At 29.6% G+C, this 144,179-nt stretch overlaps 4 protein-coding genes across 4 annotated transcripts in view; all 4 read left to right on the forward strand.

Annotated features, from left to right (window-relative positions):
• LOC129975893 (zinc finger protein 182-like) overlaps window positions 1–8,855 on the forward strand; it is a 17,725-nt gene extending 8,870 nt beyond the window's left edge. The window contains exon 2 of the mRNA XM_056089170.1: window positions 6,756–8,855. Coding sequence (XP_055945145.1) covers window positions 7,116–8,288 — 1,173 coding nt within the window. The 5' untranslated portion in view covers window positions 6,756–7,115 and the 3' untranslated portion in view covers window positions 8,289–8,855. The remainder of the gene's footprint in view (window positions 1–6,755) is intronic.
• Window positions 8,856–30,920: 22,065 nt separating this feature from the next.
• On the forward strand, window positions 30,921–57,606 carry LOC129975331 (zinc finger protein ZFP2-like). The gene is made up of 5 exons (XM_056088394.1): window positions 30,921–31,009; window positions 39,210–40,295; window positions 41,368–41,462; window positions 45,174–45,335; window positions 55,775–57,606. Exons 2-5 carry the CDS (start codon window positions 39,703–39,705, stop codon window positions 57,043–57,045), a joined length of 2,121 nt encoding a protein of 706 aa, XP_055944369.1. The 5' UTR covers window positions 30,921–31,009; window positions 39,210–39,702; the 3' UTR covers window positions 57,046–57,606.
• Window positions 57,607–60,009: 2,403 nt separating this feature from the next.
• On the forward strand, window positions 60,010–61,608 carry LOC129975332 (zinc finger protein 26-like). The gene has a single exon (XM_056088395.1). The coding sequence runs from the start codon at window positions 60,010–60,012 to the stop codon at window positions 61,606–61,608; it is 1,599 nt and encodes a 532-aa protein (XP_055944370.1).
• Window positions 61,609–74,435: 12,827 nt separating this feature from the next.
• LOC129975334 (zinc finger protein 559-like) lies at window positions 74,436–77,006 on the forward strand. Its single transcript, XM_056088396.1, has 2 exons — window positions 74,436–74,842; window positions 76,886–77,006. The coding sequence occupies exons 1-2, from the start codon at window positions 74,436–74,438 to the stop codon at window positions 77,004–77,006; spliced, it is 528 nt and encodes a 175-aa protein (XP_055944371.1).
• Window positions 77,007–144,179: the final 67,173 nt, after the last annotated feature.

Raw genomic sequence — 144,179 nt, forward strand, 5'->3', positions numbered from 1 at the left:
ATTAAGTTTAATTTTTAATTCATTAAATTTTTTCTAAAAAAATGCTGCTAGGTACACATTGTCAAATTTGATAGTTGTAGTCCAAATGGTGTAACCTGTAGATCGCCAACACGCATATCTTCATTTTTATTATTTGTAGATATAACGATATTTTTTTTTGAGGACCATTTCAAATTTTGATATAGTTCTCTTCGCATTTCTTTAATTGCATTTTCTAGAAATACTTCACAGAGTCGGACTTTATCAGAATCGTTCCCGAGAATGCGGGATCAGATAATTGCATTACAATATTGGGACTAACAATTCTCATTATTAAACAAAATTTTGTCATTCTCCCTCCATAACTTCCAAAAATATAAACAGCTCAAAAATGATTTTTACGTTATCTTAGTAATTGTAATTAGTTTCATTGTTGTTCAAATTTTTTAATACATTTTTAATCAATGAAAAAATATTTTAAGCTTATTTTCAATATATTTCGCACTCTTGTAAAGAAATTCATATATATTTTTTTATTATTGCTACAAATATTTTTTTTCTGGATTTTTCACCCATTCGTTTGAGGAAAACATTTAATGAATTTTTGGATGGAGGATTTTTTTTCCATCCAAAAACATGGAATATTTTTCCTCTATTCTTGGCTTATTTTCCTTAACGCAGGGGTGTTTGTGCTCCGGGGAAACCCCGGAATTCCGGGGATTTTGAACTTCGATACCAGGAAATTCCGGGGATCGTCGTTCAAAAGGAAGTAGGAATAATAATGAATTATTTATTTTGATCTGGGTAATTTTGTTTGCTTTGAAAGCAGAAAACGCAAGGTCAGTGTGTGTAGTGAAAACTTTTCCTTTCTATGACCAAAGGCAGTGATAATGCGTGAAAAGGGGGAAAAAAACTTCTTTTTTGTTCTTTCCTTATTGCGAGTTATGACTCATTCCCCCGGTTCTCGGACATTCTCTTCTGGATTCTTTTCGGCAAGTAGGCGTGGCAGAAAAAAAAGGGAGAGACTTCGTTCGACCAGATGTGCGATCACGTGACTCTGAGTTCAAAGGTCTTATCTCTCCTGGCGTGGCGCCAATAAGTAGATAAGGGGGAATTTTCGCCGTATTAGCTATTTGTCATTGATCGCTTCGCAACTTTTTTTTCTCCGCTGTGTAAAATTTTCGTTTCATTTATTGATGCACGTGTAAATTTTTCGTTTCGTTTATTGAAATATTTTTTTATTTATGTACGCAAGAGAATTTCGCTATGAAATTTCTCGATATAAATAGTGATATTATACAATTAGTAGAAGATGTCCGGAATGCATTTAGGTGGAATTGGATTGAACGGAGAGATGGTAATGGGGATACCATCGGCACATGGTGCAAGAAAATAAATGTTGCTGGACAAGCATATTGTGTTTTTTGTAACTCACTGCTGAAGTATGGTGGGGAAGGATTCAAGGCTTTCACAAATCATTCTAAAACTGTGACCACATAAAATATTCAAAGTGCATTATACATTCAATGACTTCAAGTAATTATGCTAATTCAAAAAATACTGATGACTTACTGGAGACTGATGCTCGGCCATTGGATATAGTGACAAGAAAAGCACTCCAAGAGGTATTAATAACTTCGTTTATCGCCGAGAATTCTCTTTCTTTCAATGTAGCTCCCAATTTAATTGAACTCTGCAAACAGTTGAGCCGTGATCAGACGGCACTAAACTCGTTGGAAATATCCAGGACTACTGCATGTTATAAGATGAAATATGTGCTCGCAAAAACTATTAAGGAAAATATCATTAAAACTTTAAAGGAGACTCTATTTTCTCTAAATTTGGATGAAAGTACTAGCAATGCTCAAGAAAGTATACTGGCAATATTGGTGCAGTTTTATGACAACAATCAAAATGAAGTTGTAGTTCATCATTTTGCATCTCTAAAGATGGAATCTTGCAATTCAGAAGCTGTTTTTAAAGCAGTTGTTAATACTGTTGAAGATAATAATATTCCATGGGCAAACTTAATTAGTGTATTAATGGACTCATGTAACACCATGCATGGAAAAAAAAAGGGTGTTGAAACCAGACTACGATCAAACAAAGCACCCCACTTATTAGATATTGATGGTGACACATGTCACACAGCTAATAACTGTACAAAAAAATTTGCTTCATGTTTTGATAGATAGATTTGTTTGATGACATCTATTTTGATATGAAAAGCTGCAGTAAAAGAGAAAAATTTTTCAAAATCTGTGAATCCCTTGCCATTAAAAAACTTAAGCCCTTGAAGAGACCAGACCATAGGTGGGTGTACATTTTATGTGTTTTAGAAAGAATCAAAGATCTGTGGGATGCTCTTATTGCATTTTATTTTCACTACTTGGATTATTTTTCTTATGTTGAAACTGTATATAATAAAAGAAATATTTCTGCAGCTCAGAAAAAAATTGTTGAAGGGGTGTATTCTTGCTTGCATTCCCAACAACTCACAAAGGATGCTTTAGCTCGGAAAAAAAGAATACTAAATGGGTTATTTGTTATGCAAAACAAAACTTTATTGCATATGGCATTATATTCAGCAGTATTACCAGAGTTCAACACATATATTAAATTATTTGAAACAAAAAAAACCAATGCTTCATTTAATACATTCCAGTATTTATAAATTGATGGCAAAATTTTTCTCTTTTTTTATGAAGCCAGAAAATATAGAGTGCACATCTTATAATGATTTATTAAAGGTTGATGTCACAAATCCAGAATTCCATCTACCTAGCAAAGTAATATTTACTGGTGCAGAAGCTTCCACTCTTCTGAAGAAATTATCAAAAAATCATCCAATAGCAAAAGAATTCCAAATTTCTCTGATGAAAGCTTATACTAATACAGCACAGCATATGAAACAGAAATTACCCCTTAAAAATTCATATCTAATTAGTTTTACAGCATTAGATCCAGAGCTAAGAGGTAAAACCAGTATAATATTAGCTTTTGAAAAATTATCTTTTATATCCCATATTTTTAGTGATAATGAAAAGTCAAAAGTAGAAGCTGAAATAAGGTTATACCAGAGTGATATTGATATCACCAAAGAAATGCTCTACACATCTGATGAAAGTGGAAATCAAGTGTACAATTGATAAATATTGGTCTAAAGTTTTTAATTTAAAAGATGATTTCACAAATGATTATAAGTATCCTACATTGGCTAAATTGGTCAAAGCCTGCCTTAGCTGCTTCCATGGCCCATTAGTGGAAAGTGCATTCAACTTAATGGATACACTTGTCACTGACTATAGAACCTCTCTTAAGATTGATTCCCTAGATGCAGTGCAGGCTATTAAATATGATTTAATGGCTTCTAAAGAAACCTCATGTGAAAAATATGACTCAAAAAATCCAATGACTGATCCAATTCACAAAGATCTCTTACTGAATATGAACAGAAGTTGGAAAACATATCAAGAGGACTTAAAAACATGTATTTCAGATGAGTCACCTATAAAAGTCTCTGAAAAACCTTCTACATTAGCAGAAAAGCAAACTGCTTCTACCTCTGCATGTGCAATTCTCGAGGAAATTTCTTCAACTGTAAATGAGAAAAATAAAAGTCAACCTTCCTGCAATTATGAAGCTCACCACAAAAGAAAGACAAGCCCACAAACATCAGAAAATAAAAAAAAGCAGCAGAAATTAGATAATTTTTTTTTAAAGAATTAATTCAGGTAATTTAAAATATTTACATAAAATGTAGTAGTTTATATGTTTGAAAATTTATGGTTATTAATTTTGCAAAAAAAAGTAATTCATTGAACTTATATAATTAGGTCATTCAATACTTCATAATTGTAATTTTTCATTTCTTCCCCCCCCCCCTCTCGAAACTCCAAAATGTCGGTAGTAAGTCCGTAAAAGTTTCAGGGGATTTTTTGGGGTCCCACAAACACCCCTGTTAACGAGTAATTATTTGTTTAAAATTTGCTTTTAATAAACTTCTGGAATTTACAGATATGTGGTAAATTAAAACAGTATTTATTATTCAACAGTTGAATTTACAGCGAAGCTTTATCGCCATAAGTAGCAATGGTGAAACGTTTATGAAATGTGTTCATTTTTGTTGCTCATTTTTGTAAAATAATTAGATGCGAAAAAAAATCGTTCTTCATATAGCTTTCTTATTGTAGTAAACTAAATTTTATATTCAACTTGATTAAATTTGTTCAATAATCCTCTGAGATATTATAAAAAATATTGTTTAGAACACGTAACACTTCAATACTGAACAATTCTGTTTGCTATATTCATATTTTTAAAAACTTGTTTGGTTTCAGGACATTTTTTTCTGTTAATTGAAGTGTAATCATTTCCGTTTCATCTTTAATTTCACATTTAATGGGGGATGATAGAAAAAGGGAAATGAATAGTAGAATTTACAGAGCGGTGTAAGCCTTCTAAAATGGTGTCGGTTATTTGACTGTCAAAATTTGAAGCTCAAAACTATTTATGTTGGCTTTTAAGACCAAGTTGTCTAAAATATTTAATTTCAGATTTTAGTGACCCTTAATCCCGCCGCACCTGTTGGTTGCCAAAAGTGGTTAGAACTTAATAAAATGGTTTTTATAAAATGCTGTTCTATATTTGTATTCACATTCACGTTATATTATACACATGTGCTTATTATAAATAATTTTTTGATTTTTTTTACTTATTTTTATTAGTAATCAAAAATATGAGGTGCACTAACATCGTAAATAAATTTCAGTTCTACGATTAAACAAAATATAATAATTATGTAAATTCAAATGATGTATAGTAGTTTTTATTTCGTTACCAAATGGTAATGAGTAAATTTTATATAGTACGATATTACAAACTATTGGATTTTCTTTAAAGCTGATATTTTTTTTAATTTATGCTTCATATTAAATGAATAAAAATGATAGAAATAATTGCTTCTACATACATAGCATGAAAAAAAATTTGCCATTTACCATGGTGTGAGTATTTAATTAATATTTTACCATTTTTATTGTACTGATCTGGCACATATATGCATGAAAGAGATTTAATTTGTTGGCTAGTAGTAGAGTATAAGGAAGCGACAGATTATGTATGAACTTTTATTTCATTGTACGCAAAGTATTGAGAGCAAACATCAATCAATTTAAGATGTCTCAATTCTTTGCATATCATTGATGAATATTATAAGTATTTTCTTTCAGATGATAATTATAATTTCATAAAGACACTTATCCGAATACAAACACTTGCTCAGAAATTATATCAAACTAATCACCTTTCGCGACTATCTGGCTCGTACAGAATATTGACTGTGTTTCGTCCCAATTCAATATTTTATGCATTACTTAATGTTTATAATATTTTCAACACAATATTTTTAAGTATCGAATTATTGTAGACATTACTTTAGTTTAATTATATCAATGTCCCGTTTTTAAAGCAACACTAGGGCTATTTTGGGACGGACCTCGTAATTGTGAATCGCGGTTAGATGACGACGACGACAGCTGAGCTGCCACTCCCACTCCAAACCTGCGGGAGGACGTTTGTCCTCGCTGGATTTACCGTGCATCAAACCCGCTTACATGATAGTTCTTCGGTCGATTCTGGTCTCGAACCTGCAGCCCTCCGCTTCCAAAGCCGAGATCTTACCACCGCAGCCCATTGCAGACATTTCAGCCGTGTTATTTCGGAAATATTGTCCTGTTCTGTTCTTTGTGTATAAAGTTCCAAGTAGTCATATTGTTGTTAAAATTGCCTCCATTTGTTTTCTAACATTTGTGATACTGTAACTTCACTAAGTTATTTCTTAAGCATTTTACTCAAGTATTAAAATCTTTCTTTCTGATATTTCAACTGTGAAATTACACGATTATATAGCTGATGAAACAGTGAAAACGATTTGAGATTTTTGCAATGAAATGTATTAATAAATATTAGACTTAAAAAAAGGAAACTATTTTGACTAAACCACCAAAAAAAATGTCAATATTCAGGGGAAAGCGATTGCACAGTAAACAAACTGGTATCGTGGAAGAAAATTTTTTATATTATTATTAAAAAAATATTGTATAAATCAATTTAACAAAATAATATTGTCGAGAGTTTTCAGGAAAAATATCAAAATTTTCTTTTCTTTTTTATTAATTAAAATTTTAAAAAAACATTACTTGGGTGCGCATTCTAACCTGCCAAACAATATTTGTGCCAAATTTGGTTTCCATTGACCAAACAATTTATCTTGTGGTACACCACACACACATGCGCGTTCTCTTTTATTGTAATTAGATATAAGTACTGCAGTTTATTTATTTCTAATGAAACTGAATGTTAGTAACTTAAAGGGTGCATTATTTCTTCTACAGCTTTCAGGTGTTTCTTTTTTTTATTTATTTATCTCTCTCTCTGCGCGCGGGCGTGCGTGTGTGTGTGTGTATTTAACTACATAAAAATCTGCTATTTTCCAGGAATTTCTTAACAAAATGTAATTCTTCAACAACAAACATTTATAATTAAGATGTGAAAGTATTGTATGTTATTTGTATAGCACACATTATAAAAAAATTAATTTCATAATACGTTGAGTGTTAAAAAGTAGATTGCATAGTATGTTATACACATAATACATATTTTAATAAATTTCAATACATTATTAAAATATTTTTATTTAATGTTTGTAGTATTAAAATGTTATTTTTGAAGATTTAAATTCGGATGTAAATATTAATAAAATTTTCTTTTTTCAGGTTATGGAAGCAACGGAAACAGCAAAAATATTGCTTCTAAATCATAAGCAATAAAAGCAAGTAATCCTCTGAAAAATTAAAAATATATATTCTGTCGATTCTTGTAAAATATATATCATGCAAAAGCAGCATATCTAATAGATACCTTTGGAAATAATAGATTTTTTATATTTTAATAAGATAAAAATCACGCAGATCTAATTTTTGTTGCAAAATATTTTCTAAGAAGCACACTTTAATAAGGCATTTTCTAGCGGCCGTGAAAAAAAAGCCATTCTATGGATCATACAACATAAGATATTTTCTAATCTATGCTCTCAAATTTGGATTATATGCAAGCTTACGAAAAATTCCTGCGAAATGTGTAGCAAAGTCTTTTCTTCGCAGGAATATATGATGCCACAAATCTTGGCGGATATTAAAGAGAAAACATTTGTTTTTGATGTGTGCAACAAAGGTTTCTTTCTTTCAGGAAATTTAAAGACACATTTAAGGACGCATACGAAAGAAAAACGGTCTGTTTGTGAGATTTGCAGTGAAGCTTTTTCTCAAAACGGAAGTTTAAAGGTTCATTTACGCACGCATAGAAAAGAGAAACCGTATGTTTGTGTGATTTGCAGTAAAGTTTTTTCTCAAAAAGGAAATTTAAATATACATTTACGGACGCATACAAAAGAGAAACCGTATGTTTGTGAGATTTGCACTGAAGCTTTTTCTCAAAAAGGAAATTTAAATTACCATTTACGAACGCATACGAATGAGAAACCATATATTTGTGAGACATGCAATAAAGCATTTTCTCGTAGAGTATGTTTAAAGAGACATTTAAGGACGCATACGAAAGAAAAACCGTATGTTTGTGAGATTTGCAGTGAAGCTTTTTCTCAAAAAGGAAATTTAAAGACCCATTTATGGACGCATATGAAAGAGAAACCGTATATTTGTGAGATTTGCAGTGAAGCTTTTTCTCAAAAAGGAAATTTAAATTACCATTTACGAACGCATACGAATGAGAAACCATATATTTGTGAGATATGCAATAAAGCATTTTCTATTAGAGTATGTTTAAAGAGACATTTAAGGACGCATACGAAAGAAAAACCGTATGTTTGTGAGATTTGCAGTGCAGCTTTTTCTCTAAAAGAGATTTTAAAGAGCCATTTTCGGACGCATACAAAAGAGAAGCCGTATGTTTGTGAGATTTGCAGTGAAGCCTTTTCTCAAAAAGGAAATTTAAAGTGCCATTTACGGACGCATACGAATGAGAAACCATATATTTGTGAGATATGCAATAAAGCGTTTTCTCAAAGAGGAAGTTTAAAGAGACATTTAAGGACGCATACGAATGAGAAACCATATATTTGTGAGGTATGCAACAAAGCATTTACTCTAAGAGGAAGTTTAAAGATACATTTAAGGACGCATACGAATGAGAAACCGTATGTTTGTGAGATATGTAGTAAAACATTTTCTGAGCGAGGAAATTTAAAGAAACATTTAAGTACGCATATAAAAGAGAAATTGCACATTTGAAATGTATGCAATAAAACATTTTCTAGTGGATGCTTTTAAAGGAAATATTTTCTTACGCATACGAAACAGAAACCTCTGTGTACAATAAAGCATTTAATGCAAAATGAAATTTGCACCCCCATTTACCGATCTATTCTAAATAGTAACTACATGTTCGTTGTGTTTGTAATAAAGCATTTCTGTTCGAAACATTGAAAGGAGATATTTATTGAGGCGTGCAAAATTAAATCCACATATTTGTAAGATGTGCAAAAAAGTATTTCCTTGCGAGGAAATATGAAATTGCGTTTATGGGTTCATATAAAATGAAAATATGAGTAATAAAGCATTTTCTGAACATTTGAATTTAAAGACACATTTATTGACGGATAGTGGAAAAAAAAGAAAAAAACTTGTTTCTGATGCATGCAAGAAAACTTTTTCTCGACGAAGTATTTCGAAAATATTGAGTAACAGTCGCGAGTTAAAGAAATCAAAATGTACACCCTCTTTCCTATAGGGGAATATAAAGGCGCATTTACTGATACATACAAAAGAGAAATCTTATATGTACGATTATTTGCAACATAGCTCGTGAGTAAAAAAATTTTTTAAAAAAATTGAATCATACATATTGAAACAAAATTATATATATACCATTTTTTTAAAAATTCTTCTATAATCATAATTAAGAATTTAATGAAGTATACCAATAAACCGGAATTGTGTGTCTGTGAAGCGTTTTGTATAGCTTATTTTAATGATGCAGATTTTTGCCGGGTTTACAATCGGCCAGTTATAAGACTTGCAATAGGCAACGCATGCGCAGAGAGGGACTGATTTATGTTTGGGATTATTTCATAATATATATTCATGCATTCCATTATTGGCTATAAATTGCCGTTTTGGCGTCCCACAATTTTTCTTTTCCATTGCGTTTCGTATTAAAATGGGGAATATTTACAAAATATAACATGGTAAAATAAAATAAAAGGTGAAATTACAAAAAACTATAGAAAAAAAAAAAACTCAAATAAAATGAGAAAAAACTCGCATCGGAAAGGACATAGAGCAAAAAATTTCGGAATTAATCTCTGTTAAGTGATCACTTTTTTCAGGCAAAAACAAAAAACGCCAGACTTTAAACGCATGCACAGAATGAAAAAAATACAATACAGCGGCATGTTGTTATCCCGTCGGGACAATTACTTTCCGTTGACCGAACAGCATTTTTCAGCTTTTCTACGCATGCGCTGCCTACTTTCAGTCTTATAATTGGCCGAGTGTAAATCCCCCTTAGGATGTTATTTATTGACTTTCTCAGTCGAAACATGACCTGACAGTTTAAAAGATTAAAAACCTTTACACATCCGAAGATGTTTTTTCTAATGCTGGCCTACAACTTTGATATCCTGTGAAGCTTTACCACAGAAACCCATTTCGTTTTTCTTTTAACATTTAACAATAAATGTTAACTAAACGAATTAGAATTTTATGTTGAATTATTTTCTACGAAAGAAAATTCATGGAAATATTTACTGACAAATTGAAAGGAGAATCATTGTGAATTTATCTTCTTTTAAAGAATTTAATGTAAAAAAATTGATTGCACGTTCACTAACACTTATGAAAAAAAAAAAAAAAAAAAAAAAAAAAACCATTATATATATATATATATATATATATATATATATATATATATAACAATTGATGATGTTTTACATCTTTATATCATAACATCTTTATATCATGAGGGGTGATCTATTTTACGCAAAAATTTATTACCAATTATGTATGATACGGAAATATCGAACTACTATTTTCGCGATGGATAATTGAATTAATTTGAAATGAAACCTAACTGCAAAATTCTGTAGAATTACACAAAACTATCAAATATTTATATGAATCAATATTTACTTTTGAAAATAAAGAAAAAAAATCATGTTATAATTAGTAATATATTAAAAAGGAAGTTCTTTCCTCTTGAGAGCAAGAATGTTCAATAGATCACCTTAGATAAAATTGAAATAATGCTAATTTAATTTCTTTCTTTCAAAGGGCCATCTTAATAATTTTCTCGTGATGAGTAAAAATAATGAATTTCACTTAAAAATATAGAAAACCAGTAATGTTTCATTCTCTCTCATTCTGAACAACGCTTACTTAACTTACTTTTTCCATCTTGAAATCATCATAAATGCATCCAGGAAATAGTTGATTAGGATTTGATCACTCAAATTCTGCTTATCGAAAATTGGTGCAAAACAAAGGAAATTTGATAATTTCTGTGGCAGTCAGAATATTAATTTGACCACTAAATAATAAATTATTATAACAATTAGCAAATGTGGATATTAATGTGTTGTTCACATTACACTCAGATTTTTAATGCTATCAGATGCATTTTTATGGAGTTTTGTTGTCTTATATTTCAAATATAGAACTAAATCTACAAATATTTCGATTGTTTTATTTACATTCTTAATATAGAAATTAGATTCACAATCTAGATAAAATATAAATAGTAACAGTAAAAGTAAGTTTTAACTTCTCTTGGAAATTGCCGAATTCGGTTTTTAACATTATAACTTTAATAATAAAAAAATAAATTTAGGACAGCACCAAACAAAAGAATTATTCACAATATATCTGTCACTAAATGGTGACAATATTTAATGCTATAAATAAATTTGATACACTCCTTGTATCGTCCTATTTATTACTTGATTACTTTTATTGAAATGTTATTATTATTATAATATTAATATATTATGTTGTTAGTTATCTTTAAAGATTTATTTTAGACGTATTTCAAAAATAAAAAACATGCATTATTTTCAGTATTAAAGTTTCACTAAGGATGTTAAGAGTTCAGTTAACCACGTGGTCTTCCTGGGCGGGGCTAGCTGCCAATCATGTAAATATCACGTGGTCTCCCTGTTGATGTTACTGTATTTTTTCTTTTCGACCAGAAGGAAATTTGACTCCTGTACTTGAGGAAGTGTGATCTTGGCTCTCTGTCTCCCAAGAAATTTTATGTGTAGTTCTCTAGGCCTACTACACTATAGCGTAATCATGTGCCATTTGTTGTTGATGTTACCAATAAACCACATAAAAGACAACATGCGTCTTCAAATCATTTCACCCGGACCACCGTCTTCACTATCAAATAAATTATTGTGTAATCATGAAATGCGATGATTTTTTAAAGGATGTCTGATTAAATGTCACCGAATCATGTCCACGTTATTCTGTTGCAAATTTTACTGGCTTTCTGTTGATTATGAAATTTGTTTTCGAATGTTTTTAGATTCTGAATGTAGAGTAACAGTTTCGACCATTTTTCATAATTCTTAAAAATAATTAATTTAGATACAAAATTAAAATAGAAAGATAAATTTTATAATCAAAGTAATTATTTTTAGAATTAACATTTATTTTTAAATGCCTATGGATAAAAAATATTTATGAATTTTTTTTTCCTTAAGAAAAATCTTAACATTTGTGATTACATAACACATTTTTTACATAAAATATTTTTACAAATCTCTTGTTGTGAGAAAATTAAATAAATAAATTGTAAATGCTACAAAAGGATTTGCTTAAAGTGTAGGAATCTTTATTTAGTTAATCCTACTTTTGAAGAAAAATATATTATTTTATTGTATTGCTATTTAAATTTTAAAAGTTAATTAATATATATATATCTAGTATTTCTATTTAATTTCCTCATTGTATATATTCTTTTTTCTTGGAACTTAAATTTTTAATTTAACATTTTTATGAATACATAAAAATAATGATTTGTCAATTATATATGTTTGAATTAAATGAAATGTAAAGTTAAATAACATAATCATTTAAAATACATAAAATTATTACATAAAATTTTAAATAAATTAATATCAATGATGAAATGTGAAATACCAAGTATACATTTTAAGAAAAAAAAAAAGGTGGGTGGGTGCTTGAATACTATTCGAGAAATATTTTTGTTACTCATTCGTAACATTTTGCAGGAATCCATATCTTTTATTTACGATAACATTCTCAGTATGCCGAAAAAATAAAATCTGTTAGAATAATAATATTGAATAAGGCCGGGATAGCCTGGTTGGTCTCACATCCCTTTTTTTGTGAGTTCGAACCCCCAAAGACTCACCGTGTGTGGTATTGGCTGGCGCACGTATAAATCTGTCGTGGTCACAAAGTCCTCCATGTCGAGAGAAATACCATAGGGGTACTGGATCGGAGGTGATCGTTCTCTGGTTCAGGTCTAAATTCGATCTCTGGTTGAATGAATGAAGTCTGCCTTGTAAAAAGGGTTTTGACGCGTGAGTAGCTAAGTCGTACTCTTGGCCCTAGATGGCGCTACTGAAAAACAAGAAACGCAAAATATTTCGGCTTAAATTCACTAACTTGGTCAGCGTGCTTGTCTATAATTAGTGCCATCAGAAACAACAACAATATTGAATTAACAAGTTTTTATATAAAATATAGAATGAGTAACATTGACTTGATTAAAGGATAGCTTATTGAATTTCAGATGATAAAACTTTATATTCCAGATTACAATTTAAACAGTAATATGAGCTAATGACAATCTTTAAAGCTCAGCACATATTTGCAAAGAAAGTTTTATGATATTTTATGAATATATGTGACACCTACTTATTAATTTTTTATACTACTATTTACAGTTTAAATAGTAACGAGGACAATGTTTACACCGAAAAGATTAAGAGAATGTCTATAAGGATTAAAAATATCTGAAATACATAGCAACTGTTTGTAATTAAAATTTATTTGTTCAAATGCATTTAATGTATAAATTAATTACTTATTATTGAAGTTAACAATTTATATTATTGAAATTACTTATAATATATGTAATTTACTACATATGTAAATTTTATGCATTTTTGTGCTCATTATATAAAGAAAGAAATTCTACATTACCTAATCTTAGAATTAAAGCTTCATTTATAGACAATCAAAAGGAGGAGAAATAAGATTATATCTATATAGTATAACTCAATTTTACTAATTTGAGTTTTTATAATTTGTTGTATATAATATTTTTTTGCAAATACATTCGTCAAGTCATCTTTAGATTAGCATTACTCTGTAATGATTGATTGATTTTGTGTGAAGATTGATTTTATGGTATAATAATTACAAAAAGTCTTTGACAATAAAAAATATAAATTAGTTTTTTGTAAAATTTTTAAATATCAGAAATCAAAATTATTAATAATATTTAAAATATAATTTTACCCTCTTTTACTTGTCAATAATATTCTTGACATTTTTATAGATTACAATTTTTGCCTTTGTAGGCAGTGGGCAATCTGTAAATAATAAAAAACATTTACTAACCTACAGTTAGAACACATAAATAAAATATAATTTTTTGCTATTTTCATATTCAAATGTGAAACGTTTAAAATTTATATTTACATTCTAAATCAGGGTGTTTATTTTTTTATTTGGTACTTTACTTCTTTCGTCATCATCATAAATTGAAATTATAAATAATATTTAAAATATAACCTTATTCTCTTTTACATGCCAATAATTTCCATGACATTTTTGTAAAATAAATTTTTGTCTTTATTAGTGGTTGGCAATCTGTAAAAAGAATGAAAAAAAAAAAGATATTATTAATTTATAGTTAGATCAGATAAATATAATAAATAAAATATATACTTTTTGTTATTTTCAAATGCAAATGTTAAATATTTAAAATTTTATTCTTGCATTCCAAATCATTTTTTTTTTTTTTTTTTTTTTGGATTCTGCTTATTATATTTTTTTCTTCAGACCTTACACAATTTTTTTTCTGAAATATAAAAATTAATTAAACATTACCTTCGATGGTGTGAATTCTTAATCCCAAATCTGGTAATAATTTTTTTATGGATTTAATTTAAAGGACTTGCTACCCACTAAATTAACTATGTTAAATTGTACAAATTCATACACCCGTTTTTAAAAATGCTTTAAGTTACAAGTACATACACTCCAACAGCTACGGAATTTTTGTAGTTGCTATGAAAATTTGGTGAAAACTACGGAAATTATTAAAAACTAGAAAAAGAGATTATATATATATTACAGAAAATTGCAAAATAGTCTGAAAAATGCCCCTTTCCAGATTTCTGGCTCGCAGCAATGCAAATAGTGGAAGTATTTTAGCAAGGTTAGAGGAAGAAAAATAAATCTTGTTCCAGCATAAATACAAAAACTCTGCAGTCGCTCCTCATAACAAAAAAAAAAAAAAAAAAAAAAAAAAAAAAATATGGAAGTTTGTATGACTTTTGCGTACGAATCATAAAACTGTCAATCAGTTGTCTCGTTTACAATGCTGTTGTGTTACTGATAAGGGTCAGTTCTAGAAGAGGTTACAACATCTTAAACGTTATCTAAAAGTATCAGATTTGTCGAGAGTTAGCCTGATGTTTGACACAATTTCGAATACTCAACGATACGTTCATTAATATAATTTCATGCGTTTTAATACTATAGGAGTAATTTCCACTTTGCTTTTTATGAAAGATGGATTGCTTTTCAATGTATTTATTTAAAAATGTAAGATAAAAACATTGAGGAATGATATTTCTGCTCATATAAATAGTGTACCCACTTCGAAATAATAATCATTTTTTCTAGATTTCAGATATAAATGCATTACTTTACATAAATATAACGTTTTGCATTAAACGAAAGAGTTTGCGTTTCATTAATTTTTGATTTATTTCTTCTTCATTCGTTTATTTAATTCAATAATTTCGAACATTAAAATATGTTATTTAAATATAGGCACTTAAAAAAGTTGTTTCTTAAATTTAAAGTACAATTAAATGAGGTTAGTGGTATTGGAATGATTTGTAAGGAGGGAAAACTTGCAAAAGCAATTCTTGAAATTCCGTAAGTAATAAGAAAAGCTTCCAATTACGAATGTTAAGTTTCCATGCTATATCAATTTTTAAAAAATCAGTTTCCAGAGTAGAAAGCCATTACAAATTTAAAATTTTCTGTTTGTCATCGTAGATATAATTTAAATATTGTTACATTTTTTTTTTAAATCTGTACTCTGATAAAGATAAATTATTTGTTCATTGTATGATTTTGCATTTTGTATATGAAATATTATAAGTATACGGTGCATGAAATATGCAACTTACTAAATCAGAAGTATATTAATATTTTGCTAACTGATCATTTGTATCTGCGAAAATTTGTAGGAGATATTAGCTGAATTCAAATTTAATTTTCTTCTAGTTGCACTATTTATTAAACCATAATCCAAATCTACTGTTAAAAAATAAAATAGAATTAAGAAAAATGATTTTTACATTAATATATGTAGTATATGTTCTTCAGTAACTTTAATTTTATTGAAGATCGATCTTATATTTACAATAAATCATTAAAAATAGTTTTGAATGAAGTTCTGGTAATACACTCTTCAACAATATACATCTATACCTTAATTGAAATGTTTACTGATTAGCTATGCGTTTTTTCCATATTTTAATCAATGTAATTATTTCTTATTTCAGAAGAATTCATGGCCGTTTTAAACCTTCCAGGTAATAATGCAAATCTCAAAGCCCTTTTTTCTCTCCAAATTTTTTAATTGATTTTAATTTAATTTTTATTCAGCAATTTTAAGTAGTAAATTTTGAAAACTGAAGTCGTAATATTATGTCCCTTTCTCAAAAGTCCATTTCAATATTGTACAAATAAAAAAAGTGCACAGTCAAAATGTAAAATTAATTTTAAGCAAAATATCGAAAACAAAAGACAACTTTCTATAACACTCTAAACAATATTGTAAAAGGAGGAAATATATTTTTTTAAACTGTAAAGCTCCAAATTTTTTAGAATTATAAAACAGCATAACGAATAACTTGTAAATGGTAATTAGGAATATTACTAGAATAAAATTCCTAAATTAATTTAATAAATACTTGATTATGACTTGAATAAATTGACTGCAGGGCCGTCTGTCATAAATGAAAGTATAAAACTAAATACCTTTTTACAACTACTAAAAATTATCAAGAGCTGAGTGTAGTTTTCTTCGTTGCTTTTTTTAACTAATCACTCTTTGTTAGGATTTGTCATTTAACCAGACTGGTCATATTTAAATACTTCTTCATCCAATTAGAATATTATGTTAACATATCTGCATATGCATTTTGCGATTAATATTTATCATAAATATTCTTTATAAGCTTCTTATGCATTCTACTTTCAAAATTTACATCATCAATGGAAAAATAAGAGAATACAGCGTTTCAAAATTATCTAAATTTGTAACAATGTCACAAAAGATAAAAGAAATCACACTAAGAATATTTTAAAATAATATTCAATACATTGCGATATTATAAAAATCAAATAAATAGTAAATTCGGGAAAAGTTTAAAAAATGCTTTCTTGCGTGTTATTATTCCATTTTCAGTTGTAATTTTCCATTAAAATATCCCAAATTTTATTTTTAATTCATAAAATAAAATAAGGACTGATTTAGTAACTTAAATAACAAAATACCTGATAACATACGCGCGCGCACCCACACACGCAAAGGAGGGGAAGGGAATGGAAAAAATTGACTTTAAACACGGAAGCCTATAATTTCACCTTTAAATTTCACAGGTATTTCCAAATTTTTCGTTTAAAATTATTCGAACATTAAAGTGTGGAATATTCAGACTTTAATCTAGAAGTTTTAATTACCAAAATAAGATTTTCTTCCAAGAATAAAAGGGAATGTATATATATGCGTCTATCAATCTATTTAAAATATCGACCATTGGATGTAGAGATACTAAATTTAACACACGTAAATTTGGGTGAAAGAAATATGCAATTCAGTGCATTTAAAAATATTAATACAAAAAATAATGTTATCTCTAATGTAAATTATCTTAAAATTTTTAAAACAACATTCATTTTATTGGTTTATCAGTCCTTGCGTATTTTTATTCTGTAAAAAGAATACAGATCTTAGATAACATGTATGTTTTATAGTCAAGGTCTTCCGTTTATATTTACGTATGAAAAGATAAAGTTTTCATATAAACGAGAATACTAGATTTTTAAATATAAGATAAAATGTATTTTTATAACTATATCAGGCTTCTTAAGTTATTTATTTCATGTGTATATGAATTATTTATTTGATTACCAGATTTATCAAAAGCTTTGAACACATTTAATTTCAAATAGTAGCAAATTTATCAACTGTTAAATTCTCTTATTGACTTGTGTGCTATTAATTAGCTAAAATGCACATTTAAATAATCCACTTATCTTAAAACAATTGGAATCGCTTATGATGGTAATAGTTAAGTTCAGGTGTTTCTGTTTTAGATTTTCTTTTAAACTTTATTGATTTTCATTTGAGAACTATATTTAGCATACTTTGACTGTGAATGAATAATGCAGAGAATTGATATGATTTGCAAGTAAAAACTATTTTTTACTGTAAATTTTTAGAAAGTTATCACGGAAAAAAGTCAATATTTCTCTTAATTTTTGATTAATTAAAATTCTAATTAAAAATTCGAAAAATCACTTTCCTACCATCCAAAGTATATATTTGCCAAATTTGATAGACAGACGACCTAGTGTGTACAGAGCTATTATATACACATAGAGACAAAAGTTTTTTCCTTGTGTTTAAGTATCAAAATTTAGTTAAAATATCAATACATTTTCTCGCCAAATACTCTTGCCAACAGAAAACATATATTTTAGCAAACCTAGACTAATCACTCTCTACCCCCTTTCTTTCAAAGAGCTACGCATGATTTCTTGGCCTTTTATGATCCGTACGCAAATGGTTGTACGCATTTGTCCCACTACCGTTTGTATGATGTTAAACTGATTAATGATGACTTAAGAAAGCAAAAGTACTTGCTCTTTAATGACACAAAATTATAAATGGCTAACAAATAATGTATATTTATTTTATAAATAAAATTGTGTTGTGTGATTTTGTTAAAAAAATTATCTTACTTATATATTTAATAAATAATAAAGGTTCGTTAAATAATTTATTACTAATGTTCGAAAATATTTGTTTTAACTATTTAGAATTCTTTGGAAATATCTATTCTTCAGTAATTTGTTGATATTACGTTATATGTAATACATCTGTTATAATTGCTAGTGATGACTCGATAAGCAGTGCTGGAGGGTATGAAATTTATTCTACAGTTTAAATAGACATTTATCTCTATAGAAGTGAGATTTTACAAAAATATAACTTAGCATTTGTTCACATTTGCTCAAACATTTCAACCGATAGGGTCACAGATTTCTTGAAAAAATAAATGTCCTTATATTAATTTTTTTAGAGCAAAGTTAAATTATTTAATAAATTGATTAAAATCTTGGTACAAAAAAAAGGGCAAATAAATGTACTCTTATTATTTTTTTTATTACAGCAAAGTTAATCTTACTAGCAGGTCAAATATTATGCACGGACGTCTTTTTGCACTCACTCAAATAACTCACATTTCTACAAATGAATGAGACACACTAAAATCGTAAAAAAATAATACGTGAGAAATCTTCTAGCTACCATAAGCACTACCAGAATTTATTTTCTTTTGTTTTCCATTAGATTATAAAAACATTTGCATTCCTAGGAAAAAAATTTTTACAGTTGAGTTGAGTTTTAAACTCTGCTCATTTTAGAGTTAAATTATTTAATAAATTGATTGAAATTCAAGTGCAAAAAAATAAAAAAAATCATGTTGCTACACAACAAGATATTGTAAATAACAATAGGATTTAAAGAAAATGGAAAAAAACCCATAAATAAGCCTCGCAAATATTCAAATATATTTACAGTTAAAATGTAGCTTTTGGTAAGATTTATCATCATACGATCCTGCGACAATAATGCCGGGTTTACACTCAGCCAGTTATAAGCCGGCAAGTAGGCGGTGCATGCGCAGCAAGTGCTAAAAAATACTATTCGGTCGATGGCAAGTAGTTTTCCCGACGGGACAACAACAAGCCACTCTATTGTATTTTTTCTTACTGCTCATGCGTTTGTAGAATTTGTTTTTGTTTTTTTGGTGAGAAGAAAATGATTAATTATCATAGATTAATTCCGACATCCTTTGTTTTTTGCTCTTTCTGATGCGAGGTTGCGTTCTTTTTTGTCATTTTATTTCTATGTTTATTTTAATTTATTATTTAATTCTAATTTATTTGTCACTTCTTTTCTATAGTTTTCAAAATTTAGGTATCTTTACCTTCCTTTTATTTTACCATCTTTCTTTGTGTAATTGTCCATAATTTTAACAAACTAATATAGATCATTTCTGTGGAATTTCAGTGTAAATAATTTCATTTTTATTGCTAAAAAATTATTCCAAATGAGAGTGAGGAAAATCTACTATCTTGTTATCAGCTATATTCTCTATGTAAATACCTGATTTTAAGAAGCAAATGTGTATAATGTTTGGTTAGTAGTATCAGTTTATTTAATAATTAAATAAATTTAAAAAATTCAATGATTAAATTTTTTAAATATTCGGATAGAAATACTTAGTTTATCGAATATTCTGTATCTAGGTTTAAAGGAACCCCCCCCCCCCAAAAAAATAATAATACTAATCAGTATCTCTATTAATTTATTTGCAATATTTCTAATTTTAAAAAGACGAAATAACGGCTTCTTTTGTAAATTATTACTTTGTTAATTGTATTTAACTATTGATTATTAATTTTATTTAATAATTAATGAATGCGTTTGCAATTCCTTCAACTGGTAAATAATATTTCATGAGCTTATTTGAAGAAAGCTTTTTGCGGTACTGGAAGGAAATCTTGCTAACAGTAAAATTTGCATCTTCAACCGGAGATAAGAGAGTGTTGTATTCATCATGCGTAATAGCTTTAAAGTTATTCTGGGGTGTTTTTTTTAATGTAAAAACTGTAATTGTTCAAGAAATTTATTTATCCCATTTTTGGCGCATAAAGCATTAACATTTCCTTCACTTATCGTAAATAAATCAACTGCACAAATAAGTTTTCGCTTGAATAAAACTAGAGGACAGCACTTATTTTGAAAATTTCACAAGCAAATAATCTAGCTTCATATGGTTTCAAGCGGACAACACCTGAAATAACTAGAAAAAAAGGGTTCTCCTTCGCGCTGTGAGTTAAAACGCGTGTTCCCTAGTTAATTCGAGTTTTCACTAGAGTTGTCAAAACGCGTGTTCCCTATACTCTGTTTCACCCTAACTTGGCAGTATTGTAAAAGGTAGAAAATGTGACGCTCCGCGTTGGGAAAGAGTTCCCCATCAATTCCGACTTTAAAATAGTTAAAATGCGCAGAAATTTATCAAATAATATCATATATTACAGAAATCCTTTTTTTATCAATATGTATTTAAAATTATTCTCAAGTTAGAAGTGCTTATATGTTAAGTATTTTGTAAATAAAGCGAACGAATAAAACTAAAAGATAGACATAATGAATTCCACTTTGGCTAGAACCGGTCTTCAAGGTCAAATATTTGGCGCGCTTTTCTTTTACATCTCCGCCAAACATTCAGGTCTTGAAAAATATGATGATTTTACATTATCCTGTATTTGACGAAAAATCCATGCATATTTTCGTAGAAATGAGATCCCAACATTAGATAAAGTTTTAAAAGATGTGAACGATGATACAGATACCTTTTCGAAAAACATTAGCCGAACTACGCTTTACCGAATATTGAAAGGTTTAGGGTTTTCTTTTCAGAAACGATGAAACGAAATGAAATAACATTAATGATTTATTAAAATGTATTGAAAAAATAATGAAAATAAGGAAACAATTAATTCTCCGATAAAGTGATAATATAATAAAGTAAATAAATATTTACTATTTGGCGAAAAATTTGCGAGATAAAGTTTCGCCAGTGATTTGCATTTCTAATAACTTTGTACTTTAAAGTAACCCAGTTCCCCTGATAACGACTGCGATTCGGCATCCCTAGAATATACACTACTGCCAAGTTAGGGTGAAACAGAGTATAGTTAATTCGGGTTTTCCCTAGCGCTGTCAGTTAAAACACATTTTCCCTAGTAAATGCGCGTTTTGACTGCTTTCGGGTTTTCACTGTAACAATAATTAACGCAAAATATTCAACAGTAGTGAGATGTTCAAATTGATGGAGTTTCATAATTACACATACATGATCCTAGCTCAAGTCTAGTGAAATCCAAATTTACCCGATTTTTCAATTTTAAAAACAGAAATTAAATCTTCTAGACAAATTTAAACAGAATAATGAATTAAATTTAACAAGATATTTAATAATTTCTTTAAATGTTTATAAATTTCTAGAATTATATTCGTTTATATTTAAACTCATTTTATTTTTATAATTAAGAAATTTTAGACAAATTCCACATGTTACATACAATTTTTAAAACTTTATCAGAATTCATCTTCTTACCTGAATCAATTCTTTCAGATTTTCTGAAATGACATCTAGAACTTCTGGAAGCATCTTGCTTATGGTGGATTTAGGAACACGAAACAGATGGCTCAATATTCTGTAGTTGTATCCACTGGCTAAAAATGTCAATGCTAATTCTAACTTAACTCTTGCTGGGATAGCTTCCCTTAAAATTGTGTCTTGCAGGTGGATACTAAAGGAAACTCTGCTTAGTAAATCTCCAAACTTTTCTGTTGACATCCTTAAGAAGAATTTATAATCTGCAGGGTCTACAACGGCTAATGGTAAAAGTGAATTTTAGTGTGCCCCTTGCAATGCCAAGTCGCCAATAAAGATGGCGGACAAAATAAACAAATACTTCCGCGGAACAGTTACGGTTACCATTTCCCGCCATATAATTAAAACCTTTTACTGATAATTTTTTTTTTCGGGACTGTCCGGTGGGCACCGGGCAGAATTTTTTAACTTAAAAAAAAACCTACCTACGTCTTCGCTAGCAGCGGGAGCGGGAACCTAGTAGTTTTGCTAGCACATTGAACATAAGGACTGTGTGGATAACAGGAACAGTGCATAACCAAAAGAAAAGAAAGAACGGAGGAAGAAGCAATCGAAACATTCTCCATACAAAATTTCAAATAAGCATCCTTTTCCCAACTTCATCAATTCGTAAAAATATATATATTCCACTCACCTTTCATCCATTCTGCAGGCTCGAAATACCGTCTTCCATCCCATTTACCCGATATCCATTCTTGCACAATTACCGACATAACAAATTATCAAGGGTACCAACCGTTAAAACACCAAAAGAATTACGAAAACTGGAAGAATTCCATTGCAGCTGCCTTTTAAAGTAAGAATGCAGACGATTTAGTAAATTAAGAATTCAGACGATTTTTTAAAGCGCATACTGACAGTTAAAAATTGCAAAAGAATAAATATTTTCTGTTCGTATTCACATTAAAATAAGGAAAGAAAGAAAGAAGAAAATAACTTTTAATTATAAGCTCAACTTTCTTTATTTAATAAAACTTTTAATTATAATAAAGAACGAAATTGAAATATTTAATGGATATTTTTTAAATATTTTTAATTTAACATTTTTCATAATATAGTTGTAGTCCATGTACAACTCAACCATTGCAAAAAGTAGCAAACAAAACAGCATTAGTATTGCTAAAAGAGCGTTCCGATGGGTTGCCATATTGGCGGCAAACTCGGGGGCACACGATTCTCCACTTTATCCCGGCAAATTCCTCAAGAGAAGATTTGAAGCTCCAAATTCATTTCTTTCAAATGTCCATTTTTTCTCCCATTTTCACCATGTTGAGCTAATTGGGAATCCATTTCGTCCTTAATTTCTTCAGCAAGAATTTTGTTTGCAATTAAAATGGATTTTTTTAGCCATTTCCACCTCACAAAAGATTAAAAATCTGCGAATATTTGGAGGTGCCATCATAAAAAAAATTTAACAATATTAGGTCAAAAGGAATCAAAACGCTACGACATTCGCATAAGAAAGGAGATAACTGAACTGACACGAAATACGAAAATTTCAAGGGTGCCAAAACGACAATTTATAACCAGACATTCCATGCTTGGCTATAAATTGCCGTTTTGGCTTCCTTGAATTTTTCTTTTTTACTGGGCATCGTTTTAAAATGATGGATATTTACACAAAAAAATACGATAAAATAAAAAAAGAGGTTCAACATATCTAAATTTGGAAAAAATTGGAAAAGAAAAGCATAACCTCACATCAGAAAGAACAAAGAGCAAAAATATCAGAATTGATCTACGATAAGTGATCGATTTTTTTCGCCAAAGAAAAAAAAAGTGAGTGTAAACCTGTAAAAGACAAGTGTAAACCCTACATCAATCCAAATGTCGATTCTACTAATCTAAAGTTTATAGTTAGACAATTTTATTTGTTTGGACCGAAAATATCAAAAAAGAGTTCACATCCTAACAAACAAGTAATATCTGAAAGGTGATTCAAATCTTTATCCTCAAGAATACAACTTGGAGGAACTGTAAATTCAGAAATACTTTTCCTTTTTGAAGGATGTATTTTTATTATTATATCTAGAGTGAGGAAAAAGTCAACCTTCAAGTAAAATGTGTCATCAAGGTTCGAAATAGCTGCCTTCTCAAAATGATTAATTCTTGAAAAAGAATTATTTAGACCTTGTAAGATGGAGTTGGCTTTTATTTTATTTGATCCTATCTGTTGCTTTCAAAATTAAATAAATATTATCTGAAGCTGAATCAAAAACGCAACGAATATTTATTTCCCCTTTTGGACCATAAATAAAAATCATTGCAGTATTAAGCAATCCTTTGCTAATAGAATCGCTTTTGGACGCCAAGGTCACTGATGACTCGGACGCTTCGCTCGCTACAGAAGAATTTATTTTTTTATTAGTAATATATTTGTCTTCACATAGTAAAGTATTATGCATTGCGTTAATATTTTTATTTTTGCAGTTTATATAGAGTTATAAAAAGTTACTGGGGCAATTATTAAAATGATATGTTGCCAGACAGCGATTACATAAATGGTTTAATTTAACAATTTCCTTTCTTTCAGGAATTGAAAGATTTTTAAATTTATCACATTTATATAAAGGTTGATAAAATTTACAAATTTATTAATGACGCATTTTTCATTTTGCTTGTTTTGGGACGAAAGAGGTTTAATTGAGGAGGAATTGTTAATTTCACTGACAATGGAAGTCATTTGACTTTTTGTTGGGTTATTTTTTGACGAGAAATCTGGTTTAATAACAGATTCTAGCTGCATACATCTTAATTCCAAAAATAAAATGAGTTTTTCTAAGCTAGGAACTTGAGTCGTTGTCAGACTTAATTGGAGTAATCTTTGAAATTCCTTATCAATTTTATTATTTAACACATGCAATATTATAGCATCAGATAAAAGATTAGATTCAAATTAAAAGTAAATGATTAATTAAAAGATACTATATGATTCCTAACAAAATAGATTAATGATCTAATTTAAGTAGGATTTTCATTATGAAATTTATTAATCGAAAGTACTTCGAATATGTGTTTATCAACTAACGCTCGTTTATTTTGATATCTATTTTCTAAATCATTCAACAGAGAATGAAAGGTATCTTGATCGCTTTGAATTAATGCTGTTTCGTTTTTTAAAGAACTTTTCAGATATACGAGTTTTTGTCTCATCTAATGATGGGTTGTTTCCTATAACATGCATAAACTGAGATTTGAAGTGAACAAATTCTTGAAATTTGGCACTGAATGTAGAGAAAGGTAAGTCAAGTATTTTAATATTTGCTTTTGGAATAGTGCAAGTAGTTTCGTTTTTATTTTCGTATTTGGAAAGAAATACAAGAAGGCTTATCTTCATTTCTTGAGCATCATCTTCCAATTAAGAGAAGGCTCTAAAGCATCTTTTAAGTCACATCATCAGGTAGAGCACATAATTCCCATTTTATTTGATTGAGTCTTTGTAGAATATCGTTAATTGATGTTAGCATATTGCTACGTGGTATATTTTACTTTTTGGAATCATCTGAAGGTTGGAATTCCTTAATGAAGGTTTTTATCCTATTGATTTTAATTTTAAATGCGCTTCTTTGACGATTTAAAGCCGTGAGAGACATTTTATAAAACTATCTCTCCGGTTCGTGGATGGACCAATTTTATGGTATGATGGCGGTAGGGCTAATTCTAGCGGTATGCCAGCAAGTAATAAATTCGTCGATAGTGAACAATTCGAGAATAATGGACTTAATCCATACAAATTATAAAAAATGAATTTATTTTTATTAACATAAATAATAAAGGATCAACAATTACAAAGTAAGTAGAAGCATGTCTACGCTGTATGAGTAGGACTAGAAAAATGAAGTATTTTTTTAGTAGGATATAGTATTGCATTGAAACAGGAAGTGGCAGGTGATACAAACAAGGCTAATATCTTTTTTCATTATTTTTGCAATTTATTTTTTACAAAATGCATGGCTATCACCAAATTTCATTTAATTACTAAACACTAATGATTAGGCATTATGAATATCATTTTTTAAGACCAGTTAAGATTCTTATGAGGGTTTTTATAGCTAATGAATTTGATTCCTTGAAAATTTTGCTTTCAATAAAAATTAAAATAATAAATAAAGCTTTTTTTTAGAAATCTGTAATTTTTGTATTGAAACCACATATCAAATCGTAACTCTATAATTCAATCAGCTTTTGAGTAATTGTGTTCACAGATAGACATAATTCCAAAAATGCGATAGAAACGAAAGCATGAAACATAGAGAATCATCAAAATCACAAAGTTGAATTTTTTTTTTAACAATATTTTCTCTTTGCATACAAGGCATTAAAAAAGATGAATTCTTAACTATATGATTTTGACTCTGCTAATTTCATAAATTTGCAATGAACAAGTTTAGGGTAGTTATTTGTTGCTGAACAAGCATACGAAAATTATTTAATGTTTATTTTTAAAAATGGAAAGGAAATAAGTCTGAGGATACAAACGTGTTTACTTAATTTAGAAACCAAATTGTGAAGACAATGCTACAAAATATCAAATTAAAAAAATAAAGAGATTACTATACATTTACTTTATTTACATAATAAACAATTAATTTTTATACATAAAAAAAAGAAGCAATTAAAATTATTCTTTTCAAGATGCATACAAGTTTAAATATATAAGTGGCCAAAACTTCCTTTATTTATTCAAAATACTTCTTTTAAAAGAAGGGTTTTTTTTGACACAGTTTCCACAGATGTGGGTACTACAAATGTAGTCTAAAGTGGGAAATAGTATCTTTTAATGCAACTTTATTGTTGGCCCTGAACTGGCAACTTACTGTCATTATGAATGTTATGACTAGTAACTAAGTGTTTGGACAATTTGTTTCTTAAAGAAAATTTCTTCTCTCAATAAATACACTAAAGATTTTTAGATCGTTCTTCAGCAGGTTGTTGATGGACGCGGGACAAATGGGCATTTAAATATTGTTTTTTGGAAAACTGAGCATCACATAAGTTGAATGTGTAATTTATTTTACATTAAATGCACACAAGACAAGGAGAGAAATGGTCAATGTCTACCCTTTTTTTGTCAGCCAGTACGGACAGCTTGCCAACTTTCTATGGTTACCGAACTTCTAGTGAAATCATATGAGCATCCAATCAGCGTTAATATGTACTAATTCCGATCTTCTGATATAGGCGCTTCGAAATAGAAGCGAACACTGTTCAACAACGTATTGTAAAATCCTCCGTGCTTTTGTGCATACGCTAGGATGGGTTTAATTCGTCAAAATAAGGGTGAAAGGAAAGATGGAAAGGAGAAGATGTTTACATTTACTAGTATCTAATAGCGGAATCCAAGGTGAAAGGGAATACAGGAAATGCACTAATTTTTCGGCGTCTCACCCCTTAATGCGATGGAGTGGTCGAAATGTGGTCGTCTCAGAATCCGTTGACGAACAGTACTCACCAACATATAATTTTATCGGACTTATTTTAGGAGTAATATATACCTGGCCACTTTAATCGATGACATCTTTGTGATCACTCTGCCTTGATATAGAAGAAGGTACGAAGGACAAGGGCAGTGTTTATTTCGAGAAACGTGATTGCTATTTGCATGACGCTTATAGTATGCTCATATTTCTCTTCAAAAACCCTCTAATCATTCAAAAAATATTTTTAAATTCGAATGGGGTTAATTCATGTGACGTAAAAGTCACATGTCATGTACATCTTGCGCATGGCATTTAAGTTTCATCCGCACCACTTTCGTCGATCAGTCTGCCATTAACGTTTTCCGCCAAGTATGAAGCGGATTTTTTGTTTACATTTAAGTTACAATTTTTGAGTCATTTTCTTTCTTCTTATTATGTGTTAACGGAGGAAATACTGGTGTGCTGATGGATGCATGCTTTAATGCGAAACACAAGAGTGACTGTCATAATAAAATGTTTTCTTATTTTCCTTTCAACAATCCTGACTTGGAGTGATAGCTTTGGCCTTATAGCTTTTGGATATTTTTTCAAGCCTTCGAAGTCGGTGATAAGCTCCGATCATTTTGAAGAATTCATTCAGTGTGTGTCCATTTGTTAAATATAGCTGTTCCAGTAATTTGTTAGAAAAATTCTTTGAAGAAAAAGAAATCGGTAAGCAATTTGCCGTCAAAAACAATCAAACAAAATCGTGAGTGCATTTCTAATTTACTTTATTCACATTTGATGAAATTTCTGATAATTTTGAATATGCTTAGAAGGTTTTAAAATGTTTACATGAATATTACATTGCATGTTTTTTACAAATTCTTATCTAAATTTAATTAATGTAAGTAAAAAAACTGCTGTTGCAAAAAGAACAACTGCTATAATGCTAAACTTAGGTGAAAATGAATATTACTGGTTTTCTAATTACATTTGCAGATTTGTGATGGATTCAAAGTGAATTTATATGAAACAACTTTTCTATTGTTAAAAATGAAATGTCAATAGTTTATTGTATTTAAACTGAAATTGACTGTTATCATAATATCCTGTTATAACGCTGTGCACCTCAGTGGTTTCTGTTTTAATAAATAAAGGTCTTTTAAATCAATTGAAAATCAATTTCCATATCAGCATTTATTATATAATTTCTATTCCCAACTTCATTGCTACATGCATGTTTCACTTTTTTTTTCTTCTATTTCTTTAACATATCAATTTTGAATTATAAAATTCTGTAAAAGCATAAAAGTGTTTCTTTCAACTCCTCTTTATATCCTATTTAACTTCTCTCTCTCTCTCTCTGTATATATATATAATCATGACCTTATTCTTGTTTATTAAATTTAATGTATCGTATGTTTTTGTTTTATTTTATAATATTCATTCAATGTAATTTTTATCAATGTAACTTTAGCATTTAAAAAAATTTCATAAATGTTCTGCTTTAAAAGTATATTGTTCAACATTATGTTCTTATTAGTGATAAAAAAAACTGTTCTTTATTATCTAGGATGTTTCTGTTGAATAAAATTGATTTCATCATTTACATTGACATTCTTGTCATACTGTGTTTATATTATTCCTAAGTGTCTAGAAAAACAAATATTGATAAATAGTAAATAGTTTTTTTTTTATTTTTTTGAATTAGTGAGTATATTGAAACTTACTTATGATCATATTTTTTCAAATAATTATCACATATCTTTTACCTCTCTCTCTCTCTCTCTCTATATATATATATTTGTAATGTGTAAATAAAAATTATGAAAGTGTGATTTTGTTTATTTTCCTTTAATTATTTCTACAAATTAAAATGAAATTATTTATTCATAAGTTGCATAGATTTAAAAAAAGATATCCATACCTTTTATATTTCATAATTTGAAATTGTAAATATAATTTATTCAATATATACTAATTTGAGTTTCATGGTCTTTCCTCTGAGCAAACAGAAAACATCAAAATCGCAATATTTATAAAAGTAATTAAATAAGAAAAAAAAATATAATAATTTTATTAGATAAATTAATATTTTAAAGCTTACGAAGAGTAATAATTATTTTTAAGAAGAACTAAGTGGGTGAACTATATTCATAAGATTCAACATTCAATACTATTTAAATAATATGTAAAAAAGAATATATGTAATTTTTCAAAAACACTGCCATAGTTATTTGTCAAAATGTATCCTTCGGATGAAAAAAAGGGGGGGGAGAATATGGGAAAGGAAAGAATAAAGCGGCATCAAACGAATTAAAAAGCGATGTTAATTATGCAAAAACAATAATTCCATTGAAAATACTAATTAAAATTTTAATATAAGAAATAAAATTATATAACTAAGAAAATTTGGAGAAAATAATTCTGGTACGAATTTACCATAAGTTTAAGCTGGTTCATTTCAAATTTTAATAAGTGGACTGTATTATTTAAAATCAAACGACAATTCGAAAACCAACTTTTTATTTCATCGAGGTGCAACGACCCCACAACGAACTCAGTATGAAACTGTTTTTAAAAGCTGATCCCATGTCAGCAGGGTTACAATAAATTTTATCGCTGAAGCCAAGTCAGCGTATGGTTGCAAACATTCTTTAACAAAAAGCGTCAACGAAGCGGTAACAAATTCAAAATAATATCTTTAAAAAAAAAGTTTTTAATAATTGATCGGCTAGCGTAATATTTACTAAACAGTGGTTTCGTCGACGTTATCGGCAGACATCACGACATGCACAGAACAGTTGAAAATTGAGCAGAAGCGGTTTGTTTGGTACCTGACACGTGACCATGAATTGACCACATTATTGCGAAAACATTAGGTGAATTTCATAGGGAGGAACGTTAAGATGAACAGAATCCAAATATCACAGAATACTATAATGTTTTTTGAAGAAGATTGAAAAGCAACTCAAAGTTATATCAGCATCAAAGAAGCTAAACACAGTGTCTCATATGAATAATCACAAACAGAAAAGAATTTAGTGTGCCTTAATTGTTCAGTTTTTTTTTTCTTTAAAAAAATAAGAAAAATTTGTAAAATCATGTTGTGAATTCCTTAAAATCTCCAGTTCATGAGAGTAACCTTGACTTTCCGATATTCACAGTTGATGATGCACTATTCCATACAAATCCTTTTTAATTGCTTGCGACTTGACTTTACATATATTCCGTTTACTTCTGGCGCCATCTATTGGTAGAATATAGAACTAAAGTAAACGATTTAAAGAACTGACATATATATTCAATTCAAATTTTTCAGAAAATGGTTTACTCCAATAAAGAAATTGAAAAAATAGTTTTGAAAAAAATCAAATTTAAGAAGTAAGCTGAAATAGATTAATAAATTCAATCACACGTTAAGTAAATTGGAAAATTAAGTATTAAATTTTATATTTAATATGAAATAATAATTTTTAATTAATAATATGATTCAAATAACAGATATTTGGGACAAATATTTAAAAATAACGCTAAAAAATTATTTGTTATTCAAAAAATCGTGGATAATCTATTTTCGATTTCTTACTAAACAACAGGATGAATATACTCGTTTTTTCCAGTTAAATCTGAGCATGCGCAGAGAAACTGATTCCAACTCGGAAAATAGTCCTTTAACATCGCTTGATCCACTGTTCTCTCACTATCCGCATCTAGGAAAAACGATCTGTTTTTGTGATTGTTGATAGAAGATTGTGTTTAAATTGAACTTCCATTTCTTAACTTTTAAATAACTGTAAGTAAGTTTTAATTGATTCATAATTCTTTTTATTTTGAAAGAGTTCATTTTTTAAGGAATAGAACGTCCTTATATATGGCTAAAATAAGATAGTTATTGTAAGGAAATGGAGGTTTGTTCTCCAGCGTAGCTGTATTGAAACTTTAATGCTTGCTTCTACCGTTAATAAAAAACTCGTCAAGTATTGTTTGCATTTTTTTTTTTTTTTTTGAGAATGTAAGATTATATACATATAATCAATGTTCAATCAATTCAAATGATGTTGTAAATGAAAGTATTGCAAATTTCCTTTTAAGATTTAGAGTTAGAATAAATTATTCGCAATTACAATATATCATATGAGAGTGAAACGGTGGTGAAAAGAAAAATAATTGATGGTTGCTTTTCCCACACCATGGTATTGAAAATTTTTTTCATGCTGTTGTTTTTAAATTATGTTGTATGCTATTGTCAATTTATAATTATATTGTTTACTTATTTTATATTTTTAACCGTGCTACATAGATTTCAACATGTAAAAACATAGAATGGTTAGTAAATGCATTTTTTCAAAATCAATTTGAAGCATTATGTTTACAGAAAAAGTTGATTCTACAAAATAATTTCAAGATTACCCTAGTTCTATTAAGGGAATAATTTAATCCTTCAGTTCTTTTAACTGTTATATGTGCATTAAAAATATTTCTGAATTCTTTTTCTGCAGGTTATATATTTAATTTGACCTGGAACACCTGTTTTTCTCTTAATATATCCATTGAATAAATTTCACTCCACTTCTTCCCTCCTAAAAAAATGAAAATAGTTTACCATAAAATAATGCTATTCTAATTTTATTATATTATTAAAATTCTGAATCATTTAATAAATATGAATGGAAATGATATAAAATGTTTTTAATGTTTAATAACTGTTCTAAATCATAATTATAACATTTAATCATTAATAGTATAATACTTAAGAATTTGAACTACATAAATTGTGATTTTTTTTTAATTAAATACAAAGGAGAATTTTAAATATATATTAATATCCTGATTGAAACAATTCTGTTCAGTTCATTTAGTAATAGAATAATCCATCCTAATATTAAATATCAATCTTGTTTATCAAAATTAATAAAATTGATTTTTATAAAACTGTTCTTTTATAAGCAATAAGATATTTGTGATTTTATGCTCTAATTATAAAAATTGGTTTACAATTTTCAAATGTCACCGATATAAAATTCAACATTAAAACAAATTGAACAAAAACATTAAAATAACATTAAAAAAATTGAACACATTGATAACATTAAAAAAATTGAAAAATTGATTAACATTGAAGAATTGATAACATTAAAAAAAATTGAACAAAAAGCAAAGATATTTTTCAAGAAAAATGAAAGAAAATTATGGCAAACAATTTATTCTTAAAATGGTAATGCAAAATCTGAGATGTGTCATCAAAACATACCTGTCTACTCCCAACAATGTGTAGTCTAATGCTAATACAATCTTACGCTTAATGTGTAGCTGAAATCAAAAAGTTACAACTAAGAAAATATTGTTAATATAGAAAAATAAAATGTATTAAGTACTTAAGTAAATGAATGTTAGAGATATTATATATTTTGCTTTATGTAATCCATTGGTAAATTAGAAATATTTCCATGAATTTTAAACTCAAAAATTATTTAGGAAATCAAACATGCAAAAGTTTTCACCGGTCTGCTATAAGAAACTGACTGGCCACAGCAGAAAGTAATTCATTGCTTATTCTCGAATAGTAAGGGCAGAAGGAGTTAGTGTTCCAGGCCACTAAAACAAATGTATTGTTTCCTCAGAAGCCCCTATAGTGTCTTGTATCTTTTCAAGATATACTAAATAAAATGCAAGAGCTGCAATAAAAATTCCTAGGATTATATTTGGCAAGAAATAGTACCAAATTAATTTACATGCTGATACTTTCGATGGAAATGGAACCGAAAATATCTGAAGTAGAATATGTCTATTCCGTTTTATTAATTAAGAAACATAACATTTGTTTTAAGATAAAGAACCTAATTGTTCAATTTAGATAAAAGTTATTTACCCATCATCATATCCATAGTTATTTATCCATTATCATCTTATAATTATTTCATTGGTTATATCAGTAAAACCTCATTTCCTACTGTGCATATTTCTATAAAATTTATTTTTAAGATAATGCAAATTTCTTTTGCTTGGTATATTAAAACTCTCAGAAGCCAAATGTGTTAGAGTTAATACCCATGGCACAAGATTTGTTCATTAAAAATGCTTGCCAAGATGCATTTGGTGACAGAAAAGTTTTTTGAGAATTCTCATTATTGCTGTGTTTGAAGGTTAAGATAATTTTTCTTACATTTGAAAGAGAAACTTGTGCATTCCAGTGTGCTAAAGAAATTGAGTTTCAATTATGTTAGGAATAAAAGGGTTTAAGAAATAGTTATTCAAAGTGCGAAATGTTACATGTGTTTATGAAAAGTACTACGAATTTCAAAATATTATAAAGTTATGAAAGTCACATTTTTGCTGTAAAGCTTTTTTCCAATATAGTATCTCATTTCATGTTTTTAAAAAATATAAACAGTTAATTCCATTACTCTAATGGTATGGTATCTAATTCTAAGAGAGTAAAAACAAGCAACCCAAGTTTAATTATTTGAGAAATCATATATATTTCACTTCTTAAATGAAGATGACTGCAAGTTGATAGAGACTGACCTGCAAATAGGATATTGAAAATATTTATTTTTTCTGTCATCAATACTTTTTAAAAGTTTGGAATAATTTGGTTGAATTCTTTTGAGATTTTATTATGAAAAAAATTCTGATCTTTCTGTGATATCAGAATTTGATAACATTTTAGATATAATATGATAGTAGATGTTATTGGATGAAATTTGATGTTTACAGGCAAATTCGAGCACTCATGCCTTTTCTTAGATGTTTTGGGTTACTAATTTCACTATGTATATAAAGAAGAAGAGTAAAGAAGAAGATTTTAATGGGCAGATATCTGATGATTCTTTAATTACAAATTGTGAGAGAAAATATTTATATGTTTATTCACCAGAGAGCTGACACAAAAAGGAATATTTGCAATTCATATTTTGTCTAAAGAATGCTCTTACTTTCATTCTTTCTTTAACCACCTTCTGAATTGCTGCACTAGTGTTCTTTGCTACCAGAATTTTTAAACAATAGCATGCTTTCTTCATTTTGCATTCTGATTGCTCTTTATGAAGACAGGCTACAATCAGATCTGCTATCAGAACCTCCCTTGGTATTGTTTGTATATTTTTTTACTGTTACTTTTGTTTCACTCTATTCTGGAATTTATAAAATTGAAAGTACATGCAGTTTTAATTCTTTCAAAGAAGATGAAAATGGCTTTTGAAAGAGTAGAAATTTTATTGCTTTCTTTTGAAAACTTGAGAGAGTTTCCACTATCTCTTTTCAAGTTGAAGCAAATATATTATGTAGTGTTTGCATTAGTATTCATTTCTTTACTTCAACTTTATTGACCAGTAGAGTGTGTCTTGGATGTGAAAATTTATTGTTTGTTTAAATGCCTTTAAGTTTGTTTTAATTCTAAATATTGGCTAAAGTTTATACAGGGTTAAAAATTTATGTGAATTGTGAATATATGTCGAAGTATGGAGATATTTTTCATCTGCACTTGGTTTTTATAATACGTAGATAATGATTTCTTTTGTTAAGTTTCCAGCACTGTATATTTATTTCAAAGTTTTAAGGAGCAAGATAAGGAGCAAACAAAATAATACATTTTGCCCTTGCATCAATAACAATCAATACACCTCTGGCAGCTCACATCCTTATTTTAAATTATTTATATGCTTTAATTGCCCATTCATTCATCCCCCTGTCTCCTCAATTCAGGCATCCCATTTGTGATGTGTATAATGATTATTTCTTGGGAAAAGGGGGAAAACTTGCATAATAATTCTACAAATTTTTAAAGAAAAACACAAGTCATATTTCAATTGTTTAATGAAATAGAAAGATACTTTCTTGTTTACTTAGAGTCCTTGTTGTAAGAAAATGTTTTGAGCCTTTTTTTGTTGAGATTTAATAGTCAATTTTAGAGTTTAGAAGTTAATGATAGAAGTGAGTTTTCTTTTTTATTTTTGAACAGAAATGAAAGTTAATGATTAATTGCAATACTTAACAAATTGTTTGGAAGGGGAAACTAATGAATATTAAATGTAGCATTTGGCTAGAATTTTTTTAATTATTTTTCGAAAATGATTGAAATTATTATTTGAATTGATAAAACAATTTTACTTTAATTAATAGATTTTTTTGATAGTGTAACTAACATTTTGTTAGGCAAAAAAAAAAAAAAAAAAGCTTTGTTTTTGTTTGTAACCAAAATTTTAAAATTACCATCTAATTTAGATACTATTTTTCTAAAACCATTTTGTTTCTATGTTCACTAAACTTTTATTGACTTAGATGTTGCATGGCTTTCCAATGTAACAAATTGCAATACAGTTAATTTAAAATACTAAGATTTTAGACACTTAGTGAAATTCATTCTGAAAATGAAATTTTACTCTTTATATGTTTTAAATTTCTGATTAACACATATGCTAAGACTTATGACTCAAGCAATGCCATGTGGGTAGTTCTAGTAAATTAAATGAGTTATTATAAAAAACACTTTTTTATAAATCTTCTAAATTTTATTTTTATTTTTAATTTTTCTGATATTTCATTTATTATTTTTAGTGTGTCATTTTGAAACTAATTTTTCATAAATTCTCTTAGCCATGTGAAACTCATATATAAAATTAAAAAAAATATTAAATTAATTAATAATTAATGTATTGATTAGTAATGACTTCATAAATAAATAAGTGTGTATAATTTGAAAACTATCCCCAACACAAACCAAGTGAAAAATCAACTAAAAAAATTCATAATTAAAAATAATCATCTGTAATAAATAAGTGTGTATAATTTGAAAACTATCCCCAACACAAACCAAGTGAAAAATCAACTAAAAAAATTCATAATTAAAAATAATCATCTGTCAAACTGGAAATTCCATCTTTGCAATTGTGAAACAAGTGAACTTAAATAAAAGAGTATGAAAAGATTTAACTTTTTAGATTTGAGTTTTTTTAAATGCTTTTTCAATTTTAAATCTTCGGGGGGGGGGGGTTAGTGTGTGTGTGTGTGTATTTACAACTTTTAAATCAGACACATGTTTACATCCTGAGTACTTACTCATTAAAACCAGTTTTCTGAACTTTAATTACAAATAATATTCTGAGCTGTGTAATTTAGTTACTGCCAAAAATTAAATTGTTATTTTGCAGAAAATTATTATCATTTAGCAGAATATTATTACCTATTTCCAAAATTGCAGCATTGATTCCATCTTTCAAAGCACGTGGGAATGATTCCTGTAAACAGTACAATTTCGAGCTTTATAGAATTCATCCCCTCCCCACCTCTCACAGCATTTTCCATATCACTAGTAAAGGTTATTGTTAAGAACTGATTTCTACTACTACTAAGAGCTAAGCCATTTAATTAAAAATCAATCGGTTATTCTTCCACTTCAATATCCAGAATTACTGCAACACAAAAATACTTTTTCCACCATCTTAAAATTCAAAAATTTATATTTTTTAATGTTGCCAGTTTTGTGCTATAAATATTTTTTATAAAGTTAAAAACTGTTTAATAATATTAATAAGCACATTTTATAGCAATAATTTTCATTGTTTGTAGTGGCAAACTTTCTCCCCTAGTTTTATTGTGCTAGTTAATCATAAATATGCCTTCAGTATATATAGATGAACTATATTTTCTTTCTTTTTTTTTTTTATTTATTTATTTTTTTTATTTATTTTTTTATTTATTTTTTTTTTTTTATTTATTCAAGCCATAAATTAGAAGAATTTATAGATTGTTTTTTCATGTCCTAAAATTTTAGCTGAGTTATTCCGATAATATCAGAGTTTAGAGAGAAAGATAAATCAGTTTGAATTAATTTATACTTTTGAAAATTTTTCAGTTTTTTTTTTCTTGTTCATTTAATTATATAAGATATATCCATTTAATATGAAGAGTTTTTCAGCACATTTTATTTGTTGAAGGAGTTTAATTCTACCAAATTAAACTCGTATATCTCTATTGGAACTTAATGAATATTACAGTATGTAGCATTTGTTCTCGAATTGGCAAATTTGTTTCAAGCATATTTGATTAAAGATAGATTTGTCCCCCTCCACCTTTTTTTAAATATATAATTAACCCAACATTTACTATTTTTATGGAATAATTTGGGAAAATAGTATTATACCAAATATTTTTTTATTACATCAGTCAAAAGCACATTTTCTATGCTCCTGTTTTTAACTCTATTAATCATTAAGTTCCATTAGAGATTAAACTCGTATATCTCTAATGGAACTTAATGTATTTTACAGTATGTAGCATTTGTTCTCGAATTGGCAATTTTGGAAATTATGGTGATGAATTTCCATAGTTAAGTCATAGCGATGACCCATCTGGCAATAGCTAAGATTATTTTTACACCTATTAAACTTTCTATTTGATGCTTAGTACTTGATTTCTTTTACACTTTATTTTCCTCTGATTTAATGGAATTTTGAGTTTCTGTTCCACGTCATCAGTGTATATATATATATATATATATATATATATATATATATATATATATATATATATATATATATATATATATATATATATATAATGAAATTTTAAACTCTGATTTCTATTTAATTAATTTCCAAGATTTTATCTTAATTTAGCCCATAGTAAGTTCATTCTCTTATTTTTTATCCAATTCCACTTTCTCTACTTAATTAATTCAAGAGAAGCTATGTAATATTGCTGAATCGGCTAAAAGCCTCTTTCCCACACTCCGCGTGAAGAGACAAAATACCGCTGATGAGACAAATTCTTTTTTAAAATCTCGCTGTGTTTCCCCTACCTTGTCCGCGCCTGTAGCGGAAATCCCTATCGAAATCTCATCATATATTAGCACTATGAAGAAATATTTTCCCCATCAATTTCTCGGGTTATATAAGACCAGGGATAAAATGTCCAAGAGCTTTTTCCTCATTTTGATTTCTGTTTTGTGTGTGTGTTGTTCGTCGCTCATCGCGTGTACATATAACTGCTTCTTCAAAATGAAATAAAACGATGTCATGAAATCAAAAGTATCTTCACTGTCTTCAAACTGCATTCTGCCTCGCATAAAATAACGCTTATATATATATATATATATATATATATATATATATATATATATATATATATATATATATATATATATATATATATATATATATATATATATATATATATATATATATATATATATATATATATACCTCCCTAAAATAATACAGTATATATATATATATATACTGTATTATTTTCTTAAAATAATATTCATTTGAAATTTTTTTTCATATTTTTATGACTTTTATTTTTTCTTAACATCATAAAACTTTTGCATAAAGGTGCTAATCGTTGTATGTGGTTACATTATAAAATTCATTGCGATGTATATTTTTTATTGAGGCCATCTAAATAAGTTTAATGATTTAATAAAATACCTAAATTCAAACTTCGATTAGTATTAAATTATATATTTAAGAAATTTTGATATATCAACATACATTACTTACATTTCAAGATTATTAAGTGAAATGCATTAAAGAAAGTCTTTATTTTTTCATGTTCACATAAATTTTTACTGATACTTCCAGGTATAAATTAAATTTATATCTATTTAGTTTTACTTTCCTCCAAATTCTGCCTACCTTCAAAGCCTATGCAAATTTTCAAATATTTCCGAAAATGGTCGATAGGTTTATAGATAGACGAATACCACCCTAAAAATAGCCCAAGACTAATTATCACTGATGAAATGGCTAGGAGAGAGTAAGATAAGAGAGTCAAGAATGGCTTTACAGTATTTCTTTGTTTTCTGTTAGGCTGGAGTGTTTACATCTTTTACAAACAAACAAGTAATAGCCACTAATTACAAAAGGGTAAATAATTTTATTACTGACAATAAGTCATACTAGTTATAATGTATTATAAAATTTAAATAATTGTCTTTTTTTTGACACTTAATTTCAGGCGTAACAATTGATGGGAAAAAAACTTTTTTTCAGGTTTATGGGAACAACGAAACCAAACAAGTGTGTTGCTTCAAAAGCTGTAAGATTAAATGTATCAGGAATAGATGGTTAAACATTCTAGCTGTTTGCTCAAGACAGTTAGTATGCAATAAACGATTTACTCTTCAACAAGGCTTACAATCTCATTACTTGCATAGAAGAAATATAAATATATATATATATGTTTATGCTACATATATAATTTAAGTAAATAAAATCGCCTTAACTATTTAAAGAATAATCTGCGACCTTATGAAAAATCTCAACCATTTATTTATGACATATATATAGCAAATCATTTGGACTTTTACAGTATTTAATTACTCATTGTTTATCTTCAAAGATTTTCAATGGTGCATGATTTAATGTATTTAATAAAGCACATGTAAAAAAACCATATCCTTGAGTTATTAAAAAGACATTTTCTGATCGACACAATTTAATTTATGCATTCTTATAGAGAAAAATCAGTATATGCGCAGTAAAGATGTGCAGTAAAGAGTTTTCTCAACAGGAACATTCAAATCCACATTTTGTGACAAATACCGAAGAGAAACCATATATCTGTGATGTGTGTAATGTCATGTTTTCTCAACAAGAGCATTTAAAGAATCATTTATTGATGCACAAAAAGGTGAAACCATATATTTGTGATATCTACAAAAGTTCTTTTTCTCAGCGGTTTTTCTTAAAAGACCATTTAATGATCCACTCAAAAGAGAAACCGCATGTTTGTGATGTGTGTAGTAAAGCATTTACTAAACGTGCAGATTTAAGAAGCCATAACAGGATACATACGAAGGAAAAACCATTTGCTTGTGAGGTGTGCAGGAAAGAATTTTCTCAGCGAAGTAACTTAAAGACACATGTATTGACGCATTCAGATGAGAAGCAGTTTGCCTGCCTGATATGCAAAAAAACATTTTCTCTGCGGGGAAATTTAAAGGTACATTTACTGACGCACACGAAAGAGAAACCATTTGTTTGTGATGTTTGCAATAAAGGATTTACTCAACATGCAAGTTTAAAGAGACATTTACTGTTACATAAGAATGAAAATCCATATGGAAGTGATTTGCTGCAATAGAGCATTGTGTGGCCGAAACAAAATCTTAAGAGAAATTTATTGCTGCATATTAAGAAAAGCTACCTATGTACACTTTTTTTTAAAAAAATTATTTCTTAGAGTTTTTTTTTTCAAAGTAATAATTAATTACTCAAAATATTTCTCATTATAATTTTCAATACTACATTTCTTCCTTAAATGGAATTTCATTTGAAACAAAGTCTTGAAGATACTATTACTTACAGTGTTATTATATTATGAAATATAATATTATTGAACAAAAAAAAAAGCCTTTGTTGATTTTGGAACAATAAAGATTGATGGAAACACTTTTTTTCCTGATGTATAGAAACAGTGATTAAACAAATGTGTAGTGTCTGAAACAGCAAGATAAGTTGTATTAGAAATTAAAATATTAAAATATTTTGCTCAAAGCACCATAGAAACCAAGACTGAAAAAAAAAAATGATAGGCATGGAAAATCATAATCGCCCAAGAAGCATGTACTGATCCTCATGAAAGAGTAGCCATATATTTGTGATATCTAGAAGAATGTGTTTTTATAGCAGTATTCCTTAAATTTACTTTAATGGACACATACAATAATAATAATAAGCTGTACTGTAAAGCATTTACTCAATGTAGAAATTAAAAATAACGTTTATTGACTCATACGAAATATAAATAGTGTTTTTGTGATGCTTGCAATGAAGCATTTTCTGACTAAAGCATTTTTAAGGGACATTTAAGGCACATCCGAAAGAGAAAGTGTATGCATGTTACAGAGCAATGTGTGATTTTCTGAAGACATAGAAAAAAAAAGGATATATATATATATATATATATATATATATATATATATATATATATAGTAGTTTTCCTTTGAAGACGTGATTTCAGATTTAATGTGACATTCAAGGCTTTCTATGTGTGAGGTTTTTAGTAAATCATTTCTTTCAAAAGAAATTGAAGATAGCCTTTATTGACCATGATAGATAAATTTAGACTGCCTTTTATTTGATTCCCGTTTAAGAGTAAACACATGCATGTACCTTAAATTGCAGTTTTTTCCTGAAACTCTTGTAGAGCATTTACTGAATTTCCAAAGAGCAAGAGAATTCATGCTCATATGATTTATATTGTACAGCATTTTCTTCTCAAAGCCAAGAACCCATTTAACAGTGCATGCATGAAATTGTGATTTATTTAAAGAGCATTTTCTCAGAAGCCTGTTTATACTATCATGTGCCAATAGATATGGGAAACAAAACCTTAGGATTGTGGCTTTTGTGTTAAAGCATATTCTTTGAAAGAAAAAAAAAATGAAGACATTTGTTGACAGATGGGAAGAGAAATGTGTGGAATTTGACTTGTTCCAATAAGTAAAATGTAATGACACGAGAGAGAGAAACCATACGTGTATGATTTCTTCTGAAGAACCATTTCAAAGGCTGATATTCTGTGATTCATGTGATAAGAAATGTCTCATAATGTGTGAATTTTAGTCAAATTATGAACCACTTTATATTTTAATTTATTAGAAGATCTTAAGTTGAATGTATTTCTTAAATAATTGCATTTTTCTTATTAATTTCTGTATTATTTATATTATGTTTCCATGACCTTTTTATTATATATATATATATATATATAGTGAGGTCAAAGTCTTCACCAAATATTAGTTGTAATTGCATTTTTGTCAAAAGTCAGATTAAAACTTGACTTTTTCTTCTTCTTCTTTTTATCTGGTGTACAACCAACTGAGTAGTATCGAAGTTTTAATTTTCTGGAAACCAAGTTTGAAATATTAATTATAATTTTGCAAATTGAAGAATTGCAGTTTATTCCAGAATATTGTAAAACTAAATAAAATGCTTCTTTTTAACTGCAATGTGAAACATGTGTTACAATTTTCTTTTGTGCGACTTTTTAATTTGAATATAAAATAATATGTAATGAAAAAATATGTAATCAATGCATACATTGACATATTTACACAGTCAGTTATTTTTTATCCATTATGAAATATTGTTTTCACAAAATTTTACAATGCAAAACAGTATTTTAGCTATAGATTTTTCTAGAAAAGCTTCCTATTTTCCGAATTTAAAATTAAATGCATTTTAAATCTACATTTCTTATTAACTTTGTCTTGGTATGTGTATATTTGAAATTTATTAGGCAAAATTTCTGATATTTCATTTATATTTTATAGTTTAACTACAAGCATAATTTAGTAAAAAAATATCAGCTGTAAACATCAAAAAAATACTTTGAAAACAAAAAAAGTTTATGGAAGTTGCAGAATTTATAATTTATGAGAACTCTAAGGATTGTTAAAGTTAAGGATTAATTCTAAAGAAAAAATTTCTATTAGATCTCATGCTAAAAATTCTTGTAAATAAATAATAATAATAAAAAAGTTTTTCAAAACATTTTTACTCCCAAAGGTTCAAATTCTGCCATTCTTTAAAACGATTTTTTATTTTTCTCATTTTTTAAAAAACTTTATAGAATTTTTGTTTCTTAATGAGATCTCTGTACAGATTTGGATAAAGGTTTGTCCAAATTGACAAAACAACACGCAGCATAAACTATTGAAATGGAGAGCATGAAATTGGACTGGAAGTTGCTTCTTGGGTATTAAAAGTCCACTTAAAACGGATGTTTTAAAATTTTAATTGGAAGTTTAATTAAAAAGTGAAAGCAAAATTTTATTTTAAATAGTAATGTATGAATAAAAATATTTTTTTTCTGTCATTATATCAAAACATATTATCACACTCTAATATGTGCTGATATAATTATTTTTACACCATCTTAAAGATTTAAAAAAAGTAACCTATCAATGATATCAATTTTGATTGAATGAATGCATTTTTTTCCTTTAGTTTTAGTAATTTTTGAAAAATTAGTTTTTAACACAATTTGTAACAATTATTTTTATCGGAATGACATTCAAAACAGTATAATTGCCTCATAAAATTGTCGAGTGCTGTGATTTTATCGCTGTTAACGTCGTGGAAAAAAAAAACTTCCTGTGCTTTAAATTAAAATTTAAAAACTTGAAAGCAGCTTATTTAATAAGATGTTTTACTTGATGAGCATTGTTAAAGTTTGAGGCATTGCGACATATTGTCTCGGGCTTTCTTCAAAAAACACTTTTTGAAAATATATAATCTGTCATGTTTTTCTATAATTTTTTTAAAGATAAAGTATTAAAAGCAGGTTTTATTCGACCTTCGAAATATGAAAACGTTCGATTCTTTTCTATTTAGAAATATGATTTAAAAAACTCAATTACAACATACCATTGTTCTCCCGTCAATTTCAGGGCAGTTTTGTCTGTTTTATGATGGTAGCCATCCAGGAATGCTCTCTTAACTTTCTAAGGCTGCAAATAAGGTCTCAAGGTGGTTAAATATGGTGAGTTAGTGCAAAAGGAAATATGCCTTTTTCGTCTCTGCCATGTCGAATCTTATTTGTTACTACTATATATAAAAATCGAATTCAAAATGTTTGGTCATGCTATGTGTGTGCTTCTTCCGACATTTTCAGGAATGGTGCATTTATCTAAATTTAATGCTAATTTGTTAATTTTAAGAAATGATGGCAGATTTTTATTGTTATCTTATAAAAGTTGACTTAATTTTTTAGTAATGGTAACTTTTTTATTTTTATGTTTTTTGACAAAACTAAAAAGATCTTTTTTATTTTTATGTTTTTGACAAAACTAAAAAGATATCTTTTTTATTTTTATGTTTTTGAAAAACTAAAAAGATAACTTTTTTATTTTTATGTTTTTTGACGAAACTAAAAAGATATTTGTTTTATCATAGATGACATTGTGCAAATACAGAATTAAATATTGAAAGTTAAAAAATACATATTTAAAATTAATTTTTAAAAACTTTTTTAACTATACACTGCATTATTATATAAAAGAAAACATGTGTTTAGAAATATGTGATATTTTCGATAGCGATTGATTTATTGATATAGCGATTTACAAAAATGCTTAGTTTTTGCTAAGGTGCTTAAAAAAATTATAAATTTTTGCAGCAGTTTCTCATTGCGCACCCTAATAAAGTAAACTCGCTGTGTATGTATAAGAACCTGTGTACCATTGTTTTTCAATAAATAAATAAATAAAAGTTTTGATATTTATCCGGAATTTCAGTTAATAGGAGGGTGGAATACTTGTTTTAGTCTCGACATCAATTTGTAATCAATATAATGCTCTAACCAAATGGACTGATTGCTTCCACTAGTGCTACAAAGAATGAAATCCAAAATTATTCATATTAAACCTTATTATTCTCTAGCTGAGAATAAAAAGGTTGTTCAAATGAAAAGGTACGAAATGACATTGTAGGTATAAATAAAGACTTTATTCAAAGTATACACCATAGGCCTGAGCACAACGATCCCATTGATTAACGAACCGAAGGATTCTTTATTCCCATAATTCCTGTGGTCGTGACGAGACCCAGTTTTCCACAATGTCCTTGAGTTCGCCGTCCGAGTTGAAGCGCTTTCCTTTCAGATGTTTTTTTTCAGGTGACCAAACACATGAAAATCGCAGAAGGACATGTCCGGGCTGTAGGGTGGATGGTCGAGCTGCTCCCACTTGAACTTGACCAGTTTCGCGTTGTGACCCTGGAGACTTGTGGATGCGCGTGATCATGGAGCAGAACCACACCCTCCGTGAGTTCCACCTTCTTTTGTTCTTGATGGACCTGCGTAGTTTTTTGAGTGTCTCACTGTACACATTGGAGTGAATGGACCTTGGAATCGGGAGTGATGTTAAGGAGAGCTCGCTTCAGCCAGAAGCTATCTCCTGTAGTGGCGGAAATTTGGTGTAATGTAGCCTTGCTTTTGGTAAATGCCAGGGACTTTATGTGGTCCTTGGTTGTTGTTGGTGGAATTTGAACTGACGCTGCTCTGCGTAGCAAAGCAGTCCCCTGGTGAGGAGGGAGAGGAAGGTGGAACGCCGTCCAGTAGGAACTCAGCTGGAGTGGGGAGGGTGCGTTTGGGTTGCAATGCAGATCGCAGTATGTAGCCGGCTAGTAATTGAGTGTACTACTTAGGATGATCTATTGTTCGTTCAGAGCCAATCAGCATGCGTTTACAAGGGATGGAGTTGGGTTGGGTTTGTCATGATAGCGAGGAAGAGGGTGATGATGAGATTTTAAAGTAACATTACATTTCTTGGTCTATTGATATGGGGTTGGGGTTATATTTTTCAATAGCTTTAATTGCCTCGTTTTCATATTTATCAAGTTTGTTGAAGAAGTTCGTTGCTATTTTCTTTATTGTTTGCTTGAAAGTGGGTACATGAGGGCTTTGTAAGTTTCAGAACTGGGCATGGCCCAGGTAGCACCACATATTCGTCTAATAATTCTATTTTGCTGACTTTCTATTAATTTTAGATTTGTTTTTGCTACATGTACCCAAACTTGACATGCGTAGGTCAATATCGGACGCAAATAGGCTGTGTAAATAAGCATTTTAGTGCCCCTGTGCATCTTTGAATTCCGAGAAATTAAGGGGAAGTATAAATGGACATTGGTCCTTTTACTGTGCTCTTTATAAGAGCTTCTGCTCTCTCCTGCGCATGCTCCGATCTATGCCGGAGACTCCAATCGCTTTCCTAGATATCTCGCTACGTTCTCCCATAGTGTCACGGGCAAGTATGTTAACGGTTACGTTGTTACGATGTTTCGTACCTTTTTTTTGAACACCCCCTATATTTTACTTATAATTTGTTTCCTGGTTTTATTCATTTGCAGATTAATCTGGACCATTATTACTCCTCCTTTCACCAAAAGTGACTTGACGAGAAGTAAAAATAGCTTTAACAGATTTTCCCAGCTGTAATAAAATATAGAAATAATTGCTAAATTGAGTGGTTGTCAGTTATTAAGTGGTTGTTTTTATTAGGGGTCGAGTGGGTAATAAGATGCCATGCTATTGAGATTTACCCATTAACTCTGTGTTTTAAAAAGCTCGGAGCATTGCCATTTTGTATCTATTGGTAATTTTTTAACACGAAATCGCATGAAGTATAAAGACTTGTATATGCAGTTTTTTAAAATTAAAAATATTGTTATTCTCAATTAACATAAGTCATTAATTTTTTTTCTCACTGATGATATAAAAAGAAATTTTATATTAATTTTTTTACGCTTCCAGAATTAAAAGAAATTTTCAATGATTTGATAGAAGAATCAAGTATTGTTATTAATAAGAAAAGTAACATGAGTTTTAAAGTTGATGTTTATCATCGGCTTATTTTTGCATGTTTTTTGTCGACAACATTTTTCAATTATTCTAAGATTATTTTCCTTAGCAAAAAATGAATGCATAATTTAAATTTTCAAAGAATGAAACGCATCAAAATATCAATATTAGAAATTTTTAAAAATTAAGACTTTTTTTTTTTTTGCAAAATTTATTTGTGTAGTATATTTTGAATATAATTATATTTTGACACTAGCACTAGCCGCACGGCGTTGCTCGTGGAATAACATCCAAGAGGAAAAATTAGCTTTTAAACTTATGTCTAGCCTGTGCATGTCACGTAACATCAAACAAACTCAAAAATATATTTAGAAACCATCAAAAATAACTACAAAACAATTTTTAAACTCACATTCAGAAATATTTAGACTGTTAAAAAAGCGAGTTCGCAAATTGTACAGACTAAGTCTATGGCAAAGGATACCGACGTGCTCTCATTGGTTTAAGCTTTGGCATCTATTTGGCAATGTTTTGCACTCATAATAGTGTAGTTTTCGCTTACCTGGCTCAAACTTTGTACCTTTCATTAGTTTAATGGAAGATACGAGTAAATATCAACACGATCCAATTTTTATTAATATAATTGTTTTCTCTAAATAATACTAGTAATACTACTAATACTAATTATTAATAATAATAATAAATATTACTAATAATACTAGTAATACAAGTTACTAATGTTGTTTATGTACAGAAGTATAAAAACTAAATAAAAGTAATTACTCAACATATGATGCAGCAATTAAATAATTCTTATTTTTCTATGATTTTCGTGCCTTTATTATATAATTTATGCAGTTATTGAAACTTGTTGCTGAGCGTTTGTTACTTTCCCAACAAATACATATGGGGAGATGATTACTTAATGCCCAAAACGTTTAAATATGTAAGCTTTAACGGAATATGCGATTTCGTAGCTAATTTTTTTTAGTTGTATCAAAATAATATTAAGAAGAAACACACACAAAAAATATTTTTAATAAATTGCGATTTTTATATTTCCTGAATTTAGGTTTCAGGATTTGATCTTTTCTGCTGTATATGTGTTCCAGATTAATATTACATGTAAACCGTAAAAAAATGAGGGGGGGGGGGTAAATTCACAAATTTTATTTATTTTTATAAAAATATATTTCGGTATGGCATCTATTATGAGTGCAAAACATTGCCAAATAGATGCCAAGGCTTAAACCAATGAGAGCACGTCGGTATCCTTTGCCATAGACTTAGTCTGTACAATTTGCGAACTCGCGTTAAAAAAGTCAAAATATGATATGTTCAAAGACTCACTCACTAAAAATGTTCAATAGAAAAACTTTTTTAAAATTTAAAACTATGTAAATAAGTCATTGTACCCACAGTTCCACAGTTGTTTATCGACTCTGTATAACCTGATATGAAAGTAAAATTAAGCTTGCTTCATAATATTTTTTTGTAAACTAAATTGACTGGTTTTCCTCCTGGTGCCAAGACAAAAAGATTTTGTTTGGATGCAACTCTAGAAAGTGCCACATAAAGTTGTCCATGAGAAAAACATTCTTCGCTTAAGTCAATTCCAGCAGTGGGAAACTTTTGTCCTGGGGCTTTATTTATTGTCATGGCGAAACAGAGCCTAACTGGGAACTGAATACATTTAAAGGAATGCGGTAAATCTGTTGGAATGAGAGAGATCTTTGGTATCAAAACCGATTCTCCAGCAACAGAGCCAGTTAAAAGTACTGCCTTAATAAAGAATTTTTCAAACCTTTTATTTGTAATCGAGTGCCATTACACAATTTTGGAGGGTTTAAAGTACGTAATAGTATAGGAGCACCAACGTTTAAAATGAGTTTGTGTGGAGTTTTGATTCGCTGTTTAAAATCAGACGTACACAAAGAAATCAAATGCAAAGCACAGATACTGCTGTTTTACGCATGCGCGAATCGTAGTAGGAAAATAATTAAAATCTCAATTATAAAACTCCTTTTTTTATTTTGATATGACATCAATATGCTAAAACCTTTCCCAATAAATGCCATACAAAATGGTACAAATATCTGCAATATCAGTTTAGTATTTCTCGAGTTTTTCTCTTTCAAACATACAGACGCTGTCAGGAGACTTCATTTTATACTAAGTTTAGATACAATTTTTTAAAATGGAAAATTTATTTATTTTATGTAATAACCACCTAGAGGCTATTAACTGTGCTGAAAGAAAGAAATGGTAATTCAGGCTGAAGGAGTTTTCTTTAAAATTATTGGAAACGGGCATTTGTTTTACTAATGCGGTTCCTGACTTTTGCTAAAAATCCAAATGAATAGCATTTAAAATATTCACATTATAAATTTTTCTGTTATATTTATCTGAACGAATTAATGTGCTTTCTGTCAATTCGTATTTTAAAAGTATTCTCTTCGTCTTTTTTTTTTTTTTTTTTAATTCGAAAAGAAATTTGACGAGTAGTAAGGCATTGAAACATCCTCATATTCGAGATTCTGAAGTATTAAGTGCTCTTTATTTAACATTTTATTAACACTTACTTTCAACACTACCGACGAGATATCTCGTCTTTCAGATACTTCTATTGATATTTGTCTTTTCATGGAGTTTTTATCTAATTCATCCTTAGCAATGAATGTGTTAATATTCAAAAAATAATCTTGTTAATGGTACGAATTTAATTACCGGTTTTTTCCAATTTAATTGGGAGTATCTGAAAGACGAGATATCTCGTCGAGTATCAATACTCTTAAAATGTATTAAAATGTTTACATGTTCATAATGATATTGTTCAAATCAATTAATTTCATACTTTTCTGAAATTTTAAGATCTCTCATAATTTTAGTGCTGGCTTGAAAAATAATGTATTTCTTGCAGAAAAAAAAAAAAAAAGAGTCAGGGCAATTTTTATTTTCCCACCTTTTTATGGATAATATGCATTGCTTGGCTTTGTAAGCTTTAATGTTGTTTAATAAGGCTAACGATGTTTAATAAGGCTACCATTTGTGTTCTTAAAAAAAAAAAAAAAATTTAAACAAAAAATTATAAGCATTTTTTAAAAAAAAAAATGGTGTATATTTTTCCATCCTTTTGTAACATCTTTTTATTCATTTATTCCCCTTCATTTTTTTCTTCTTATGTTAAACGCCAGAAATAATATATTTATCTTTAACCTTTTAAGGTGTTCTTTCTCTTAAAATACCTGTTAAATATTGAAACTAAACCATGAATTCATTACTAATTTACCTGTCCTAGAAATATTTAATGGCTGGAATAATGTAATTTGACGATGTTTACGGATTACAGATCCTTGAAAGAGGTTTCTAAATAGGTTGGGCGAAATAATTTTATGGCAAAGTGTTTGCAGTTATTTTTTTCTTCACAGATGACCTAGATTGCGATTAAACAAATATCTTGATTTATTACTAAAGTAGATAAAGGTTTAGGAAATACGTAGCACTCTTCAACCTTTTGTTTTAATTAATAAAATAGCGCCAACTTGTTAAAGAAAGCCACGATTTTTGAAGTAACTTCTACACTAAAACTGCATTAAAAATTTAATTAACTGTTAATGTTAACGAATTCGAACGCCTCGAATTCTTTTCTTTTGTCTTTTTCTCTTTGATTTCCTACTAATACAATATTGAAATATTCTGTTTATTACAAATTTTTTTTGACTTTGTTAAAAATCAAAATAAAAAAAAACTGTTTAAGAAAGAAAATTATACATACGTTTTCGAATTATTTTTATTAATTAAATATACCCGTATTTTTTTTCCTTAGTGATAATGATTAAGTCACTTTTTGAGTTCCTTGTTTTATTTACTGATTTAACTGCTACACTATTCAATGGGCCGTGGTGGCCTGGTGGTAAGGTCTCGACTCCGAGCCGGAGGGTTTCAGGTTCGAGACCCTATTCCACCGAAGAACCGTAGTGTAAGGGGGTCTGTTGCATGTTAAATCCGTCATGACCAAACGTCCTCCCGCTGGTGTGGTGTGGAGAGGGGGGTGCCAGCTCAGGTGTCGTCCTCGTCATCTGACCGCGGTTCAAAATTACGAGGTCCGTCCCAAAATAGCCTTGTGTTGCTTCAAACGGGACGTTAATATAACTAAAACTAAAAAAACTACATTATTCAATAGAGGGGGGAAAATCACCTATAATCTCAAATATTTTACTTAGAGTGATTACAATTTTTATTCTATCTATATCTTATATACATGTATATTGGTCCTAAAACAAATAGATTCACTTCTAGCAAAACAAGAAAAAAATTTATCGAAAAAATACTCATTGCCTTTTTTTTTAATAATAAAGGTTTGCTATAGCCGGATGAGCAGATATTGATTAGTATTAGTATTAAGAGTTTCAGAGTATTTAAATATTACTAGCTAGGATTCACGTAGAATATAAAAAGAAAATTCCTCGATAGTGCACCCAATCATAACTCATTTATCTTTTATGGATTTCTGTAAAAGCAAAACAAAAAACATTACCGTATTGTATCGGCTTCCGCATTTAACACCCTGCGATTTCTATTACTAAACATTTTAATTTATTATTTTAAGAGTTATTTTCTCATTCCTATCCGATTGTTACTAAGTAGAATCGTGGTCGAAGACAGAGACTAAACTTTTGACTTCGTTTTATTCCATCCCAGGAGGCATGATTTATGTACAAGCAGAAACGACGAGCACATCAACATAACAAGAGCGAAATGAGTAAAGGCTTAAAAGAGATGGGAAATATTTTTTTCAGTGCTTATATACTATGAGATTCTGACCGGGATTTCTTTACATGTGTCGATTTAGGTAGGGGAATTTAGGTATCTTTTAAAAGAATGTGCTTAGGTTGACAATTTTTTATCCCTTCACTCAGAGTGTAGGAACCGCCGACCTAAGCAGTTTTACAAAACTTCAGTTGAATTAATTAAGTAAAGAAAGTGGAATTGGACCAGGAAATAAGAGGACATTTTAGAATGAAGTTAATACAGGTTAAATTAAGGTAAAAATTCCGTATGTGATAGTATTGAACTAAATTGAATACGTAATTATCATTTTTTTGTTCGAATTGTTATTTATAATCTCGTGGGTGTGCGCAAGACTTATCAGAGCTCCAAAGAGGGCAGATAGTGGTAACTCGTCTGGTTGGTACAGCGGTAACTACAGTTTGGGGTATCAATAGGCACCTTTTCGAAGGCTATGACCTATGCATAGAACGATCATGGAAAAATAACATCTGCTAGAACGAACTGTGGGAGAAATACCAAACTCACTGCGGGAGACAGGTGGGCATTAAAGAGGATTGTGACCACGGCAGCAAAAGTGACTGCTGGGCTAAATGAACATCTATAGAACCCTGTGTCGACCCATACAGTTCGAAAAGAATTACATAAAGAAAATATTTGGGGCAGAGCAGCGATTGCAAAACCTCTTGTGACAGATGAAAATCGGAAACAGCTAGTATAGTGATGCAAGGACAATAAAACCTGAACTGCAGATCAATTGAAATATGTTTATTTTTATGAATCCAGTTTCTCCCTATATCCCTCCACAGGCGGGTTTACTTTTTTTGAACTCCTACCGAAGCCTCAACCCAGACTGCCTTTTTCCTACAGTGAAACAATGGGATGGTTTCGTAATGCTTTGGGGCCTCATCTCGTGGTTTGGAATAGACCCTCTTGTCATTCTACATGGACAGGTAACTAACATGACTGTGTCACTCTTTTGGCCGTCCAACTGCATTCCACGGTTCAGATATTATTTCCGCTTGGAGATAGCACTTATCAAGATTATAATGCCCGGATTCATCGTAGTTGAACTGTTCAGTCCTGGTTTCGGGAACATGAGGACTCAGTTACACATCTTCTGTTGTCTGGCCAATCACCAGACTTGAACATCATAGAACCCCTGTTCGGAAGAAAAAGTAAAATCCCGTTATCCTCTTCCTGCGTCTATAGTGAGAGCAGTTTCTACATGAGACCACTTGCCATTATACAGAATTTGTATATGTCCATTTCAAGATAGATTCAGGTGGTTTTAACTGCCAAAGGTACTCCCTCACCGTATGAGGTACAAGATTACTTCCTTTTGTATGGGTTTTCCATTATTTTGGACGCTGTGAAGGACTGGGTCTCATCACAGCCACAGGAATTCTGGAAACAAGGAATCCTTCTGCTCGACACTCAATGGGATCGTTGTGCTCAGACCTATGGTGTATACTTTGAATAAAGTCTTCATTTATACCCACAGTGCCGTTTCGTACCTTTTCATTTGGACACCCCCTGTAATTAATTATATCTTCCGTGTTTGGCATTAATCTACAAGAAACTCAGACAAAGTAAATGTAAGTAGACTGCAAAATGAAACGGCAAGATACGCCCTTTCTTTATTCAAAGGAAATAAACTGTTGATATTATGAGATAATATAGAGTATATTATTTTCTTAATACTTATAAACAATTGTATATTTAAATTTAAAGTCGCAACTAGTTCACTCATCAAATTAATTGTATTAATTTCGCAATGAAAGAAATGTGTGTGATTTAAATTTCAGCAATGAAGACTATAATTTCAAATCATATCTAGAAATAGTGTTAAAATGAGTGAATAATTGCACAAGTGTAAAAATCATTAAAAAGATAATAATTATTATTTTCATGTTAAGATGATGGGAAAACAAGTATTTTTGTGTATTAACATTCTCAGAAGTTATCATTAAGACAAGTGACACTTTGCTTAATTAAAACTAACTTAAGTTTCCAAATATTCTTTGGGATGCAAGTTCCCACCAATCAAAGCATATTTGAATAAATTTTGGTAAAATTAAGTCAAAGACTTTGGCATCATGTCATGAGCCAACGGACAGACATAAACAAATAAATTTCCGCTTTTAGTATTAATAAAGATGATTGAATAATATATATTAAATAGAAACGATTCTTTTATCTGAAAGACATCATTAAAATGGGAATTTTTTAATCTTAACTCGTTTAGAAAAATGTAAGTAAATGTTATTAAATTTCCTCCGGAAATGTTTGATATGTTGATTTTTTAAAGCCACTTGAATGAGATATTCGCACAGTTCTTCTACAGAAATAACTGTGCGAATTGTATGAAAATTTTGAATTCTACTGAAGTTTTTGGAAGTCCTTCGGAAAGATTCAAATATAACATACTTTTCGATTTATCAGTCATTATATTTGAAAACATGTTTTTGTGCATTTTAATTATTTTTTTTTGTTAACAGTTGTCTTTATAATATAGTATCTAATACATATGTATGTATATATATATATAGTATTTAATATATATATTATCTAATTCTTTATATAGTTTAATTAATCTGTTGAATAAATTAGGTGTATTTTTCGGCTGCTAGATTATATTATTCAAAAATCTTTTATAGGTATAATAATTTAGATTTACTTTATAATATTATTTAAAAAATATAAAAATCCTGCTTCAGTTATCTTTTACATTCGTGGTAACGTTATTCATCATATTAACTACCTAAATATTAACAGAACAACTATTGTATTGTTGTTGTCACTTATGGCATTTTATAAGCCCACTGACAGTTATCTGTCAGGGACTTTAGCCGAGTGAGCGTCTCTTGCTTTTATCAGTAGCGCCAACGAGGGCCAAGAGTACGACTTAGCTACTTCATGCGTCATATTCGCTTTCACAACCTCTTTTTACAGGGGGGGGGGCACATTCACACACCTCACAGATAGAACACAGGAGAACAATCATGTCCGAACTGGGACGTGAACCCCGGATGCGCAGATCACGGGGAAGACGCAAGACTCTGCAAGGTCTTTCTTTCTAACCACATGACTAAATATTTGACGAAACAGTGGAAACAGTATAAATATCTTAGGCACAAACTCCATTGTTGATAATTAGGCAAAATATTTTTAATAAATTGCAAACTTTCGCCGAAACAATTGTCAGTCTAACAAATTCCTGTCTCGTAAAAGACAATTTTTAAAATGGCAGTAAGATTTTGTTTAATTTTTAATTAATTGAAATGTGGGGGGAAAAAATTCGAAGTTGTACTAACGCCGAAATTATTTGTGCCGAATTTAATGTGCCTTAACCAAACAAAATATTTGTACTGTTTATACTTCTCTTTCATTATTCGTAGAAATACCTAACGCAAATTAATTTAACTTGAAGGAAACCGGATGTAAGCGATTTGAAGATTATTGGATGTAGATTTATCGAATTTTGCTGAGGCATGTTTTGTGAAGACGATGTGCACATTTTTTTTTTTTTTATTGTTTTGCTTAATAAACCTGATGTTTGATATTTTTCAGGATTAATTTCCGAAACTGTTACAGTGCAAAAGAATTTTTAAAAATTTATTTTGAAATTCGACAGCTTGCCTTATCAATACAATCTTCGGAATGCACTTTTTAAAATTCGGTGTTTTACATCTTTATTAATTTTTAATTAATGCATATCTTTGCTACCCTAATTTAAACAATATTAAAGTTCAGTTCTTATTATGATATGTAAAACTACATTACTTTCTTGTAGGAAAATTCACTTGAAATTTTTTTCAGATTCCTCTGAATACTATATTTTCTTAATATGTTTTGAAATTGATACGAAGAAGTATTTTCTTTATACGCATAATTAGTAAATTATATTGTAAAATATATATTCATTCAGTTATTTCGGAGTTGTTTTGAAGGTATAACTTAATAATAGACATTGATGAAATTTATTTTTTAGGTTAATGGAAACTGCGAAATGAACAAGTGCGTCGCTTCTAATGAATGTATTAACAACGGATATCGAAAATGCCTCCAGATCGAACAAAATAACTAGCATTAAATATGTTTTGGTAGGTGTTTCATTTTTCAAATGGCTTATTGTATGATCACCTCATTAATATTGAAGGGACCTTATATGAGTGATATATAAAACGGAAATAAATAATTCTCTTATGAATTTTGTATTGATTTATAAAAATAAGTGCCGTCTAACAGCAATATATCTATATGATCATTTTATCAGCAATTACATTTCATGATACAACAAGATAAAAACCTTTCACTCGGTTACTGATGATTTTTTTATGAAGCATAATTTAAAAAGACATTCGTTGTCGCTAGGAGGAAAAACTATTTTTACATTATGTCCACTAAAATATTTAGTGATCAACAAATTTCATTTGAAATTTATGCAAACTTGTGAAAGAGAAATCTTCCAAGATGTGTAGTGCAGCATTTTCCTCACAAGAATGTTTAAAACCACTTTTATTAAAAGATACAGAAGAAAAACCTTATGGTTGTCACGTGTGCAATAAAGCATTTTCTAAGCAAGACTATTTAAAGAGGCATTTGAAGATACATTCGAAAGAGAAACTCCATGTTTGTGATGTATGCAGTAAAGCATTTACTAGTCAAGAAACGTTAAAGCAACATTCACTGACACATACAAAAGTGAAACCGTATGTTTGCGAAGCATGCAATAAAGCATTTCACACCCGAAACAGTTTAAACAGACATTTACTGACACATACAAAAGAGAAGCCATTTGTTTGTGAGATATGCAATCAAGCATTTTCTCAACGCGGAAACCTGAACGTTCATTTACGGAGACACGCAAATGAGAAGCCGCATGTTTGTGATGTGTGCAATAAGGCATTTTTTGAAACCTCAAGTTTAAGAAAACATTTACGGACCCATACCAATGAGAAACCGTATGTTTGTGGTGTGTGCAATAAAGCATTTTCTGAACGAGATGGTTTAAAAAGACATCTGCGGACTCATACTAAAGAGAAACCATATATTTGTGCTACATGTAATAAAGCATTTTCTGATCAAAGCCATTTGACAGCACATTTAGAGACACATACGAATGACAGGCAGTATATATGTGATGTGTGCAATAAAGCATTTTCTGTTAAAGGAAATTTTAAACGCCATCTACTGATTCATGCAGCAGAGAAACCGCACGTTTGTAATGTATGCAATAAGGCATTTACTACACAATCAAATTTAAAGCAACATTTACTGTCGCATACAAAAGTGAAACCGCATGTTTGTGAAGTCTGCAATAAAAGGTTTTCAACCCGTAGCAATTTGAACAAACATTTGCTGATTCATACAAAAGAGAAGCCATTTGAATGTGAGATATGCAATCAAGCATTTTCCGTACGCGGAAGCTTGAAGATCCATTTACTGAGACACGCAAATGAGAAACCGCATGTATGTGACTTATGCAACAAGGCATTTTTTGAAACATCAAGTTTAAGGGTACATTTACGGACGCATACCAATGAGAAACCGTATGTTTGTGATCAGTGCAATAAGGCTTTTTCTGAACGTGTTAGTTTAAAGAGACATCTGCGAAGTCATACAAAAGAGAAACCATATATTTGCGATACATGCCATAAAGTATTTTCTAATCAAACCCTTTTGACGGCACATTTAGAGACACATACGAATGACAAGCAATATATTTAGGATGTGTGTGGTAAAACATTTTCTTTCAAAGGAAATTTCAAGCTCCCTTTACTGATTCATGCAACAGAGAAACCTCTTGTTTGTAATATATGCAATAAAGCATTTAGTGCACAATCAAATTTAAAGCAACATTTACTGACGCATACAAAAATGAAACCGCATGTTAACGAATCCTGAGATAAAACATTTTTACTCCGAAACTATTTAAACCATACAAAGGAGAAACCATACAATACGAAACTGTTTGACTCATACAAAAGAGATACTTTATTTTGTGAGATATGCAATCAAGCATTTTCTGTACGCGGTAGCTTGAAGATTCATTTACTGAGACATGCAAATAAGAAACTACATGTTTTTGACGTGTGCAATAAGAAATTTTTTGAACCTCAATTTTAAGGAAACATTTACGGAAACATACAATTAAGAAACCGTATGTTTGTAATGTGTGCAATAAAGCATTTCTGTCAAATAAAATTTTAAGCATAATTTACTGATCCATGCTAAAGAGAAATCGCATGTTTGTGATGTATGCTATAAATCATTTTATCATTGACACAATTTATGTAATCATTTACTGAAAGCGTAATTGCATACTTGAGACATTTGCAATAAATTATTTTTTATATTAAATCTGTGCAGTCTGATATGTATTGTGTTTATTTCCGAAATTTGATCTAATTTTTCTGTTTGTGGTACATATAGAATTCGAAAAATTGACATTCAGTGAAAAGTTGTTTAACAACGCATATTTCTTCCTGTATGTAACAATCATAACAAAATTAAGTTAGTTCTGTTAGTCGACTTTAACGAACTATATCAAATCAAAGTTAGTGAATTTCGTAACAAAATTAATTTAGTCCTGTTAATCAACTTTAACGAACTACATCTTGCATCGAAAGGTATCATAAAGTTACAGTTACAATAAAATATGTTACACAATAATTACTAAGCTTTACTTCGTTATGCTTCAGAGGTCGAAATTCTCAAGTTTGCGATAAAAATTGACAGAATCTGTGAAATAGTGTGTTTGAGATTTCTCTTTGAAAAGGGTCTTTGACATAATTAGTAGGTCATGATCTGTACCAGTTGAAATCAGTTGGGCCTGGAGGACTTTGTCTCAGGATTTCCTCTTAGAGAATATACAGTTTTATTATTATAAGGGGAGATGTTCATCGAGATAATTTCGCACGTTGGCCGACCAGTATGGGGGTGCTCCATTGAATTGAAGAATTAAGTTGACATATCTAAAAAATAAGTGCTAAAATGCGAATTTATTCGTATAAACAGGGGGCCGTACAGTTTCTTTTTGGTCACTGCACAGAACACATTTGCCTTAAGGAAATCTCGCAGTTGTTGCTTTCTGAATTTGGGATTCTCTGTTCCCCAAAAGACAATGTAGTGCTTGTCTACCTTCCCACGAAGTGAAATTTTTCTTCATCGGTAAAAACTAAGGTATCGTCACAATCGCTATTTTCAAAACCAAGCTGTATATCGTATGAAAAGTGAAAGCGCTTCTGTTTATCAAAATACTTCAGATTTTGCAACACCTGCACTTTGTATGGAATCATTTTCAGCTTCTTTCTCAAAATTCTCCAGGTACTGGGCTGAGAAGTCTGCAATTCTCGATTCACTTCTAGTAGTGATTTCCCTGTACTTCGTTGAATGCAAGTGCAAAATCTGTCGGATATACAGTCGGTCGTCCAGGACTTTTATCTTTGAATAAATTGGCCGTAGTTTCAAATTTTTCATGCCATTGATGGATAGTTTTTCTAATTTTTTGCACTTGTTTCGAGTCGCGATTGAAAATGCCGTTATACAAAAGTTGCAGAATTTGCTAAATTGAAGTACGCAAAAAGCCGTTTTAACTGCAAACGCCGCCTTATTAATCACATGACACACACGCTGTTTGCCTATGTCACTTAATAATAGATACAAGCTTTAAGAGGATATCTAACTTACGGTTCGTAGAGCCGGTGCGAGCCTTTGACTATTACCATTTTACAGCATCTGGAAAGTGTATTCTTTTTTATGAGTCAAACCTCAAATTTATTTTTTTTCAGCATTAATTTTCAAAGCCATTATTGTGCAAAAGATGTTTTAAAACATTATTTTTAGTTTCGATAGCTTGCCTTGTAAATAGAAACGTCTGAATACGCATTTTAAAATTCGGTTTTTACATTTTTATGAATTTTTAATGAATGCATATCTTTGCTACCGTTATTTTAGCAATATTAAATCAATTTTTATGATAACATGTAAAACAACATTCCTTTCTACTATGAAGAATCATTTCATATTTTTTTTTTTTCGTATTCGTACAAATATTAAATTTTTTTAATATGTTTAGTTATTGATAATAGAAGTATTGTTCTTTATATTTTTAATTACTTAATTACATTGTAAAATATATATTCATTCGATTACTTTGGAATTGTTTGAAGGTATAAGATATAGAGACTAATGTAATTTATTTTTCAGGTTTATGGAAACAGCGAAATGAACAAGTGCATCACTTCTAAAGCTATAAGATGTATGTATTAACAATATATATTAAAAATGGCTCCTGATCGCCCAAAATAGCTAATATTAAATTGTAAAGGATTTACTTTACAACAAAGCTTATAGCATGATCACATCATTAATATTGTAGAAACCCTATGTGAGTGATATATAAAGTGGAAGCAAATAATTATCTCATGAATATTCTACTAATATATAAAAATATATGCCGTCCTGCAATATATATATTAGATCATTTTATCAGCAATAATATTACACGATACAACAAAATAAAAATGTTGCTCTCTGTTACTGATGATATTTTATGAAGCATAATTCAAAAGGGCATTTGTTGACACAAGTAGATGGAAAAATAATTTTATGTTATGTGCACTAAAATACTTAGCGACTAACAAATTTGGTTTGAAATTTATGCAAACTTGGGAAAGAGAAATCTTCAAGATGTGTAGTGCAGCATTTGCCCCACAAGAATGTTTAAAACCACTTTTATTAAAAGATACGGAAGAAAAACCTTATGCTTGCGATGTGTGTAATAAAGCATTTTCCAAGCAAGACTATTTAAAAAGGCATTTGAAGATACATTCGAAAGAGAAACTCCATGTTTGTGATGTATGCAGTAAAACATTTATTAGGCAAGAAACATTAAAGCACCATTTACGGACGCATACAAAAGTGAAACCGTATGTTTGTGATGTGTGCAGTCAGGCATTTTCGGAACGAGGTAATTTAAAGAGACATCTGCGGACTCATACGAATTTGAAAGTACATTTAGAGACACCTGCGAATGAGAGACAGTATATTTGTGATGTGTGCAGTAAAGCATTTTCTGTCAAAGAAAGTTTTAAGCGTCATTTACTGATTCATGCAAGAGAGAATGTGTGTAATGTGTGTAATGTATGCAATAAAGCATTTAAAACACAATCAAATTTAAAGCAGCATTTGCTGCTGACGCATGCAAAAGTGAAACCGCATGTTTGCGAAGCATGCAATAAAGCATTTCTTACCCGAAGCATTTTAAACAAACATTTACTGACACATACAAAGGAGAAGCCATTTGTTTGTGAGATATGCAGTCAAGCATTTTCCCTACGTGAAAACTTGAAGGTGCATTTAATGAGACACGCGAAAGATAAACCTCACGTTTGCGATGTGTGTAATAAGACATTTTTTGAAACCTCAAGTTTAAAGATACATTTACGGACGCATACAAACGAAAAACCGTTTGTTTGTGACGTGTGTCAGAAAGCATTTTCTGTCCTTGGAAATTTAAAGAGACATTTACGAACTCATACGAAAGAGAGACCGTATATATGTGATATATGCTGTAAGGCATTTTCTGGACGTGGAAATTTAAAGAGACATTTACGAACTCATACGAAAGAGAGACCATATATTTGTGATACATGCCACAAAGCATTTTCTGATCCAACCAATTTAAGGGGACATTTAGTCACACATACAAATGATAGACAGTATGGTTGTGATGTGTGCAACAAAACATTTTCTACCCAAAGTAATGTTAAGCGCCATTTACTGACGCATACAAAAGAGAGACCGTATATTTGTGATACATGCCACAAAGCATTTTCTGATCCAACCAATTTAAGGAGACATTTAGTCACACATACAAATGATAGACAGTATGGTTGTGATGTGTGCAACAAAACATTTTCTACCCAAAGTAATTTTAAGCGCCATTTACTGACGCATGCAAAAGAGAAACCGTATATTTGTGATACATGCCACAAAGCATTTTCTGATCCAACCAATTTAAGGAGACATTTAGTCAAACATACAAATGATAGACAGTATGGTTGTGATGTGTGCAACAAAATATTTTCTGTCCAAAGTAATTTTAAGCGCCATTTACTGACGCATGCAAAAGAGAGACCGTATATTTGTGATACATGCCATAAAGCATTTTCTGATCCAAACAATTTAAGGACACATTTAGTCATACATACAAATGATAGACAGTATGGTTGTGATGTGTGCAACAAAACATTTTCTGTCCAAAGTAATTTAAGCGCCATTTACTGACGCATGCAAAAGAGAGACCGTATATTTGTGATTTATGCCACAAAGCATTTTCTGATCCAACCAATTTAAGGAGACATTTAGTCACACATACAAATGATAGACAGTATGGTTGTGATGTGTGCAACAAAACATTTTCTGTGCAAAGTAATTTTAAGCGCCATTTACTGACGTATGCAAAGGAGAAACCGCATGCTAGCGATGTATGCGATAAAACATTTGTCGTCGATGCCATTTAAGGAATCATTTGCTTACGCACTTTGGTTTGCAATAAATTCTGTTCAATTGTATTAAATGTGTAGCATGTTGATTTCTCTTATTTTCAAACGAATAGCCAAAAATTCTTATTGTTGTGTTTTTACAATTTAAAAATTGATATCCTGTGCTACCACTCTTAACAACCATAATTCGTTCCCCTAATGCGAAATACTTGTTAAACGTAACAATTCTGAAAAAATATTGTTAAAAATTTATAATAATGTAATTTATGATTTATAAAATGCTTTAAAAATAGTTCTTATAAAGTCGCATGTTTCTCTTTCTTTTCAAAATTTCTAAAAAATGCGCCACAGTTTATAGCTAGTTTAATTCATCGCCCGCGAATTAGGCTGATTCTTCAGAAAATACGGTGCCCTGTTTCCCTCGCTTCCAGCATTTCAATATTTTATTGGAAGGTTGATGTTTTTCTGAAACAGTTATCTCCTCCTTTTTTTATTAGTCTTTTCCAGATTTTCTAAACTGTGATGCAGAATGCAGCTTCTGAGGGCCTGTATTTGTTCTCACATATTATTGAAATACTTCTTTCTCATATAGCATTTGTAAACTGTTACGGTTACCAAAGGGTATCGTTTTTTTAAAAAATTAAATTAATTATATATTTAGCAATTTCACTTCTGATTTGAAAAGAAAAATCACGAAAGAAGCTCTAAATAAATGCTTTTAGCTTAGAAATTCAGGCTGTTTTTCTGATGTCACGGTATCTTCACCTGACTGGTTTCACAAAACCAGTCAGGTGGTTAGTTACCTCGTCATTCATTTTGCAAAACTACCTTCGTTATGGGAGTTTCTTTTATATCTACCTTTATACTGATCAATCGTTATGAGTGGTACTTGATTAGCGAGATTTGATTACAATACAACAAATAATAGCGGCATTTGTTTCTTAAAATTAAATATGATATATTCAAAAAAAAAAAATCTCTCTCTCTCTCTCTCTATATATATATATATATAATTTCATTTTTTACCTTCTTTTTTAATAATAGATGACAATTTAAATCAAACTGATCCATAATTTTCAGCTATAGCACGAATTTTAAAAGCCTATTTTTTTTCAAGGAATTTTGTTAATTTTTTTCTTATAAAAATAATTGTTATAAAAATAATATAAATGTTATTTGATTGACTGTATTTTATTCTATATATCTTAATTTCTTTTATAAAGAAAGTATACGTAAAGTTGTTGGATAAAATTAGGTGTTCCATTAGCTGGGACACTGCGCCGATGGTAATACTCAGCATGACGCTATGCCGCAAAGAGATCACCTGTGCCTTCATTTCCTGCTTTTCTCCTTTTTCCGTGGAAAATGAATTCATTTCAAGGAATAATCTTTGGGAGGGTCAGAATTCTAACGTTCGTTTTATATAATGGTGTAAATATTTTTAATTATTTACTATAGATTATTTTTTATTTAAATATCCCTGCAGATTCTTCTTGTAAATTAATTGTATTGAAAATGCCTCGGAGACTTCAACTAATTTTTTCCAAAAACTCACATTGGAGGACAAAATTCTCCAAAATTTGTCCTCCAATACCGAATCTGAGCATACCTTCTTGTAGTGCATGCATCTTTGATCATGCTAAATCCACTACACAGGTATAAAGTGTAGCGTTTTTAAAATTCTAGAAATTTTACCTATTTTCACGCTTCACTGCAATGCTCGCTTAGTCGGCCTTTTCAGAGTTCTAGGGTCGTAGTGTTACAGATGATGGAATATCCCCAAAATTAAAACGATAAGTACAATCTTCGCGGAATTTAACCTGTAAATCCCAATAGACAAAATAGGTTATCTGTAATTTTTTTTTTTTTTTTTTTTGTGTGTGTGTGTGTGTGTAGTTTAAAATTTAAAGAGGTAGTGCACCGCAAAGAGTTAACTGATTTATGTTCTCTCCTATACAGAATATTGAGAAAGTATTGTTATCTTCAAAAAATTCGAATTCCAGATTTTGTCGAATCTCCACGTTTTAGACCCCCCCCCCTGTATTAAAAAAATACATATTTTTCGCATTATATCTATCTGTTAGGAAGACAACTCAAAAATTCTTTAAAAGAGGTGGATGATATCCGGAATACGGTCTTTAATCAAATTTACTGATTTTCATGAATTTTGAGCACAAACGATTCGGATGAATTCTGTCTGTCCGAATATAAGTTAAGACGATAAGTACAAAGGAAGACAACTCGGTGGATAAAGTTCGATACACAGAAATATGTAAACGTGAGAACTTAAAAACTTAAATGTATCAAATTTGGAATGAGATTTTGTGACTACAATTATAGCTTTGTATCAAATTTTTGTTTTAATCCTTTCGTAATAACCAATCTAAAACACTAATTCGATTTTCAGATACTTTTAACCAGGGATTAATTGAAAAAACAGATTATCAAGGATCACATGATAAATTGAATAAAAATGCTAAATTCACTTCAAAAGGCAATGATTGTCTACTGTTGTACGCAAATGCTTTGCGAGACGCTCTCTGGCACAATACTTTTTATTAGAGAGAGTATGCGAAAAGGTTTTGGGGTAACCACTCCCGCTCATTTTTTTAGTGGGCATTTATTTCTTAGTTAGAATTATGAATTCTTATGGAAATTATTTTCACTTAATTCTTCTTTTTCGGCATCGTTATGAGAGGTGCTTGATAAACTAGATTTGACTGCAGTATAAAGACCATTATAGCAGCATTTGTTTATTGAAAATTACATATGATATATTTAAATAAAATTTCTACTTTTTTCCCCCAGAATGCATTTATTTCCCCATTAAAATAACAAATTCTTATGGAAATTATTTTCACTTAATTCTTCTTTTCCGACATAGTTAAAATAACTTGATAAACCAGATTTGGGTATAGTTTAAAGACCATAATAGCGGCATTGGTTACTGAAAATTACATATGAGATATTTAAATCAAATGTCTGCTTTTTTTTCTTTTTTTTTTTTCTTTTTCAGAATGCATTTATTTGCCCTTTAAAATTACAAATTCTTATGGAAATTATTTTCACTTAATTCTTTTTTTTCCGGCTCATAAGAGGTGCTCGATAAACCTTATTTGACTGTAGTTTAAAGACCGTAATAGCGGATTTAAAATTAGCAAATTAGTGATTTTCCTTTTAAAAAGATTATTTTTAGTGATTATGGGCATTGTATTCTCATGAAACATAGTTTTCACCCAGTCAATGAGTTTTTCTTTTAAAAACTAAATTATTACAATAAAGTTTCAGATTTTATCTAGCCAAAATACCGGGTTCGAAAAATAAAAAAATATCGCTCCCCCCCAACCCCCAATTTTTTTCACAGTAATTAAATTTATAAATGTCTTTGATGTCTAAGGTAAAATATCTATGAATGAACAAATATGAGGTGTAAAGTATCTTTGTTTACGGAACGAAGTTCCCGAATTTTCACCTTTTTTGTGCACAGACCGGTGTTTCTGCACTGTTGTGGAACGTGATAATAATCTCTTGCTTTTGCTTGACACGTTTCTGCGTTAAACTGAGACTGGTTCTTGACATTTAAATTCAAATGCAAAATACAAGAAATATTGTCGCGATTAAAAAAAAAAGTTTTGGAAAAACTTTAGAACTTGCTGAAATGTGGAAGGACTAAAGGGCATCAAAAAATGTATTTGACGAAGAAATTGGTCTTTAAGTTAACCTTCTAGAAACCCATTACATCTCTACAGGAAATGTTACACGATTCTTTTCAAATTTTGGTAAATATTTTTATTTTTAAACATCTTAAAATTATATAATTTTGCTTCTAAATATTTGCATGTATCTATATCTTCCTCCCAGAAAATTTTAATTTTAGAAATTGATGATTTAGTTTTAAGTAATTGAAGAAGAATTACTGTTAGCAGGTCTCAAAATAATTAAAAAATATTTTTAGTGATGAATGCATTTATAATTTCTTATTATTTATCAAAAATGCATAACCATATAGCGAACTAAGATCACGTAATGATTCCAAAAGAACCACAATGTGATTCTTGCATTTTCGCGACAGGACTGCATTTAAAAAGAAAATGCTCCGACATGCATATTTCCAGCCTCCAAAATTTGTGTATGTCAAGTTTAATTGGAATAATAAAGATACTGGGCAGTAGATGGCAGCACATACAAATTGGCAGCTTTTGGCGGCAAAATATTCAGCCATCATTTATGTATCTAAATTAATTTGCAAAACAAAACAAGCATCTCTTATACTACAAACAGTTTACCGATTTTGCCATTTTTTATTTCATATGAAGTAATGCGATCAGTGAACATATGAAGGTCAAATGAATTTTATGTCATATCAATGATAGTTTTTTTTCTAACCGCCTTCCATTTCTGAGAGATATTTCGAAATATTATTTCATTGTACACTCTCTAAGGTACAGTTTTTTCCAACGGTTATTTTAGTCTCAACGACTAAATAAAGTATAAAATATACCGATTTAACCAATTTCTATTTTGTATGGGAACTATCATTCCAATATACGTCATCAAAGGTCGTCTGCCCATCCATTTCTAAAAATATAGATAATATATAAAAGAAATGTTTTAGAATATTGTAAAATAAAGCTTTTAGAGAGGCATCAACCTCAACAACTAGATCGATTTCGTAATTTATTTCGCCACTTTCCAAGCATAATTGCCAATCTGAATGATCTGTCACTACAATGTTATCATTATTTGAAAGGGCCTTTTTTTTTTTCTTTCATGTGTATTTCAAAAAAATTTATGGATTTGACTATATATACTATTAGTCAAAAGTATTGCAAGTTTGAAAAATTTTATGTTTTTTCTAGAATAAGCCCTCCAAAAGTAATAATTTTTCATTTAAAGTTATATTTTTTTTTATGTGAATATGTTAAATTAGTCTAAAAGCAAGATATAATTCAGTTATTGAATAAAAAAAAATATTTAATTTCAAAAAGAATAAAATACAAACAAAATATACAGATTATCAGTTTCGGAATCCAATTTGGTTCCTCGGAATAAAATGAAGTAAAGAAAAAATGTCAAATTCTTTCCACCAGAAAAGATTTTAATATAACTTATCGGATTTTTCTGTTTTTGGGGAAATTTAGTGATTTGCTTGAAGTTGAACACACTATTGACGAATCTAGTACTAACGAAATCTGCTTTTATATTGAACATAACCTCAAAATTGCTTCAGAGAAGAATACTTCTGTTCTTCTTCGAAATATTTAACACTTTAGTTCCCATAATAGAACAATAGTGGTCAATAGCTTCTATTCCCGTTGCTTCTTGCAAAAGAATTTCACAAATGATAAAAGCTTATCCTGCTAAATACAGGAATTTATTAAAATCTAAAAACAGAAAATGTTCAGATAAGATTGATTTCAACCTCACAGAATTTAGAGAAGAAGTTAACGATCAAGAAGTAATACTCTAACAAGAAAATGGTTATAAGTAATACTGATATTGCTACTAGGGATTGCAATACCGGACCAAAATTTCAATACCGGTATTCGGTATTTTTTAAATCTTAATACCGGGATACCGGTATTAATACCGATATTAGAAATTTTAGAAAATGAAAGAAAACACAGGTGTTTCTTTGTTTTATTTGCCACTTTTTGTTAGAGAGTGTAAATATCACAAAAAATACTATGTAACTTATAAATTATAACAGTATATAATCACAAAAAAAAATAAAGGAACATCTTATTTATTTAAATCCCAAAAAAAGTGCAAATATCACTATTCAGTCTGTGGTAATTTTACAAATTTTTGAAATATGATCTTAAAAAACATAATGCATCAATTGTACTGTTATTAAGACTGAAAAGTAATTTTGTGTAAAAATTATCAGCTGTCGAAAACGATGTATCGGCGTTGGTGGTACTGTTAGCAATACGCGATATACTTTTTCCAAGTATTTACCTCTATACCCTCATCTTCAAATAAACCGATTTCTCGTCACATGGTTTTGGATATAGCTGATTTCTGTATTGTAATTTGGTTCGTTGAATTTTTTTTAATTCATCGCTAATTCTAATTTTTGTTCAAGAGACAATTCCTTTTCATTATCGACAGTAGTGATATCATAATCTTCGATAATTGAACCGAATTCTACTGAATGTGGATAGGTTTGTGGGTAAAAAATTTTAAGAAAATTTACTCTAAGCTTAATCAGATTTGAATTGGTTATTTCCTTTTCTTCTTTTTAATTTTCATTTTTAAAATCATTATAATTATGTAAATATGATAAGACATTTTCTATTTCGGTATGCCTTTCATCTGTGCGATTTTTCAATGTAATATATAATTCTTCAGATGTGTGCTGTTCTTTCAGTGACTGCCACATGAAATTTATTGTTGCATTAGCTGTTAATAAATTAGAATCTCTCCGACATAATGTCTCAATAGTCAGTTTGATTGGAAGTAGAGCTGATATAGTTCTAGATATTAAGTCGAATTCACTATCTGAAAAATTAATTTACAGGTTTAAGTTGATTATTGCTTTTTGGATTGGATTTCTCAGTTTCAAAAATCGTTCCATCATTGGGAGTAAACTGTGGCAACATGTTTTAGAATCTAATATTAACATATATTCTGTTTTATTTTCAGTTCGTATATATTTTAGTAATATATCCTTTTTATAGGGGAACGTTTAAATATCTGAACAATTTTTCGAACTTTATAAATTATAGGAAGCAATTCTCAATAGGTTAATATTTCATCCTCAATAGCAATATCTTTTTCAACAATTACATTGTCATTATCTTCATTGTTAAAAACGTATACTATTTTGCTATGTTCGCTATATCTGAACCTATAGTGGAGACAATTTTAAAAATTTCTAGTAAATACCGAAAAACCGGTATTTAAACTTGTGAATACCGGTATTGCAAAATTGTACAGATGGCTCAAAATACCGGTATTCGGTATCCCGGTATACCGGTATTGCAATCCCTAATTGCTACCACAAGCGTTTGAGGAAGAAAGAAGCAAGAAGGACTAAAGAACTACAGAGAATAGTTAAGCTTAATCAAGAACGAGCAAAAAATGCTAGTGCATCAGAAACGATTACTGGCGACAATGACAACGCTGAAGAACACCAGTGTTCTTTACAAAAAGGGGCAATCCAATCAGATTCATCAAATATACAAATATACAAGAAGCGATAAAACTACCAAGTGCCTATGCGGTTTAATATTAAGTTAAAACTTTATACAGAAGACATCTGAAGCTGAACCAAATAGTATAAGGAACTAAGTTATCGACTTTCCCCAGCTTCCTTGCCACATGCAAGCAGTGGACAGAGCTGTGAAATTGGTGGCCGAATCGGCTAAAAATGTCTATGGTTCAATCGCAAAAGAAGGATACATAAGAGCAAAAATTGACTCACGTGTGAATATGCCGAAATTTAATTTAAAAAAAAACAGTTTAATGTGGCAGTGAAGTAGAAACAAACATTTTGGAGCTGTAACATTTGTAATCATTAAGGATACAGAAGTAAAAAACGTAAAATTTGAGATGTTTGACAAAATTTTTTAAAATTATTATTATACTTTGTAATTAATTATTTTTTCCAGTTATAATGCTTATATATGTATTTAAAATCATCTTCTGTAATATTATTTAAACGAAAAATTCATAAAAATATTTTATCAAAGTTTATAATTTTTTTACAAATTTTATGCTTTTTGCAGCATTTTAAGATAATGTAATATTGCAAATAAATTTTTAAATATGCTTTTGGAACCTAAAAGGCAACTTTTCCACACTATTACCAAAGTAAAATTTGAGAAAAATTTTTAAAGGCACTTTTTAAAATTTTTCCAATTTCTTTTTTACAAATTTCAAGCTTTTTGCGGCACCCCAAGATAATGTAATATTGCAACCAAATTTTTAAATATGGTTTTTGAACCTAAAAAGTGACTTTTCCGCACTATTGCCAAATTAAAATCTGAAAAAAAAAAAAAAAAAATCGTTCCACCCTAATAACCATGTCAATGAAACATTAGCACTTTTAGAAGATAGCCTCAGACGACCACTTCTAGGCATTTTATCTACAGTTACTTCGGTTTTGAATCTCTTTATGATGCGTGAAACAGTCGACTCACTGCAGTCGCACCGATGAGCAGTCCTAACATTTGAGATGTTTTCTTGGTGAATGAAAATAGCAGCACACATTATAAAAAGAAATGAACAGTTTAAATTGAAAAGTAATGTACAGAGAAGGCACTTCGGCAGCACAACAAACGAAATAAAATCCTTCGCAGTCGGATAGATTTTAAAATAAACTACCGGGATAACGCAATCGTTACAGAAGATTGTTTCACGGTGGATGACGCAAAAGCTTGAAACTTTTCCACCACATTTATACCATAAAATATCAGTTTAAATGAAAAAAATATATATTACTTTTTGGGGTCTTCTTCTTGAAAAAACGTAAAATTTCTCTAATTTTGACCAGTAGTGTAAATATTTTTAATACGTTTGTTGAAAACAGCTAATATTAAGAGAATTAATTTAGTGAAGTCTGAATTACATTTTACCACTACAAAGGGTATAATAAAAATGAAGTTATAATAAAATATAATTAGAAGTTACTTAATTATTACTGAACATTCTGATTAATTAATTAAGCTTTAAAGTAGTGAAATTCTCAAGTTGGCTGCCGAAATTGGCGAAATCTAACCAGTTTTTGAGCTCGAAGGAAGTTAATTTTGCAATAAATCTGGAAATAGAAGGAGGATGGGAGAGGATAGAACGACCATTGAGGACATTTCGAATAGAAGAATATACTATCACTCAGAAGGTGGGCGATCCTGATTTAAAAAGTTTTGATAGGTTCATCTTTAAAGTTATCAGATATTTGGAAATAGCAGGGATATAAGTCAGGATTGGCACTATTTTCATCACGATACTTGGATTCAAACCGGAGCTACAAGCGTATGGATATCCATTCCTTAAAAGAATTCTAGCTACAAGCTGTCAAACTTATTAAAAATTTGTAATCAGCTTTCAAACGAGGCTACAATAAATCATAGCAGTATTCTGGTTTCTTAATTTGTGTCTATTTCCATATTATTGCTGTTTTAAAAACATGATTGGATAAATTTTGTCAACTGCATGAAATGTCAACGTATTTACTAGATAGGGCAAGTGATTGGACACCATCAGCAAGAATCAAAACACTGTGGTATAAGCCAGTCACATTTAAGAAAATAAATACAGTTTTTTTTAACTCTAATTTCCCAAATCTAAACAAAAATTATTTTTTTAAAATAAAATGACGCATTCGTATATCCCGGAATTTTTCTTATTCAAATCATTATTTAAGTTCCGTGGACTAATTTTGCTGCTGACATTACAACAAAATAATGAAATGTTTGAAAATACTTTTTTTTTTTTTTTTTGCTAAGCAAAAACATATATATCGCCATTATAAAAATGAATCATGGAAGTAGTATTCAATAAAACAAGATTAATGTAAAATCTTCTTTAGAATAATAAGCTTAGAAAGTGATATTTATATTCCCCGAAATATTCTATCAAAAAAACAAAGTAGCGTTTTGAAATAGCTAATAGATTGTTTAGAATTGCTGTAAACTGAACTAAATAAAAATATTGGATTTAAATTTTATTAATAAGAAAATGTGCAAGTGTAGAAATTATAAATCATTAGAACTTTACTGTGATGAAAGATGGCATGGATTGAATAAGGAATTATTGAACGGATATTTTTGAGACTGAAAAGAACATATTTTGTTGACAATTTGTCTCACAGAAAAGTGACAATAGAAGCTTTGGTAGTTTTTTAGATCATATTATAGGGGAGTACTTGAAAAAGAAATATTCGCTAGAATGTCTGCTCTGTATTACAAACTGGTTCAATTTGTCAAGTTCATACTACCAATGAACATTTAACTGCTGCACTGCATAATTAATCGCAGAATTTTTCACATAACCTTACTGCATCTTAGAAATTTTAGAGTTTAGTACCAAATTCTTTGTTTTATTTTTCAAAAAATGCAAGATTTTAATCTCCTTTTCTTAATTTAATTTCAGGATTTAAAAAAATTTAAAATTCTAAATTTAAAAAAAAAACTTATTTCTTCTCAATTTTAATTTCTTTAATATTCAGAATAAAAACAAAATTTTTATTCATATTCTATTTCTATTTTTTATTCATTTAATGACTGCAGTAGCGATTGCTGTTAATTTCTTTAATTTAATTCTCCAAAAAAAAAAAAATGTTTCCAAATTCTTGAAGCATATTTGAAGTCTCTTATGAAAGTTTATCTTAGATATATTATATGATTGGAAATTAAAATAAAAAGAGTTCCAAGTAATCAATTTAAATGTGTTATTACAAATTAAAGACTCTTAATTTTATAAAAGGAATTATATTTTTAAGACATACAATCTTGGAACTAAATTCTACATTTCTATTTGTACAACTCTTTAAAAAATGTGTCATGATATTAGAATTTATTTAAGAATTGACAGTGCTTTTCATTTGTAAATCATCAATGAAATACTGTTTAGTAATGATCCTCTCCAATATATAGGTTTAATTTAGGCTCCCTCCTCCCCCGCTTCGTTACATTTTTAGTGGGGTGCAGGGGAGGGGGAAATAATTGTGATTATGGTTTGAAAAAATAGATGCTTGTGATTCTTTGGTATTTACTCTGCGCTCTATTTTCTCTGGGTTCGCCTCTGTTGCAGTCTTAATAAATATATAACTGTCAACGCTTGCGACATCATAATATTATTAAAAATATTATTTTCCAGTTATCTTCTATCTTTGTGGTAACATTATTCCTCATATTATCTATCTAAATATTAAACAATATCTTTCTTTCTTTGCTTTCAACTACGGAAGAAAATCACAAAATTAAATATTTAATGAAACAGTGGAAACAGTTTCAATTTCTAAGGCACGAACTCCATTGACGATAATTAGACAAATTATTTGTAATAAATTACAAAAATTCAGCGGAAAAATTGCAAAGCAAACAAATTGGTCTATTCGAAAAGGCAAATTTTTTTAAATAGCATCAAGATTTTATTTAATTTTTAATCATTTAAAATTTTGAAAAAAAAATAATACTAAGTCGTACTTTTCTATCGCTGAAAATTTTTTGCCGAATTTAATGTGCCTTAATAAAACAAACTATTTGTGCAGTGCACACTTCTTTTTCATTATTTGTAGACATACTTAACACAAATTAATTAAATTTGAATGAAAATGGATGTTTGTGATTTAACCCTTTCTAGACCCGTGGGAAGTATGCTTCCTAGCAAATTTAACAATCTTTGTATGAATTTATGTAGGTTGGCATCAGTTCTGACACATTTTTTTAGAATGACAGAAACTTAGAGGCTTCAGTTCTTTATCTTACACTAAATGATGTGTTTTGATTTATTACTTAATTATTAATTAACCTAATTAATTAATTAATCAAATTAAATTTATCTAATAGGCTAAATTAATTCCTTTTCTTATTCTAATTTCAAGCCTAAAAATATTTTAACATAATATGACTAGAAGAAAATGGCCCTTTAAAGGGTTAAACGCTTGCATAATTTGCTGTTCTTCTATCGATTTTCATACAAGAATATTTCGTGAAAATTTGTGTACACTTTTTTTTTCTTTTATTTATTAAAACTGAAATTTCTGTTTTTTTTTAGGATTAATTTCTGAAACTCTTATTGTTTAAAAATTTTTTAAAACTCTATTTTTATATACGACAGCTTGCTTTGTCAATACAATCTTCGGAATGCCCGTCTTAAAATTCGGTATTTTACAAATTTATCAATTTTTAATGAAGGCATATCTTTGCTAACCTAATTTTAACAGTATTAAAGTTCAGTTTTTATTATATTATGGAAAACTACATCACTTTCTTGTCAGAAATTCATTTGATATTATTTTAATATTCCGATGAATATTAATATGTTTAGAAATTGATATATAGAAGTATTGTTCTTTATATGCATAATTTATAAATGACATCGTAAAATACGTATTCATTCAATTGTTTTGAAAATATAACTTAGGTATAGAGATTAATGTAATTTATTTTTCAGGTTTATGGAAACAGCGAAATGAACAAGTGCTTCGCTTCTAAAACTGTAAGATGAATGTATTAACGACGGATATTAAAAATGCCTCCTGATCACCGAAGATAGCTAGCCTTAAATATGTTTGGTAAATGATTTACTTTTCAACAAATCTTATAGTATGATCAACTCATTAATATTGAAGAAACCCAATATGAGTTATATATAAAATGGAAGTAAATAATTCTCTTATGAATATTCTGCTGATTATGGAAAACATGTGCCGTCTACATGCTATATATATTAGATCATTTTATAAGCAGTAATATTTCATAATACAACAAGATAAAAACTTTGCACTCAGTTATTGATGATTGTTTATGAAGCATAATTTAAAAAGGCATTCATTGTTGCTAGGAGGAAAAACTATTTTTACATTATATGCACGGAAGTATTTAGTGATTAAAATATTGATTGAAATTTATGCAAACGTGTGAAAGAGAAATCTTCAAGATGGGTAGTGCAGCTTTTGCCCCACAAGAACGTTTAAAACCGTTTTTATTAAACGATACAGAAGAAAAACCTTATGGTTGTCACGTGTGCAATAAAGTGTTTACTAGACAATCAAATTTAAAGCAACATTTGATGACGCATACAAATGTGAAACCCCATGTTTGTGAAGCCTGCAATAAAGGATTTCTCACCCGAAACTATTTAAACAGGCATTTACTGACACATACGAAAGAGAAGTCATTTGTTTGTGAAATATGCAGTCAAGCATTTTCTCATCGTAGAGACTTGAAGGTGCATTTACTGAGACACGCGAATGAGAAACCGCATGTGTGTGACGTGTGCAATAAAGCATTTTTTCAAAGCTCAGATTTAAGGAGACATTTACGGACCCATTCGAACGAGAAACCGTATGTTTGTGATGAGTGCCATAAGACATTTTCTGTCAAAGGAAATTTTAATTCCCATTTACTGACACATACTAATGAGAAACCGTATGTTTGTGCTGTATGCAATAAAGCATTTACTGTGCAATCAAAATTAATGTACCATTTGAATAGGCATACAAAAGAGAGACCGCATATTTGCGAAGTATGCAATAAAGCATTTCTTGATCGAAATACTTTAAACAAACATTTTCTGACGCATACGAAAGAAAAGCCATTTGTGTGTGAGATATGCAATCAAGCATTTTCTATACGAGGAAACCTGAATGTTCATTTGCTGAGACACACAAATGAGAACCCGCATGTTTGTGACGTGTGCAATAAGGCATTTTTTGAAACTTCAAGTTTAAGGATACATTTACGGACGCATACGTACGAAAAACCGTTCGTTTGTGATGTCTGCAGTAAGGCATTTTCTGACCGAGGAAGTTTAAAGAGGCATCTGCGGACTCACACGAATGAGAAACCATATATTTGTGGTACATGCCATAAAGCATTTTCTGTACGAAGTTATTTAAAGGCCCATTTAAAGAGACATAGGAATGACAGACAGTATATATGTGATGTGTGCAATAAAGCGTTTTCTGTGAAAGGAACTTTTAAGTCCCATTTACTAATACATGCTAAAGATAAACCGCATGTTTGTGATGTATGCAATAAATAATTTTATCGTCGACGGAATTTAAGGAATCCTTTATTGTCGCATGTGAATGCATAACTGCATATTTGATACATTTGCAATAAATTATTTTCAAATATATTAAATCTGTGTAAGCTGATATTTTTTCTGTTCATTTCAAATGAATAACCGAAATTTGTTTTAGTTTTTCTTATTGTGGTACATTAGAATTACAGAATTCGAAAAATTTATATTCAGTGGAACTTTGCTTAACAACACAAATTTCTTCGCAATGTGAAACACTTTGATTACGTGGATTTTCCGTAAAAGCAATATAAAATAAAGTAAAGCGTCTGTTTCTGCAGAAAAGTGTTGAAAGATATTTATAATATTATCTACGATTTTTAAAGGATAATTTTAATAAGAAAGTCGTTTCAAAGTCGATTTTCATTATGTGTACATTTTAAATATTTTCGAATATAACATACCACTTATCTTTAAATATGTTTTTCGCTGGAAAAGTGTATCGTATTTTTGTAAGGTTCAATGAATTGTATATTTCACGATTTCAACGGTAAAATAATAATAATAATAATCAACGCCCAAACCTTATACACAGACTGATAAAAAGAATTAAAGTCAGAATCCTGCGTGCCAAATCACGCTGTCACAATTAAACTCATTTTGTTAAACATCGTAAAATAGTCGTTTGTTTATTTGGTGTTTCTTTTTTGTTTTGGTGTTTATGCCAATCAGTCGTTATAAGAAGTAATTCATAAGCCAGATTTGACTGCAGTTTAAAGACAATAATAACGGCATTTGATTACGGAAAATTATATATCAGATACTTAAATAAAATTTATTTTCTGGTAATTTTTTTTGAGGTTGCATTTAAAATTACTATATGTTATGGAAAGTGTTTCTATTTAATTCTGCGTTTTCAGTATCATTATTTTTTGCCTATTAATCTCACTATTCTTGTTATCTAGTATATTCTGATTCTAAAGAATCGATAGATTTTTAAATTGGTAATATGAATACTTGTTTATCTATTAAGAAAACAGTGTATTTTAGAATTTACCATTAAAAAGTTTATTTTGGTGTTTATCAGTGTTATATTCTTGTGAATCAGAATTGATATGTTGTTCACACAACAAGCTTACTTTTATCGCTTTCACCTTTTTATTAATAACTAAATTTTTACTGTAAAGTTTGAGAACATATATCGTGAAAGTACCAATTTAATTTTAAAAAAATGCCTTTTTTTTTCTTACATGGTTTTTATGTTTATCCATATGCCTTGGACGTTCGCTGTAAAAATATCAGTGAATGAACAAAATTGAAGTGTAAAGCATTTTTGTTTACGGAACGAAGTTCCCGAATTGCAGGATCTTACTTATGAGACATATCCAAGCAGCAAATGATCGTCGGCCAATCATTGGCCAAGCATCGCCCCACAGAACGAGCGAGGTTGGGGCGAGAACGGAGGCGATCTCGCCCCGACATTGATCATGTCCCCCGGCAATTCGCCGCTCGATGGTCGCCCCGGCTTGTTTTCGACGAATTTGCTGATCATTTGGCGACGTGTTATTATCACGGGCGACGTTATACCAAGCATTTCGCGACCTGTTTTATCAATAGGCGACCCAATACCAATCATTTCCCCATTTGTTTTAGCAATTGGCAACCCAATACCAATCATTAGGCGATTTATTTCTGAACACTTGCTGGTATCAAACTGAAATATTAGTTTAGTGGTTATTCAATTTTCTCAAACTCTAGAAATTAGTGTCAAAATATTTAAAACTATCGTGTTTTCAAAATTTTGTCAAAAGACTGAAAATACAAAATATTTTGAAAAGTTTTCTTTTTTACTTATGAATAATTGTTTTTTTTTTTGTTTTTTTTTGTTCTCTACGTTTAAACTCCTTGTGTGCCAACAAGTATACCACAAGGCTTACAGATGTAAGTCAGTACGCAATCGACAGTAAAGTAAATTTCAAATATAAGGTCGCGGGTACAAATGCAAAAATAGAAGAAAGAAAAACAGGGGAAAACAAGTAGATACACAAACAAAAGCAAAATGAAACAAAATTGCTCACATAGTAACAGAAACATACAGTAAATGATATAAAACAATTGAATAAGCATGATCAAATAAAATATACAAATACAAAAGTATATATGCAAATATATATAGGCAAACACACTAAAGTAAAGTTTAAATCATACGTGGAAAAATACTATTGATATATGTACAAAAGGAAATGAAAGATGATTTACACTGTACAAAGGCAGATAAATGAGGAGGCCAAGCTATATTGTTCTTTCGAAGGCAGTTCTTGAGTTTTCGTCTTTCCGGGATAAACTTGGGGCATTCAAATATCAAATGCTTGACATCCTGGACTGCACCACTGTAGCACGAACACCTATCAGTCGGCGACAAATTGAAGCGTTTTAAATATGCTTTAAAGTTTCCATGCCCAGTCAGAAACTGGATAAGCTTAAAATTCGACTCAAAGTAGTTGTTAGCCTTTAGGCGTCTCTGTATGGATGGAATAAATTCCTTAGTGAGCTGCGCATTAGTCGATGCTTGATATAAAGTATTCCATTCAGATATAACTTTATCTTTAAAGACATTCTTTAAATAAGATTTCGGAATGCTCATAGGAATGGAATTAACTAGTTTCGTCGCTTCTTTGGCAAGCCAGTCGGCGCGTTCATTGCCATAAATTCCTGTATGACCTCTAACAAAAGAAAAGGAAACTTGCACACCTCTGCCTTGAAGATGACTCACGTTAGATTGTGTTTTAACAATTATTTGGTTTAGGGAATCCATGTTATTTAAGGTGTGTAAAGATGAAAGGGTGTCGCTGCAAATTAAGAACTTTGATGAAAGGTTTTCATGTCACAAATCCAAGAAACTGCTTGAGCTATGCAAAGCAATTCAGCCTGAAAAACACTGCATTCATCTCTTATTCTGAATTGATGAGTTTCAGTTTCAATATTATCTTGGAAAACAACAAATGCAAGCCCAACCTTTTTGTTAATTTTACTACCATCTGTAAAACAGACAACAGGAAAGTTGTCTTTGATATTATTATGATAACTAATTAAATTAAGAGGAAATCTTTCAGCAGGATGGGGAAGTTCAGAAATTTGAAGGAAATCATCTAGATTCTTATGGGCCAGGTTCTTCGCTGCGTTCTTGAATTCATTACTATGGTTTATAAAGATGTCAATAGGTGGAAAGCCGGAGATAGAAAATACAGCTTCATAAGATATCGTTCGATACCCAGAAATAACTCGTAGCAGCATTCTCCTTTGAATTTTCCTCAAGAGCCGACAATTTATTTTTTTCTTCAGAGCAGTACCCCAGACTCGAGAACCGTAACAAATAAATGGTACAATACCTTGTTTGTAGATGAGGGATGAGACATTAGATTTGAGACCAAAACTATTTCTGGCAACTCTACTAAGACCAAACAGAATTTTTTCACATTTATTTGAAAGATGTAAAATATGTTGCTTCCAAGAGAATTTACTGTCAAGGACAATTCCAAGATATTTTAATTCCTTCACATAGCAAAGAGGAATTGCATTAAGGGTGAGGTTACTATTACGAACGTGGTTCTCTCTCCTCTCCAATTGAAAATTCCATAAAATACCTGCTTTTGATAGAATTACATTTTCCATGATTTTTTAATAATTCTTTCAACTTTTTTTAACTATTATTATAGCATATATTTTACCACAATCTCACCCTATAAAATGTTTAATTGACATTTTTTTTACTGTTCTTTAAAAAAAATAAACAAATGTTAAAATTATCTGAAATAATTTTAAATTTGATCACCTGCACATCTATCTACATATAAGATTTATTTTCTTCATTTATATTTCCTATTTATTTTCATTGTTTAATGCATGGGAAGAAATGCTATCATAATCATAGTTTCAATTATATAATTTTACTGATATATATAATATATCTACTTTTAAATTTCTAATGTTGTCTATATCATCTGTTTCAAAAGCTATTTCATAAAAATTTGAAACAGAAAAATATAGAATTCTTATTAAAAAATATTTTCTTTATAATACACACTTTTATATTGCTTAATGTGAGCAATAAACAAATAATTTCTAAAGAATAATTAGCACCCTACCCCGCTTTTTTAATGCATTGGTTAAAAATTGTATAAAACACTAAATTATATAATTCCTATTATATGTTTCTTCAATAGACAGCATTTTACAAGCACAAATTAATAAGTTACTTCAAATTTCTAATATTTTCATAATTTATGTTTAGTGAGGTTTAGATTTGTAGCAAAATAACCAAATTCGATCTATGTTAAACTCTGAATATTTCACAAATATGTTTCATAAAAATTCCATGCACAAAAATGGAATGCTTCTTTCAATTTTACTGATTCTATTTACTATTAACTTACAAAATTACTTCATGAAGAAATTTGATACCTTATTATAAACTTTAGTGTTAGCTAATGTCCAATAGATAATATTTTACAAGCACAAATTAATAATTTGCTTCAAATTTCTAATATTTTTTTTATTATCTATGATTAGTTTGGTTTGGTTTGGTTTTATAGCACAAGAACTAAATTTGATCTTTGATTAACACTGAATATTTCACAAAAATTCCATACACAAAAATACAACACTTCTTTCAATTCTACAAAATTTCTTATATATACTATTAACTTGCAAAGTTACTTCAAGTTGTAGAAATTTTATACCTCATTATAAATGTTAGTGTTATCTAATATCCAACATACAATATTTTACAAGCACAAATTAATAATTTACTTCAAATTTCTAATATTTTCTTGATATATGTTTAGTTGTTTGGTAACACAAGAACCAAATTTAATTAATGATTAACTCTGAATATTTCACAAAAATTCCATACCCAAACATGCAACACTTCTTCCCATTATAGGAAATTTTATTTACTATTAATTTACAGTGTTATATTATATTGCATTAATTTTATAACTCATTATAAATGTTAGTGTTAGCTAATATTCAATAAACAACAATTTACAAGCACAAATTAATAACTTACTTCAAATTTCTAATATTTTCATTATTTATGTTTAGTGAGGTTTAGATAGATTTGTGGCAAAATAACCAAATTTGATCTATAATTAACTCTGAATATTTAAAAAATATGTTTCACAAAAATCCCATACACAAAAATACAACACTTCTTTCACTTATACGAAATCTTATTTATTATTAACTTACAAAGTTACTTCATGGTATAGAAATTTTATACCTCATAAATGTGAGTGTTAGCTAATGTCCAATAGATAACATTTTACAAGCACAAAGTAATAATTTACTTCAAATTTCTAATATATATTTTTTTTTATCTATGATTAGTTTGGTTGTGTTTCATGGCACAAGAACCAAATTTGATTTATGAATATTTCACAAAAATTCCATACTCAAAAATGTAAACACTACTTTCAATTATATGAAATTTCTTTAGACAAATATTTTTTTAATTGTCATTTTCCTCTCTTTATTTTTAGGAGAAAAGAAAAACAACTATGCAAAACAATTTATTTACAAAGACCTTCATTAAGTAATATTTTAGAAATACAAAGTAAAATAATAATTTACTTGAAATTTTTTACTGAATTTTCTGTAATGATTTATACACCCAAATAAAATTCTGAAACTATGACTTATAACTTACAAGAATAAATAATATTGTCACAAAGTCATTTATAAAAAAAATTATTTAAACTTTATTTATTATGTAATACTTGAAGAGTTTGAAATTTCTAAAAATCCACACACATTTATATAAATATTATATATATGTATAACTGAATCTTCAGCTACATATAAAGAATTATACATTTATTTATACATTTCACTTTTCCTTCTTGATTAGATTTGATGAGCCTAGAAAACAATTATAATACTAATTGAGATTTCACTTCATTTAAAAGTGTAAATAAAACATTTGTTTGGAGATGAGTAATTAACAAGCAAAAGTCTTATAGAACTTCATAGGCATGTTGAAATTTTTGTTCTGATATTGGACTGTGTAGGCAAACTTTATAATAATGTTTAGAATAATAAAGAAAAAAAAAAAAAAAACTCAAACTAACAGGAGTAAAATTTATGTTACTGTTTTATGAAATGTGAAATAATTAGGAACTATTCATATAAGAGTTCTCAAAAGTGCCTCCATAATCTCAAGTTTTAAAGAATTTTTTTTTTGAAGTTTGCAATAAATATATTCTGCTAAACTTTTTTTTAGCCTCATGTCAAAATAAAAATAATTACACAAATGTTATTGCAATACCAAAATATAAGAATGTTACTTAATACTTTTTAAAACTTCTTTCGTAGAAAAATTGTAAATGAAAAAGAAAATTAACTAAGCTAAATAGAATTAAAATCACTTGACTTGTCAGTCTGAAAAAATAATGAGGTCGTTATTAAAAAAATTTATTCAAATTATATAAAGAAAAATAAAAGTTGTACAAAACAAAATTTATGCATTTCTTATTAAGGCAAATAAGTTTTCATATGAAAAAAATCAGAAATTAAAATTTACCTACTTGTTGCAATATGATAGGCTTGAATGACATTGTGAAATACATTTTTCACGAGAAGACATTTCATATTTTGGTACTTTGTTTAACACATACATTTGATAAATCCTTGGTTGCTTCCACTGCTCTGAGTAATTGCAACTGACCAGAGAGAAATTTCGTGATTTGGAACATCTTCAATTCTAAACAAGTTCTTAGGATATAAAGTGAATTGGGATCACACATATAATTATTTTAAATTTCCTTCTGATGTTACAAGTTGGTAGAAACCATACTCCGTCACATTAATTATAACTGCCAATATTTTGCCCCGTTTTGAAGTCAGGAATAGGAACTTGCACAGTAGTTTCCAAACAAATAGCGAGATTTTTTTTTTTTTGCTTATATTTACAGATTAATTTTAAAATTTATTTTACCTTTAATTGTATTTTTAGTTTTGAAACAAAAGGTGCACAAAATTTCCATTTCATCGAATGAAAGACGTATTTCATACTTCGCCAGGTTGTCATTTGGCATTTTATAGAATACTTAGAACATGTATGAAATGCAAATTGTTTCGTACATTAATGGCTTGTTTTAGCATTATATACAATGCTTGGGCATTCTATAGAATGCTGGATTTCATATTTTGTTGGTAACATATATAAAGAATTATACATATACTTTTCATCAAGTTCTCTCTCTTTTTTTTGCAGATTTGATGAACCTAGAAAACATATTTCTTAATTAGAATAATGATTGAGCTTTCACTTCTTTTAAAAGCACAAATAAAATATTTGTTGACAATTGGAGATATGTAATTAATGAGCAAAAGTCTTATAGAACTTTATAAGTTTGATAATGTTTTCAATCTGATAATGGACTATGTAGGCAAATATTATAATAATGTTTAGGACAATAGAGAAAATAATATAAACTAATGGGTGTAAAATTTATGTTACTATTTTATGAAAGGTGAAATAATTATAAACTATTCATATAAGAGTATTCAAATATAACTACATAATTGCAAGTTTAAAAAAAAAAATTATAATATAATTTTTTAAAATTATTATTATTATTTTTTGATGATATTACACTTTCACATTCTTCAAATGACACACTTTCACCTACACATATTGACAAATTTTCACAGACTAAACTCTTTTATCCAGTTTTGAAGTTAGTTTAGCTTTATATTTCTTAATTATTTGATGCTTTTCTTTTAATTTTTATTGCTGTAAAAATTGAAACTAAAAGAGTGATAAACTTACTACAATAAACATTCAGTACATGAATTTAAAAATATACTGTTAAAATTTGAGCTAAACAGTGTATGGGTTTCTATTAATTTTATTTTAATGTTCTCTAAAGTGTAGCTAATGCTACATGTTATGAGTTAATACTAATAACTTATAATTTTTTACACCACATTAAAGAGTTTATTGGAAGAAAGTGTCAAATGGCAGTTTGAAAACTTATGCATTCATCTTTAATAACATGATAAGATCTATTCCATTGAAAATTTAATAAGATAATTTCAATATGAAAAGGAGTTTGTAAGTGGCTTTTTTGTATTTTTATACATTCTAAAGCTGAATTACTTTGATTCTTAAAATGTCATGTAGGACTTTCTTCCACTAACCTCTTCAGCTGTATGATGAAAGTTGGAAGAAATTTACTTCAATTTCTTCTTTTATTTTTTCCCTTCCTTTAGAGATCTTAACTACTCAAGCAGAGTTTTGAAGTGCAGTAGAAGGAGAGACAATCAAATACCTGTCCAACCTACAGCAATTGCAAGATAGAAATCAATTTATTGTGGAAGGAAAAGTCAAGATGGCGGAAGACCATTTAAACGAGCATTACCACCTGCCCTAAAAGAACATGAATATGGATTTTTCTCTGAGTTACCTAACAAACATCCAAAATTAAAGCATAATTTGAGACATTTTGTTGAAAAGAATGTATTTTTACCAAGTTAATTTATACTTCTTGCTAATTTATACTTATTTTATTACTATCATGCTTCAAAAATATGTTTGTTAATTGATTTTTTTTTATATGCTTTAAAAATGTTCTAGGTCATACTAACAGGATTTGTATGGTGTTAAAATAATTGGTATTAATACAGTATAAAATTTTAAGGTTGTTATGGTATCAAATAGCACTTATTTCATGAAACTGTTATATGTTAAATATTTTTCAATTTATTTTATATATATATATTAAAAATTAAAGAAGTTAAAAAAACAAAAAACAAGTTGCTCTGTTAACTGATATGTACAAGTTGCTATGTTGTGTATCGCAGCATTTTCAGAAAATGAATAAAACATACCTTTAAAACCAGAGTCCACAATTTTTTATTGATGTTATATGTTTTCACATATATTAACCAAAGTTTTCATGTAATCAAATTTGAGTTGTTATTTGATGGGATTTGAAGTTATTCTTTACATGTGCATCCTAAAACTTACTCTTGTGCATTTAAGTCATTCTTCCCCTGCACATTTTATTTTTTTCTTAGTTTTTCTTATTTTTTGCAACACTCTTCGAAATTCTTGCATAAATTGTTAGTCTTAAGCAGTGTATAGAAGAAACAAACAAAAATAGACTAATTTATGATTTTTTTTATCATAAAAAATAGAAATTTAAAAAATATTTCCTAGGGACATTGGGAAGCACATAGCCTCAAAGGATTTTCATATTCTTTACCAGCTGAAAATTGAATTAGTTAGTGACATAAAACATAGTTTGTGCTTATTTAAAATTTAAAACACTAGATATTTATGATTAGACATCTATTTAATGTAATTGGTAATAGTATTTTTAAAACAATTATTCTTTTTTTTATATTCTTATAATTACATTGGCTAGTCAGGCCAAAGGATGAAAGGCGAAGTGAGGAAGGGATTTAACACAATGCCTCTATTTAAAAATGTCAAGAACATTTTATATTAGAATATAGAAAATCATTTCTTATTTCAAATATAAGAAAAAATATATGAAGTATTTATACTTTTTCTATCTTCTGTAAACCTGTATTTCTTTATCAATTATAAATCTATCAATTAAACAATGATAGAAAAAGCATTAAGAAAAATGTATTCCTAATCCACAATTTTTTTCATTCCAAGAATTGTAAAAATAATCAGTGTTGTGCTATTATTATAAGGTATTAAAAAGTAAGTCTACCATCAATAATACATATGAATTATTTTCACTGAGAGATAAAAAAAAACATAAATGGGTACAAAAATCTTCAAACTATAATGAATGTTTTGATTTATTTGTAAAAAGAGATCTTACCCTAATTAAATTTTTCATTTTGAGGTTCTTAGATATACTTCATAAATATAGTTCACAAAGGAGGCAAAAATAGAATATAAGTATTGATAAGTAAGTAAGATTTGTATTTAAAGTCAGTATATATTTTTTCATTAAATTAATTTATGTGAACAGAATGAACAGTAAAAACTGTGCTAAATCTATTTTGTTTTGATAATTAGTGTGTACTATTACTCAAACTGAAATATTATATTATACATATTAAAAATTTCTAATTGAAAAGAGTTTTTAAAATAATTTCTAAAAGAATAAAAATGTTATTGTTCATTTCAAAGTACTTAGCAGTGACTTGACATGTTACATCATTTTTTGTAACTTTATTAAATTATTTTCATTTTTGAAGGAATGAAGACATATTATTTGCTATAGACAAAATTCAAAATGTATTCGCTTGTGGAAATAGAAAAATATTTTAAAATATTGTTAGAACTAGACTAATATATTTAACTCTCAAATACTAAAGATACATATTTTCAAAAATATGAATGTTTGAATGTCAGAAGAAATTGTTTTCAAACGGAGTTGGGGATATATGATTTTAGTTATTGAAAAATAAATATTAAAACAATTCTTTTTAAAATACCTTAGTAAAATTTTTGGAATAATTAATAAAAGTTTTGGAAAATATATTAAATTTCTTAATACTATTTATTACTGTGAAATATATTTTTATATAAATAAATAAAATATGTACATTTATCTCCCACCACCATTTTTTTTTTTTTTTTTTTTTTTTTTTTACGGTTTACATGTTATATTAATCTGGAACACATATACAGCAGAAAAGATCAAATCCTGAAACCTAAATTCAAGAAATATAAAAATTACAATTTATTGAAAATATTTTTGTATTTCTCCTTAATATTATTTTGATACAACTAAAAAAGTAGCAACGAAATCACATATTTATACGTTTTGGGGAATTAAGTAATTATCTCCCTTTATAAGTAGTGGACTGGAAAATAATAAATGTTCAGCTACAAGTTTCACTGGCTGCATAAATTATCAAATAATGGCACAAAAATCATAGAAAAATAAGAAGTATTTAATTGCAGCTTTATATATTTCGCAATTACGTTGTTATAGTTTTTATACTTCTGTGCATAAACAACATTAGATAATTCTATTACTAGTTTCATAAATTAAAAATAGAAACATTTTTCATGATTGAAATAGCTTTCTATTTGGTTTGAATTAATGTTTCATTAAAAACAAATATTTAGAGAATACAATTATTTTAATAAAAATTAGATCATATTGAAAATTTACTCGTATATCTTCCATAAAACTAATGAAAGCCTTAAGATGTGAGCCAAAAAGGCGATAATTACACTATTATGAGTGCAAAACATTGTCAAAAAGATGCCAAGGCATAAACCAATCAGAGAACGTCGGTACCCTTTGCCGTAGAGTTAGTCTGTACAATCTGCGAACTCGCATTCTTTTTATGCCTTTTACGGAAGCATAATGCACACAATTTATACATCCTTACTAGATCATATATTTTTTTGTGGAATTAATTCTAGGAATTTTATACATCTATACACCGGATGTGGATTTTTTTCACAACAAATTGGACTGCTTTTGTTTTCATTATTTTGTTTCACTAGAAGAGTTTTAGTTTTTGTCGAATAATTAAGAGATTTTTTTCATCATTGGTTTTGTTCAGACGGCACAATTTCTGATTACAGATAAAAGCACAGCTTCTCTTTGTTCTAAATACATAATGAATAGTTCGAATATAGGAACATCTTTTGCTTTTTGACTTAATTCAAAATTCTTTGGAGATTCTTTGGCATAATATTAATTAAGAAAATATCAAACAAATCATTTTGATCGTATTTTAGTACTTTTAAAGCTCGCGGCTTTCTCTGAATACAATCAATCATTTCGTGGATTTCTCTAGGATTTTCATGTTCTATTTTCTTAAAATCTAATACTGATTGAACATGAATATCAATAATTAATCTTTTATTGTCACATCGCGATTCCAGAGCTTCATATAAAGAGGTAAAAATATCAAATGAAGATGAAAATTCTTTAATTTTATTAGATAGACAAGAATTTAAACAGTATAGTTTCTTTGACTGCGTCAATTGCTCATCCAATGTAATCATTGAATTGACTTTTAAAGTTACTAAACTGTTCGTAGTTTTCCGAAAATGTGGGAAGTATTATCGGTGAAATTTTAGTTGGTATATTCAAAGATTCAGTTTCATTTTTGAAAACTGCAGTCACGGAAGGAGGTTTACAAATAAGATTTATAGAAGTTTTTATTCTTAGCTGAAAATCCTCGAGGCGGACATCACTTTGCTCAAATTCTTCTAGAGCTGCTAATTCAGCTGCATTCATGTCATCAAATGAACTTCTTCTTAGATTGTCGACATTTTGCTGCAGCTGGTCGATTTTCTTTAATTTTACTTCTAAATCGATTGTGTTTTTTGACACTTTATCCAAAAAGTTTTCAATTCTTGTAATACTTCCTTTCAGGGAAGGTATGGCTTTGTTTAATTTGATTATAGTATCCACGATTCGTCTCACGATCGACTGGATCAGAAAATGGTCTGGCTTAAAATAAATTGTCCATTTGATAAGTTAATGACGGATCAGTGTTGTCTTTAAAAAAAATTTTTTTATTAACACCACACAAAACACAAAGCATTACTCAGAGGACAATAAATTTTGTTATTGTAGGTTTCGATTGATAATTTGCACAGTGATTACCGACGTCAGTTGTTGCCGAAATCCGTATGGCGTCTCCGAGGTATCTGTTTTACACTCGTGATCACAAGACCGGTTGGGAGCAAGCATGCGCCAACAGATATCAATGATCCCAAAACAATCACAACTTTGCAGTTTGTGAGTATATTTATCAAGAATGTGAACCCCTAGTTAAAAAGAAAACACTCCGACCAGCACATTTCCGCCCTCCAAAATATGTGTATGGCAAGACTAATAAATAGTTTGGTCAGTAGTTTAAACAGACTAATCAATAGTCTTGTCAGTACAGCGCCAGCTCATACATATGACTGCTCTTTGTGACCAATTATTCAGATATCATCTATATATCGGAATTAATTGGCTACACAAAGGAGCACCCCTTATACTACAAACAGTCTACCGATTTTGTCAGTTTTTAATTCATATGAAATAATGCGTTCAGTGAACATATGAAGGTCAAATGTATTTCATGTATCAGTGATAGTTTTTTCTAATCACCGCTCATTTCCGAGAGATACTTCAAAATATTATTTCATTCTACATTCTCTAAGGAAGATAAACCCTGACATTTTTTTTTTTTTTGTCACGCCCAGTCGATAAAATATCAAATGTACAATGTAGCCGTAATTTAAAATGGCACATTTTTTTTGTATGCATTTCAAAAAATTTATCGGTATGACTGTATTAATTTTCTTAATATGACTGCCGAAGATGTCTAATATTAACAAAATTTATTTAATCTTGCCGGTCAACTTTAATGAACTACATTTTACCACAACAAAAGGTGTCATAAAAGTGTTGCTGCAATAAAATTTAAATTATATAATAATTATTAAGCTTTATTTAGTTATGCTTCAGAAGCCGAAATTCTCGACATTGCTACGAAAATTGTCGGAATATTTCTGAATGGTTGAGGTTAAAGGCAGTTTGAAAGTTTATTTTACAATATTTCTTGAGACATTGAGGAAGGGGCATAGAACGGCCATTGATGACATCTCGGGGACTCATAAGCATTCATAGGAAGCAAAAAAGTTTGAAATCCAAACAAGCAGTTATGGAAATTGAAGAGTTTCTTCTCTCTTTGGAATTTACTGTGAAATAGCGTGTTTTCGATTTCTCTGTAAAAAAATTGGAGGGGGAGGGGAGGTGCTTTAACATATTTAGCAGGTCATTATTTGTACCTGTTGAAATCGGTCTAACAATTGGGCCTGAAGAACTTTGTGGCAGGATTTCCTCTTAGAGAATATACAGTACAGCTTTATTATTATATCAAGCGCATGCGTAGAAAGGGTGAAAATGCTGTTCCGTGGATGGCAAGTACTTCACCTGACGGAACAACATGTCATTGTATTGTATTGTACTTTTTTTTTTACTGCGCATGCGTTTATAGAATTTGACCGGTTTTTTTGGGGGGGGAGGGCGAAAAATTGATCACTTATCATAGATTAATTAAGCCTCTTTTTTCTGATGAGAGGGTTCCCCCCCCATATTATTTGCCATTTTTTTTATAGTTTTTCAATTTTAGTTATAATGAACTTTTTTTTTTCTTCCCGTTTCACCAAGTTTCTTTGTGTAAATATCCATCATTTTAATACGATACGCAGTGAAAAAGAAAAATTCAGGGACACCAAAACGGGAATTTATAGCCAAACATGGAGTGCCTGAATTTATTTTAAGAAATTTTGGCAAACATAAATCAGTCTCTTTCTGCGCATGCGCTGCCTACTGGCCGTCTTATAACCGGCCGAGTGCAAACCTGGATTATGCAAAATTGTTTGTTAACTAACATTTGACTTCCGAGGGGCAAATGCAATTGCTGAAGATGGGGAATGGCAGTATAGCCTATTTATTAGAAAATGATCATGTGTAATTGAGGGTTTCCGTAGTACTGAAGGATTGTTTTAGTTGCAACAGAGAATTACTTTTTTATTAAATTTATCTGTTTTTAACGAATAGGAAATTTTATTGCCAAAAAATCAATTCTATTGAAATACATTTGTTTTCTTGATAAAGAGACAAAATTAATATTATTTTCATTTTTTTTTTTTTTTGCTCATATCTTGTTATAGAATTTAATATAGCGACATCTATAGCAAGTCATATAAATAGGTAGTGTCTGCGATTTCAACCCATTAGATCTTACAAACACACACGCAAAAAAATTAAATTAAAAAAAACTTTTTTTTTCTACTTCTTTCAACGGCTTTACAACCGTTGGCTTAAATAACTCCGTCACAAAACAAATAATCAAATAAACAATTTCTTTCATATATTTATATAAATGTTTTAATGCTATAAAATTAGTGGTAGTAGAAAACGCACTTTTCTTTGTTACCACTAAATTTGTATTCGACGCATTTGTATCCTTTCAGGCTAATAAAATGTATTTTTATATCACTAATACAAATCAAATTAACGTCTTCACTAATCAAACGAATAAATATTATTATTATTATTTAAAATATTAATGTTGTTTTGAAGATTTTGGATAATTATAAATCCTATCTAATAACCTATTGAGAATTCAAAGGATATTATTGATTTCAACGATGTCTAACGACGCTATTGAAATAACTTTTCTATATTCTACACCCTGGGAGACCATCTTCTCTCCGAAGAATATTATTTAGACATTTTCTGTTTTTCGATGTTTCAAACTTTTTCACTGATTAATTTATTTCATGTAAAAATTAATAATGTCATTATTATTTCATATAACGAATACGAACTTTTTTCATGTAACAATACCTACCACTGAGACGTTAATTTGAATTATATTAGTGATATAAAAATGCATTTCATTAGCCTGGAAGGATAGAAATGCGTCGAATGAAAATTTCGTGGTAACAAGGAAAAGTGTCTTACCTAATACCACTAATTTTTTAGCATTAAAACATTTATATAAATATATAGAAACAATAATTTATGTGGTAGTTTATTCTGTGTCGGAGTTAATCAAGCCAACGGCTGCAAAGCCGTTGAAAGAAGCAGAAAAAAAAAGTCTCTTTAAATTAATTTTTTTGGCTTATGTATTTAAGGTCTAATGGGTTGAAACAGGGGATTGATAGTTTGAGTAAAACAAATTTCTGATAAAATAAATCCTGTTTTTTTTTTTTTTGTCTCTCATTATGTATATATTATTTACTTGATATGGTTTTCAAAAAAGGCTTTCCACAATTTGAAGGAGCTTCAAACAATTGATTTTTTTAAGTTTAGCCTAATAAAACAAGATACTATTTTACAGTTTACACGAATATATAAGTTGTCTAGTTTTGAAAAAATGAAAGTTTATTAATCGTCAACAATGAATCTAACTTGAAGCTCCTATAATAAAAAGATAAGAGTTTTTGACCTTCGAATTTTGGCTCGCATAAACATTATGCATCTGTTAAATCTATTATTATTTTTTCTGCGCTATAGTATAATAATATTTAGAGGGTAATTATCATACAAATTATCATATATTTTTTAATTTTCAATTTACACGGCATGCATTTTTTTTGTTGAAAATTTGTTATTAAAATATTTACATTAAAATAAGCTTATTGTAACTATCAAACCGATGACTATATATTATTCTAATTTTGGAGTGATTTTTCTAAAAATTATTGTGTCTGAACTTACCTATCTCTGCTTATGATTCGAAAATCAAAGCATCACAGCAAGTATTAAAATTGATTTTTAAAAACAAATATTTGAAAACAAATATTTTTCTTCTCTTTTATAATATAAAACATATTTCTATATGTCCTAAAATTTTTGTCGAATATGTAATTTATTTACGAATAAATCCTCTTTATCTACAAATGAAATTTTAACAATTTCTCCTGTCGAAAACATCGCTGTTGCCTTGAATCGTATAATCTGGTTTTTGAACGCAACCTTTTCATCAGATTAGTAGAGATTATTTACTTACTAATATTGATGAAATTGGACTTGAAAGTTCTAATCAAATTTCTTTTCCTGAGTAGCTATATCAGAATTAACAATAATAATTTGAATCAGATTTTTGCATGTATTGGAGATCAATTGTGAATATTCAAAAATTTTAATCTGTTAATAACTTTATAGATAAAACTAACAATTTTACTGATTTACCTATCCATCTAACAACCTTATCTTAATAAGGTGCTTGAATTGATGTCAGTTAATTGGGGAAGTGTTTCTTATCAAGAAATAGTGCCTACTTTTTTATAATTGTCAGAATGTTTGAAATGTTGATTTTGTTTGCTAGGATTTGATATGCAAAAAAGTGGAATTATTTTATGTGCCTAATTTCAATTTAATAGCAAATAAATTACGCTTCTATTCATTCAGATATGTTTTTGTATTCAAAATTTTAGAAAGAGGATCTTTGATTTCAATTAGGAGTTCGATCATAGATAGCAGTGCCATCTGAGCAAAAGTTTGAATAAAATAATCTACGACCCATTTTTAAAAACATTATTTAAAATCAGCTGTCAGTTTGAAAATGAAATGTCTAGGCAATGAGTATTACTTCTAGAGACTGTTTATTGATGGTCTCTTAGAATAGATCAAAATAAACTTTAAAGTGGATATTTAGGAACGTAAAAAGGTTCTGATGAAATAAAATTTTGAATTTTATACAAGAAATTTATTTTTTGTACAATATTCGTGTAAAATGAAGTGGATCGGTAAACTTTCTTAGATGGTAAATTGGGTATCACTATACGCAAATTTCTGTCCTCACTCATCGAAAATCCGCCACACTGGTGATAATAATGATATGTTTGATGGAGCGCCTAGCCCCTAGTGTTGGGGCTTAATCTCCGGTAGATGGAAAAAAGAAGACCTGGCTTTTTAAAGACCTGGCTTTCAGTAGTTGACGTGATCATCTTCGCAAAAAAGTCCGATGAACTGGGTTACAGCAACAGACGGGAGATGAGGAGTGAGGTGCTTGACGAAGCTAAGGTTACTAATGACTGTCAGGATGTGATAAGAAGTGCAACATGGATTGGGAAAACGCTGCCGTGCAATTTATTAAGATTATGAAAAATAAAGCTAAGTAAAAATGAGAAGTAATTAATATGAGAAAAACAAAAGATTAGGGAGAGCTAAATCAAAATATTACGAGGTCTTTTAATACGGAGATTAGGAATATATTTAGGAATATCTAGAACTGCTTTGTTATCATGATTGTCAATATTTTTGAAGAATTTTTCAGCAAGTTTTTTAATAAATTTTTTAAGTGGAGGGTAATCAAGTGCTTTATACATGTTGGTGTTTGGCATATACCAATGGCAATTACAAAATCTTCTGATAAGGTTGTTTTGTTGAATTTCTATTATTCTTAGATTAGATTTAGCAGCGTATCCCCAAACCGGACATGCGTAAGTTAAAACTGGACTCAGATAGGCAGTGTAAATAAGTATTTTGTTGTCTCTGCTCATTTTGGAGTTTCGAGAAATTAAGGGAAAGAATTTACGAGTTAGGTCTCGAAACTTCTTTTTAACATAAATAAAATGGGGTTTCCATGTTAGTTTATTGTCAAGAATGACACCTAAATATTTGCATTCCTTAGACCACGGGATATTTTGATTTTTAATTTTAATTGGGCTGAATTCTTTAAAAACTTGATTTTTAGTGACCATGATAGCTTCAGTTTTACTAGGATTAATTTCGATTTTCCATTTATTGAACCAGTCTTTAAGAGTTTTGAGATGTCTAGTGAGTGCTATTGAGATGAAATTTGGATTTTTATTTCTGACTAGTACTGCAGTGTCGTCGGCATACATGCAGAGCATGGTATTAAATTGTCTTGGTATGTCGTTAATGTAAAGTGAAAAAAGAATAGGATCAATTTTTCAGCCTTGGGCAACACCTGCTTTTATAGGTTTAATGTCTGAGAGATTATTATTAACGCGAACACAAAAGAATCGGTTTTTTAAATATGAGATGATAATTTTGATAATATAATGTGGTAAATTGTAGGTAATGAGCTTGTAAATAAGGCCATCTTGCCAAACTCGGTCAAAGGCTTTCTGAATATCAAGGAAAACAGCAGCAGATTTTTGATTATTTGCAAAACCCTCTTCAACATATTCAACTACCCTAACAAGTTGATGAGTCGTTGAGAGGTTATTTCTGAAACCGAATTGTTCCGGGCTAAGGATGTCATTTTCATCAAGGAATTTATTTAACCTATTTAAAATTATATGTTCAGCAATTTTGCTAATGGAGGGAAGTAGTGAAATGGGTCTATAACTGGACGGTTCTGTGGGATCTTTGCCCGGTTTAAGAATAGGCGCTACGACAGCTGTTTTCCATTTTGTAGGAAAGTGACCAATGGACATAATTTTAAATATGATAAATTGAAGCAATGTAATTAGGTTTGGGGGGAGATTACGAAGGAGTTTGTTATTGATACCATCTAAGCCAGGGACTTTATTGATTTTGAGATTTTTGATGCAATCAGTAATTTCAGTGGTAGATGGTGGAGTAACATCATGGTGGAGTATTTGGGGAGTGAATTCTGAAAGTCTTTGACTGTATTATTTACAAGCAGCTCTGTTTCAACATGATTCAGGTTATTTAATTGAAATTGAGTCTCAAGGCTATTTGCCAAGCAGTTTGCTTTATCAATATCAGTATTAACAATACTAGCCGGGCCTTTAAGGGCGGAAATTTTTTGTGTTTTCTTTTTAAATGATGAAACAAAATTCCAGAAGGAGCCATCATCAGTATTTGCATTGACCAATTTATTAATGAATTCATTTTGTTCAGTTTTTTCATTTAAAGTTTGGATGGTTTTATTTAGTTTATCCATAATTTTCTTGAAGACTGGATGACGAGTATTTTGAAAGATCTTTCTGGCATAATTTCTTTCTTTACGAAGAAACCGAATTTTTGGATCAATATAGTTTTGGTTGAATTTCAATGGTTTCGAAGCAGCAAATTTAGCATCAATAATAGTTTTTTCAAAGTATTCAACAAGTTCATCCAGTTGCTCAGGGGTTTGAGGGTCAAAATTTTGATCGATGCAAGTATTAGATAATATTTGTTTAAAATTGATCCAGTTTGTGGCAATTTTTCTATTGTTGTCAGGGAGTGAGTATTTAAGAAAAAAGTTAAGTAGAACAGGATTATGATCTGAACTGAGAATAGATCAAAATAAACTTTAAAGTGGATATTTAGGAACGTAAAAAGGTTCTGATGAAATAAAATTTTGAAATTTATACAAGAAATTTATTTTTTGTACAATATCTGTAAACTTTCTTAAATGCTAAATTGGGTATCACAATACGCAAATTTCTGTCCTCACTCATCGAAAATCCGCCACACTGGTGACCTCGGACGATGAACCTTCGTACAGCTATTGTGGCGCCATCTACCCACAGCAACACAAAATCGTCAGAATCACTTGGCGCAACAGCACCACTCACACATGCTCGCCTAATCAAAATGGCTAGGGCGAATTAAAATCAACAATCACGACACATCACCAGCCGTATCGTTTATCTCACCTCCGACTCTCTGGAGGGAGAGTCTGGAGTGAAAGCTTATATGCCAGTTAACAGCTACGAAACATACGCAATTGCTTTTGTATTGTGGTCTTGTTACTGGGCCACTAACCACAAGATCGCAGATTCTCTCTTCGCTCATCGCAAGTTTAAATTATTTATTGTAAAATTGAAAAAAAAAAAAAAAAAAAACTTTTTATACTTGGGTAAGGGAGAGGGTTTTTTTTCAGAGATATATAAACACATATTATCACAGAGAAGATTCAGAAGTATTATTGAGGAATTTTATATACGATCGACATGCTTTAGAAAATTCTGAATTCTGGAATTCATACGCAATCGAAGCGTTTCCATTTTTTTTTTTTTTCATACATGACGAAGCTGCACATTGCTTCCTGCAATGAGAAAGGACATTTTCCAGAATATAGAGGTTAACACGGTAAAATCATGGAAGTTGATGATATCCTTTAATGCATGCACCTTTCGAAATGTAATGCATATAATAACCTATCGAAAATTCAAAGGATATCATACATTTCAACAATGCCTAATGACGCTATAGAAATAACTTTTCTAAATTCTACACTCTAGAAGACCATCTTTGCTCCAAGGAATATTATTTAGATCTTCTATGTTAAAGTATCTTTTTCACTATTTCAAACATTTTCACAGATCAAATGTATTTCAAACCTGTGAAAATTTGAAGAAGAAAATTATTTCATGTAACCATGGCTACCACTGAGACGGTAATTCGATTTGTGCTAAAAATATCAAGATGCAAGTATAGAAATGTTCACAAATACAAATTTCCTGTAAATCTTAAAAAAAAAAAAAAAAAAAAAAAAAAAATATAACTACATACCACTAATTTCATAAATTTTATTTCTAAAAATATATATACATATTTATACATTATTGCGTCTTTGTCAATAGCTGTATATGTCAAAATATATTAAGCAAAGTTGGATAGGCGTTGATGCTAAAAGATGGCTTAAAGTGATATTTTGGTTCAACGTTGGATGCAAAAGATTGAGGAGGTGACTGAGACTGAATTCAGCGGAAATAAATCTATTTTTTAACCTTTCATCATGTATATACTAGATATAGTATTCTGGCTGGTAGGGCTTTCCACCATTTGAAGGACCTGAGAATATTTGTATCTTCAAACAATTCCTTTTTCAAGTTTAGCCTAATAAAACAAGAGGCTAATTTACAGAAATATAAGTTGCATCGTTTTGAAAAAACGAAAGTTTGTAAATTCTCAATGAACTAACTTGAGTTTCTGTGATAAAAAAAATAAACGTTTAACCCTTCTATTGGAACACGTTTTCTTCGAATTTTGGCCCGCACGGAGCACATTCAATTCATTAAAGGCGCATGAAGTATAAAACAATAAGTATAAACATTATGCATTTGTTAAAGCTATTATTGTTTTTTCTGCGCAACAGTATAGTTATATTTAGAGTGTAATTATCATACAAAATAAATATATTTTTTAGATTTTCAATTTACACGGCAAGCATTTTTTTTTTGAAAATTTGTTTTTAACATATTTAAAATAAAATTAGTTCATTGTAGTTATTAAGCCAATGCTTTCATATTAATCTAATAATTCTAATTTTTTAATTGATTTTTCTCACAATTATTTTTTTCTAGGTGTACCCATTTTCAGAAATGTACTTGAAATTATCGCATCACATCACATACTCGATTTTACTTTAAAAAGAAATATAATTCTTAAAGAAATAAATATTCAATTCTTTATAATTAAAATAAAAACATGTGTTTCATGTCCTAAATTTTCTTTAACTGTTTAATTTACTTGAGTATATATTTTTTTTACTTGCAAGTGACAAATGACAAGTTTCCTTGAATTGTATTATTATTAATGTTAACTTTTCCTCGAATTGCTGGGGACTATTTATTTACTAACGCGTTTTATGAAGAAATTGCACTTGAAATTTCTAATCAAATTTCCAGTGCTGACTAGTAACATCAGAATTAGCATTAAGGAATTTAAAATATTTTTTTTTACATCTAATGGAGATTAATTGTCAGTATTAAAAAAATTTAATATGTTAATAACTTTATGGATAAAATTGGCAATTTTATTGACTTGCCTAACAATTTAAGGAGCTCATCTCCAAGCGGCATTGGATTTCATATCAGTTAATTAGGAATATATCAAGTAATAGTTCTTTTTTTTTTTATATCAGAATGTTTGAAATATTGATTTGTGTTGCTGGGATTTGATATGTAAAAGATGGGAAATATTTTATATGCATAATTTCATATCAATAATAAATATATTGCACTATTATTCGTTCATATAGTTTGTAATTTCAAAATTAAAGAAGGAGAATCAGAAGTTTCAATCAATAGTTTGATGAACTATCGCAGCGCCATCTACGCAACAATTTAAACAAAATAATCTGTTACCATTTTTTTTTTTTTTAATTTCAAACATTGCCTAAATCAACTACTAGTTTGAAAATGAGAGGGCTTGCCAATCTGCATTACTTCTTGAAACTTTTTGTTGACAGGCCTCCCATTAAATCAAAATAAAAATTCAAACTGGATCTTTAAGACTAAATGGTTCGAATGATATAAAAGAGTGAATTTTATGCAAGACATTTATTTCTGGTGCAATATTCATGTAAATGTAGTGGATGAATAAATTTGACTAGACTTTAATTGGAATATCGCTGTACTTTAATATTATTATGCTCTTGCATATTTAACTATGAAATATCCTTTTAATTTAAAGTAATTACTGTTAATTTAAAACTCTTTTTAATACTGATTTAATGGAAGGACGCTTTCTCAAAAATAAATAAACTCAAATATTATCAAGGAAAAGATTCAGAAGTTTTATTGAGAAATTTTACGTACAATTGACACGCTTTAGGAGTTTCGGAGTTTTGGAATTCAAAAACGATCGTAGCGACCTCTACAAAACAGTCTGTACAAAATCTATCACCAGTTTTTAAAAACATTATTTAAATCAGTTATCGGTTTGAAAAAGAAGTCTTGCCAATGAGTATTAATTCTAGAAATTGCTTGCTCAGAAAATGGCGCTCAGATTAGATCAAAATAAACTTTTAACTGAAACTTTAAGAATGTAAAAGGGTTGAAATGAAATAAATTTGTAAATTGTATGCAAGAGATTATATTTCTTATACAGTATTGGTGTCGAATGAAATGAAAGAGTAAATTTGCATGGACGGTAAATGGAGTATCACTATTTGCAAAACATTTTTATGGACTTACATATTCGACTATGGATTGCTCATTTAATTTAAATTATTCACTTTTAATCTGAAATTTTTTTGAGGCTTATTTAAGGAAATTTAATAATTATTTAAGATATATAATCCTAGACATTGCCACACAGAAGATTAGTAAGTTTTATTGACAAATTTTTTATACGATCGACTCGCTTGAGGAGACTCAGAACTTAGGAATTCATAAACGATCGCAGCGCCTCCATTTTTTTTTAATTCATACATGACGATGCTGCATGCTGCTTTTCCTGTTACGTTTTACTTAGTGATTTGTAGCCAGATTATTATTTTTTTTAACTGCGATAATTTTATTCTTAAGATATATTGTCACCAATTTTCAAAATTTTCTAAACATGAGTTATTAAACATAACTGGAGCATCATCTCTTCTTTTCCTCACTAAAAATGATAAAACAACTAAACTGTTGATTTTAATTATTGTATAACTTTTTATGGCTTTTTTTCAGCATTGAATCAAAACAGTCTTAAAAGCTTTCTTTTGACTTTTCTTTAGTTATAATATATTAAGTTCTTAGTTCAATTATTAAATCATTCTTTCATCATCTGAAGATTATACTTTTCGTGGTTATATTAAGTATTTATGCTTTATAATTTTAATATATATATATATATATATACACACAGGGTGTCTCAAAAACCTTGACCGCGGCTTTTGTTCCTTAAATATTGATTATAGACATATACTATACATTACAAAGTTGTATAAAAAAAAGGTGTAAAATGTTTTGAAATCGATTAAAATTTCAGGAGATTAAACTTTAAGAAATACAAAATTTAAATTTTTATAAGGAGCCCGTACAAAGAATTTCCCATGAGTAAAATGTGTCCCATCCTCTAATAAGGTCATGTACAAAATTTCAGCAATTTATCACAAAAAGTCTCAAATATGAAACTACATAAATGAGTTTCGAGTATTTGAGCATATGAGTTCGCAAAAAGTAAAAACCATGTCGGATGTTCGTGTTTTAGGGGGTCGTTAACACAAATTAACAAAGAAAGTAATGATTGAATAAATAAATAATAATTCTGCTTTTTATTTGTTCAAAAGTACTAAAAATTTGTAGAAATAATAACTTAAAGGAAAGACCACATAAGTGTTTTTACAAGTTCATTGACAGAGCTATTTTTAAGTTATATTCTGTAATTCATGATATGAAATTTTAAAGTATTTTTCAGGAAGAATAGATTTTAAAATTTGTATTTAAAACTAAAGATATGAAGCATATTTTATTTCCTTATGATGCATTCCTGCGTCGCGATATCTGTACTGAAGCTGTAAATATTTGCATGTTGTGATTTACCCTTCACCAACTTTGTTTTAACATATCTTTGAGAGTTTTCATGATAAAATTCTGAAATTTTGTACATGACCTTATTAAAGTATGGGGCACATTTTACTCAGTGGGAATTTCTTTGTTCGGGGTCCGTAAAAAAATTTAAATTTTGTATTTTTTAAAGTTTAATTCCCTGAAAATTTTAATCGATTTCATAACATTTTGCACCTTTTTTTACACAACTTTGCAATTTACAGTATAAGTCTATGATCAATATTTAAGGAATAAAAGCCACGGGCAAGGTTTTTGAGACACCCTGTATATATATATATAAAACAAATAAAAATTTCCTTTGAATCTTATGCATTTTAAAGACTCAATCTTTCTTCTAAAACCTTTTAAATAATCTAAGAAAAAGTTTTGCGTTGTTAACTCTATTATATGTGAAACATTCATATAAATGCTCAAGAATTTGTTATTGTATTCACGTTTTTCCTGCGAAATATTTTCTTTCACATTTCCTAATTTATTTCTTTTTCTTTTGTTGCAATTCATGCATTAATTTACCAAAAATTAAATTAATTGCAGATACTTTATAATTAATTGACATAATTAAAGCTATACTAAATGAATGATGGGCAAACCATCTGATCGCTGAAGGCAGCTAGTAATTCCTAATTATTTCGACTTCATTTTCATCATATACGTCTAATATTAATCATCCTTGCAATGTAAATGTGTTTTCAGTGTGAAACAAAACAGTGTATATCAGACGGAAACGCGATATAGATATATCAAACAGTTTAATTAACATTAGGGCTCATGTTCCTTCTCGGTCTCTCGCTACGACATACATGGAGTAACTGCTTAGTTGCGCTCCGACTTCACTTACAATTCAAAATTAATATTTATTGACTGATTCTCGGCAATGTTCGGTGATGTTTCGGAGTTCCACGATGTGACGAAGTGGTCACGAGCACCTCCACATCATAATTTAATTTGTAAATTTAGGGAAAAGTTAAATTTAATTGAAACAAGTTTGGACGAGCGCAATAAAGCTCTAACGTCATGAAGATTGGTATTTAATTATTATTATTATTTATGATATAATTAATTTATTAAAAATAATATAAAGATTATTGATGGGGAAAAAGAACTTTAATGGATTTACATTGCACGTGCCTTTTCTATGGGAGCTGGATTTAATTGGGCTGATTTTAAAAAAAATTCCAGAAAGTTATTCGCGCGTGTAGCTCATCGTCGCTATTTAAGGCCTAAACAGTAATAATTTTGAGAATTTTAAGCCATCAGATTGGCAACAGAGTTAAGAAATTCTCAGCTTTTTTACGACTGGGAAATTAACGTAAACATTATCAATTGCAGCCCTTGGTCTTTTCCTAGAGCTGGGTAACGTTGGATCGAAGGCTGATATTTTAAGTAACTCGTTGCGAATCTGGGGTAATTTTTCGAAGAACTTAATTGACGTTCTTTTAATAAATTCCGAAACAGGTTCAATTTTGAGGTCGTTATGTATTATTTTTTCTCTGACATACCAGGGTGAGTCAACAATTTTCCTCAGTTGTCTGTTTTGAAAAACTTGCAACTTCTTAATGTTTCCTGTGGATGTGGCCCTCCAAATTGGAGAGCAGTACATCAGAATTGGTCTTAAAATAGCTTTGTAGAGCAGAAGCTTGAGCTTAATCCATAGCTTGCTCCATGGAGCAATTAAGCTGCTGAGTTTAATACTCATTCTAGTAGCTTTGGAGAGGTCTGCTTTGATATGACTATTAAAGCTTAATTTGCCTACACTGCCATTGACTGATTAATGTGGAATGTGTAGCATGAATCGCTAATTGCTCTATAAACAGCCATAAGGAGAATAGCAGGTCTATCGGTGGCATTGTTAGCGGTAATAGGAGATTGGGGTATAATTGTTTCGCCCCTCCAGTCATTATCAGTGGGCATCCAGAGCACAAGATTATTTTTTCGCCCTCTCATTTTAAAAAATGATATATGCGCACTAATATTTTGCCCTGATGATCCATAAGATGGACGCTTGGTATATATATACCTTTCCCCCAAAGGTCGCTTCGCCAATGGAATCCACAGAGATCAAGAATAAATCAGTTCACAAGAAAATCCACGAACGAATGAATAGGTAATCCGCGAATGAGAATAGTAACATCCACATAATGGTGTGCAGATAAAAATAATACTATCCACGGAATTGTAATTTAAAGGATAGCACAATCAGAAAATGGCGATGGGGACACTTTGGGTTCACTTAGTTGATCAGTTCGTTTGTTGAAAAACTCATCTCTATTTGAGTGACGGAGGATATAATAATTTTTAAATGATCACGAAAATTGAAAATTAATTTTTTAACCACTATTTCATTCATTTGAAAAGAAAATGAAATAAATTCTGACTTCTTCTGCAACGGAAGTATTTTAAATCGTACAAGTTGGACGTATTGTTAGTGCTGCCATCTATACACAGAAATGCAAATTGTAAGCATTAATAAGAATTTCGGATTAAATAGCACTCGTATATAGGGTGTCGCAAGAAATGTACAGAACCTTTAAATCTAACTAAAGTATAAATAGTAAAAAAATAAAATTTCATAATTCGAATAAATTTTTCTCAATGTAAAAATTTACCAAATATCAGAAAGTATCAATTTAATAGTCGTCATCAAATTGCTATTGACAGAACCAATCGATGGAAATACAGATGTTAAGTTTCATAAATTTTGGTCAGGATCTCAGGAAATTTCTCTCATTTTTCCCCCTTAATTAATCGCTCAATCAATTAATTTATCGGTTAATATCAATAATAACCGATAAATGCGATTAATCGATTTAATTACATTCACCGTTAATTATTCATACAAATCAAGTATTGACATTGATAATAATATATATAAAGAAAAAAAAAAGAACTTAAGAATAAAAGTTTGAGGAAAACAGAAATCAATTAAAAAATGACGTGATTTGCAGATGAAAAAACGTATGAAAATAATTTTTTTTCTCCTTCTAAAGCTGCGTTTTTTTCATTAATTTTAATAGCTTGTTTTCAATAATCCACCTTTTAGCAGACGTCTTATAGAAGCCTTGTCAAATACTCCATAATAAGAGGGGTTTTTTTCCTTAACTCTCGTATAAAAATTTTGTACCTTTGGCAATGTCGTGAACAGCTTGTTATTCTCAGAACCCCGAACATGGGTGATTTATTCTTGTTACAACAGTGGCGGAGTGGGATGTGCGAGGATAGATCCTGGGACCTTATGGTTTGCAGTCCAGTAACATGACCACGATACAAAAGCAATTACTCCTGCAGCGTAGTTGTTAACGGGCTTATAAGCTATTCACCACACAACAAAGAAAAACAAGTATACATTCTTGACCCTTGTTTGTGGTCGCTTGAAATCAAAATTTGATACAGGAATACAATTTTAAGAATAAGATTGCATGGAAGTTTCATTTATCTAAGTCGTTGTATTTATGAGTTATCGCATCTATATGGATACGAATACACAGACAGTCAACGCCTTCGCAAATACTATTCGAAATTTACTATGCAATCAAGTTGTACAAAATACCAAAATACATTTAGTATGTATCTCTTGTATTTATTCCAGCATTTTTTTTTACTTAAACATGGAAAGCAAGAGCTAGCATGCATAGTGCTCCTTTGCGCTTGAGTAACCATTCATATTTCCTATCTGAAATCAGTGGGAGGTATATCCCCAATACTGTCTCGCATATTTTCTAATAAAAATGTCATCCGACAGAATGTCTTGCATGGCATTGACGTACAATAATGGTGTGCAGATAAAACTAACTCTATCCACGGAATTGTAAGTTAAAGGACAGCACAGTCAGAAGATGGAGATGGGGGCACTTAGTTGATCAGTTCGTTTGTTGGAAAACTCATCTCTAGTTGAGTGACGGTGGATATATTAACTTTTCAATCATCACAAAAATTGAAAATTAATTTTTTAACCACTATTTCATTCATTTGAGAAGAAAATGAAATAATTTTTCCACTTCTTCCGCAACGAAAGTATTTTAAATCGTATAAGTTCGACGTATTGTTAGTGCTGCCATCTATACACAGAAATACAAACTGTAAGCATTAATACTGTATTAACCTTTGGCGTGAATTCAACATTTTTACTGAATCTATCGTGTCGTCCTTGGCGATTAAATACTGGCATGTGTTTAATAGCATCCAAAAATAGAATTTCTGTTTTAAACACGTTTTTCTCAACCGATTGAAACAAATATTTAACACAAAACTATACATGTAGTCACAAAATCCCATATCAAATCTGATATATTTAAGTCAATGCGTTTTTGAATGATCGCGTTTACATGTTTCTGAAAGTACGGATCGATAGACAGTCAACCTGGGGCTGGATTTGGCTCAACATTTGACAGGTATCTAGATTATAGATGCTAATTCTATGGGCCTAATTTTATCTATCTAGCTCTCTTTGTTTTATAATTATCGTGTTAACTTATGTTCGAACAGCTGGACAGATTTTACTCAAAATTTGATAGAAATCTGCAAATTTTGAGTAAAGACTGTATACCAAATTTCATACATCTAGATCAAAGTGTTTTTGAGTTATCTTTGTCACAGACAGACAGATGGAACCTTTTCCATAAACGAATTTTTCAAACTCAGTGTGGTCTAAAACGTGGGGACACGCCAAAATCTCGAGTTCGAATTTTTTGACAATTACTATACTTTCTCTATACTATGTATACGAAAAAGTAAAAAAACGATTTACTTTAAATATACAGTGAAGGTTGATTTTCAAAGGTATTGGCAATTGAGCTGTGAATATGTTGGAGATGGAAAGGTCGAAGTAGATCTCCACAAAATTATTCTACTAGAGGACAATTCGGCAGAGCTTCAACAGATGGAGTTGATTGATTGCCTCCAATTGAACTTTTTGACATACAATGCACCGTTCTACCCTGGCATTGGGTGAAGTTGTTTCGTATCAGCCTGCATTGGCATCCGCGTGGATTCGGCTCAGAAGGAATGAATTCGGCATATCTTAGGCAAGAACATTTAGTACTATTTTATTATTGTTTGCTTTATATTCAACGAAAGCAGTGACAGAAATCTGAATAGATAACTTAGAAGCACTGCCTAGAGCGACTTATTTGATGGTGATGGGGCGCAGGCAGATCAGTAGTCGAAAAGAAATTAATGACCTAAAATTGTAAATTCTATGAAATACTACATATAAGGATAGTACTATGGTATCCCATAAGTTTATTTCCTATTTCTAGTATGAAATGAATATACAATATTTACTGTTTAAGACATTATTTATTTTGTTATATATGAACCCTTCTGTTCTTTTACCTTCTTCCATTTCCAAGGAAGCCTCATTATGCCTTCTTTCCGAAATTGTTGTGTTTTGGACAAGAAATAATCACCGAGGTGCGCTTTTATTTCGCTGATGGATTTAAAGCTCTTATCGCGAAGAGAATTTTTTAAGAATAGAAAGAAGTAATAATCAGATGGAGCGAGATCTGGAGAGTATGCAGGATGCGGTAAAACATCCCAATCAAACTGTAAGAGCTTTTCTCTTACGGCTAATGCAATATGTGGTCGTCTCGCGTTGTCATAATGGAAAAAAAAAAAAACCCGCCTAGTCGTTTTATTAATTTCGGTCGTTTTTTTGCTATGGCAACTTTTAATTGATCCAGTTGATGACAGTGTTTATTGTTCGACCTTGAGGATGGAGCTCATAGAAAATTACGTCTTTCCAAGCCCACTAAATGGACAGAAAAACTTTTTTGGGTTGTAGTCCCGACTTTGCTACAGCTCCGAACTCTGGTACGATTGAAGCTGATTACAAAGATGGCAAATAGATAAGCTTGCATATTTACACAAGCAGAGGCATGTTAATAGGTAAGGCCATTCATAGTGTGATGAGAAAGAAACTTTGGGGTCACCCTAATACTAGTCATTACTTCTGCTTAGTTACTACAGGATTTATAAACACTTAAGATTCTTTCAAATAGTATTGTTCAGAAACGTTGATGCCAAGTAATCATGTGTCTTAATAATTACTTCAGAAAAAAAAGATATATTTTCGTAAAAGTACTAAATTAAAAAAAAATCCCTTCCTTAAGCTGGAAAGCAAAGGAAGATTTCCTTTTTATATAAGTCAGTATTTTCAAATTCTTTTCAATCCTTCGGCAAAAACAATAAAATATTGCATATTGAAGCGACCTTAGATAATGATTTTATAATGTTGATGAAAAATAAATAAGATAATGAAGATTGAAGAGATTTAGATAAAATCGAAGGGAGATTAGATAAAGAAAAATAAATATTTAACATGGTCTGTACTGCCACATTTAAATAAGTAATTTTAATAATTTCATGACCAAAGTTGTGATCTCTTCCAACGTAAAATCGGATGCTAAAATTTCATCTTTTTTTTTTTTTTGTGCAAGTCATTTGATGGAGGAATAGCTTTTTATATGCAATTTTAAACAGTTCCTAATTTGACAAAATTGAATTTCAAAAAGTAGAATTGCTGGAGAGGGGAGGAGTATAATTTTCATGTTTGATCTTAGGAAACCGAATATGACAAATTACTTAAAAAAATTTCAAGCAGCAAAAAATGTTTCTGTATATATATATATATATGTGTGTGTGTGTTTGTGTGTGTGTGTGTGTGTGTGTTTGTGTGTGTGTGTGTGTGTGTGTGTGTAATTATATTTTAAACTCTAATTTCAGTTTAACTAATTTCCAAGATTTTATTTTAATTTAGCCCATAGTAACTTCATTCTGAAATATTTTCTTATTTCCTGATCCAATTACACTTCCTCTACTTAAATTAATTCAAGAGAAGCTTTATAAAATTGCTGAATCGGCTAAATGCCAACACTTTCGCACACTCAGCGTGAAGGGACAAAATAACGCTGATGTGACAAATTCTTTTTTAAAAGATCCTGTGTTTCCCTTGCCTCGTCGACGCGTATAGCAAAAATCTTTATCGAAATCTTAATAATATATTAGCACTGTAAAGAAATATTTTCTCTATCAATATCTCAGGTTATATAAGACCAGGGACAAAATTTTCAAGATCTTTTCCCTCATTTCTTTCTGTATCGTTCTGTCTTCCGTCGCGCCTGCTTGTACATAATGCCTACTTCACCAAGATGAAGTAAAACGACGTCACGAAATCGAAAGTTTCTTCACTGTCTTCGAAATTGCATTCTGCTTTACATAAATTAATGCTTACACGCACGCACGCACATACACACACACACACACACACACACACACACACACACACACACACACACACACACACACACACACACACACACACACACACACACACACACACACACACACACACACACACATTATTCTTATAGAAATCAGGAAAACGAGATATAGATGAAATGAAGTAACTGAAAAACTAAGTACATATTAATATAATTTTTTTATTTGGAATATTACAATTATTATTTAAATTGACCTAATATTTTCATAAAATTAAATATTTATTAAAATGTTTTTTTATTTGTAAACATTACATGAAATGGTGCTTGATTCGATATCTTTTTAAAATATTGATAAAAGAAACAACGGAGAAACGTTATTAACTAGTTGAAATATAATTTTATGAAATGATATTTTTTCACAAATTTTACTATTGAAAAAGATAAGTTATTTCAAAATAAATAATAGCATATCATATTATATTTCTATACAAATTTTGATAATAGATCATTCCTTTATAATATTTCATAATACTGAAGTGCATCATTTAATATTCAAAATAAATAAATAAATATGACTGAGAAGTTTATGTGATTTTATTAAAAATTTTAGATTATAATTATGTGAAAATTTAGCAATTTGACAGATTTGGAATATTTGATTGAAAAAGCAAACATAATAAAATAAATGCGATTTTTGTCATTATTCTCTAAACCTAACATTTTAGAATATTATTTTCATAAACTTTTTGGCAAACTAATTTTGAAAATTTAAATTCATCATCTAAAAATCACATGAAAAGAGCAAAGGAATCTAATATTTAAAAGGTAAATTAATCAAAATTGCATTCAATATTTATTAGAAGTGATTATATTCATCAAAATTCTGTTTAAAGCTGTTAAGCAATGAAACACAAATAAAAGTAATTTTTGAAAATTAAATTCCCGAAAATTCCATTCAATAGTCATCCGAACAGGATAAACAAATGTAAATTTTCAAATTTAAACTCAAAAGTACTGCACAGAATTGAAGGGAAAAAAATTGAAAATTTTAATTTGCCAACATTCGTGCAGTAAAATATTGGCAACCTTATTAAAAAAAAAAAAAAAAAAAAAAAAAAAAAAACAAGAACAGTTGACAGCTGATAGTTTAGGGTTAGTAAAAAGGGAGTGTTACATTATCAAACAACGTGTTTTCATTGTTGAACAATATTTCAAAAATATGGAAAGTCTGGCTGTTCCAGCTCGAAAATTTGAGAATTGGTCGCCTAGATCGTGGGAATTAACAATACCATTGGATTTATTTTTATTGGGTATTTGAAGTCACAGGTCTATGCCGACAAGCCATAAGCATGCATATATTGAAGGAAGAAATCCAAAGTTGCACCAACGAAATTCAGCAACATTTATGCAAAATAGTTCTGGAAAATTTCGACAAAAGAAGGCATATATGCCAGCAAAACTGTGATGGCTATTTGCCCAATGTTTTATTCCAAGCATAACCCTGTCCTATGTGCTTTATGATTCCATAAATTCCCTTATATTATTAATTTAAAGGAAAAATATATATCACATATTTATTTAAAGGAAAAAAAATGCGTTTTTTATTTAATTCGGATCTTTCTTTAACATGTTGTTCTATCATGCAACGCTCTATTTTTACTAACACTAAACTATCAGTTGTCAAAATGGTATTTTAATAGCGTTGCCAACACTTTATTGCACGAATGGTGGCAAATTCAAATCTTGCGTTAATTTTGAAACACCCTTTATGAATTTTCAAACATAAATTCAGAAAAATCTGACTAGAAAGAGAAAGAAACGAAATTTTGAAAATGAATCAAAATTCTATCGGAAATTCACTGGCATCAAAAGAGAATCAAAAATAAAATTTTCAAAATTTTATTTGAAGATAACAGGAACTAAAGAATGAACAAAAATTATTTTTGAAAGCTAATTTTGTCAAATTTTTTTTCTAAAGCGTATATTTTGTTTATAACTGAAGACGGAACAAAGTAATTTTGAAAATAAGATTTATTAAAACTCTCTCCGAAGTTCACTCGAAGAAGAAGAAATAAGTTCACTCATTTTAAGAACAAATAAACACACATAAATATATATACCATCCTTTTTTTTTTAAAAAATCATTAATTTTTTTTTAAAGAGAAGAAATATAAAAGCCTCTGATACGAGTATTTCCCTTTATGGGAGAGACTGCGTATTCAAACACCTATTTATGCACTCGCTTATTTTGCTGAGTTATTTTTCAGCCCGAGTTGCTGTTGAACGTTATGCGTTGAACTCGCGTGTCAGACCAAGACAAATCATTTGAGTTTCGACTTCCAATCAAAGACGATGTTCACACATTGATAAGGAAACATGATTAATGGTTTTTTTTACCTTCTTCTATTCACTACGCGACACTTGGCGATGCTGTTTCTAAACACGTGTGTGAAAGGGCGTACATAATCCTTATGCATTATTCAGATGCGCTGGGTTTTTCCAGAGATGTTCCGTACCTCGCTTTCAAGTAGGTGATACCGAGAAATGGAAATAGATCGCCTCATGATACATGCATGGTGTAAAAATTGGCAAAACTTTTTATAAATTATCGGTGGTGATGATAACATTAATAAATAATCAATGAAAATTTAGATTGATGCTGCGATAGCAAACGATTATAAAAGGAAAAAATAAATATTTGTGGAAAAGTAATTATTTTATTGGAGCTAAATTTATCGTCTGCAAATCTCAATGAAACTTTCGGATTTGATTCGCTTTAAAGTTGAATGAAGCTCAGAAAAAATGTTTTTTTCCCTTTTGATAAGATTAGTAAATAATAATTAAATAACTAAAGGTTCAGATGAAAACTCTGATGCCAAATGACAAAAAGGAAAACAAATATATATGAAATCATTTGAATATGAATTTAATTATTCTTTTCCTTCCAAAATCAAATTTCTTTTCTGTTATTTTGGGTGTATTTTTACTGTTTTTTTAACTATAATTTTTTTTTTTGGAAATCCAAGGAAAATAAGGTTATTATTATTTCAGATATGCAAAATGAAATAATTATCAGATATAAATGTTTATGACTTTTCAACCAAAGAAAAAGGAAAAATTAGAAGCATTTGTTCCTGCATTTAATTAAATTTATTTTTTCTTTCAGAAGTTAATCCATTTAAAAAAAAAGCATCAGTTTTATATCTATATTCAGCTTTTCCATAATTAAATTAATCACATTTGAAACAAATTATTGGTGATAATTCAAGCAGCCTTTATCGCAATAATCATCTATGCAATTTTTTGAACGATGTGTTGTAAGACAATCTCGAATGGAAATTTTTGTGTGTCTGTTTTAATATTTTTAGTTAGTCTATCGTGTCATCCTTTAATTTAGAAATACAGTCATCGTCACAGGATCAAATACGAAATTTAATTGATTTAAGTCATTGCATTTTTTTTTTAAATTATCGTACATGGTTGTAAAAGTATAGAATGACAAATGGTCAACTTCTTGACCAATTTTATTCCAAATTGATAGAATGTGCACTTTAGATGTTATATCCCTGTATTTAGTATATAACTGCATTCTATTCTAACAGCCATGCGAGTTAGTCTATGGTGTAAACCTTTAATTTAGAAATACAGTCATCGTCACAGGATCAAATACGAAATTTAATTGATTTAAGTCATCGCATTTTTTTAAAATTATCGTACATGGTTGTAAAAGTATAGAATGACAAATGGTCAACTTCTTGACAAATTTAATTCCAAATTGATAGAATGTGCACTTTAGATGTTATATCCCTGTATTTAGTATATAACTGCATTCTATTCTAACAGCCATGCGAGTTAGTCTATCGTGTCATCCTTTAATTTAGAAATACAGTCATCGTCACAGGATCAAATACGAAATTTAATTGATTTAAGTCATTGCATTTTTTTTAAATTATCGTACATGGTTGTAAAAGTATAGAATGACAAATGGTCAACTTCTTGACCAATTTTATTCCAAATTGATAGAATGTGCACTTTAGATGTTATATCCCTGTATTTAGTATATAACTGCATTCTATTCTAACAGCCATGCGAGTTAGTCTATGGTGTAAACCTTTAATTTAGAAATACAGTCATCGTCACAGGATCAAATACGAAATTTAATTGATTTAAGTCATCGCATTTTTTTAAAATTATCGTACATGGTTGTAAAAGTATAGAATGACAAATGGTCAACTTCTTGACCAATTTTATTCCAAATTGATAGAATGTGCACTTTAGATGTTATATCCCTGTATACAGTATATAACTGCATTCTATTCTAACAGCCATGCGAGTTAGTCTATCGTGTCATCCATTAATTTAGAAATACAGTCATCGTCACAGAATCAAATACGAAATTTAATTGATTTAAGTCATTGCATTTTTTTTTAAATTATCGTACATGGTTGTAAAAGTATAGAATGACAAATGGTCAACTTCTTGACCAATTTTATTCCAAATTGATAGAATGTGCACTTTAGATGTTATATCCCTGTATTTAGTATATAACTGCATTCTATTCTAACAGCCATGCGAGTTAGTCTATGGTGTAAACCTTTAATTTAGAAATACAGTCATCGTCACAGGATCAAATACGAAATTTAATTGATTTAAGTCATCGCATTTTTTTAAAATTATCGTACATGGTTGTAAAAGTATAGAATGACAAATGGTCAACTTCTTGACAAATTTAATTCCAAATTGATAGAATGTGCACTTTAGATGTTATATCCCTGTATTTAGTATATAACTGCATTCTATTCTAACAGCCATGCGAGTTAGTCTATCGTGTCATCCTTTAATTTAGAAATACAGTCATCGTCACAGGATCAAATACGAAATTTAATTGATTTAAGTCATTGCATTTTTTTAAAATTATCGTACATGGTTGTAAAAGTATAGAATGACAAATGGTCAACTTCTTGACCAATTTTATTCCAAATTGATAGAATGTGCACTTTAGATGTTATATCCCTGTATTTAGTATATAACTGCATTCTATTCTAACAGCCATGCGAGTTAGTCTATGGTGTAAACCTTTAATTTAGAAATACAGTCATCGTCACAGGATCAAATACGAAATTTAATTGATTTAAGTCATCGCATTTTTTTAAAATTATCGTACATGGTTGTAAAAGTATAGAATGACAAATGGTCAACTTCTTGACAAATTTAATTCCAAATTGATAGAATGTGCACTTTAGATGTTATATCCCTGTATTTAGTATATAACTGCATTCTATTCTAACAGCCATGCGAGTTAGTCTATCGTGTCATCCTTTAATTTAGAAATACAGTCATCGTCACAGGATCAAATACGAAATTTAATTGATTTAAGTCATTGCATTTTTTTTAAATTATCGTACATGGTTGTAAAAGTATAGAATGACAAATGGTCAACTTCTTGACCAATTTTATTCCAAATTGATAGAATGTGCACTTTAGATGTTATATCCCTGTATTTAGTATATAACTGCATTCTATTCTAACAGCCATGCGAGTTAGTCTATGGTGTAAACCTTTAATTTAGAAATACAGTCATCGTCACAGGATCAAATACGAAATTTAATTGATTTAAGTCATCGCATTTTTTTAAAATTATCGTACATGGTTGTAAAAGTATAGAATGACAAATGGTCAACTTCTTGACCAATTTTATTCCAAATTGATAGAATGTGCACTTTAGATGTTATATCCCTGTATATAGTATATAACTGCATTCTATTCTAACAGCCATGCGAGTTAGTCTATCGTGTCATCCTTTAATTTAGAAATACAGTCATCGTCACAGGATCAAATACGAAATTTAATTGATTTAAGTCATTGCATTTTTTTTTAAATTATCGTACATGGTTGTAAAAGTATAGAATGACAAATGGTCAACTTCTTGACCAATTTTATTCCAAATTGATAGAATGTGCACTTTAGATGTTATATCCCTGTATTTAGTATATAACTGCATTCTATTCTAACAGCCATGCGAGTTAGTCTATGGTGTAAACCTTTAATTTAGAAATACAGTCATCGTCACAGGATCAAATACGAAATTTAATTGATTTAAGTCATCGCATTTTTTTAAAATTATCGTACATGGTTGTAAAAGTATAGAATGACAAATGGTCAACTTCTTGACAAATTTAATTCCAAATTGATAGAATGTGCACTTTAGATGTTATATCCCTGTATTTAGTATATAACTGCATTCTATTCTAACAGCCATGCGAGTTAGTCTATCGTGTCATCCTTTAATTTAGAAATACAGTCATCGTCACAGGATCAAATACGAAATTTAATTGATTTAAGTCATCGCATTTTTTTAAAATTATCGTACATGGTTGTAAAAGTATAGAATGACAAATGGTCAACTTCTTGACAAATTTAATTCCAAATTGATAGAATGTGCACTTTAGATGTTATATCCCTGTATTTAGTATATAACTGCATTCTATTCTAACAGCCATGCGAGTTAGTCTATCGTGTCATCCTTTAATTTAGAAATACAGTCATCGTCACAGGATCAAATACGAAATTTAATTGATTTAAGTCATCGCATTTTTTTAAAATTATCGTACATGGTTGTAAAAGTATAGAATGACAAATGGTCAACTTCTTGACAAATTTAATTCCAAATTGATAGAATGTGCACTTTAGATGTTATATCCCTGTATTTAGTATATCACTGCATTCTATTCTAACAGCCATGCGAGTTAGTCTATCGTGTCATCCTTTAATTTAGAAATACAGTCATCGTCACAGGATCAAATACGAAATTTAATTGATTTAAGTCATCGCATTTTTTTAAAATTATCGTACATGGTTGTAAAAGTATAGAATGACAAATGGTCAACTTCTTGACAAATTTAATTCCAAATTGATAGAATGTGCACTTTAGATGTTATATCCCTGTATTTAGTATATAACTGCATTCTATTCTAACAGCCATGCGAGTTAGTCTATCGTGTCATCCTTTAATTTAGAAATACAGTCATCGTCACAGGATCAAATACGAAATTTAATTGATTTAAGTCATCGCATTTTTTTAAAATTATCGTACATGGTTGTAAAAGTATAGAATGACAAATGGTCAACTTCTTGACAAATTTAATTCCAAATTGATAGAATGTGCACTTTAGATGTTATATCCCTGTATTTAGTATATAACTGCATTCTATTCTAACAGCCATGCGAGTTAGTCTATCGTGTCATCCTTTAATTTAGAAATACAGTCATCGTCACAGGATCAAATACGAAATTTAATTGATTTAAGTCATCGCATTTTTTTAAAATTATCGTACATGGTTGTAAAAGTATAGAATGACAAATGGTCAACTTCTTGACAAATTTAATTCCAAATTGATAGAATGTGCACTTTAGATGTTATATCCCTGTATTTAGTATATAACTGCATTCTATTCTAACAGCCATGCGAGTTAGTCTATCGTGTCATCCTTTAATTTAGAAATACAGTCATCGTCACAGGATCAAATACGAAATTTAATTGATTTAAGTCATCGCATTTTTTTAAAATTATCGTACATGGTTGTAAAAGTATAGAATGACAAATGGTCAACTTCTTGACAAATTTAATTCCAAATTGATAGAATGTGCACTTTAGATGTTATATCCCTGTATTTAGTATATAACTGCATTCTATTCTAACAGCCATGCGAGTTAGTCTATCGTGTCATCCTTTAATTTAGAAATACAGTCATCGTCACAGGATCAAATACGAAATTTAATTGATTTAAGTCATCGCATTTTTTTAAAATTATCGTACATGGTTGTAAAAGTATAGAATGACAAATGGTCAACTTCTTGACAAATTTAATTCCAAATTGATAGAATGTGCACTTTAGATGTTATATCCCTGTATTTAGTATATAACTGCATTCTATTCTAACAGCCATGCGAGTTAGTCTATCGTGTCATCCTTTAATTTAGAAATACAGTCATCGTCACAGGATCAAATACGAAATTTAATTGATTTAAGTCATCGCATTTTTTTAAAATTATCGTACATGGTTGTAAAAGTATAGAATGACAAATGGTCAACTTCTTGACAAATTTAATTCCAAATTGATAGAATGTGCACTTTAGATGTTATATCCCTGTATTTAGTATATAACTGCATTCTATTCTAACAGCCATGCGAGTTAGTCTATCGTGTCATCCTTTAATTTAGAAATACAGTCATCGTCACAGGATCAAATACGAAATTTAATTGATTTAAGTCATCGCATTTTTTTAAAATTATCGTACATGGTTGTAAAAGTATAGAATGACAAATGGTCAACTTCTTGACAAATTTAATTCCAAATTGATAGAATGTGCACTTTAGATGTTATATCCCTGTATTTAGTATATAACTGCATTCTATTCTAACAGCCATGCGAGTTAGTCTATCGTGTCATCCTTTAATTTAGAAATACAGTCATCGTCACAGGATCAAATACGAAATTTAATTGATTTAAGTCATCGCATTTTTTTAAAATTATCGTACATGGTTGTAAAAGTATAGAATGACAAATGGTCAACTTCTTGACAAATTTAATTCCAAATTGATAGAATGTGCACTTTAGATGTTATATCCCTGTATTTAGTATATAACTGCATTCTATTCTAACAGCCATGCGAGTTAGTCTATCGTGTCATCCTTTAATTTAGAAATACAGTCATCGTCACAGGATCAAATACGAAATTTAATTGATTTAAGTCATCGCATTTTTTTAAAATTATCGTACATGGTTGTAAAAGTATAGAATGACAAATGGTCAACTTCTTGACAAATTTAATTCCAAATTGATAGAATGTGCACTTTAGATGTTATATCCCTGTATTTAGTATATAACTGCATTCTATTCTAACAGCCATATGGGCAAACTTCATGTGAATGGATTTCGCTCAAGCTTTCATAGAAATATGCAAATTTGGTGTAAAGATCATAAACCGAACAGACAGACAGAGACGCTACCAAAAATGTGTTTCTCGCACTCATGAAGGCCTGAAAAGTAGATGAAAAATATTAAAGTTTCTAAATAAGAAAGCAGGTGTTTTTCCATAAACAAAGGCCTGGACAAACTGCAAACGATTCTCTCTGATAAATTAGCGAAATTAGCATTCAAATACTTCCTAGTAACTAGTTTTGAATTCTAAGTAACAGTTTGAAATAGTGTTTCAATTGGTTGTTGTGCAGATTGTCAATTTTTAATTAAAACTCGACGAACCAATTAAATGATTCCTATCTTCGACTCTGGTGTTACCAACGCTCCCTGGAATATCAAATAAGTGCTCGATGCTTTTCTGAATTTAGAACTATCGATTCATCATACATCATTTCATTTTCATCGATATGTGCAACGCGTCGCAAGCTTTGAATGACTCGTGAATATCTTGTTATCGCCCAACACCCCTGAAGGCAGACGATAAATTTAAGGGAGAACCTCCGCAACTGCTGAACGTGACAATCAGTGAGATACAACGTTCGAAAAGAACCCAATACCCGTTTGAAGAGGGTGGAGTTGAAATTTACACTTTACATGATGACCACCGCCTGCAGACGATAATATGTTGTACCTGATTAAAATAAAGAAAATTCGAATAGAAGTTTTTCATTCCTGTTTTAAATGAGTTAACAATCCTTATTTACACCGAATTTGAAAAGTTTATATTTATTATTGCATGACACAGTATACAGGGCGATCGAAAATTATAATTGCATTTTGAAAAAATTTATTTTAAATAAAAACGAAAAGGGTTATGCACTCACTGTCTTTTATATTCAACTAGCCACCTTTGGCAACTAGTTAGATCGTCTGGAATATTGGCTTTCCTAACTCTTAGGAAGTTATAACATGCATTTATTTAAAATTTCATCCTTTTCTTTAATGCGACTGAATAATATAAATTTAACCACTTCATTGTGGCACGAAATTCACAAATACGAATGATAAAACAATCCATTTATAACTTGCAGCAAGGCCACACAACGTATCCGATACCTTATAAAAATCGGAAAAAGATTTATAGAAAATACCTTATAGAAATCTTGTAAATGAATTAATTTTCAACCTAAGACTGCGCTTCTGTAAATTATCTTCCGGCAAGTAATCTTTAGTCGACGGGTCGAGGACATAATTTTGTCTTCTGTGATAATTACCTGCTGACGTGTGTAGCTTGTCGTTTGCGATTCTGTGACAAAAGCATCTAGACGTGTTTGGCGTGTCTTTTCACCGCCAGTGGTTAATGGAATGGAATAGAAAATTACTGCCCGCTCAAATTCTAGAAAGATGTATAAACATCAAAATAAATCAGAAATGAAAATTCTACATTGCAGTTAATGCCGTGGAGAAACAGTTTTTTATTTTAATTTAATTAACCCCTTAATTACAAATTAACCCCTTTAGTAATTCAAAGTATAATTATTCACTTAATACAAGAATTGTTAATTTCACTGAAAAATAAATATTTATAATTGTTTTAAGTAGAATTTGTTCCAGAATTAATCTATATCTTGCTACCATTCTGTAGGTGTTTCCGACAATCAAAATTAAAAAAAAATAAAAAAATTAACGTCAAAATGATGCACAATCTCATGTGCTGCCTGAGAGGAAACATCTGAGAGTGCAAAGGTTTATTACTGATAAAAGCAGGTGATTGCATAGTTTAATTGAACAAGAAAATTAGTTAAAATTTCATCATACCAACAAATATATCATAGCAGATTATTTATCATACTTCGTTTTAAAAATTATTAGAATTAGAGAAAAAAACTGCCCGAAAATGAAATTGGTATCTTAAATAACCTATGAAAAATTATTTTAACACATTTTTTATGAAATTGAGTATCGTAATTTATTTATAAAACTGAATATATTGTATCGTTGACCTTTTTTTAATTTGGAGAAATATGAAAAAGAGAATGTCTGAAATCAGACACTTTTGAAATGCCTTATATCAAATAGTAACCAAAAAACTTGAAAATAATTTTAATGTGGAAAGGGAGTGACCAACGGGAGTGACCTCCCCAAAGCTTTCTCGCCTTATATCAAATAGTAACCAAAAAACTTGAAAATAATTTTAATGTGGAAAGGGAGTGACCAACGGGAGTGACCTCCCCAAAGCTTTCTCGCATACTCTCTCATAATGGTGTTATCACAGAAAACACCTTGCATGGTATCGGCGTTCAATAGTAATGAAATGTCAACTTTTGGTGTGAATTTATCATTTTTACTGAATGCATCAGGGCATCCTTGGCGATTACAAAAATTGGACACAGAACTATACTTGTAGTCACAAAATCCTACAACAAATTCGATATCTTTAAGTCATTGCGTTTTTGAATTATTATGTTTACTATTTCTGAAGGTACAGACCACCAGACAGTCAATCAACCCTTTCTTGGATTTGGTTCAAGATATGATTTGAGTCTATATTATAGATTTTAAATCTATGTAAAGAATTTTATCTATCTGGATTTCTTTGTTTTGTAGTTATCGTGTTAATTGTAATCAAACAGCCGAACAGACAATGATGGGATTTCAATGATGGGATTTCGCTCAAAATTTGATAGAAATCTACAAATTTGGTGTAAATACCATACATTAATCCTTAATCATTTTCATCTGTAAAGCCTAAAGCGTTTTTGAGTGATATTTGTTGCAGACAGACGGGAATTTTTTAAAAATATGTTTTCGAATTCAGAGAGATCTAAATCGTGGAGATTCGTCAAAATCTCGAGTTTGAATATTTTGACGATTACATACTTTCTGTCTACTACATATACAAGAAAGTAAAAATGTTTTTCTTTATTTTTAAGTCAGTGTGAGAATCATTATTATGAAATAATAATTTCGAACTATATAACTAGAAAATATATATAAAAAGTGCATACATTTTTATCAATTTATATTTTAATCATATTTTTTGAGCTTCTAAAACTTTATTGCGATCTTCTTTTTGTGTTAAAGGCCATCAAGATTTTTCCAGAAACTGCAGGTTTGTGTAAAAGACATATAAGCAAACATTCATTTTTATATCCGAGCACATTGACGAAATGTAAAACATTTCAGTATGCATATACACATTTAGTGATACACATCACACTGAATCAGCGAGGGATTTCCAACAGAGTTCCATCAACCATTACATAGTCATAGTCATAAATCTGTTATGCTATTCATATATTGTCAGTCTGGAAGATAATTGTGATTATACGTCGTCCGAAATTTACGATTGTAGGTCGGATGAAATTACTCAGTTACAGATTTAAATTCGATAAGCCAAGCAACGCAAAGGCTTGTGCCATTTCCTGTAGTGAAACCATATTGAAACGAGTATAATATGTGATGTGCTGTTTACTGTTCACTTCATTTTTACAGCAGGTGAAAAAAATCAATGTTATTTTTTTTTTTTTATCAAATTAGAAATAAAACATGGAAGACTATATTTTTGTCTATTTTTATTTACTTTTTCTTGTATGAAATTATTAAAAGAGAGAGTATTGCAATCGTTAAAAAATTCGATGTCCAGATTTTGACAAATTTCCATATTTCTGAGCACTCTGAGACCAAAATTCATATTTCTAGAATCATGTCAATATATGAACACTATAACTTAAAACAGCTTTGACGGATCTTTAGATTTCTATGAAATTTTGAATGAAATCCATTCAGAGGAAGTCTGCCTATCTGGTTGTCCAAATAAAATCGAACTCGATAAATATAAAATGTAAAGAGCTTGATGGATGAAATTTTGCACTTAAGTTTAGCATTTAAAATGCGGATTCAAATCCAATTTTGAATCAAGTCTGTCTGTCTGTATTTTCACAAATATGTAAACGTAACAATTCATGAATGCAGTGACTTACATTAATGACTTTCATATGCTTTTTATGACTGTGATTGCTGTTCTATATTTAATTTCGATTTCAGTCAATCAGAAAGAAGGCGTCCAAAATATATATTCGATTATCTGTTATTTGTGTATTAACCGCATCACAGCCATTTATCGTTATAAATTGCACTGTAGATTCAATAAAATAGTTAGATTCATTACAAAGATCGATATTTGGTAGTTATTTTTCTTTGATGATATGTAATTAATACATTAGAAACGGTTTTTCTTCACTATACGATGAAACATACAATTTTATTTGTGGGATTATGAAAATAAAAATTTGAGCACTCGGGATGTTCATCCCTAGCTAAGGTCCATAGTCTCATGCGGGGAAGAGAGAAATAATACCTTTATTAAGGAATATGCGAGAAAGTTTCAGAAAGACCGATTTCTAGTTTTAAAATGAATTGCACGAGGAATGTCTTTAATTTCTGAATAACCAGTGATGAAAAACAAGGCTCCCCCATCTGAATGGTTTTAAAATGAAAGGATGTTTTTAGGATATCCTTGATTTACACACTAAATGTAACTTTATAAATTATTACAGCCAATTTTAGATATTTTTTCTGAATACGAATCTGTTTCGCTATTTGTTGTAAAGCAAGTGATATTATGTGATTTACTAGTCAGAACGAGTTTCAAGAGTTAAATACGTACAACGCATGCGCGTAGCTCATAATTTGAGCTATTCAAAACTTTTCGTCGCTCAGAAAGTCATATCGGAATGTGTCGGATGTAGCAGTTTATCCCTTTAATAATCTCTGTAAGTAGTGAATGTTATGAAGCTCACTTGAAAGCTCATAACATTCACTATTTCCAGCTCACTTGAAATTGATCCTTCAAAAAATCAAAATGTCGTAGATTGATTTGATTCAAAATCAAACATAGGGCTTAAAATCAAGGTGTATGGAGGACAGAGTAGTCTTAAAGTCTCTGAAATCAAACCAATCATTACGAATGATATTGAACTGTTCCAAAGATTCTTAAAACGATAGACCGCTCTCTCGGAACCGTCGATGGGCCCGGGGTGACATGGAGGCCAATTCGCCCCTTCGCGGCCAAAGAATTTCAGAGTCGAAAAACCAATTCCATGTTAGAATAGATGTGTAGATAAGTCTGGTACACTTTAAATCCATCGGGGCCAAATGTCTTTCCGTGAGATGGTACTAAAGTTCGGAGAGCGGATAATTTCTCGAGGGGTGGGGGGTTGTCTTTTGGCCACAGCTCTAAATTATGATGTCACTCCCAATTTTGCTTCAAAGCTGGACGCTAATATAGCTAAATTAATTCAAACTGGGCCATTAGCAGAACTTCAGACATTCTACGGCTTCCAAATGTAGGTGGAAAAAAACTATGCAAACACTGATGATGGCATCTAAAGATTATAAACATTTGAAATTGTGACATTTGTTGTATCGACTTATGCAGTTGCCACTATTGCATTTCCAACACACACACACACACACACACACACACACACACACACACACACACACACACACACACACACACACACACACACACACACACACACACACACACACACACACACACACACACAGATGGATATATAGATAGATAGAATAGATAGATATATAGAATATATATATATATATATATATAGATAGATAGATAGATAGATGGATATATAGATAGATACATTGCTCGCACCGTTTACACTTCTTCAGCCCAGACTTCGTTTAGCGAAAAAAAATCGACGATAAGAAAGTTAGTAAAATAGTTTACTTACTTTCTCAGCAATTAAACAGGCCCTTTCTGAAGTCGTGATGTGTGATGTTTCAGTAAAGAACAAGCAAGCACCAATACGCTGTTAGAGAACCTTTCTCGTAAGCATATGTACATTTTTGTAATTAATGCTATAAATTAGTCTGAATATGATGTAATCTTTATAAATAATTGTTATATTAGTTATATTGTTTAATGAGCCATAACGATTCGAAAATTAAGCTGATAAAACTATTTTATATTTCCAAAAAAATTATTTGACTAATATAAGTTTTAATCAAAATAGTTTTCAAATTTTCCTTAAAATAACACTTTGTCATACAATTGCAAAATTTTACATTTTCAGCTATATTTCATGCTTTATTTCTTGTTACTTTTAACCAAATAATTAGAAAATTACACTGCAAATAGAAAAAAAAACCATGCTATGATTTAAAGTAAATATACAAATTAGGCTATAAAACGATCGAGTGACTTTCAATAGAAACATTTATACAAAACGAATATTTTATTACATCTAACTGCAATGGAATGAAAAGTTTCAAATTAGGCATGAAATGGCATTGAAAATGCATTTAATTTAAATCTAGTAATATATATCTCCAATCCTAAATCTCAGTTGATGTAGTTGCTTAAGTTGCATAAATCAAATTACCATTAACTAATAGCTACGAAAAACCGGTCCATCGCGCTTGCAATCCATCATTAAACATCTAATGACATCCATTTAGTAAGCAATAAAAATTCAAATTACAAACACATGTATCTTCTATCTTTTTTTTTCCAGTCAGAATTTAAATCTACACTGACTCTACAACGGCTGCAGAGTATCTTTAACAAGGGTTGCCAGACCACATTGGAAAAATAATGCCAAATGTTGCCAAAATTATAGTCACAACCAGTGTTAATGGTCTCCCCAGAACTTACTCTTATACTCTCTAACGCCTTGCATGGAATTGGCGTATAATGGAAAAGAAATATTAGGCCTTGGTGTGAATTTAGAATTTTCATTAAATCTATCGTCTAATTTTGCCGAATTTTTTGGCGATTAATCTCTGACGTTCGTTTAATAAATAGAATCCAAAAATCGAATGTTTATTTTAGATGTTTTCCCCATCCGATTGGAAAAAAAATTTGGCACAAAACTACAATTTCAGTCACAAAATCGCTTACCAGATATGATAATTTAAAACCATTCCATTTTCGGGTTATCGCTTTCACATGCTTCTGAAAGTAGAGACTAACAGACGATCAACCTCTTGTTGGATTAGGCTCAAAATGTAACAGGTAGACAGGTAATAGTAGACATCTATAATGTAGGTAGCATTATAGATGATAGGTATAATGTAGGTAACATTATAGATGATAGGTATAATGTAGGTAACATTATAGATGATAGGTATAATGTAGGTAACATTATAGATGATAAATCTTTGAATTAAATTTTATCGACCTATCTCTCTTTATTTTATAGTTATCGCGTTCTTATATTTCGAACAGGCAAACTTTATAGAAATCTATAAACTTGATGTAAAGACCATATATCAAATTTCATGGACAGGCATTTTCCAAAAATATGTTTTTCGAACTGATGGAGGTCTAAAATGCGGAGCTTCGTCAAAATATTCGAAATCGAAATTTTGACAATTACTATACTTTCTATACACTACACATATAATAAAATTAAAAAAAAAAAAAGCGTTTGCACAATTAAACCCAGCGGATGTGGTCCTTTCTCTTTTAGAATAGCATTGCAAGTGTGCAAGATTGCATGGAAATGTGTAAATAGATTAATTTGTGCAAGGTCATGAGCACCCCGTGTACTCTCAGATTTCTATTTTCCCAATTCACTAAGACCCCCGGGGGGCACCTCACAAGAGTACCCTCCAGGTTGGATCTCGCCACCCTGGAGGGTACACAAATAGGTGGGGGATCTGATTCCTCCCATCGATGACGGGACGCACTTCCTTGGGGGAGGGTTGTACCGTGGCCGGCGATGGTCCTTAGGACTCAACCACAGTTCCCGCCAGTGTTGCTGTTGAGGCGGTTCGGTCATTCAGTTTTATGGTTTAAATCCGTGTGCCTTCGTGGCGGGTCGGAGAGTCAGATGGCTGACTTCCCAATTCACAAACACAAAATTCATAAACACATTTCACAAGCATGAGAGCCGGCGTTCTGGAATAAGGTAGCGCGTCTTCTTAGTATTCTGGGCGTCCTGGGTTCAAGTCCCGGTTTGGGCATGGTTTTTCTTCCGTTGTTCTATCTGTGAGATGTGTGAATGTGCCCTCCTGTAGAAAGGGGTTGTGCAAGCGAATGAGTGATGCGTGAGTAGCAAAGTCGTACTGTTTGCCCTAGTTGGTGCTACTAAAAAAACAAGAGACGCTCTCCCACTGGCTTAAATCGCTGTCTTCGTAACAGCGGGCTTGTCCATTGCAAGTGCCATAAGAAACAACAACAAACATGAGAGTTTTGTGCTTCGTTGTATGGCAAAAGAAAGTGAATATGTATTTGGACCGATTACACCCAATATTTGATTCGGAGTTACGATTTTACTAACCAAATTTCATATTTCTAAGTCACTGCGATTGTTTGCATATGTGCGATCCTATGGTAAATCTCTTGACAAATTCGATTCAAAATCTCATACAAATCTGTATTTTGGAGCTATATCCGTGCATTAAATTTTGTCTATTCAGTTCTTTGAGTTTTATAGCCATCGTCCTCATTTGTATTAGAGCAGCCAGGCATTTAGATTTCCTCATACAAAATTTCGTTCAAAATCTGATATATAGCTATAAACTGATGTAATGACTATATACCAAATTTCATCCGCCTAGTTCAAAGCATTTTTGTGTTATGAGCTATATAAATTCAAAAATCTGTTTTTCCATTTCGTGGGGGGGGGGGTTGAAATATTAAGACCAAGTATTAGACATAATCTGGTCTTAAAAATCACAATATGGTAATTATATATTTACCTGAAAAAAAGTGATTGAAAATCCAAATCACTGCACCGATTTTAGAATAATTTAGAACAGCCACAGAGGAAAAAAAAATGAATATAAAATCTAATAGAAATCCTTTAATGTTTAATGTTAGATCTAATTCCCAAAATCCAGCTTTGAAAAGTCCATTAATGACAAATTTGTTTTCACCTTAAGAAAAGTCACATAACATCAAAATTGAAATTAAAAATATTTTTTTCAGGATAATTTATAAACAGGATTTCAGCATAAGATAATGGATTCAGGATAAGATAATTTAATTTCAGGATAAGATAATGGAATGAGATAAATTCCAAAAAGGAATAATGAGTCCACATAGAAAATATTTAAGTATTTAGGCAGAAGGCCAAATTTACAAATTCTAGAAATTTGACGTGGGATTATCCTTAGATTTAGTATTAGGAAGAAGACCTAATTTCTAAAATCTAGCCTTAAAACGCCCATTATGACAATCCTGTTTCCAGTTAAGAAAAGTAACAGAGCATCTAAATCGCCACTGAAAATATTTTTTCAGGATAATTTATAAAGATTGTGGAATCAAATAAAGTCCATAAAACAAAATGAGGTCAAATAGAAAAAGGCAAAATTTCTAAATTTTGGAAATTTGATAAGGATTTAAAATTCCCAGTATGGAAATTTGAATTTTTGAGTGAGAACAACTAAACCATACTGAATTTTTTTCCAGGATAATTTATTAAAACCACGAAATGAAATAAAGAACAGAAATGAAAAATAGGCCGTGTAGAAAATCTTTGGACCGACTGTTTAGTAAGAAGAACAACTTTTCAAAATCTGGCCGTAAAAAGCAGAAAATGGCAATCCTATCTTTACCTAAAGAAAAGTAACAAAACATCCAAATCATGTTAAACAGATCTCTTTACAGTGAAATCAAGATAAAAATGAATATGAAGCCATATAAGCCATAAAGGAAAAAATGTGCTTAAGTGAGAAAAAAAATTCCAAAATCTAGCCATAAAACGCCCAATATGGCAACCCCGTCTTCAGATTAAAAGTCACTGAGCATCTAAACCACCACACTAAAAATCCCTTTTCAAGATAATTAAAATCTTTGAGAAAGCAGCAATTCCACAGAACCAGTGGTCGTTTCGCTTTCAACGACAGAACTCATATATCTAATCGATCAAATCGGCGTTAAAACTTAAGATACGAAAATCTCCCCCATTTCTCCAGCAGGCATTTAGCCAGCCATATGAGATACTGATAAAATCGTTTATGACCAGAAGGCAACGTTTGAGATAAACCGTAGCGTCAGTGACATCCAGATTATTGGGAGAAATTCAATGAATCAAACTGACACTAGTAATTTCTGCAAGTAAGGGCTGGACGACTTTAATAAACACATACTTAGATGGGAGTGGTTTGTTTTAACTGTCTTTTAAAAGGTTGACTGTACCTGGCGATCGAGTCTGGTGTAACCGGAAGGTGTAAGGTATGGATCAAGAACTTTAACAAGATGCATTAGGGTGACAGAAAGATGCAATTATCATTGATGGGGCCCTCACTTAAGGAAAAATGAATCTGCATTTTAGATTCTAAGAAATTCCTATTTCTTAGAAGTGGACCTGTATTTCTTTAAGAAAAAAAGGTTTCAATTTTTTTTTTTTTAACTTTTTCTTACACAAAATATAGGTAAAGAAAGTATTTTAAGAGTAAAAAAATTCGAACTAGAGATTTTTAATGAATCTTAATGTTTTAAAATTTACTAAAAAATATATTTTTGAAAATATATCTGTCTGTCTTTGAATATGATAATTAAAAATGTTTTTGAGTTAAACGGATGAAATTCGGTATGTCGTCTTTATACCATATTTGTAGATATCTATCAAATTTTGAAAGAAGTACATTCACAACAAATTTGTTTATTGGGATGTCCAAGTACAAGCAAACACTATAATTACAAATAGATAAAAATATGTTACTCAAATTTAATATTTAAGCTACATATATGTATCACCATCAACAACTGTAATGCAAATTAAGAATTTTGAAAAATCATATTTTTATAATAATTTGCGTCATAAAAAAAAGAAAAATAATTATTAAATCATCAAAAATTAAACGAAATTCATTTACGAAAGAAGTTGTTTGTTGGAAGGTACAAATGAGCATTAAATCTACAAAATGTAGAAAACTAAAAAGATAAAATTTAATACACAAATTTAGTAGCTTAAAGTGCATAAATGTATCATCATCAACAACTCTAATACAGATTAAGAATTCTGAAAAATGCTATTCTTATTATAGTTTACATCATAAGAAATAGTAGAATAATTATTAAATCATAAAAAATTAAACGAAATTCATTTACAAAAGAAGTTTTTTGTTGGGAGGTACAAATGAGCACTAAATCTACAAAATGTAGAAAACTAAAAAGGTAAAATTTAATACACAAATTTAGTAGCTTGAAGTGCATAAATGTATCATCATCAACAACTCTAATACAGATTAAGAATTCTGAAAAATGCTATTCTTATTATAGTTTGCGTCATAAAAAATAGTAGGATAATTATTAAATCATCAAAAATTAAACGAAATTCATTTACAAAAGAATCAGTTTTTTGTTGGGAGGTACAAATGAGCACTAAATCTACAAAATGTAGAAAACTAAAAAGATAAAATTTAGTACACAAATTTAGTAGCTTGAAGTGCATAAATGTATCATCATCAACGACTCTAATACAGATTAAGAATTCTGAAAAATGCTATTCTTATTATAGTTTGCGTCATAAAAAATAGTAGAACAAGTATTAAATCACCAAAAATAAAACGCAATTAATTTACCAAAGAAGTTGCTTGTTGGGAGGTACGCATGAGTACTAAATCTACAAAATGTAGAAAACTAAAAAGATAAAATTTAGTACACAAATTTAGTATCTGAAAGTGCATATTTGTATCACCATCAACAACTGTAATGCAAATCAAGAATACTGAAAAATAATATTCTTACTTTATCATAGTTTGCGTCATAAAATAATCGTAGAAAAATTATTGAATCATCAAAATTTGAACGGCATTCATTTATAAAAAATGTTGTTTACTGGTAGGTCCGAGTACAAATGAACACTAAAACTGCAAAATGTAACAAAAAAAAAAAAAAAAAAAAAAAAAAAAAAAAAAATAGAATGATAAAATTTAAAACACAAATTTAATATTTTAAAGTTCATATCTGTATCGCCATTAACAACTGTAATACAGATTAAGAATTCTAAAAAATAATATTGTTAATTTATCATAGTTTGCGTCAAAAAATAATCGTAGATAAATTTTTGAATCATCAAAAATTGAACGACATTCATTTACAAAAAATGTCGTTTGCTGATAAGTTCCGAGTACAAATGAACACTATAACCACAAAATGTAAAAATGCTAGAAAGGTAAAATCTAGTACACAAATTTAACATTTTAAAGTTCATATCAGTAACACCATCAACAACTGGAATAAAGATTAAGAATTCTAAACTTAATTTGCATCATAAAAAATTTATTATATCTTCAGAAATTGATAAAATATTAAATGTAATATCAATGTAGAGTTCTAAAAATACATTGGGCTTGAAGCATGATGTTATAAATAATCTGGAGAAATTAAAAGTCAAAAAGCCTATAGAGAAATGAACTGATTCTTCAAGAATTGATTGCAATATCGTTTAAGAATTATGAAAATACATTGCATTTTAAATAAGTCATTATAATTCTAGAAATATCGCTGGAATCAACAAAAATTGATGAATTATTAATTTCAATACTGATTAAAAATGTTAAAAATGCACTGCATTCTAAATAATTTGCATGGAGAGACCTATAGAGAAATTAACTGATTCTTCAAGAATTGATTGCAATATCGTTTAATAATTCTGAAAATACATTGCATTTTAAAAAAATTATAATTCTAGAAATATCGCTGGAATCAACAAAAATTCTAAATAATTTGTGAGTTCCAAAATACTGATGGTTCATTAATAGCAGTAATGATAAAAATGCTAAAAATTCATAGAATTCTAAATATAATATCATAACCTGCATTACAAATAACTGATAAAAGTTGGGATAAATTGACAAAAATTGATAAATTAACAATTACAATGCCAAAGAAACATTCTGATAACACATGGTTTTAAACATGATGAAATAATATATATAATAAAAAAAAGAAAATGAGAAAGATATTGAAGAAACAAAAATTAACAAAACATCATTTGCAATAATACTGAAGAATTCTACAAATCCATTACATTCTAAGAATGATAATAATATTTAATACGATAATAATTTGTTCATAATGCGCTTAACAATAATTGGAGACTTATTGATTAGCCTGGAATGCTCTGGATCAAAATTCTTTCTTTTTAATGCTTTTAACGTAAAAACTACTTTTATATAAAATATTATAATATACAAAATACTTTTATTGTCTAAGATCTTTATCGTTATTTATCGTTTGCATTTAATTAAAATTGTAATATCAGTTTTAACCAGACGATTTTTAGGAACCGATAAATAACTTTCTCGAATTAAGTTCTTAAGTTTTTCCAGCTTATGTTTCTTTATTAATATTTATTATATTGATACAGCAAAATTTCTTCAAACTGCTGAAGTATGCGAAAACACACTTCCGTTTGAACGATTGCTTTAAGCTTAGTTTTAAGAATGAATAAATCGCTACTTTAAAAACAATTAAGGCATTGTCAAATAACTTATATTGAAAGATATATTTATAAAAAGCATTATAGAATAATTCAAAGCGTAAAAAAAGAAATTTTTTTTTGTAAATTTATAATGGTAATTCCGTCATGATTTGGGTTGCATGGCTTCATCCAGGGTAGGAAATTTAGTTCTTACAGATGGCATGATAAACCATATGGTTTACTTGGATATACTTCGCAGCAATCTAAATGAAAGTGCTAAAAATTTGGGTTTAGATGGATTTTTTATTTTCCAGCAGGACTACGACTCCAAACAAAATGCACGTAACTTCAAAATGTGATGTCTTTTTCATTGTAACTAGCAGTTGCACACACTACCACAGTCCGCCGACATCAATGTCATTGAATATCTGTGAGCCATACTCGAAACATTGGTCCCCAAACACAAAATTAGAAACAAAACACATTTAAAGCAAGTGTTGCAAGAATAAGGGTAAAATATCTTAATATGTCTCAAAAAATTGGTCGAATCGGTACGACGAATTTTAGAGTCCATTATAAAAACCAAAAGATATGAAACTAATTATGGCCACTTTATATCTATATGATTGATGTTACAAAATTTCATTTCAATTGGGCAAAAATCTGGGTATGTTTATTTAAAATGCTTTTGAAACTTTTCAATTTAGAAATTTTTCGTTGATTTTTCTTTATTTTCACTTTAAATTAAATCATTTATTATGTGCAAACATAAGAACACGTTTGCATTTCTCGGTAATGTGTTATTTATGTTGAAAGTCGGATTTATCAAGTACTCTCAATTGTTTAAGTCACTATATATATATATATATATTTACTTTTATTTATATTAAGGTTGTTCCAAAGTATTCTTTTTGGAACGTTAAATTATATACGTACATATCAGATACGTTTAACAAATGCTTTGGCTCTCTTAAAGCATTAAAAGCATTTCTGGTTTTTGCTGGATATGTATCACAGCAATAATCTGCGAAACCAAACATACTAGATGTGTACCTGAAAACCCCAAAATACTGGCAAAATTGGTATTCAGAAAGATATTGTGTATAGATCAAGGCTTGGACTGAATACAGACATCTCCCCGTAGGGTTATCAACTGACCTTACTTATCCACAGATAAGGGGAAAATAAGTACGCTTCACACCAATAAACCTCCTTCCTTCTCACACATATTAGCTCAAAAACCTGCCTGGAGGCATCATTTTCTGTTTATCTGTATCAATATATCAAAAAGTGCGGCACGTTTTCCAAAAATATGGGCTCATGCACGACATAAAGTAAGTTTCGTCCGTAGAATGTAACATTAAGTTTATGATAGGGTGCGAAACTCTACACTTTAGCAATCGAGGATACTTTGTAGACTGGCTGCGGCAGGTGGTAAGTGAAAATCGTGGGGGAATTATTTTTTAATAGAAGTTATGTTGTGGGTTGCCTTAAAGTAATATTTCTTTTTTGGGATTCTTGTAAGATCGTGGTAGATATATTGATGTTTTTTTCACATGTTTTTTGTAACGAATACAGTTAATTAAAAAAACTTTATCGGTTGATGACTCTGCAACTGGTTTACGTTGCTATGGTAACCATCGTCTGCGATATGTTTGGAATTTTACTAAGCTATCTTTCTTCAACATTGGAACAAAAATGTAAATATATTTGTCAGGAAATTCAGGGTAATATAACGAAAAAGTTCAAAATTTTAATAATTATTTTATTGTCATTTATTTTAATAATTGAGATATTCATAAATATTTTTTTTTCTTTATTATTTTATTTTCTGAGTTTCTTTAATATTGGAACAGAAATGCAGCTAATATATTTGTAAGAATCTAAAATCTGAATAGTTATTTTATTGCCATTTATTTTAATAACTGAAATATTCATAAATATTTTTTTCTTTATTATTTTATTTTCTGAGTTTTTTTAATATTGGAACAAAAATGAAGCTAATATATTTGTAAGACAAGTCAGACTAGAAATGTAAGTATTCGAAAGCTGAATAGTTATTTTATTGCCATTTATTTTAATAACTGAGATATTCATAAATATTTTTTTCTTTATTATTTTATTTTCTGAGTTTCTTTAATATTGGAACAAAAATGCAGCTAATATATCTGTAAGACAAGTCAGACTAGGAATGTAAGTATTCGAAATTTGAATAATTATTTTATTGCCATTTATTTTAATAACTGATATATTCATAAATATTGTTTTATAATGGATTTTCTACGTTTCTTTAATATTGAAACAGAATTAGCTAATAGATTTGTAAGACAAGTCAGACCAAGAACACAAAAGTTAAAAATTTTAATAACTATTTAATCGTCACTCATTTTAATAACTGAGGTATATTCATACATAATTTTTCTTTAATATTGGATTTTCTATGTTTCTCTAATGTCAGAATAAAAAATGAATCTAATCTATTTTTAAGCCATGCCAGTCCAGGAGCGTAAATAATCGAAATTTTAATAATTATTTAATTGGCACTCATTTAATAACTGAGATATATTCATAAATAATCGAAATTTTAATAATTATTTAATTGGCACTCATTTAATAACTGAGATATATTCATAAATAATCTTTGTTTCAAAACAATGTATTTCTACGAAATTTATATAAAGAAACGAAAACGTTTTGATAATTTAGGAACAAACGTTTTGATTTTAAAGAGGCACTTAAAAAGAATTTTCCATTTGAAAACAAGGATTATCTAAGGAAAAAAAATAACTACAAGTAATTTTGAAAATCACTTTATGATAACGCACTTTAGTGATTAAATCATGTTAATAAATGATTGTTCTTTTGAAAGCAAAGACAGTAATTGCTCTAAATATTGTTTTGCTGTTATTGCTACTGATTTTAATTATTAATTTATGTATATAAATCATTTTGTGATTTAAAACAAAGAATTCCAAGAATGCAATGTAAAATCGAAAATTTTAGTTTTATGTCCATATAGTATATGTTCTTCTTGTCAATTATTTAAAAATTGTATTTCATCATAGGTATATAAAGCCATGCATAAAATATTGCATTTATTCATAAAGTATTAAAGGAAATATTTTGGCTTTATAGAATAAAGTCGCTATATTCTTGAGCTCTTTTAATCGGATATTAGCTTTAATATCGGAGTAATTTGCAACAGATGCATAGATATAAAGAAATGATTAAAATTCCTTGAATAATTTTTCAAATCTTAATTTAACTACCTCATATATCTCTTTGACCAGTTGTTTGATTTGTAAATATCATATGATACAGAATTAGAATTAGTTTAATATATTTAATTATATTTTACACAAAATGGGATTGTACCACTTCATTTTTACTTAAGATTAAAAATTATAGAGTTATCCTATGTAACAAATTGAGTCGTTTATTAGAATTTTTTTATTTGATACTACATGATAAAATGTAACTTAAATTTGTGAATACTGCTTGATCAAGAAAATTGGCTAAATACTTATTTTTCGAATGTACATGTATACAAGGTTTTGACATTAATTAAAAAATACCAATAAACGCAATTTAAACACACTCACACACTTTCATTATTGTAATAAATAGAATATTTATATTAATTATTTTAAATTTATAACTTTAATTATTATTCATTATTTTACTCATTGTGGAGACTTGAAATTATTATTTCTCAAACTATCTACCAGATGGCGTCATGAGTATGCAATCAAAATTTAATTATGTTCATCAACAAACCGTTTATTAAGTTATAAAAACATTAAAGTAATGTATTATCATCGAGAATAGGCAACATTTGAGAAGTCTCGAATTTTGGGAAATAATTGAAACTTTGTCATAAAATTCAGTTTTTCAATGTATGAAATAAGTCAAAAACGAAACTGAATAAAAAATGATATTAATTATTAGGAGTAAAAATTCTTTTGAGCTCTAAATACTTTTCTTGAAATGTTTTTTTTTAATGTGATCATTTTAATACAGACTGAAATGCAATTTCACGTAGAGAATATGCGCATTTACAATATTCTTCTGACTTGTTTGAAATCTTGAGATGCTTTCAAATTAATTAGAATGAAAAAGAAAACATATTTGAAATCATATCTTCCCAATTTCTAAAGACATCAGAATTCTAATTAATTAATGTATACGTTTATTTCCAATCGAGGTGTTAGATATATAAATGCATAATTTCGTAATAAAACGTATCTTTCATCAGAATTCTAAACCTAAAATCATCAGAATTTTAACTAAGCAATATATGAATTAATTTTCGACCTCCACTAAGGCATTTGACAAATTCCTAATTCCTAAAAGAACGCATGTCCAATTTTTAAATTAATCAGAATTCTTATAAGAAATGTATGAGTTAATTATCGATTAAAACGTTAGACAGATGCATAATTTCATAATAAACTCATGCGCAATGATAACGTTATGCTTTAATTTGTTCGTGATGCTGACTACAAACTAAGCAGATCGAAAGAGAAGACATACTTGAAGTCATGCAACACCTGCCCAATTTCTAAAGTCATCAGAATTCTAATTAAGAAATGTATGATTTAATCCTCGACTAAAGTATTAGACAGATTAATAAATAATTTCAAGATAAAGCTCACACGCAATAATAACAATATTAGTTTGATTTGTTCGCCTACAAATTAATCAGGACAGAAGAAGGAATACACTTGATGTCACACCTGTCCAATTCTTAAAGTCATAAGAATTGTAATTAAGAAAGTTATAACTTAATTCTTGATTAAAATATTAGATTAATAAGTAATATCAAAATATTACTCATACGTAATAATGACATTCTTTTTTTTTTTTTTTTTTTTTTTTTTTTACTTTTTCAAGATGTTTGTCTACAAATTAATCAGGACGAAAGAAGGAATACATTTGACGTCACACCTGCCTGATTCCTAAAGTCACCAGAATTAAATATAATTAATAAACGTATGACTTAATCCTCGATTAAAGTTTTAGACAGATTAATAAATAATTTGAATTTAAAATCCATAAGCAATAATAACAACATTTTTTTTTATTTGTTCGAGATGGTCGTCTACAAATTAATCAGGAGGAAAGAAGGAATACACTTGATGTCAGACCTGCCCAATTCTTAAAGTCTTCGGAATTATAATTGAGAAACGTATGACTTAATTCTTCATTAAAGTGTTGGATTAATAAATAATATCAAATTAAAACTGATACGCAATAATAGCAATACTTTTCTGACTTGTTCGTGAAGTTTGATTAATCAGAACGAAAGAAGGAATACACTTGTTATCACACCCGCCCAATTCTTAAAGTCATCCGAATTCTAATTAAAAAAAATATATGACTTAATTCTCGACAGAAATGTTAGACATATTAATAAATAATTTCAAAATAATACGCATACGCAATAATAACAATATTTTTTTTTTACTTGGTAGTGAGGGTTGACTACAAATTAATCAGAACTGACGAAAAAAAAAAAAAAAAGATTGGATGTCACACCTGCCTGATTCCTAAAGTCGTCAGAATTCCAATTAAGAAATGTATGAGTTAATTCTCGACTGACATTAAGGCGTACGACTGTCAACTGAATCAATGACCGCTGTCAAAAAACTAAAAGTTACAGCGAAACCACGCCTTACTTCAATGCTTGAACGCAATCACGATTAGAAAAACCAAGAAGTAAGCGAGACGCGGTCACTCATTGTAAAAACCTTGAATTGCTCGACAATTTCAGTTCCATTACCGACCCGGGACTCGGCAGACAGATCATTAAGTCTTATTTAGGTGGTCTCAGTGACCCCAGAAGGACTGTTTCATTTGAAAAGAACTGTTTTCATGCTTCTTAATAGAGAAGATTTGTGGATGGAAGCGTTTCCTAGCATGTATAATCAGACATATGTTTCTTAAGGAAAATTTGCAGAATCAGGGCTTGCATATATGGGCTTGCATAATATTTTTATTTTCCTTTATATGAAATATACTAAATTAAAATACTGTAATCGTTAAAAATGAAATCTAACATGAGATTCTAGCGTATCTCCACGTTTCCATCTTCCCTCCAAAAAATACATTAAAAAATAAAATCTGTCTGTCTATGAATAATATAACCCAAAAGCATTTTGAGCTGATGGATGAAATTTGGTAAGTGGCCATTACACCAAACATAGAATTTTAACAAACTACCGACTTTGGCGATAAACTTGTTCACCCCAAATTATTGACTTTTTGGGCTGTTAAACATTAATGTTGAATGCATATATGTAATGAAATTTTAAAATCTAATTTAAATCCTAATTAATTTCCAAAATATTATCTTAATTTAGCCCTATTAACTTCATTCTAAAATATTCTCTTATTTCCTGATCCCATTCCATCTTTTTTTTTTATTTAATTAATGCAAAGGAAGCTCCATAAAATTGCTGACATCGACAAGTTCCTACACTCAGAGACCCCCCCCCCTCCCCGTATAAAAACAGGTTGTGCAAGCGAGTGTGTGAGTGTCATCTTCATTTCAACTAAAAGACATCGGCCCTTGGTTGTTCAGGGGTCTTAACCCTCAGAAGCTACTGCACCCATCTTTCCGCGATCTCTTGAACTTGGTTTGAATTGGTGGTCAATCCGAGGGGGATAAGCAGCAGTAGCAACAACAACATAATTTAGGTAGTGAGGTAAAAATTGAGACACATGTTCGAAATTGGGTTTTTTTTAAACTCCTCCCCCCTTCCAAAAAAAAAAAAAAGAGTGTGAAAATGGAAGAAGATGATTTTTTTTGTCTAATATGTTGTGAATCGAAGAAGCCCATTCACACTCTTTTCCTCTTCTTCTTCTTCTTCTTCTTTTTTTCTTTTTTTGCTTATATCAGAGTCCACTCTCCTTTTAATTGAAGGAAGCAAGAGTGAATATATGCATGTCTTGATGTATACTATCTTGGATGATATTACACATGCCGTGATAATATGAACAGTATTTCTTTTTTTTGCTTCGGCATCATATTTAATTTGAAGGAAGACATAGCACGAACATGTCAAGAAAATTCATTGTTTAGAGCTTAACATGCAAATTAGTGCCCGCAGTAGAGCGTTGCTGCCTAGATGCAATCTGGATTTTACATTGTCGTGCCAGTGTTAAAGAAAAAACTTATTATGTGTGTGAACATTATCTGATTTCCAAAAGAGTGCGTGAAGTGGGTCTCAACAGCTAAAGCAGTGTCAAATATTGCAGAAGTTTCAATTACTAAGAGAAATATAAGAAATTTTTTTTGTTGTAATTATGATACAACTTCATTACTTTATCACTTGAGAACCAAACAAAAATACTAAAGCAGTCTTGAATAACTATATATCTTTCTTCCATGCTTCATCTTCCTAAGTCAAAAAAAAAAAAAAAAAAAAAAAAGACCCCATATTTTATTTTTATTTTCATGTAAAGTTTTGTAATCCTCAAAAAAAAATTTGAATTTGAGATTTTGACGAATTTTCACACTTTAGTCTTTCCTGGATTTAAAATATCTGTCTGTCTGTGATAACGACAACCAAAAAAAAAAAAAAAAAAAAAAAAAAAACACTTTGAGTTTCACGAATGAAATTTGGTATATGCTTTGTTAGAGTTTTGATTTTCTCCGGTGGAGAAACGGGAAAAATCTGTTCCCCTAACCAGATGTATTCGAGACGCCGACGGGGCGACATATACATACTCTCTCTCTCTCTCGTCTTTGTGTTTTGATGTGCTTGTGTGGTAGTTTAGAAATGTCCGTGTCCATATATGTGTGAAAATAAAACCTATGGAAGTTTCCACTCCTGCTTCGTCATTAATGGAATTGTCATGCAATTATTGATCATATGGGTTTACCCTGGTTGTTGATATGTTGAAATTTGGAAATTGGAATTTATTTCGAAAGCACAACAATTTGGAAGGAGCGCAGTGAGGAGCTGGAATTCTTACATGAATTTTTACATGAAATTAATAATCAAAATTACCTTTTCAATGATACTAATTTTACTATCGTATAATATTTTTCAATTTTAACTAAATTTTTACAAAGCCACAGATATGTTTTACAGCAATGCATTTCATTGTCGAAATCAAACTCAAATTTTTTTAATTATTGCTAATAATATTTTATTCTGATCTTTTTCCCATTGTCTGGTCCCCCATCATGATATGAAAATTCGTTTTATTTTTTTTCATATTGAGTAGGTTCAATATATAATCTGATTAAACAAAAAAATTTTTGGAAATTTTGTTTTTCTTACATTTAAAATTTAATTTCAGAACTAGGCAATAGTGAATTTTTTTAAAAACAGTTTTCTATTTTTAGATACTTCTGCTCTTTATAGTGAGATAATTTGATATATAAAGATGCAGAGAGAAAATTAAGGAAATTAATAGCACAAAAGAGTGGTGTAAAGCTTATATTATGTCTATAAAAATTTGATTTTTAAAAACATTTTTTATGAAGAACAGACAGAAAAGAAGAAGACTTAGTAACCCAAAATATTGAATTGTAATTTTCCATTGCAACTATGAAATCCTTCAAATCTACTAGTCGCCAAAGGTGACTGGCAATAAGTAAATAACAACTAATGAATTTGCAGAAAATTACTAAGGTAAAAATATTAACCTAAAATAAGTCAGTAACATATTAATTAAGTTTAAAATATCATAAAATATAAAACTAAATTGACCAATTTATTAAAAGAGGAGTCTTATATTTGCACAGCCAAAATTTGTTACTGAACAGAACTTTCATCATTAGATAAATTCTGAGTGAAAGCCACATCTTTACTGGTACTGTCAGGTCCTTCTTCAACCAATTTGTATTCTGGATCATTTAAGCAATTAACGCAACCTCTTGAAAGATGTATTAACTTTTGCATTAGTCTTAACATGCCGACGGACGTCACATTTCCTATATCGAAAACCGAGATAAAATGGATTGATTGCCAACGCACGTGAACGAGACCTTACCTTCCGGTCATTCAAGGGAAAAAAAAACAAGTAAATTTTGCGTTGAAGAAGGAAGAACGTCGACCCCACACGATGCTATCGAATCCAAACCGTTTCATTGTGTGCGATCTTAAACTCTGCATTAAGAAGAAGAGCTAGGGGAAAAAAAAAAAGATTCCCCTTCTTCTAAGCAATCTGCGAAGAATACTAACACATACCGACAGTAATCCATCATTACAGGTGATATTATGCAGTCTCTCCAAAAAGATAGACCCATTGACTACAATTAGACATAATCTTCAGTAGCTGCAGCTCTTGATGGGTTTGTGCCTTGGACTGAAAGTGGTGTAAGTTGGCGCTGAAATTCTTCTGAATATATGTAGATTGTAGTTGAGCAGATTGCCCGTGAAATTTAGAGATTTTATACATATTCAAATACATTAGAAAAGAATTCTTATGTCCGGTTCAGTCGAAGGGAATTTAAACTGCATTATTCAGAAACATGCTAAATAGAAATGTGATTGTATTGTAAATGAATTGTTAAGTTACGGAAAATGTGAGTAAATGTTATATGTAAATGTCTATTAGCTAAATGTATGAGAAAGAATTGATTTTTTTATGATGTGTGCAAGGAATATTAGTTATTAAAATATAAAAATTATCTATTAATAGATTCTTAAGTTCAGAATGTTACCTTTAATATCATTGCCAATCATAATTTTTCCATCAGTGAATAATTTGCTTCTTGTAATGGTTTTGAATTTTGTCTTTAAACTGGCTTTCATTATTATGAAGAATGTATTCAATTATATTTCAGAAAATTACTAGAAGGTTCAGGAACTCATATTATTTCTCAAGTTATGTAGCTTTTCTGACGAATAAATAAGTTCCTTTTTCTTTCCAGTATATAAACTAATACCAGAGTTAAAAACTTTTTTCTAGATTTGAAGTTTAAATACAAAACATGTGATTTAATAAATTATTTTAAACGAGATTTTTTTATAAAAGATTTATACTGAGAAGCGTTTTTTTTTTCACTTTATCGTTTACATAGTATAGAGAAAGAATAGTAATCGTCAAAATATCCGAGCTCGAGATTTTGCCGAATCTCCGCGTTTTAGACATCAAAGAATTCGAAAAACACATTCTTGGAAATTATCTGCCTGTCTGTGACAAATATAATCCAAAAACGATTTGTCCTAGATGGTTGAGATTTGATCTAAGGTCTTTACACTAAATTTTCAGATTTCTGTCAAATTTTGAGTTAAATCTGTTCAGAGGATATCTGTCTGTCCAGCTGTTTTAATATAAGTTAACACGGTAATTACAAAACGAAGAGCGCTAGACAGATAAAATTCGGAATGCAGATTTAAAATATATGGTGCAGACAGTTACTGAAGTTTGAGCCAAATCCAATCATGGATTAACTGTCTGTCGGTCTGTAATTTCAAAAATATTTAAACTTGATAATTCAAAAACACAGTAATTTAAATATATCAACTCCGATATGGTATTTTGTAACTACAAGTTTAGTTTTTAACGATCTTTTGTTTCACTCGGTTAGAAAAAAACGTGTCTATAGCATAAATTCAAATTACTGTATTATTAACTCATCCCAGGGATTAATCATGAAATAACTCGCCAAGTATATCACGATAGATTCAATAAAAAATGCTAAATTCAAACCAAAAAATATTTCATAACTATGCCAGTGCCGTCAAGTTTATTAGAGAGTATGCGAGAAAGTTTTCGGGAGACCACCATCACTGGTTTCAGATTGAATGTGGATAGTATATTTTAGAAATGAATAACTATGACAAATATATTTAAAAGAATTAAAGAGATATTAACTTTAATTAAAAATGAAATTCCATAAAAGCATGCAAGCGGAATACTTAGAAATAATGAAAGTTATAATTTTTATTGAAATCCCCCCTCCCAATCATTATTTTTTTAGATAAAAGAATTAAAAATTAAACCGTAGTTAAAAGCCTATGCAGAGAGCTACTGGAATCGCCAGAATTTTTCATGACAATGACATGAACTGTGACTTCAACTATAAATTTTGGTTTGGTTTGGTTTAGTTATATTAACGTCCCGTTTGAAGCAACACTAGGGCTATTTTGGGACGGACCTCGTAATTTTGAACCAAAATTCAGCCAAAAGGGTTGCCTAAAAGTCAGTATTTTCGTGTGTATTTTACATTTTTTATAGCTGAAGAAAACAGTGGGAATAGTCCCCTCAAATCTTTCTCGCATAACGGTGTTATTCCAGAGAACAATTTGCATAGCTTTGGCGTACAATAGCTACGAAATATTAACCTTTGGCGTGAATTTAGCATTTTTACTTAATCTATCGTATCATATTTGGCGATTTATTTGGCGATTAGTCCCTGATATGTGGTAAATTATATCTGAAAGTCGAATTTGTGCTTTAGACACGTTTTTCTCAACTAATTGAAACTTAAATTTGATGTAAAACTGACTTTCAGTCACGTAACAAATTTGATATATTTAAATCATTACGTGTTTCAGTTATCTCATCTACATTTTGTAAGTACAGACCGACAGACTATCAACCCCTTGTTAGATTTGTATCCAACTTTTATATGTGTATACACTATAGTTGTAAAACTTGTGTATCGAATTTATTAAAATTTAACCAAAATTCAGCTAAATTTTTAATTAGTTAAAATTTTAACAACATCTTTTCGTTGGGTTGTTGATACCCTTCAAAGTATGTATATTACATGTTTGGCAGCTCTAAGTTAAACCGTTTAGCCTTTAGAATGTCAACACAGTCACACACACACACACACACACACACACACACACACACACACACACACACACACACACACACACACACACACACACACACAGTTTCCTCTTTATTATTAGAGGAGATTAGTCCTTTATATTTTACAATGAATAGAGTTATAATTAGTATAATTGATTTGTTGATTAATAAATTTGTTGTAGGTTAATAACATCGATCTGACTGATATGGTTCTCTGTCATCCCAGTGGCTCCAGACAGCTGCTATTTATCTTTACTACGTAACTTATGAAATTTAGTTATTTTTCTCGTGAATTTATTTAAGTAGTGAATTTCGGAAGTGATTTAAATTACAAAATAATATTCTGTATCATTATTTTGAATGTAAAGTTTACATATTTTAATACAGTAGTTCTACATGATTTTCCTTATTAAGTCACGCAGAATTGTTTTTAAAGATAAATACCCAACAGGAAATTTAAATAACGTGGACAAATTGAAATTCATGCTTAAAATAAGATTTATAATCGTCTCTAAAATTGTTCTGTAAATTAATCGTCACGATTGATTTTTTTGAAACTTTTTCTTATATTCCTTAATAAAACTGTTGTCCCCCACGCCCCAGCCCTCTTAAAATTTTGGACTTAAGGTCTGGAACTCCACATTTTCCGACACCTGCTCATTGATTTTCTGTGATAAAATTGAATATGCCTTATGAACGCAACTTTTTTTTTTTTAACCAAATGGAACGAAAATTTGATTGCAAAAATAAAATTTTAGGATCAAAATTTGATAACAAATTTCATTTATCTATTTCGTTGCGTTTTTAAATTAACGCGAGTATATGCATGAAAATGCACAAAACGGTAGACATTCAACCTAATGACAAATAAAGTACAAAATTCAAAAAGATTCTGTATTTTGTATTCTTAACATCGGCACTGAATTTTGACTATCTAATTTGTTGCGGTTTTGAATAATGGTGTTTAAATTATTGATAAAGTACAGGCCGTCACACGGTAGACTCTTTGATAGCTTTAGTGCAAAATTTGATAAAAAAATACACTTTAGATTAAAAAAAACTTTACATCACATTTTATTTATCTAAGTCAGTGATTAGTTGCTGTTATTGCATTTACATCCATGCAAAAGTACAGACAACAGAAGCCAAATCACTGGTTTGGTGATTTGGCGTCTGTCAAGTTCGGCGCCAAATCAAGTTTGGTTCAATATTTGATGCAAAACTACACTTTAGATGCTAAACTATAAATCAAATTCTAGTCATGAAGCTGTCTTTATATTATTAAGTTAATTTATTATCGGATAAACGGACAGACAGACTTCCTCAGATGGATGTCGCTCATACTTTAATAGGAAACTTCAAATATGGTGTGAAGACCATACACCAACTTTCATCCACCTAGCTTCAAAACATAATGGAGCTGTTGTGTACACATGTAGATAGACATAATTGAAAAAATGGATTTTCTTGACTCAGGAAATTCTGAAACGTGAGTTCCAATTTTTTGATAGCTACAATACTTGCTTTTTATATATTTCGTATATGAAGAAGCAATAATGTAAGCTATTATTAACTCTCTCTACAAAAATTACGAAATCAGCAGTTATTTTTTCTTTAGAAATAAATGTTTCTTAAGTGTTTCTTCTCTAAGGATATCTTATATTTACTGTAGCTAAAGCGTACGAAGTATATCTAAAATTTAAAGTTGTTTTGTTGGTTAAGAACAATGAGTTTGGCCAAGAACAATGAGCAAAGATATTCAAAATAAGGAAATTCAGATAGACGATAACGCATTGATGGATTGACTAGGAAGACGTGAATCAATTTCGACTCACGTCCGATATTGCTTAATGCGGAATATTCCATTTATGCAGAATTTGCAGCTTCCTAGGGCGTTGGGTTGTGGGAGGGTCTCCTGCAGGACGATTAAAAAGATGTTATTAGCTAGTTGGTAATTAAACAAAGTTGTAAAACATAGAAATTATAAGAATTTTAAAATGTTAAGGTAATACTAACACTTCCTCAAGTATTATCGGTCAGATTTTTTTTTTTTCTGTTTCAAAAGTTCATTTAATAATTCCAATATTTATAAATATCGAGCCTCTACTTAAATATTAGTTAATAACTTAAATAATGAAGATGCCCTTTTACGCGAATTATATATATATATATATATATGTGTGTGTGTGTGTGTGTGTGTGTGTGTGTGTGTGTGTGTGTGTGTGTGTGTGTGTGTGTGATGATATTTTAAACTCTTAATTTAACCAAATTAATTTCCAAAACTTTATCTTAATTCAGCCCGTAGTAAAATATTCTCTTATTTCCTGATCTAATTCCACTTTCGGTTTAATTAATTCCTTTGTAACAATAATGCACCATCAGTACTACGTATCAAATGAAAGGGACACTTCCGTTCCCCTTGTCAAAGGTCAACACATGTATTCCATCTGTGCGTGGCCGGAAATCCTATGTTATATAAGACTAATGATCATTTGTTTCGCGTTTTTTCTTACTTCTGCTTTTATGACGCGCTGTGGCGGACGTGCCTTGTCCACGTATCTGCTTGTAAATAATTATGCTTTGGCGAATGG

This window comes from Argiope bruennichi, chromosome 7 (genome assembly GCF_947563725.1).
Source record: "Argiope bruennichi chromosome 7, qqArgBrue1.1, whole genome shotgun sequence".
Lineage (NCBI taxonomy): Eukaryota > Metazoa > Arthropoda > Arachnida > Araneae > Araneidae > Argiope > Argiope bruennichi.

Bases quoted from the DNA above. Each gene is read 5' to 3' on its own strand.
- LOC129975331 (XM_056088394.1), top strand. From the start codon at position 39,703: ATGTGCAGTAAAGAGTTTTCTCAACAGGAACATTCAAATCCACATTTT. The intron at 40,296-41,367 runs GCAATAGAGCAT...AAACTCTTGTAG, and splicing joins CCATATGGAAGTGATTTGCT to AGCATTTACTGAATTTCCAA. The intron at 41,463-45,173 runs GTGCATGCATGA...GGTAAATGCCAG, and splicing joins AGCCAAGAACCCATTTAACA to GGACTTTATGTGGTCCTTGG.
- LOC129975332 (XM_056088395.1), top strand. From the start codon at position 60,010: ATGTGTAGTGCAGCATTTGCCCCACAAGAATGTTTAAAACCACTTTTA.
- LOC129975334 (XM_056088396.1), top strand. From the start codon at position 74,436: ATGGGTAGTGCAGCTTTTGCCCCACAAGAACGTTTAAAACCGTTTTTA. The intron at 74,843-76,885 runs GTATGTTTGTGA...CCCGAATTGCAG, and splicing joins ACCCATTCGAACGAGAAACC to GATCTTACTTATGAGACATA.